Genomic DNA, 137,186 nt, shown 5'->3' on the forward strand with positions numbered 1-137,186 from the left:
AAAGAAAGAAAGAAAGAAAGAAAGAAAGAAAGAAAGGAAGAAAGAAAGAAAGAAAAAAGAAAGAAAGAAAGGAAAAAAGAAAGAAAGAAGGAAGGAAGGAAGAAAAGAAAGAAAGAAAAAAGGAGGGAAGGAAAGAAGGAAGAAATCACTTCTGTCCAATCCAGGAGACAAAATGAAAGAACTGTGGCTGGGGGTATTAATATTCCTTGAGAGAAGAGCATAGGTGAAGAAACAAAAGGTTTGATTTGAGTTCTTATCTGAAATAGTAACAAAGAGTAAACAGAACTGCCTGCTATAGATCAGTCCCCAAAAAGAGCTGACAGAGGTAACCAGTCATAGGACTAGACTAAGGTCTCTGAAACAAATTCCAGGAAATTGATCTAGACCCTGAAGGTAACAGAGTAGGAGAGATAGAGATGGAGTAGGGTTGGTGTGGGGAGCTAGTTAGGTCAGGAAAAGACTACAGAAGGAAAAACACAAGTCATGGAGAAATGGCAGATTTTCTTATGCAAAATTTCCACCTGAACCATGCTGTTTTATGCTTAGGACATATAGACACATCCCCTTCTCTCACTATTTCATCAACTGTGTGCTGAGAAAATTCATGCTAAGGTGTTAATTGTTATCACTGACCAATGTAGGCATGTTTACAAGATAGGTAATTCCAGTCTTTACCTGAAAGAATGAATTTTTAGTGGTAGAATTTCAAGCAGCTGAATGTGTTAATTAGTTGTTAAAATAAAGACTATAAATTGGCTCTCCATCTCAAATACAGATCATCCAGAACTCAAAGTGACCATGGTGCATGAGGGTAAGAAATGCTATTATAGCCTCACTAATGAGATAAAGACCCAGAGAAGCTCACAAACCCCTGAACAGGGAAAGGAGTCACCTCTGTGAGAGTACGAAAAGCAACAAGGATCCAAAATCCTTTTGCCTATCAGCCCAGAGTTTGAATATCAACGAGCTTCCAATTCCTGAAGAGTTTTCCCTCTCCTCCCCATCCCCCCACTAGCATGAATCAGCACTAGCTCCCAGATCTAAGCTCCTTGCTCCCTCCCAATGATGATTAGTCCTTCTAGAACTAGATAAGAACACTTTATACACTTACCAGACTTAACTGGTTGGAGGAGAGGATACCCTATCCTTTCCAGGACCCTAATGGATCGCCCTATTCCACTAGACAGCCCAGAAGATGCAACCAGTTTCTATAAACTTCTCTGACTTTCCTTCATTTCATGAATATTACCTCTCAACAAAACTGGCTTGTTTTGCTATCTTGGAGCTCCATTTTCCTTTTCCTGAGCTACTGGTACTTTGAATCTCCCTGAGTCCATGTTAAGACAACCAGAAGCATGAACACAAAGCATCACCACTACTGTCAAACTTACAGGATATGATTTGGCTGTCTATTCCTCAAACCCAGGATGATAGTTTCTGCTGAGGTGGATATTGTCTGTGACAGATTTAACATATGGCTGGAATGGAAGATTGAAAGGAATGAGGAATTATTGCATCTAAGAATCTGAGGTATGTGGGGCAGCTGCCAGCTGGACCCCCATATATTTCCCCAGCCCTGAATCCATTGGAACCTTCAATTTAGAGGGCTTGTAGACGGGGGATATAGAACCATTCAAGGCCTGTTCAGCTGAAGATCTCTTTGTCAGGGACATGAAAATCCATTGGCATCAATTAAAAATATAGGCACATAATTCTAATAAGAAAATCCTATAGACATAAACTCATTTATCAATTTTAAAATAACTCAATCCATAGTCAGTACATCATAACATATTTTAAATTAGATAAATAATTGTTGCCAAGTTAATTTCTGAGTTAGAATGTTCATTTCATGGCCTCTTGTACAATGTAAATGGTGCTAGTCTTTGAGTTAGGGGACCTAGTTTTGAATTCTGACTCTACAGCATTCTACTAGTGTGACTTTGGATAAGTCACTAAGCTTTTCTTCATTTTGGTTCAAGGCCACGTGCAGTCCTCTGGGTCCTCAAGTGTAGTCCTTTGACTAAGTCCAAACTTCATAGAACATAGTCAAAGGGCCACACTTTCAGTGGCCTTGAAGTCGCAGGTACCTCACCCCTAGTCAATGACCAGTTCAGGGTTGACTTCATTTATTTATTTGTCTATTTATTTATTTATTTATTCATTCATTCATTCATTTATTTTTAGGATTTAAATGTTATTTTTTTTTTTTTGCTATTCTGTACTTAACATTTAGAACTTCTTCACAGTCTAAATGAATGATTCTAGACAGCCCCAAATTAGATTATATTATTTTGGGCATGAATTGTAAGTTCTGACTCACAATACTATCTACATTAATTGAGCAAATGTCAAATGTCCACTCCATTTTATGCTGTGAAGACATAGTCTAAAAGAAAAAAAAGAATGGCATCATTCTTGAATTTACCAACAAATAAATAGCAGGCACGCTTTTGAGTAACAGAGCCAGATAGATCAAAGCACAGACCGAAAAGTGTTCAAAGGAAGACTCCAAAAGATTCAGCTTTCTTTCACTGAGCACTTGAGGAGATAAAAATTTCAGGAGGGGAAGGACAACTTTTTTATTTAGTTTTGTACTTCTGTTGTTAAAGAATAAGAAAGGAAGAAATTGAATCAAATAAAGTCAATAACTGGGATGGAATTTTAAAATTGTTTAATTTTAATTGAGGGACAGTAGTGGATATAAAGCTGAGCTTGGAAAAGCTGAGTTTAGGTCCCATATCCCACATGTACTTCTTGAGTGACTCTGGGCAAGTCACTTAACTTAGCAGTGTTAACTAAGTAACTCTCTAAGACTCTAAGTTACAGAGAGCATTCAACCTGCAACAATAGAAGAAGTTTGTTACATAGCATTCTCTATGCCAATGAAATCATATGTCCAATTCCAATCTCCTGGCCTAATTTTAGTTAACTCACTCTTTCGTATAGGATTAAGCAACAGATCTAAAAAGATAAAAAGAGTGTATGTGCCCTTGAGACAGAGAGTCAGTGCAGAATATTCCTGCCTCTTCTGGCTAAGGGGGAGAAGCTGCTGAGGAAGAGCAATTTAAAAAGGGACTTGAAGAGGGGGAAACAGCTTTTTGGGTTTGTAGCTCAGGGTTGGGTTTTTAGTATTTTTTTATTAAATGTTAATTTTTGGTTACTCTGAACAACAAGCATCAGCAGAAACATTTCTATATAAAAAGAGCATTATATATGAAATTGTTCATCTCTATTCTATAGAGTTATTTTTTCAAAAAAAAGTATAGAATAGATCCAACAATTTAGTTGTCCTGCTTTTTCCTATCTCCCTCTGAATTTCCTTCCATTCTCTTCTGTCCATTATAAAAACATTGCATTGATGCATTTTTCTTTGTTTTGTTTTCTTTTTTCTCTGGCACCACATGACTAATGGGGTTACTATCTGACTCTATCCATCATACTTTCTCATCCCCAACCAACTTCCTTGGGTTGGTTATTTTGTTTTTAAGGTTGGTTGAATCTGTTTCAGCATTTGCTTTGTTCCAATTTCTTATCTGCACTAGTGATGTAGGGTGAGGCAACACCTCTGTGCTGATGTTGGGTTCAAATCAACAAAACAAGCCCATCAGGTTTTGTTGTTGACAGGTATGCATAATCAAGGAAGGAATGTAGACCAAAGGTGTGTGAGAGATGGCCTTTCCTTTTTTGCCTAAATTTTGTCCTTGCTCTAACTTCATTTTCACTTCAAAGAGGATGGTGGGAGTAGAGTAGGCCTTGCGGCCCACGAAAAATGTAAAGATATAACTAGTGTTTTGTCCATGCCCCACTTAACCCTCCTTCTACTAGTGACTATTGTGCCCATCATATAACTTCGTGGGTTGCCACTGTGCACTCTCTCCTGTTTGTCACATGACCTGCATCATCAGTTTGTCTCTGGTCTGAGAGGAATGAAAGTCATATCTTTTCACTGTGTTTTTGATTGTTACTGCCCTTGGACAGGGACAAAGTGAGTGCAACCATGTGCCAATGCTATGCGACAAGCAGTAACAACATGAGGGATTCCCTTTTGCTGTGTGGCCGCCCTCCAAGTCACATGCCTGCCTGGCACTCTCTCCAAGGTCAAACACTCAGTTCAGTATTTCTTTGTATGTAAGCAAGTGCTGTTGAGATTTTTTGGTTCTAACATTAGAGGTTTTGGTGTGACTTTGTAAAATGGGTGATAAAAAGAAATGGAAGAGTCAATCAGAACATAGAGTGTTTAATCCAGAGTAGATAAATAGATACTTGTTTACTTACATGAGTGACAAAATATTGTGCCTTCTTTGTCAAGAAGTAATAGCTGTTCCAAAGGAATACAATCTTCATCACCTTTTCAAATCAAAACATCCTGACTTAAGTAAATTGGATACCAATAAAAACAAATTAAAGCATCCAAATTGTTGAAAAATCTCAGTAGGGAACAATGGTTTCTCAAAAAAAATAAACTCAGAAATTGAGGTGGCTGCTAAGGTTAGTTTTCAGATTTCTAAAGAAATTGATTTCAGATATGGTTCTGGAGTACGATAAAGTGATTGCTGACAAGAACTGTAATACATCCCATAAACTAAATGTAAACAGTAAGGAAACCTGAAAAATGTATTAAAACTTGTACTGTTTAGCAAAGCAAATTTTTTTAACATTTATGTGATTTCATGATAAATAAAAATCTTGAGTAACAAGTATAATTAATTGGTATTAATTGAAATTTCCCTTTTAAAATGGTTTATTTGGAAAATAGTTTAATTTATTAATTATACCTTTACTTGGAAAGTGAGCTGCTAAAAAACCATCTGCAGCCTAAAGAAGTTTAGCCTCTTTTAATTTTGGCCCCTACCTACTGCCAAGTTGGGCAGGTCTGGAATAAAGCTTACCCTGGCTCTCCAGAATTTACCCTGGTCTCAGTGTCCCAATAGTGCGTTTGTGTGTATGTGGGGGTGTGGGGTTTTGTGTGTGTGTGTGTGCGCGCACGCATGTGCGCGCAGAGTCACTGAAATGGATTTTGGGTACACAAACTAACAACAATCAGGGGTTTAGTTGGAATTAAAAGGAATTTTCTAATAGTAAAACAGATAGTTGTTGGATATCAAGGATCTTCATCAGCCCTGGACAAAAAAAAGAAATTAGAAATAATAAGACTCAATCTGAGCTTAGTCCTAGGACATTTTACTGTTTGCCTCCCTACTGAGGTCAGTAGTAATCAATCAATCAATCAGTCAATACACATTTATTAAGTGGCTACTATGTACCAGGCACCATGCTAATCACTTGGGATACAAAAAGAGGCAAGATAGTTCCCATCCTCAAGGAACTCAAAATCTAATGGAGGAGACAATATGCAAGCAATATATATAATAGAAACTGGATACTAGATAAACAGAAAATAATTAACAGAGGGGAAGCACTAGAATTAAGAGCTTATAGGCTAAGACTTCCTGTAGAAGGTTAGATTTTAATTGAGACTTAAAGGAAGCCAAGGTGGTGAGTAGCCAGAGTAGAGGATGGAGAGCATTCCAGACATAGGGGTGGCCAGAGAGAATGCCTACAGCTGAGCGTTTAAAAAATCTGTAAGGCAACAAGATGGCAAAATGGATAGAGCACTAGGCTGGAGTCAGGAAGACTCATCTTTCTTAGTTCAAATCTGGACTCAGATGCTTACTAGCTGTGTCACCCTGGGCAAATCACTTCATTCTACCTGCCTCAGTTCCTCATCTGTAAAATGAGTCAGAGAAGGAAATGGTAAACCACTTCAGTGTCTTTGTCAAGAAAACCCCAAATTGGGTCACAAAAGTTGGACACAACTAAAAATGACTGAAAAACAACAAAAGTTCTCCATCAAGGAGAGGCTTTGTAGCCACTGCAGCAGCTGAAGAAGCCCACTACAACTTTCCCAAGTCATCTGATGGATTACAGAAGCTAGCAAGCCTTTCCCTGATAGGGAGGGATACAATTCTCTTATTTCTGGTTGCTTTTAGTTTCAGGACAGCACTATCTTATAATGGAAACTCAACCCTAGTACATACTTCACATGACTAATGGGATGTACTATCTGACTCTATCCAACACAGCTCTTTCAAGCCACCGTGCTGTCTCAGGGTTCACTTTCCTCCTTTAATATCTTGATCCTGTAATTAACCAGTACCTCGTCCTAACTCTTGAATCTCCTGTTTCCTTATTCTATCGCTGCTCATGACTTGCCAAACTCCAACCCTGTGTTTCTTTCATCATCTGTCTTCTCTGTTCTTACATACTGTTAGAAGAAGCTACAGAACCAGGAATGGGATCACATACTTAGATCCTTTACAAATTTCCTGCCCATTACAAATCTGATCTTGAATCCTCACTATGGCAGTCCTCTTATTCTTCTTTGACTATCAAATATTCCATAATAATGATTTTATTCTCTCCTCCAGATACCACTCCATTTCTCCTCTGACTGAATAAAAATAAATGAAAAAATGAAAAAATAAAGACAATCTATTGTAAGCCCCCTCTACTTTCTTATTTTATACTTCAAAGATCCTCAAAACCATCCCCTCAGTCTATTTGTCCCATTCTCTATAGAAAAAAGTTGGTTGTTCTTCATTCCAAGCTCATCCCCTCTACTTGTTCACTTCCTCCTACCCCTTCCTATTACTTCTAGCAGCTTACACCATCAAACAGACCCTGACTTTTTCCATCTAATATCCAATTTTTCAACAATCTCCTGGCTCCCTCCCTACTACCTATAAACATGCTCAAGTCTTCCTTATACTTTATAAAAAAAAACTTTTATTTGACCCTGACACCCCCTCAAGCTATCATCGTGTTTCTTCTCTATTTCACAGCAAATCTCCCAGAAAAAAGCCATCTACATTCATCGCCTCCACTTTCTTCTCTTCCTTTTTCATTTTTCAACCTGTTTGAATTGGGCTTCCAACCTTCCAACTCAACTGAAATATCTTCATAAGTTTACTAATGATCTCTCTCTGTTTCTTTCTCTCTGTCTTAAAAATTCATCTTATTGATGCCTTTGGAACTTAATACCATGTGGGGCTAAACTCTCTTCCTGATAAATAGATATAACTTAGCACACACATTAAAGTTAGTGACTGTGATAAAAGTGATATCCTAAATCTCTGCCCTATGGAGCCCCAGTTAGTTTTCTTTCTTGAAAAGTATTGAAATAGTCCTTGAACCTTAATTAATCTGGGGTGAGGGGAAGCTCAGAGCATTGACTTATATATAAAAACCAGTACAAAAAGAGTCAGGAATTCTTCCTTCACGTTTCTGACTGGAAGACTAGTATGGCTAATATAGAGGTAGAGAAGCTATGCCTAACTCAATCAATTCTGTATCTTTTCTGGATATCTTTTCCATATTATTGCAAGTAAGCTTATTTCTTTCTCCCCCTTTACAAACTGTCAAATGGTCTATGTTTTTTATTTATTCCCCATGATGAGCCCGAACCATCAGCCTACCCTGAGCCAGGTCTGACCTGGTTAAGATTGGGTTTCAATGATCTTGTTGAAGTAGAGAAAGGGTGAAGCAGAGGAAGGTAAGCCCAGAAAGATCTACTCTGTGATTCAATCAGTGGTGTTTCTGGGTATGGCTGCATAATTTTAGATGGCCCCTAAATTGATTAGAAGGTAAACCATGTGCATTCAGCTACCAACACAGCTATGAATGTACTCTGCAACTTCGAAAGAATCATGTCCCAAAGATGTTAAATGTTGTAAGCAGTTTGTTAAATACTGTAAATTGTTGCTGAATTTCCATAACTTTTGTATTTGAGAGGGATAATGATAGCCAGTGATAGGCAAGGACCCTCCCTAGAGATTTTTATTTAAGGCTTGTCTAGGAATTCTGGTGAATGAACTAGTGGCATTTGGGAGACCATTGGTGACTGTACCACATGGCCCTTGTTAGGCCCTTGTTAATTTTTGATGCACAGTACTAGGGACGGCACTTGAAAGGACAATGTTTTCTCCTTCCTGGGACTACAGAGACCTTTTTGAATTAAGAGAGAATGGACAGGGCAGAGCCAAGATGGAGACTGGAAAGCAGGGATTTGCTTAAGCAATCCCCCAGGTCCTTCCGAACACCTACAAAAATTACTCTGAACAAATTCTAGAGCTGCAGAACCCACAAAATAGCAGAGGGAAGCAGGGCTCCAGCCCAGGACAGCCTGGATGGTCACTGGAAAGGGTCTATCACACAGAGCTGGGAGTGGAATGGAGTGGAGCAGAGCCAAGGGTGGGCCGTGCCAGTACCAACCAGACCCGGGGCCAGGTGGAACAGGCTGTAGGGCCCTGATTCATTGAGCTGTGGCAGTTACCAGACTTCTCAACCCACAAACACCAAAGACAACAGAGAAGGTTAGTGGGAAAAGCTGCGGGGGACAGAGTGAAAAGAGTTTTCGGTTCAGCCACAGTCCCAGAGGTAGCGGGGGTGGTGCAGCTACAGAACTACAGCTGCAGTTACTTCTGGCCCCAGGCCCACATGGGGGGAGGAATTAAGTGGCGGATGAGAGCAGGAGTGCAGAGCCTGCTTAAGATTTGCATCAGGTCCAGGTTGGAGGTTCTTGGGGAAGGAGGAGTGCTGGTGTGGCAGAGCTGGCTGTATAGAAATAGTTCTGGAATCAACAGCACATCCCCTCAAGCTTGGAACAAAGTACTCTTTGCTATACAAGCAGTCATACCCTGATGAAAAACTCAAGGGTCAAGTTAGTTGACTGGGAACATGGCCAGGCAGCAAAAATGCACTCAGATTCAGTCTCAGACTTTGGGATCTTTCTTTGGTGACAGAGAAGACCAAAACATACAGCCAGAAGAAGTCAACAAAGTCAAAGACCCTACATCAAAAGCCTCCAAGAAAAACATGAACTTGTCTCAGGCCATGGAAGAGCTCAAAAAGGATTTGTAAAAGCAAGTTAGAGAAGTAGAGGAAAAATTGGGACAAGAAATCAGAAGGATACAAGAAAACCAGGAAAAACAAGTCAATGACTTGCTAAAGGAGACCCAAAAAAATACAGAAAAATATACTGAAGAAAACAACACCTTAAAAAAATAGGCTAACTCAAATGGCAAAAGAGCTCCAAAAAGCCAATGAGGAGAAGAATGCCTTGAAAGGCAGAATTACCCAAATGGAAAAGGAAGTCCAAAAGACCATTGAAGAATATATTACCTTAAAAATTAGATTGGAGCAAGTCGAAGCTAGTGACTTTATGAGAAATCAAGATATTATAAAACAGAACCAAAGGAATGAAAGAGTGGAAGACAATGTGAAATATCTCATTGGAAAAACCACTGACCTAGAAAATAGATCCAGGAGTGATATTTTAAAAATTATTGGACTACCTGAAAGCCATGATCAAAAAAACAGCCTAGATATCATCTTTCAAGAAATTATCAAGGAGAACTGCCCTGATATTCTAGAGCAAGAGGGTAAAATAGAAATTGAAAGAATCCACAGATCTCCTCCTCAAAAAGATCCCAAAAAGAAAACTCCTAGGAATATTATCGCCAAATTCCAGAGCTCCCAGGTCAAGGAGAAAATACTGCAAGCAGCCAGAAAGAAACAATTTGAGTATGTGGAAAAACAATCAGGATAACACAGGATCCAGCAGCTTCCACATCAAGGGATCAAAGGACTTGGAATATGATATTCTGAAGGTCAAAGGAGCTAGGATTAAGACCAAGAATCACCTACCCAGCAAAACTGAGTATCACACTCCAAGGCAGAATATGGATTTTCAATAAAATAGAGGACTTTCAAGCTTTCTCAGTGAAAAGACCAGAGCCAAATAGAAAATTTGACTTTCAAACTCAAGAATCAAGAGAAGCATGAAAAGGTAAACAAGAAAGAGAAATCATAAGGGACTTACTAAAACTGAATTGTTTTGTTTACATTCCTACATGGAAAGATGATGTGTATAATTCATGAGCCCTCCATATCATAGTAGCTGAAAGAAATATGCATATATCTATGTGTATGTATATATATATATATATACACATATGTGTCTATCTAAGTATGTATATATGTAGGTGTACATATATATATATATATATATATATATATATATATATATATATATATATATATAGAGAGAGAGAGAGAGAGAGAGAGAGAGAGAGAGAGAGGGCACAGGGTGAGTTGAATATGAAAGGATGATATCTAAAAAAATAAAATCAAATGAAGGGATGAGAGAGGAATATATTGAGAAAGGGAGAAAGGGAGAGATAGAATGGAGTAAATTATCTTGCATAAAAGTGGCAAGAAAAAGTGGCTCTGTAGGAAGGGAAGAGGGGGCAAGTGAGGAGGAATGAGTAAATCTTGCTCTCATCAAATTTGACCTGAGGAGGGAATACCATATACACTCAATTGGGTATCTTACCCCACAGGAAAGAAGGAGGAAGAAGGTAAAAGGGGGGAATGATAGAAGGGAGGGCAGAGAGGGGGAGGAGGTAATAAAAAACAAACACTTTAGAAAAGGGATGGAGTCAAGGGAGAAAATTCAATAAAGGGGGATAAGTTAGGAAAGAGCAAAACATAGTTAATTTTTCACACATGAGTACTGTGGAAGGGTTTTACATAATGATACAGCATGTGGCCTATGTTGAATTGCTTGACTTCTTAGGGAGGGTGGGCAGGGAGGGAAGAAGGGAGAGAATTTGGAACTCTAAGTTTTAAAAACAGACCTTCAAAAACAAAAAAAAATAGTTTTTGCATTCAACTAGGAAATAAGATACACAGGCAATGGGGCATAGAAATTTATCTTGCCCTACAAGAGAAGAGGGGAAAGGGGGATGGGAGGGGAGTGGGGTGACAGATGGGAGGGCTGACTGGGGAAGGGGGCAACCAGAATATATGCCATCTTGGAGTGGGAGGGAGGGTAGAAATGGGGAGAAAATTTGTAATTCAAACTCTTGTGAAAATCAATGCTGAAAACTAAATATATTTAATAAATTAAACAAAATTAGATTAAAAAAACAATCATATACAAAAAGAAAGAAAAATCATAAGGAACTTACTAAAGTGGAACTGTTTTGTTTACATTCCTACATGGAAAGATGATGTGTATAATTCATGAGACCTCAGTATTAGGGTAGCTGAAGGGAATATATATATATATGTATGTATAGACAGAGGGCACAGAGTGAGCTGAATATAAAGGGATGATATCTAAAAAAATAAAATCAAATTAAGGGATGAGAGAGGAATATATTGAGAGAGGGAGAAAGGAAGAGCTAGAAGGGGGTAAATTATCTTGCATAAAAGTGGCAAGAAAAAGTGGTTCTGTAGGAAGGGAAGAGGGGGCAGGTGAGGGGGAATGAGTCAATTTGCTCTCATTGGATTTAACTTGAGGAGGGAATAACATACACACTCAATTGGGTATCTTACCCCACAGGAAAGAAGGGGGAAGGAGATAAAAAGGGGGAATGATAGAAGGAAGCGCAGATGGGGGAGGAGGTAATCCAAAGCGAGCACTTTTGAAAAGGCACAGGGTCAAGGGAGAAAATTGAATAAAGGGGAACAGGATAGGAGGGAGCAAAATATAGTTAGTCTTTCACAACATGAGTATTGTGGAAGGGTTTTGCATAATGATACATGCGTGGCCTATGTTGAATTGCTTGCCTTCTTAGGGAGGGTGCATGGGGAGGGAAGAGGGGAGAGAATTTGGAACTCAAAGTTTTAAAAGCAGATGTTCAAAAAAAGTTGGTTTTGCATGCAACTGGGAAATAAGATATATAGGGGCATAGAAATCTATCTTGCCCTAGAAGAAAGTAAGGGAAGAGGGGATGGGGGAGTGGGCTGACAGAAGGGAGGGTTGACTGGGGAACAGGGCAATCAGAGTATATGTCATCTTGGAGTGGGGGGAGGGTAGAAATGGAGAGAAAATTTGTAACTCAAAATCATGTGAAAATCAATGCTGAAAACTAAAAATATTAAATAATAAAATATTTATAAAAAAAGAGAGAGCGTGAACAAATGAGCCAAATGTTCCAGATTTTCTGCAGTCTGGCTTCTGACCTCATCATTCAACTGAAATTGCTCTCTTCAAAGTTACCAGTGATCTCTGAATTGCCAAATTTAATGGCCTTTTCTTAGTCCTCCTCCTTGACATCTCTGAAGCCTTTGATCCTGGTGATGATCCTCTTTGATACTCTTTTCTATCTAGGCTTTTGTGACAGCACTCTTTCCTGGTTCTCCTCCTATTTGTCTTGTCTCTACTTCTCAGTCTCCTCTTTTGGATCTCCATCCAAGTCACACCCACTAACCATGGTATTTCCTAAGGTTCATTCCTACACCCTCTTCTCTTCTCATCTTTACTATTTTGCTTGGTAATCTTGTCAGCTTTCGTGGATTTGGTTCTTATTTCTAAACTGATGACTCCCAAATCTACTTATCCAGTCTTTACCTCTATCCTGATCTCTAGTTTCATATCTCCAACTGCCTATTAGACATACTAAACTAAATTTGGGCTTGCCTCTTTTGCTCATTTACAAATAGCAATCATTCATTAAAGAAACACCAATGTAATAGTGGTTTGAGTATATGAAGAGTACCTGGGGATAGCCTTGGAGAGACTGTGGATCATGTAACAGACCACCATTTCAGAAGCATTTATTGAGTGCATATTATGTATAAATCACTGTGCTAGGCACTGGGGAATACAGATGATTTCTTTCTACTTGGGCTGGAGCAATTTAGCAGTTTGCATATAGGTTTGTTTCTTTTTTGAATTAATTTTTATTCTGAACTTAAACAGCAAAAAGAATGATCATTTGCATAGAATAAGCATATACATAATAAAATAGAAAAAGAACATTGCCTCTGAATCTGTAAGTCTTGACAAACTAAAGCAAGCATTTATTAAGCACCTACTACATGCTAAGTGCTGGCAATACAAAGAAAGGCAAAAACCAACTGAAGAAAAACAGGCCCTGCTCTCCAGGAGCTCACAGCCTAATAAGGGAAATAACATGGAAGCAAGTATTAGGCACAGCTTGTATTTCTTTTTAAATAAATGTAAGATCAACATAAAGGTCCACATTTCAAAGCTGTCCTGTTTGTCCAGCCCTCCCCACCCTCTGGTCTTCCTTCTCTTTTCTTTCTACTTTTAAAGAAAAGGTTCCTCAAAGACCCTTTTTTCTTTTCTTTTGCCTTTTTTTGCTACCTTATCCCTATCCCCTCTTGTCCTTCTCCTTCCACTAAAAACAAAAGAAGAGAAGAAAGAAAAAAGACAAAGAAGGAAAGTAGAAAAGGAAGGAAGAAAAGAGAAAGGAAGGAAGGAAAGAAGAAAAAAGGAAGGAATGAAGAGAGAAAAGAAGGAAAAAAAGAAGGAAGAAAATGTAGCCCTGGTAACAAATACCAAGATCAAGCCCCCCAAAAAATCCCATATCGCCTTTGTTTTTAAAAGAAAAGTATGTTTCATTCTGCACTGTGAGTCTATCACCTTGAAGTGTGGTAATACACACCCACATCTAAGAAGCAGATAGCATGATCATCATCTGTCCTCTGGAATCATGACTGGTTATTGCCGTGATTAGTATTTTTAAGTATTTTGAAGTTGTTTTTCTTCACAATGTTGTTATTATAATAAATTGTTCACTTCTCTAGAAGCAATTGGATTATAATTTGCAGACTGTTAATGTTCTCCTATGATTTAATCATTTTAGTTTTGGAATTAGAATCAGAGAAACTGAATTTGAATCCTGGTTATTCTATTCCCTTACCTTTGTGAACCTGGCAAAGAACTTCACCTCTTTGGGCCACAGTCTCTTCATCTGCAAAATGGGGAGATTAAATTAATTATCTCAAAGGTTCCATTTAGCTCTCAAGTCCTGAGAACTTTATATGCCTCCTCATTGGTATCTCATCTTTTACTTCTTTCCTTTTCCAAATCATTTGAGTTCTCTGTAAATATGAATGAATGGATGGATTCTGGCTAAATAAGTAGGAGTGTCTAAAGTCAGTTTTTGTTTGCATAACACACCTTTTGATTGTATGGCACACCCTTATACAGTTTTGAAATCTATGAAAGCTTATCTATCATGCTGGGCATATTTGGGCTTCCCAATGCTACTCTGCTTAGCTGTCCAGTTTTTTTGCCTTCATTCCAACAGACAGACAAAATGAAGTCTGTTGCTTCATCATCTGCCTAGCCTTTAGGTGAAAATGTACTTCCTTCAAGTTTTACTGAGTCATTTTCACATCAGAACCTATTGTTTTTGAGTAACTAAATAGGACTGTTTTGAATTCTAAAATTGTACACAATTGAGAGCAGTTAAAAAACATTTGGAAAGAAATCTTCAATTGAGTTAATGAAAGTCAATTAGAGAGCTGAATTAACATAAAAGTCACTGCAGAAAGAGGTTGACTGTAAATCATGCAGTAGAAAGAGCAAACACAATAAAAGGTGATGCTGCAGCTGTGAGTCCTACAGATTTCAGGAAAAAGGAATATATTGTAGCTGCATCCTTGGGCTAAATTGTCACCTCCAATCTCATTTTGTATGTATATTCCCTGTAGTCAGTACAATACTCCATCTTAGAAATAGAGAAATACATCTTTTAACTAATAGAAAAGCCCAAGCACTAATTTTGTTTCATGATTACTTCTTTTTTTATCAAACACCAAAAATCATTTCCCCAAGTGTTACAGACATCTTCTTTGTTTTTGCACAATTATGCTCGTAGGTGAACAAGCTGTTTGTAAGAGTTACCACCTCTCTGAAATTGTCAAATATGTCCAGTTTGGTTGAGAAATAAAGCACAGTGAATGTTGACTTTCTCCATGCAATTATATTGTATAGTAATGATAACTGGCAGCAGTGGTGATTGTTCAAACATTTCCCAGCATTCCCTTCCTTTGCCCCTAAGCAGTTAGTAAAGGTTAGACATTTTTTTAAAGTCACAGATGAACTCTTTTTATATTTTGGGAGTTCTTTATTACACCGTTAAGAGAGGAGGCCCCATGTGTAGACAGGAGCTTGTTATGTGGTTCAAAAGGAGGAAAAATAGCCTTCTCTAGGTTCTTCCCTTTACCCACTTCTCCAAAGAAGACTTTCACTCCCGCTAAGAAAAGAAGCAGCAGGTTGGGGCTAGAGGCTGCCATTCTCTTCTCCTCAGAGAGAAGGGAACTGAGATAGAAGACATATATCTATCTGTTCTCTTAGATATTGTTCATCTAGCAGAGGTGGGGAAACTGTGGCCTTGAGGCCACATGTGGCCTTCTAGGTCCTTGGGTGCAGCCTTTTGACTGAGTCCAAGTTTTACAGAACAAATCCTTTCATTGAAGGGATTTGCTCTCTGAAGTTTGGATTCAGTCAAAGGACTGCACTTGAGGACCTATAGGGCCATATGTGGCCTCAAGGCCACAAGTTCCTCATCCCTGATAGGGGATATGATCAGGTTCCATATAATTTCTGATCATTTTGTCATTTCGGGTGGGGAAGGGGATACCCTAAGCTTTATATTCAAGGCTTGTTCCCTTCCCCACATAATACCAGTTCCACAATGAACACACATAATAGCAAAGAAACCTATTTATCCAAATAATAGAAAAACAGAAATCAGGGAAGGTATATATAGAGGAATATATATCAGACAATGAAGAGTGAAGGAGCTCTCCCATTGGGAGTGAGGTATCTCACAGCTAAAAGAGAGTGTTCCAGATCTCACCCAAAGGGAAGCTCCTCTAAGGCTCTAAGGCAACAATATGGGAATAAGGACATGGTGGAGATTGCCAGCTCTTCTCATGTCTTCCCAGAATCTTTTCTTTCAGCCTCTTGAAGAGGGGTTGGCCTGTTCCATTTTCTGTCTTAAAGTTGGAAGCAGATCTGATGCTGGAAGAAAACATGAAGCTTGACCAGTCCCAAAAGGAGGATTGCTGAGAAGTGAAGCTTTCCATCTTTTTATGATTCTGCCTGATCTGTAGGGAAGTGTTCTTATCTCCACCAATAAGGAGAGAGTCCCTTATCAATGGGCTTTGGGACAAAGGTTTCATTTAGAATGTACTTTTTCTTTCTACGTGACCTTGGGCTACTTACTTCGTCTCTCTGATTTTCAGTTATTCTTCTGTAAAATAAAGTGATGGTCGAGCAAAACAAATTCCATCATTGGCTGTATACAAATAACTATCTTTCTATCTATCATGTGCATATGTATATATGTATATAGATAGATAGATAGATATCTGCATATGTGTATATAATATGCATGCACACCTATTTGTATATATGTCTCATTCTGCACCCTAACTCATCATCTCTGTCAGGAGGAGGTTAATATGTTTCATCCTTGTTCCTCCAGAATAAAGGATGGTCACTGCATTCCTGACAGTTTTGATATTTTTCAGAAATGTTTGTCTTTACAGTTTTATTACATACTTTTATAAAGAATTATAAGGAAAAAACTTGTTTTTCCCTTCTTACCCCCCTTCCCCAGTAAAGTAAAAATTGGGAAGGAGAGAAAATAGATATCTATTAATTTTTTAATAGAGAGGTTGGGGGAGGTGCTACAAATGTGGGATTTTGCTTAGGTGGGGCCCCTGTATTGTTAGTTTTGATTGTTTTCCTTTGCTGCAAGAGAATTCTCATGCAGTGAGATTAATCTGGAAATGTTTGATATGTAAAAGTAAAACACAACATTAAAACTTTAAAATAAAATAAGAGTTTGGATGAGATAACCTCTAGGTCAGGCATGGTCCAGCTGAAACATCCTGGTTTGCCACATAGTAGCAGGTGGGGGCTCTAGGGCATCCAGTGGAAGAGTATTAAACTAGAAGTCAGAGGACTTACAGTCTAGTCTCAGTTCTGCCATTTGCTAGCTGTCATTGTGGACAAATCACTTAACCTTTCTGAAGATCAATTTCCTTATTTGTAAACTGGGGGCTGGGGGGAATAGACTTAATGATCTCTAAGATCCCTTCCATTTCTAGATACCGACAGGCTTTGAGCAGCGCTCATCAAAACTACTTGGTACTGGCTAAGAAATAGAGTGGTAGATCAATGGAATAAGTTAGGTACAACAGTTAGGTTAGACACAGTAGTCAATGACTATAGCAATGTTCTGTTTGATAAACCCAAAGACTCCAGCTTTTGGGATAAGAACTCACTATTTGACAAAAACGGCTAGGAAAAATGGAAAACAATATGGCAGAAACTGGGCATTGACCAATATCTTAGATGATTTAGATGCAAAGGCTGATACCATAAGCAAACTGGGAGAACAAGGAATATTTTACCTGTCTGATTTATGGAGAATAGAAGAATTTATGACCAAACAAGAGATAGAGAGCATTATGAAATGCAAAATGGATAATTCCAATTACATTAAATTAAAAAGTTTTTGTACAAACCCAATGCAACTAAGATTAGGAGGGAAGTAGAAAACTGGGAAAGAATTTTTACAACCAGTGTCTCTGATAAAGGCCTCATTTCTAAAATATATAGAAAACTGAGTCGAACTCTAGAAGAATACAGGTCATTCCCCAATTGATAAATAGTCAAAGGACATGAAGAGGCAGTTTTCCGAGGAAGAAACTAAAGATATCTATAGTCATATGAAAAAATGCTCTAAATCACTATTGATTAGAGAAATGTAAATCAAAACAACTCGTATGTACTGTGGCAGATTGGCTAATGTGACAAAACAGGAAAATTATAAATGCTGGAGAAGATGTGGGAAAATTGGAACACTAATGCATTGTTGGTGGAGTTGTGAACTGATCCAACCATTTTGGATAGCAATCTGGAACTATGCCCAAAGGCTATAAAAGTGTGCAAACTCTTTGACCCAGCAATACCACTTTTAAGGCTGTATCCCAAAGAGATCATATGAATGGGAAAAAGGACACACATGTACAAAAATTTTTATAACAGCTCTTTCTGTGGCGGCCAAGAATTGGAAATTGAGGGGATGTCCATCATTTGGGGAATGGCTGAACAAGTTGTGGTATATGAATGTAATGGAATACTATTGTGCTATAAGAAATGGTGAGCAGGTGGACTTCAGAAAAACCTGGAAAGACTTATATGAACTGACGCTGAGTGAGGGGAACAGAACCAGGAGAACATTGTACACAGTTGCAGCCACATTGTGCAATGACTAACTTGGATAGACTTTGCTCTTGTCAGCAATGCAAGGTTCCAAGACAGCTCCAAAAGGCTCATGATGGAAAATGTTATCCACATCTAGAGAAAGAATTACTGAGTCTGAATGCAGATTGAAGCATACTATTTGCTCTCTCTCTCTTTGTTTTGTTTTATTTCTTATTTCTCATGGTTCATTCCATTTGTTATAATTATTCTTTACAACATGACTAATGTGAAAATACATTTAATGTGAATGTATATGTAGAGTCTATACCAGATTGCATGCCATGTTGGGCAGGGGGGATGGGAAAGAGGGGTATAAAATTTAACACTCAAAAGCTTCTAGAACTGAATGTTGAAAACTAAAAATAAATTAATTAAAAAAGAAAGGCTTTGAAAATTACAAAGAATATCACAAATTAAAGATATTATTATTTCATACATTATTTTTTTTTAAATGCAATTTATTTATTTAACATATTTGGTTTTCAACATTGATTTTCACAACAGTTTGAATTACAAATTTTCTCCCCATTTCTGCCCTCCCCCCCCACTCCAAGATGGCTTATATTCTGGTTGCCCTGTTCCCCAGTCAGCCCTCCCCTCTATCACCCCCCTCCCCTCTCATCCCCTTTTCCCTTCCTTTCTTGTAGGGCAAGATAAATTTCTACGCCCCATTGCCTGTGTATCTTATTTTTTTAGTTGCATACAAAAACTTTTTTTGTTTTTGAACATCTGATTTTAAAACTTTGAGTTCCAAATTCCCTTCCCTCTTCCCTTCCCACCCACCCTCCCTAAGAAGTTGAGCAATTCAACCTAGGCCAAACATGTATTATTATGTATAACCCTTCCACACTACTCATGTTGTGAAAGGCTAACTACATTTTGCTCCTTCCCAACCCATCCCGCTTTATTGAATTTTCTCCCTTGACCCTGTCCCCTTTCCAAAGTGTTTGTTTTGATTACCTCCACCCCCATCTGCCCTCCACTCCATCATCCCCCTGCCTTTTATTTTTTTTTTTATCTTCCTCCCTCTTCTTTCCTGTGGGGTAAGATACCCAACTGAGTATGTATGGTATTCCCCCTCAGGCCAAATCTGATGAGAGCAAGGTTCACTCATTCCCCCCTCACCTGCCCTCTCCCCTCCTCCCATAGAACTGCTTCCTCTTGCCACCTTTATGCGAGATAATCCACCCCATTCTATCTCTCCCTATCTCCCTCTCTCAGTATGTTACTCTCTCATCCCTTAATTTCATTTTATTTCTTTTAGCTATCTTCCCTTCATCCTCAACTCACCCTGTGTCTGCTCTCTCTCTTTTACATATATATATATGCACATACATACACATACATACATATACACATATATACATACATACATACACATTCACTTATATATATACACAAACATATATATATATATGCACATATATATATATATATGCATATTCCCTTCAACTACCCTAATACTGAGGTCTCATGAATCATACTCATCATCTTTCCATGTAGGAATGTAAACAAAATAGTTCAACTTTAGTAAGTCCCTTGCAATTTCCGTTTCTTGATTACCTTTTCATGCTTCTCTTGATTCTTGTGTTTGAAAGTCAAATTTTCTATTCAGTTCTGGTCTTTTCACTGAGAAAGCTTGAAAGTCCTCTATTTTATTGAAAATCCATATTTTGCCTTGGCAGCTGATACTCAGTTTTGCTGGGTAGGTGATTCTAGGTTTTAATCCTAGCTCCATTGACCTCCGGAATATCGCATTCCAAGCCCTTCGATCTCTTAATGTAGAAGCTGCCAGATCTTGGGTTATTCTGATTGGGTTTCCACAATACTCAAATTGTTTCTTTCTGGCTGCTTGCAGTATTATCTCCTTGATCTGGGAGCTCTGGAATTTGGCAACAATATTCCTAGGAGATTTCTTTTTGGGATCTATTTGAGGAGGTGATCGATGGATTCTTTCAATTTCTATTTTGCCCTGTGGCTCTAGAATATCAGGGCAGTTCTCCTTGATAATTTCCTGAAAGATGGTATCTAGGCTCTTTTTTTGATCATGGCTTTCAGGTAGTCCAATAATTTTTAAATTCTCTCTCCTGGATCTATTTTCCAGGTCAGTGGTTTTTCCAAGGAGATATTTCACATTGTCTTCCATTTTTTCATTCCTCTGGTTCTGTTTTATAATATCCTGATTTCTCATAAAGTCACTAGCTTCCACTTGCTCCAATCTAATTTTTAAAGTAGTATTTTCTTCAGTGGTCTTTTGGACCTCCTTTTCCATTTGGCTAATTCTGCCTTTCAAGGCATTCTTCTCCTCATTGGCTTTTTGGAGCTCTTTTGCCATTTGAGTTAGTCTATTTTTTAAGGTGTTGTTTTCTTCAGTGTATTTTTCAGTATTTTTTTGGGTCTCCTTTAGCAAGTCATTGACTTGTTTTTCATGGTTTTCTCGCATCCTTCTTATTTCTCTTCCCCATTTTTCCTCTACTTCTCTAACTTGCTTTTCCAAATCCTTTTTGAGTTCTTCTATGGCCTGGGGCCAGTTCATGTTTTTCTTGGAGGCTTTGGTTGTAGGCTCTATGACTTTGTTGTCTTCTTTAGGCTGTATGTTTTGGTCTTCTTTGTCACCAAAGAAAGAATCCAAAGTCTGAGACTGAATCTGGGCGCGTTTTCGCTGCCTGGCCATATTCCCAACCAACTAACTTGACTCTTGAGTTTTTCAGTGGGGTATGACTGCTTGTAGATTACAGAGTTCTATGTTCTACGTTTGGGGGGGAGGTGCCAGCTCTGTCAGAGCCGCACTCCTCCTTCCCCAAGGACCCCCAGTGCAGACTGGGCTCAGATCTTCAGCAGGCTGTGCACCCCTGCTGTGATCAGCCACTTAATTCCTCCCACCAGGTGGGCCTGGAGCCAGAAGTAACAACAGCTGTAGCTGCCCCACCTCTGCTGCCCCCAGGGCTGGAAGCCGAACCGCGAACTCCCTCCACTCCCGCAGCTTTTCCCACTAACCTTCTCCGCAGTCTTTGGTGTTTGTGGGTCGAGGGGTCTGGTAACTGCCGCAGCTCACATATTCAGGGCGCTAGGGCCCCCTCCGCCCGGCTTCTGGTCTGGATCGTCCACGCCGCTCAGGCTGGGCTCTGCTCCACTCCGTTCCCAGCTCCCAGCTCCCAGCTCCCAGCTCCGTGTGGAATAGAGCTCACCCAGAGACCATCCGGGCTGTCCTGGGCTGGAGCCCCGCTTCCCTCTGCTGTTCTGTGGGTTCTACTGTTCTAGAATTGGTTCAGAGACATTTTTATAGGTTTTTGGAGGGACTCGGGTACGGAGCTCACTCTAGTCCGTGCTTACCAGCCGCCATCTTGGCCGTCTACCTATTTCATACATTATAATATAGTTTGGTAAAAATTTTTAAAGAGCGTTGATAATCTTAACATTGATTCTTGTAGATACTGCATGTCTGCTGGATGACAACCATTTGATTCAATTAAGCATTTATTAAACACCTGCTATGCTCAAAGCATTATTGTAGGTAATAGAGATATAAAGACAAAAACTGTCCCTGTTTTTGAGGAGCTTAATGCTCCACTGGTGGTAGTTGGGAGGACCCTTAGATACAAACTAAGTAAAAGAAAATAATTTTCAGGTTGAGAGAACACTAAAAACTGGGGGAAAGAGTGGGATGGGAGATCAAGAAAGGTGTTGTATGGGAGGAGGCACAAGAGCTACGCTTAGAAAGAAGCTGTGGATTCTATGAGGCAAAAGTGAGGTGGAAGTGTTCCCCCGTTCAGACATGGGGGAACCATCTTCACAAAGACATAGACATGGAAGACAGATTATCACGTATAGGAATTAGCCAGCAGACTAATACAATTTCAGTGGAAAGTACCTGTAAGTCAGTAAATAATATTGACTGGAAAGGGTAGACAAGAGCTAGGTTACGGAGGGCTTTAAATGCCAACCTGAGAATTGTCTATTTTATCCTAGGAGAAATAAAGAGCCATTGAAGATTCTGAGTAGGGCAAGGTCAGATTTCTGTTTAGGAATATTGATTTGTACTGTGGAGAGCAGATTGGAAAGGAAACAGACAAGATACATTTCAGGGAAGGAAGAAAATGCTTTAGTTATTATGTGAATGATAGTTTTCGGAACATCTAGAGCCATTTTGCACATGCACATACACACCCCCAAATCACATCAATACGTTTGTTTTAAACCACCACGTTATGCCAAATTAGGGGAGGTTTTAAAGCTATAAAAGTATCACAACATTTGAAAGATGACAAAGAATAATTTTCAGTATGTTACACATCTTTGCAAATAGATTCGTGAAATTAAAAGAAATTAATTTGACATCTTTTTGAGAAAAGGAAGCATGTATTTCCAAGGCAGTATCCTGAAAACACTCACCTTGCTGAAGGGAGTAGGAGGCAGAAGTGAGATTGATGGTGGTGATGGGGGATTCAATTGTAAGTTGTGGAAGGATTTACTTCAGTATCAGTATGCAGAAAGGAAAAGTGACCTCAGTGTCCCCACCATATAAAAACATTTCGTGGGCTCCATTGCCCTAATGTAATATGTCACACAAAGAGCCCCCAAAAGGGATGTGAGCAAAGTTTGTGGAAAACAGTGCCAGAAACAAGCATGAGTGGTAACTGTGCTATTTGCTGCCAGTCTTATCCTTGGCTGAAGAAAGTTTATAGGCCGTATGAAGGTTGTCAGGAATTCTTTCTTTTACTAGGAACCAGTGAAAGATGGAGATGAAAAAGAGAAGTAAGTGCCTTTCCTTTTGGCTTCTTGAAGGAAACATTGCTTGGCATCCTTTTAGTCACAAAAGAGAATAGATTGATCACACTTAGGAATGGTTTTATTGGTATGGGAGCTCCCTCTACCAATGCAGATGTGTACCTACTCAGCAGTTTCTAGTGATATAATTGCTTGGGTCACTAAGAAGTTAAATGACTTGTCCTAGTATATATTGGAGGCAGGACTTGAACCCAGGACTTCCTGACTTTGACTCTTTGTCCACTATACCATGCTAATTCTCATACTCCCAATATCTCTATGGCATTTAATATACTAATTCTTAGCTTTGTGTCATAGGGCTGAGCTTACATGTCTTCAGATCTATTCATTTTGTTCACATAAGCTAGTCCTCATGTCTCATATATTTTTGTCTCCTATGTGTGGTTTGGGAGCATACACATAAAAAATACATATAAAATTGATCAGGTCTTTGGGGTAGCCAGATGATAGCCATGGGCACAGAGGGAAAAGTTGAGTTGCCTTTATGATCTTGATAAGTTTAAAAGATGATGGGATGGAATAATATATGTAAAATGCCATAAAATCTCAAGTGCTTTGGAAATGTTCAGTGATATCCTTATTTCCTTCACCATTCTTGGCAATTCCTGGGCAATTTTGTTGACATTCTATAATGATTTAAAAAAAATAACTGAGACAATGTCAAGAAAAGTAGTTTTTAAAGCTTTGTATTTTATTATACACACATATATATGTATGTATGTGTATATATGTATATGCATATATATATATGTATATGTATTTAACCAAGAAAACAATGCTGGTTACATCCCCTTCATAGGGCTCCCTGGTCATAAGCAACCTGTCAAAGGATGACAGTACTAGAAGACATTGGCAGGAGGGAAGGGTTACACGTTTTATTATGAATTCACTGGTTTTGGATTTTTTTTAAGTTAATGAAGGAAAAAATCAAAATCCTCTTCAGGCTATGCCACAAGATTGTCTTCTGTGGTCAGATATTTCTTTTTTCAGTCATCTTGTTGGCCTTAAGGATGTAATTTTAAAATCATGTAAAAATTATGAGGATATATGGTCTAATTTCTCAGAAAAATTCTTATTGGCTTATTATATTAAATAATTTTATGCTGAAAAACTAAAGAGACCATGTTTATTGTACTTTGCATCTATCTCAGAGAAATACCTTTTTGCAAATAGTTGGGAAGTAGCTACATGTCGAAGTGGATTGCCCTAGAGTCAGGAGGACCTGAGTTCAAATTTGGCCTCACTGTGTAACCCTGGGCAAGTCACTTAACCCTAATTGCCTTAACAAGAAAGAAAGAAAGAAAGAAAGAAAATAGTTGGGCCTTTTCCCCAAAAATAAAATAAATTATATATGAGCTAGTTGAGCTCAGAGTTTAACAAAAGGATAGTACACTGGACTGATTTCAGGAAATTGCAAAGATCTTGAACTAACCTCAGCTTCCCACAAAGGCAAAAGACTGTATTTCTTAATACCATCATTCCATTGGTGTTACCACATTTCGGTGAGAGATGGGATGCAACAACCTGCAAAGAATTAAAAATAAATACCACGCAGAAGGTAATAAAGATGTATATGGTAGGTATGACTGTATTATACTGTAGAATAGCTCTTTCCTTCTCCCTCAGTGTGGAATCTCTACTCCCTTGCACTTTCTCTGGGCTGGCTCACTCAAATTCAACCTGCGCTCATACTGGCAAGTTATGAAGAGTAGAGGAAGAATTCCCCACTGCAGGGCATACCACAGTCATAACTATACACTTTAAGGGTCCTGGGGATGATAATATTTGGGGGACACAGTCCTACTACATACCACTATAACTCTTAAACTATAACTCTTGAGCCCTTACCAGTGTGCTTCATATTTTCACAGAATCAAAATGATATCATTAATTTTTAAATACAAAACATTTACTAAACAAAAAGGCAAAAGCAAAAATAATCAAAATAATCATAAACCTGAGTCACATTGTCTTATCAATGTACACAGTATCTGAGGGGAAGAAAGTTGGCATACAGAAATCTAGCAGTGAAGCACACAGCTAAGAAAACCCATGTACATGGAGCAACTTACAACTCTGGACTAGAAGCTTCAGTGTCCTTGGTCTTGTTGGTGACCAGTCTGTACCACGTATTCTTTTGGGCAAAACCACTTTTCTGTTATCTGCTCCCCTTCTAATCTTCACAGCTATTCTGCTGAGCAAAATTGCTTCTCTGTTACTACTGGGCCAGTGAAGCATTGCTAAGCTTTTAGGAAAGATTTATCAGCATTATACTCAGTGAAACAGAAACTCTAAGCCTACAGTCTTCTGCTTTTCAAGTCAATTCCCTTAGCTGGGCACTGAAGATTGATACGGACCAGGTTAGCTAGGAACTTCACATATCAGGATTTTGTTTTCTTCAACCAGTTCCCAGTAACAGTTCCTCTCCTTCAATCAACCTATTTCCAAGAAAACAAAACAAAACAAAAAACTGTAAAGCTTGTCATTCCTTTTCTTTTTTCCTCCCTCTTAAGCTGTGAGGGCAAACTCAAATAGAAAGAGATCCCTGCCAGCATGTTGACTTAGAAAACCACAAATTAACATTATGTTGCATTGTATTTTTATTTGTTTTGTTAAATATTTCCCAATTGCTTTTAAATCTGGTTAGCCCTCTACCAGAGTTTGACATGTCTGGATTGGATGACTTCTAACCTTCCTTTCACCTCTAAATTTCTTTGATTCTTATCATTTCCATACTTTATTCTTCCTCCCTCTTACTTCAGGAGCTGCTTTCTGCATGATACGGTTAGACTCACACTGTATCCTTGGCAATCTCCTGAAAGGATAGATTCTTATACCATAAAATCATCCTGAAGTGTTGCTCTCCAGGCATTCTTAACCTGGGATCTGTATACTTTAAAAACAATTAATATTTGTATTTCAATATAATTGGTTATCTTTATAACCTCATATCTTTTAATTTGTACATTTAAAAACATTATACTGAGAAGGATTTTATAAGTTTCACCAGACTGTCAAATGGGTCCATGACACATTAAAAAGAGTTAATACTGATTCTCTATCAAAGACATAGACTTTAAACTTCTTGGGAACAGGCACAGTGCTTTGATGGAGTTTTTCTATGTGTGTATCTTGAATAATTAGGCAATAGTATTAAATGACCCCATTTCTTTCCCCCATTCTCTGTTCCCAATAGCTCAGGGGGATGTATGCAGGTGGGACCATCCAAGGGGAAGGAAAATCTCCTTTTGCTTCCATTTTAAAGAAATAGGACATAAACTCTGCTTCCCTCAAAGAATAATTTGATGCTGTCACAACTATGAGCCTGATTTAAATGGTGACTGAACAAAAAAACTGTATGAGATTGAACATCTACCATATCCTACCCAATTCTGCATGTAACATTTTAAAGAAAACATTGAAAATTCAGTTCAGTTCGACAACTATTTATTAGAATCTATTACATACCTGACACTGTCCTAATACTGGGTGATAACATCTCTCTGTCCCTTCCTCATCTTCCTGCCTTCTGAGTTAATCCTCCCTTTAAACCCTTAAAGTATGACATACAGGCAGGAATATTCTGCAATATCATTGAGACATAGTTGCCCAGTCTCTACTAAAATACACAGGGCAACTTGATTTATTTTGGGATAGCTATAGTTCTTTTTTGTTTCTTTGTTTTTGGCAGGGCAATTGGGGTTAAGTGACTTGCCCAAGGTCACACAGCTAGTACATGTGTCAAGTGTCTGAGGTTGGATTTAAACTTAGGTCCTCCTGACTCCAGAGCCGGCGCTCTACTCACTGCGCCGCCTAGCTGTAGTTCTTGTGTAGTTCAATGAGGGTTTGCACTAGTCAGGATGTAACACAAAACTGAAAAGTCTTATTGATTATGAGGGCAAGAATGCAGACTAAGGGAGTAGACACTAAAGGCCTTACCTTCTTCCATTAACTTTTTCATTCTATGACTTAATTTCCATGTCAATCAAATAGATCTTAGGAATGAGGATTTCATTTTCCTATCAAGTTGAGGCCTTGGGACCATAGAATTCCGTTAAGTCAGGGCTGTCCAACTTTAGGCTATCTTAGGGCCTCATTAAAATAAAATAATTATTTGATGGCCGCACCCAGAATAAAAAATACGGTAAACTAATAGAAAGTGGGGAAACGCACATCATCGATACGACAGGCAAAGGTGTGAAGTGCGAAAGCAAACACAAAACAACAAAGCAACAACACAGCAGTATAAAGGTAGGTGCATACTGACTAGTCTGCATTGTACAGACGGAACGCATTCCACAGATCGATTGAAAATTCCGTGCAATATGTTCTGTCCATAATACTGCTTAAAAACACCAAAGAAAATAAACATTAATGAGATTATTTATTAGTGACAGAATTAAAAAATCTAATACACATTCCACATAAGTTATTATTTTATTTTTTTGCTTGTGAAAATTAAAATCCACAGGTAGGCCACATAAAATCACACTGTGGGTCGCATGTGGCCTGTGGGCCGTATTTTGGATAGCCCTGCATTAAGTGATAGAAGTTAAAAGAAATATTATAACCCTAAGGCAGATTAGAGAGTCATAACTTACAAATAGATTGATGGCAATTTGTTAGCTGGCATAACTCCCAGGCTAGGAGTGGTGGCTTTTGTCATCACAACTATGAAAGAGCTTCACCCTGCTTTTGTCAGAGAGAGACTTTCTAGTCATCGCTCCTTAATAGACAGAAGCAGGGAGCCAAAGAGAGAGTTCTGAAGCCTGATGTATGGAGACAGAGAGAAGCTCAGCAACCATGAAACCAATCGAGATGCTCAAGAGAGACAACACAGTTCCCACATGAGGGTAGAGAAGTCACTCCCAATAGAGATAACATAATGCCCAGAGGGTGGAGACATACAATTCAGCATGTCCAATGATATCAAGAGAAAATTCTGGCAGATGTTCAGTATCAAAGGAATGATTTGCATCAACTACCCATGCCCTGTCACTGTATTACCATCAAATCAATGCACCAAGCACATGGGTTCTTGTCTTCTTCCCTGGCTGTATGTACTCCCTGCATGTGTCCTGTGGTTACAAGTCAATCTATCAACAGTCATTTATTACCACATGTCAAAACCTGTGCTAAATGCCAAGGATACAAAGAAAGACAAAAACACAATCCTTGTTCCAGGGAGCCCACATCCTATTGAGAGAGACAATATGATATGTATATATATATATATATATATATATATATATATATATATACATACACATACACACACACATATATGTGCATATATGTGTGTATATGTATATATGTATGCATATGTGTATATATAATGTATGTATGTATGCACACATATACATATAAAATACATACACTAAATTGGTAATCTCAGAGGGAAAACATTTGCCATGTTCTCTCTGTGTGACTTTCCCTAAGGTGGCACTAAAACTAATGTGAGAGTACACACCATGAGTTCATAGGGAACTTCTTTTTCTTGTCACTTAAACTGACATTCTGTCTGGGTGAATGTCTAATGTGTTTTTTCTGGGGTGCTGAGGAAGTGCCCCCAGTGCTATATCTAGAATGTTCTTCATTATGATGAACCTAAATCAGCCTCCCCATAACTTCCACCCATTAGTTTTGGTTCTGCCTTCTGGAACTACGTATAAAATAAGTCTATTTCTCTTTCACTTGACAACCTTTTAAATAGCCGAAGGCATATATCATGTGTGCTCTAAGGTCCTCTTTCCTGGGCTATATTTCACTAGTTCTTTCAGTCCTTCCTCTTTGGCAGTTTTTAGACTTTTAATGATCTTAACTACTCTCTTCCAGATGATAATATCCTTCTTAAAATGTAGCACTAAGAACTGGACTATGAGATTTACCAATGAAGAGCACAGTGGGACTCTGACTGCCCTCGATCCAGATGCTGTCCTTCCAATGATTCCAGAGAAAGTCTGACTTAGCCTTTGGGGCATCTATATCACAATATGCTTATGTAAAGCACTTGGCAACTCTTAAAGTGCTATATAAATGCCAGCTATGATTATAGCAACCATCCGTTCTCCATCTTGGACATGGTGGGAGTGAGGATGATGATGATGATAAGTGGGATAATATTAGCATTTTTAATTACAAGGAAAATAATAGCCTCTTAAAAACACAGATCCCTTTGCCAATGCAAGCATAATATGAAAGAGTAATAAAATAACAGATTGAAAGAACATCAGAGACTGTGTAGTACTAATCTTTCATTTTGATAGAAGAGGATAGTGGGGTCCAACAAGATAAAGTAACTTGACTAAGTCACATGACTATTCAGCAACGGAGTTGGAATTGGAACATAGGTCTTCTAACTCCTACCTCACTTTTTTTTCATTACATCTCACTGCTTCAATCTTAGTCTCATCCTTTTTGACTTCTCTTTAGGATTTGATCCTGTTAACTACCCTCTCTTGGATAGGCTCTGATTTCTAGGTTTGAGCAACATAAAAGATGTTTTTGAAAAGTTGCTCAATTAACTTGATAGAATTACAGGCCAGTTTGCTTTTGCGTGACTGAAGACCTATCTATCCTCCTGGTGGCCTGAAGGACAGAAGCAAATTCACTAGGGAATTCATCCCTGTCTGGAAAGAGACAATCAGTCTTGGAAGTCATGAAGGGATCTGCAAAAAATGAGCAAGCCCTCCTGAGTGACCTACCTAGTCTCTATATTTGGTAGGAGGACCATGAGGATTTATCAGAAGAGAATATGCATTCCATATGTGTGTATGTATTTTCGTCTTTTCTAGTATGTGCTATATGTGTGACCAGAATGCATACTAATATATTACTGAAACCTAGAATATATTCTATATTCCATATATGCACATATATGTATGTACACATGTAGATATATATATGTAATATAAATATGCAATTTTACAACACAGTAATATTCCATTGCATTCACATATCACAAGTTGTTTATCCTTTGATGGGTATCTACTTTATTTCCAATTCTTAGCTGGTATAAGCTCAGGAATGTCATCTTTGTTTCAAAGGGTACGGACATTTTAATAACTTTATTTGCATAATTCCAGATTGCTTTCCCAAATGGTTGTACTATTTCACAGTTCTACCAACAATGCCCATTACATGCCTGTCCTTTCAGAACCTTTCCAAAATTGACTGTTACTGTTTTTGTCATTTTTGTCAATTTTCTGGGTATGAGGTGAAACATCTGGATTGTTTTGGTTTGCATCTCTCTTATTGTTAGCAATTTGGAGCATGTTTTCATACATTTGTGAGGACTTCACAGTTTTTTAAAAGAGAATTATTTGTTCATATCTTTGACCATTTATCTATTGAAGAATGGCTTTTAGTGCCCCCCCACAAACACACACACACACACACACACACGCATGCACACATGCACGCACGTACACACACACTTTGTATATTCTGGATACCAAACCCCGATCAGAGAAGTTTGATGCAGAGTTTCTTTTCCTATTTGACTACTTCCCTTCTTACTTTCACTGCATTGATTTTTTTCTGTGCAAAATTTTTCAGTTTCAGATAAAGTTATCTCTTTTGTCTTTTGCAGTAGCCTTTGTTTCTTGTTTAAGAATACATCTACACATCGCTGTGAGAGGTATACGATCTATTTTTCTCCTCTTTTTGATAGTGTGATCATTAGCATTAGTATTGTGTATCTATTTGGAATGCATCATGGAATGTGTTATAAGGTATTGGTTTAATCCTAATTTCTGCCAGACTGCTTTCCAGTTTTTTCATCTCTTTTTATCAAATGGATTTTTCCCTAGATAATTTATATTTTCCACTTTATCAAACATTATGTCATTGAGTTCTAATGATTTTGATTCTCTCTTGTTTAGTCTGTTTCACTGATCTATCTTCCTGCTTTTTGACCAATACCATGATGACTGCTGCTTTATAATGTAGTTTCAGGTCTTAAAGTGCCATTCCCTCTTCCCTAATTCTTTTCATATTTTCTCTTGATATTCTAGATTTTTTGTTTTTCCAAAGAATTTTGTTATTATTTTTTCAAGTTCTGTTCTAACTGACAGTTAAAGCTAAATGAATCAGTGTGGGTTTATGAGCTAGAAGTATAGCCCCACAGAATACCTTGTGCCTGAAATAGTTGTCCCCTGGGGAACTATATCATTAAGGCAGAATTCATGAGATTTCAAAGAAAATCATGAATATGCCTGGATGGTCCAGAATCGCAGGATATAAGGAATTCTCTAAGTAGAAGGCAGAGGAGTTAAAGCATTTATTCAAGCTCCAAAGTAGCAGACCCACGGACCAGTGTCCCCAGTTTGATATCCTGGCAAGAACCTTCCAACACCAATACGCCCATCTCACAATAGTGACCAGGAAGTTACAGAAAAACATTATGGCAGCAAGCCAAGCCATACTGGTGCTTCCCCTCAATGCTAGGGCCCTCCAGTAAGAAGATTACCCACTGGCCTCAAGCCCTTGCTCAGCACTCTCAGGTCTGCAAGAGGGTCAGTCCTGCTTTCAGTAGCACCTGCCACCACTGCGTTGCTTCCGCTGCTGCCACTGCCACCACCACCAATTCCACCATTGCCACCGCCGATTCCGCGACTGCTGCCCCTGCCGCTTCCACCACTGCTGCCCCTGCCACTTCTCCTTCTCCTGCCTCTACTATGTCTCAATCTCCAAGCTGTGTTCTCTCCTTTTATGTAGTCGTCAGCCGTCATCCTGTCAACTAGAATGTCATCCGAGTGACCAGAACTCAGGTGCCTACCATTGGCTCCTGTCTTAGCCACTCCCCCTAGGACCCTGAGAGCCCCCCCCCCCAAAGCCTATTCAAGTGGGTGGGAAAGATCTTCTCATTTACTGATCTCCTTTACAGGACCCCAAGCTAAAAGTGCAAATAGATACGGTAGCCCAGAGGAGGTACAATGATGACATAGCTTTCTCTTGGTTCTACTCCTGTCAGGCCACTCCTCAATTCCCCTTACTTGACCATTCTTCATGTTCTACCCAATGGAACTGTGGGTGGACTCCCTCTGCCTCAGATCTTCCTCTTCTCACTTTATATTTTCTCTCAGTGATTTCATCAATTACCAAAACTACATATCTAGTACATAGCTAGTACTAGAACATTACCTGAGCTCTATCTCCACACCACTAAGCGCTAATTGGTTATTTCCAACTGGATATCCCCTAAGCATCGTGAAGCAAATATGGCCATTATTGTTGCCCCAAACCCATCGTAACTCCTGATTTTCTTATTTCTTGCATGAGCAATACCAGTTATATTCACTTTGTAATCCTCGAAGTGCTATAGAAATGCCAGCTGTTATTATCCTGAACTGTTCATTCACCCCACATACCCAGTCAGGGTCGGGTCTTGTTGATTTCGTCTCCATAACATTTCTTGCACTGATCCCCATTTCTCCACTAACATGGCCATTACCTTGGTTCAGAACATTCTCACCTCTCTCCTGGATTATTACAACGAGCATCCTAATTAGCCTTCCTGCCTCAAGTCTCTCCCCTTTCAGTTATTTTCCAGATAGCTGCCAAAGTGATATTCCTAAAGTACTGATCTAAACATATCCCCCCCTGCTCAGTAAACTTCAGTGGCTCTCCATTTCCTCTAGGACTAAATACAAGTTTCTCTGGCATTTAAGATCATCACAAGCTGGCTCCAACCTTCCTTTCCAGATATCATACATTACTCCTCTTTATTCTGTACTCCTACCAAACTGACCTTGTTTCTTATGTGTGATACTCTCACATCTCTGTGCCTTTGTCCAGGCCCCCACCCCAGCCCAGAATCTCTAGCTTCCTTTAAAGCCCAGCTTGGAAGCTACGCTTTACATGAAACTTTTTCTGACAACTCTCAGTATTGCGTCCCTTGAAATTACTTTGTATTTGATTTGCATAATTGCATATACATTTATCTGTGTGTGTAGTTTCTTTCTACAGAATATAAATTCCTTGATGGAAGGGCCTTTTTCATTTTTTGTCTTTGCATCCCTAGACCTCAGCATCACCAGAACACTATCCTACAGTACATAAAATATAGTAGGTCCTATCCATGCCTGTGGATTGATTCCCCACTCCCCTGTGTAGATCAAAACTAAGAGACTGTGCTTAATTACACTAGAAAAGTTATCAATAATTAGTCTTTATGACACTGTATCTTTTATATTAATATCTTTTAGGACTGAAATCTTTTAACCATAAAATGTACTCTTCATTACTCATTAGAAAAGATTTATCAGTCTTAATAAATGTGTGTATATATATATATATACTATATATGTATATGTGTGTATATGTATATATTTATATATTCATACATATATATGAAATATTTTGTGATTCATAGAGTCAGGGAGAAAAAAAGTGATAAAAATTGCATAAGATATGCTCTTGAAATCAGAAATTCTATTTTGCTTGCTTCCTATTCTTTTCATCCTATAGCAAGAGAGTGTCAGAAGGTATGAGAATGTTTATATGCTGCCCTGTATGGGCACCTTGTAATTTCATAAAATGGCTCTGGCTGGAAGGGAGGGAAGAAAGGAGGTGATACCAGATAGCAATAGCGAGACTACCCTGTGCTGAACTCTGATTTCATTAATTTGACATTAGACAATAACAATCCTCAGAAGAGAAATGCTGGCCTGAAAATCATTGCAGTGAATTGGAGCAATTTTTGCTCATCCTTGTGGTCTGACACAATTCTCTCCTTAAAGTCATGGCAAAAAGTTGTCTCCCAACAGCTGCATTCAGATAATCAAAGTCAAGCCAAAATGATGTTTTTGTTATTCTTTGTTTCACAGTAACAGCGTTAAACAATTTGTACTGGAAAAAAAGTTCCTTTATTTTATAATAGTTTCTTAGTCAACTTTTCCATTCAGTGAATATATAACAGGAAGTATGTTTTATTTTCCTCAGATGCATAGTTAGTATTCTAATTAAGCAGCTCACTAAAATAATTTTTCTTCATAGGATTTTGTGCTTTGGTTTTGAGAATATTTTTAAACATATTAAATTGGACAATTGCTTTTTCAGAACAAAAACATTTTTTATCTTTTTTTTTTTAACAACACTTGTAATTTCGGAATATGCCCCTCCCCGTCTGTTATCTGCTAAATAGTATAAACTATAAAGGGGAAAAAAGTAGTTCAGCCAAAAAAAAACCACCCCAAACCACCACATCAACTGAGTCTGTAAAATATGCAATGTTCCACACCCATAGCCCCTGACCTTTGCAAAAAAAAAAAAAAAAAAAAAAAAAAAAAGAAGGATGCCATTTTTTTTTAATTATTCAGAAAGGAATGGCATTAAATCTTTATATTTTGAAAGAGAAAATAAGTTTGTTGCACTCTCCTTTATCCAGGACCTCTTGTTCTTCATTGCATTAATTTGAGTTCACCTGACTTGTAGTGCTTTTTTCATTTGTGTTAGTTATAGCTATAATAGATACAGTAATAGCCAACATTTATGTATCACTTACTACATGCCAGTCACTTTGCTAAACACTTTACAACCACTATCTCATTTGAGCTCACAAAAGCTTTGGGAGGTAGGTGCTATTATTATCCTCATTTTACAGATAAGGAAAATGAGGTAAGTAGAGGTTAAATGACCTGCCCAGTCACACAGATAGTAAGTGTCAGAGGCTGGATTTGAACTCAGGTCTTCCTGACTCCGGGCCCAGAGCTCTAATCCACTGTACCACCTAACTGGCTTTGTTTTCTTTGCTCTGTATCATTTCCTACAAGTCTTTCCTTATTGTTCTAAATTCTTCATATTCACCCTTCTCGGGGCCCCAAAACATTCCATTACGTTGATAAGCCACAATTTTTCCAACTTTTCCCCATGGATAGGCATGTCACTTTGTTTCCAGGTTTTTGCTGCCACAAAGAGTGATGCTATTTATATTTTGATACATATATTTATTTGTGAGGGCTAGAATTACTCACAGCCCTCAACTCACAGGATAGGACTCTCAGAGAAGACTACCCCACCTTCAAGGTACTCTGTGAGTCCACACCATTGAATACACACATTTGGAAAGGCAACTCTTGTTTCCAAAGGTTTAGGATCATAGATGTCTTCTAATGAAGGCATTGAATTTCTCCCACTGAATTTTTACTTCAATGGTCTCTTCATACACTTAGACATCATCCCTACTAGATTCTGTTTCATTGGACATTGCTTTGCTGGATACGTAGTTTCCATTGGAAATGACTTCATGGAATGCTGCCCAAAGGTATACCACTCTGCTGGATACTGCCCCACTGGACACATACAGAGTATCCTCTGAATGAGGCTGGCCTGAATACTGCTTAGTTGACCTTTTATTGGCTAGATGATGCTTGGTGGGCCCCTTATTGGCTAGATGCTGCTTAGTTGGCTTTTTATTGGCTGGGTGTTGCTTAACTGGATCCTTCTCCAGTGCACCACAAGTCTCCACCAAACTGTCAGGCAAAACTCCACTAGATACAGCGTTAGGGAGCATCTCTCTACTTTGAGATTCTGGCATCAGTTGAAATCCTTGATTAAAATGCTATTTCTTCTTCATGAGAAAAGTGGGTTCTGCTTTGGTCTTTTGGTTAAAAAGAGACTTTTTTTACTTCTATTAGAGTAGAGGCCATCTTTGTGTCAACCTATAGGACCAGCAAAAGCCCTGAGAGGAAAACATATGTATGTATGTATACATGCATACATATAGATATGCATATGCATACAGTGGTGTGCTGATAAATGTTTAACAACTGGCTCCAAAAAAGTGTGCACATGATGCATTTTTAAGCTGAATTATTAACATTTTCTCCATCACTTTCTTAAGTCTTAATAATCAACAAAACAATTAATCAAGCTTTGATATGTAGTATTTACCAGTTTCTCAGGTGTAAATGTTCACATTGAAAATGTAACAATTGGCTCTCCCAAGCCTATACACATGTGTGTATGTATGTATATATGTATGTATATGTATATATTAGCTTTAGCAAACCACAATTACTAATTGTGTGTGTATTTTTACTACTATTTATCTCTGATTCATCAGAAGTTACGTGCAGTGTCTAAAGGATGAAGTCCCAACTTCTTCGCCACTGTGAAGGCCCTCTACCCTCTAGCTTCACCTGCTGTCTGACATTTCACATTACTTCCCAAATATATTCTGTTTTTCAGTCACATACATTTCTTCATGTGTCATGAATATGCTAATTTCTATTCTCATTTAACTCAACTCACTCCAGTTCAATTCAGGTAACATTTATTATGTGCATATTATACAAGGCATTGGACTTGATGTGATACAAATTCTACCACGCAAGGGTCTTGTTATCTTGTAGGATGAAAAGGAACGTATGTAACAAGCTATGGTAGAAGAGAGAGTATGTTCAGTCCAAGTGATAGATTGAGACAAAGTGATAGAAGAAGTTTGAGGAGGGAGAGATACCATTCTCCTGGGGGTGGGGATGGTTTTCAAGTACAATTTCATGGAATGAGTACCATATGAGTTAAAGCTTGAAGGAAAGGAGAGATATTGCCAGAAATTGGTGGAGCTGTGAATTGGTTTGGTTATTCTAAAAAGCAATTGAAATTATGGCCCCAGTTACCAAACTATGCAAAACCTTTGACCCTGCAATACCACTATTAACTCTGATATAAAAGAAAGAAGAAAAGAACTCCTATGTGCAAACATAATTATAAACACTTTTTTGGTAGTAACAAAGATCTGGGAATTAAGGAGGTCTCCATTGATTGGGAAATGACTGAACAAATTATGGTTAGCAACATAATGGAATATCATTGTGTCATAAGAAGTGAAGAAAAGTGGTTTCCAAGAAACCATGGAAGACTTGTATTAATTGATGCAGAGTAAAGAAGGAGAACTAGGAGAACAATTTGTACTATGATATCAAGATTGTAAAAACAAACAGTATAACGATATATACCAATATATATATGATATTGATCTTTATATGATCAATATAATGGTCAATAATGATTCTAGAGGACTGATAGTGAAGAAAGCTATTCACCTCATAACAGACAGTGAGATGGCAGACTAAGGGAAAGAAAGGAGATTAATCATTTATTAAGTATCTACTATGTGCCAGGAACTGTGCTAAGCACTTTCCAAATATTATCACATTCAATGCTCACAACAACCCTATGAGATAGGTGCTATTATTATTATCCCTGTTTTACAGTTGAGGAAACCAAGGCACACAGAGGTTAAATGACTTGTTCAGGGACACACAGCTTAGTAAGTATTTGAGGCCAGGTTTAGCCTCAGGTCTTCCTGACTCAAGGCTCAGCACTCTACCCATTGGGTCACCAAGCTCCCTCTGACTAGTATGTAGAATGAGAAACACTTTTTGCCATGACCAATAGAAAAATTGTTTTGCTCGACTGATCATATTATATAAGGGTTTTGTATTTCTTTGATTTTTTCCCAGTAGGTGGAGGGGCTGGTAGTGGTAGGGAGAAGATAAATGCTTGACAAATATTATTACGATAGTCTAGACAAAAGAGACAAGGGGCTGAACTAGGGTGGTTGTTGTAGAGATAGGAAGAAGGGAATGATGTCCAAGGGAATTATAAAAGTGATGATGAAGTGAGATGAAATGGCTTATATAAGAAACTTAAAAGGTTTGGAATGCTTCTTGAGGTGAAGGAAGGACCAGGTGGAAACCTACAAGCTTTTAGTTGCTCCTTAGTAGCCATATGGTGGTTGTATACCTAGTCCCCAGCTTGAACTTCCTGAATTCTGAAGTAAACTGTGGACCCTACTTATAGCAAATGTGCACGGTCACAGACTCGTCTCTACCCTAATCCTAACAATCCTTATTCAAAGTAAAGAAGTTTTTATAACCCCAAATAATGGATGAATGGAAAAATACTGGCAGTGCCCTCATGACATATCTGGGAATAGTCTTGAGGAAGGCACCTCAAAGAGTATCAAGAAGCTTCTGTCATGAGGGCACTAGTCTTATTTTAGATGCAGCTAAGTGGCACAGTGGATAGAGTGATGGGCCTGCAGACAGGAAGACCTGAGTTCAAATGTGGCCTCAGATACTTACCTGGGCAAGCCACTTAACCAAAGTTTGCCTCAGTTTCCTCAACTATCAAATAGGGATGATAACATCAACTACAATACTTACTAAACATTGTTGTAAGGATGACAGATGCTTATTCCCTGTCCCTCTCTTCCCTAAACAATACCAGCTTGCACAATTGGAGAGTTAGTCTAGTTAGGACTTAGAACTAGTCCAGTTAGTCCAGTTAGGACCTTCTGAGCCAGTGCATGGGCTATTATTTTTCAACAGTGGTCTTCAGACATTTTTGATCTTGCACCTTTACCTATAAAACATTTTAGAGCATACTTCCCTCCATGCCTATGTTTATATATAGGTGAATAATATAAATGTACCAGGGGATAGGAAGTGTACCTGTGATTTTATTGGTTTGGGTTAACACAGATTAGGAAAGTCCTCTCCAGTGCAGGCCAGGAAGTTCTCTAAAACTTATCATCTCAGAGAATTGTCCAGAGCACTGAGAGGGAAGTATTTTCCCACAATCATGTAGTAAGTAAACCAGAGGTAAGATTTGAACTCATGTCTTCCTGGTTCCAAGGGCAACTTTCTATTCATTAGATAACACACTCTTCTCAGATACAAACCATTATACTAATAACTACATACATTATAAAACACACCAAAATAGACATTTTAAAAAGTGCAATAAAGATGTAATCACATTTGATTCCACAGTAGTAAGGAGCCACTGTAATTTTAATGAATAGTATGTCTAGACCTGTGCTTTGGGAAAATCCTTTTGGTATTTGTGGGAAGGACGGTTTGGAGTGAGAAGAGATTTAAGGTAGGAGAAAGGCAAATTGTAAGAAATGAGCTATTGCTAGGCCTTAGCTGCAGAAGTGATTCCATTTTTGACCATTAAATGGCCTGCTTATATTCTGGGAAGTTCCTATGTACTCAACAACTGGCTTGTTCAGCTATATTTAGGGTTAGGGATAAAAGGTTAGCAAACTATCAGCTTAGCAAACTTCATCTAAGTTAGTGAACTTTACTAATCCCATTGTCCTTGTGGTTGATAACTGTGAAAGGGACTTCAGTGCAGACCTCCCTCTCCTCCATTGACTACCCCAAGGTCCACCTATCACTCAGTCCCTATGAATCTGCTCAACAGTGACAATCAGACTCAAGAGCAGAGACCAAGGATATCTAGGCTCTAGATTGGGGTACACTGCTTACTGTATGTCTGAACTACTGTCATTATTGTGTGTCTTTGCAACTGTGGGGCAAGGGTACCCCATGTGTTTACATGCCTATGAGTAATAAGCTGTTTAACTGATGATCCTTTGAGTGCTTATACTCCTTTTCAGATCTCCTCCCAGAGATCAATTAGGAGGATATTGTAATAGGCCAGGTGAAAGACAGTGAAGGCCTGAGCTAGGGAGTGAAAGTGTAGAAAAGGGGATAGGTTTGAGGCTTGTTACAGATATAGTATAAGATTTGGATATGTGGGTTGAGGGAGAATAAAGAATATATGACATTAAAGTTGTGAACCTGAGTAACTAAAAGGGTAGTGGTATTCTCAACTAAATATAGGGAAGAAAAGAAGAGAGACGGGCTTGATGGGGAAAATAATTCAATAAAAGAAAGGTAAAATACATTAATGCAAGTAATTGGAGGGAGGAGAGAGCACTTATGCATGGGAAAAGGGGAAATCTTCCTAGAAGCCTGAACTTAGTAATTCCAGAGAGAGAAAGGGACTGGAGATATAGATATTTCAAGTCATCTGCATAAAGATGATTATTAGACCTGTGGGAATGGATATGATCACTAAGAAAGCGGAATGAGACAGCTAGGAGGAAAACCAGAAGAGGTCAGTAACACTGAAGAAGAGAGAGAAAAAAGCATCTGGGTAATGGGAGGGGTGGATAGTGTCAAAAGAGAATGTGAGGTCAAACAGGATGAAGACTGGGAAAAGGCCATATGATTCAGCAGTTGACAAACTTTCAGAAAGCTTCCTAGCGGGGTGGGGTCACTGAGAGCCAGATTGAAAGGGTTTGATGCTATAGGAGGTGAAGAAAAGGAGACCTTTAATACAGCTGAATCTTTCTAGGAGTTTGACTGTAAAAGACAGACCCATAGGACTAGAACTGGAGGGCATAACAGGGTCAGGCAAAGTTGTTTTTAAGATGAGGAAGAGCTGAGTGCATCTGTTAGAAACAGGAAAGCATAGATAGGTAGAAAATATTGAAGATGAGGGAGAGAAGGAAGGATTTATGGGATAAGGCCCTGGTGGAGGCAGGAAGAGATAGAATGAAAGGTACAAGTACCATCCACCTGTGGATCTGAGCCTTTGCCATGGAGATAGAATCGATAAAACTTATACAGTTTTTTTAAAAGAAGAAAACTACAAAAAAGATCATAGAGTTTTTGTTTAATGATAAGTTCCAGTTTTTAAAGTAGGTTGGATATTGACAAGTATAATTAATGAAGAAAGCATCCAGAGCCTAAGAGAAGCTTAGAAATGTAAAGAGCTTAGCAAATGTAAATGCATGTGTTAAGAGTGACTTAGAAAGATAAACACATTTGAGATACTGAAGAATCTGAAAGATGGTAAAATGCTTACATTGTGATAGGAGGAAAAGACAGGAGTGTTCCTTATCAATCCCACAGAATTCAAGGGTCACCAGGGGATTTAAGTAACAGACAAACAGACTATCTAGGTGTGGCTTTGTTCCATTTTCTTGATTTTAAGAGAGGAAGGAAAAGGGAGTAGACAAAGGAATATACAAAGCAACAAAAGAGGAAGAAATGGAATAGCTTACTCTTTTATATGTTTGGGATATATGAGAAGAGGAGTATCCAAACATAGAAGAAGGGATTGGAATAAAGAGCACTTCATGAACTTCATTCACACCTGAATTGAACAAAGGACGGGCGAACACACACCACACACATATAGAGTTTGATGCTGAAATTCAGAAACTCAAGGAGGAAATGGGTGGAGAAAGGGAGGAGGAGAGGAAATATTTAAGAGGAAGGGTAAACTTAGGAGGGGAATAGTCACAGTTAAAAAAAAGCACCCCAACTTTGGAAAGTAGATTTTAAAGGTGAGGTTAAAAAGAGAAAAATATCTAAGAACAAGAGAATGGAGTCAAGGCTTAGTGAAGGTAGAAGGCAGAGGAGGAGGAATAGACCACTTTCATTATAGCTTAATAGGGTGGTTCTGATTCCCTTTCTTTAATTAGTTCTTCTTTTTGTTTTTGTAAAAGGAGGGGAGAGGGACAAAATAGAAGAGGATATGATTGTGGTTACAACGCAGGTAACAATGAAAACCATGAACACAAATGAGAACTCATTTATAAAACAGGAAAGTAGCAGAGAATAGATTCAATATCAGAATCCAGAAATGTGTTATTTAAATAAAACAAGCCTGGAACAAACAAACAAAAGATTCACACAGTTAAAATGAGAGACTAGAAAATGTATTATGCTTGAGATGAATTCAAAAAAGCAGAGGCGGCAATCGTAATCTAAGGCAAGGCAACGGTAAAAAGGGATAAGGGAATTATGTTATGCTTAAAAGCACCATAGAAAATAAAATGAAATGTTACACGCACGCACACACGCACACGCACACGCACACGCACACACACACACACATGCACACATATATGCATCAAATGGGAAGACATCTAAAACTTTAAGGAAAAACTAATCAAATTACAGCAAAAATGGACAACAAAACTTTAATATTTGAGGAATGAACCTCTTTTAGAAGTAGAAAAATCTAATGATAAACAAGAAGGAAATAAAAAATGAATAGAATTTTAGAAAATCTGGTAATTACAGAATGGAACAAAGAAATATATGTGTATATGTGCATGTGTACATATGTATGCATGTATGTGTATTTTTGTGACAATCTGCCTGTTACTTAACTCTCCCAGTGGCCCTTGAATTCTGTGGGATTCTTAAAGAACACATCCATTTTCCACCTGTCAGAATGCAATCATTTCATCATCTTTCAGACTCTTCAGTAGTTCAAATATGTTTACTTTTCTAAGTTATATATATGTATATATATGTGTGTATATATATATATGTATATATATGTGTGTGTGTGTGTGTGTGTGTGTGTGTGTGTGTATGTATGTGTATATACATGTATATGTATATATATGTGTATACATATATATATATATATGTATATATATGTGTGTATATATATATATGTATATATGCATGTATGCGAATGCACACATATACACGTTTATGTATATATGTATATGTGTGTGTATAATTGCATGTCACCTTCATAAAAATTAACAATCCTATTCAAATTAATTTACTTATTTAGTGCCAAAGAATTAGAAATATTTAACAACTTTATAAAATTAGGAAAAAATAATAATAAACTTTATCCAGGGGAAGAAAAACTCCAAGATGTCTGGAAAATAATAACAATAGTAAGGAAGACAGCCTACTGAAGCAGTAATTATAAAAATCTATTCATAGTGGATAAAATGTAGAAAAGTTGGTCAGTGGAACAGATTAGGTACATAAGACTCTCGAACAAATGGACATAATAGCATAGTTTTCAATTAACCTAAGATTACAAAAGCTAGAATAGGTACTGAAATTCACTAAAAACTGCTGGGAAAATTGGAAATCAGTCTGGCCAAAATTAGGTTAGACTAAAATCTCACACAGTATACCATAATAAGCTCTAATAGATAAAGGAGCTATGTATGAAAGGTTAAATAAACAAATTAGAGAAATGAAGAAGAAGATGATTTTTATAACTATGGATAAGAGAAGAGCATTTGACCAGAAATATAAAGGAGATCACAGAAGATAAAACAGAAAATTTGGGTTCCATAATAATGAAAAGTTTATGTGGAAACCCAAATTAGTATAGTTAAAATTAGAAGGTAAAGAGTTAACTGGGGGGAAAAGCAACTTTGATGCAAGTTTTTTCTGATAAAGTTCTGATGTTTAAGATATTTAGGCAGTTGATTCAAATATTTAAGAATAACAGTCATTCTTCAATAGATAAATGGTCAATGTATACAAATGGAAAGTTTTCAAAAGAAGATCAGCAATCTATCAGAAACAGTATTAAAATGTCCTAAATCAGTAACAACAAGACAAAATTAAAACAACTGCAAGGCTCCACTTCAAAACCTAACTGGTTGGCAAAGATGACAAAAAAGGAAAATGGCAATTATTAGAAGAGTTATGGTAGGACAGGCTCACTAATATACTCTTGGTAGGCCTATAAATTGGTCCAGGCATTCTGGAAAGCAATTTGAAACTCCCCCAAATAACTAATACACACATATACATATATATACATATATATATATATATATATATATATACACACAGACACATACATAAATATATGTGTATATATTTGTGTGTATACTTTTGCCCAGAAATGCTACTATTAAGTAAATAATACAAAGAGATTTTTCAAAAGTAGGAAAGGAACAATATTTACAAATATCAGCACTCTGTGTTGTGGCAAAGAATAGAAAACACAGGAGAAGCCTATCAGTTGTGGAATGGCTGAGTGAACTATGGTATATGAACATTATGAACTATTATTTTGCACAAAGAAATTGTGAAAATAGATTCTGAATAATTTAATAAAATTCAAAAGAACTGATGCAGAGTTAAGTGAACAGAAGTGGGAGGGAAAACTTTTAATAATGACTATAATATAATAAAGGAAAACAACTTTGAAAGACTTGAGAACGCCGCTCAATTTAATGAACTATTAAGATTCCAGAAAAGCAAGTATGAATAATGCTCCCTGCCTCATGGAAAAGAAGTAATGGACTAAAGGTGTCTAGTGAGACATGTTTTTAAACATAACCAATGTGTGTGTAATGGAAGCCTGGCCTAGAGCCCAACCATTATGAGCAAATATCAGCATACTCGACAAATGCAATTCCCCATATAGAAAAAGTTGGAAAGCCTATTTTCGAGAGAGTTACGATGATATGTTATGAAAATGCCTCAGAAAGATTTGGAGCATGAACAGACATTCTGTAGCTGGTTCTGGTCTGCCAACTACATGGTAAAGAGGAGTCACTTTGATTGGCTGTGGAGCCAGAACTGGGGGTCCATTCAAAAGAAATTAGGAGGTATGTAGCATATTTCATCATTAGTTCTCCAGAAACTTGATTAGTCACTATGCCATTCAGAGTTCTTAAGTCCTTCAAAACTACTTATTTTTATTTTGTCATTGTGTAATTTGGTTTCTTAGTTCCATTCATTTCATTCTGCATTAGTTCAAACATATCTTCTCAGGTTTCTCTGAAACCATCTCCTTCATCATTTCTTACAGCACAACAGTTTACCATCACATTCACAACTTGTTCAGTCATTCCCTAATTGATGGACACCCCCTTAGATTCCAATTTTTTACTGCCTCAAAAAAAACTATTAATATTTTTGCATATCCTTTGTTAAATCTAATCCTTCCCAATATGCTCAATATGCTCTCTCTTCGCTTCTTATTTCCTTATGTGAAATGTATTTCTGTACCCAACTCTATGTGTGTCTATGTATATTCTGCCCTCCCTTGACCAGTTCAAATGAGAGTGAGGGTCAAGAGTCAGTTGTTCTCCCACTCTTTATCCTTGTTTTATATAAGGTTTTGCACCACAACTATGCCACATAACTTTTCTTAACCTTTTTCCTTTCCCAACCTTCTAACAAATTCCTCTGTCTTCTCTTTGTGTTCTTCTTTTAATGTCACGAAGACATAACAGAATATATCATTAAGGCAAAGTTCATGACCTTGAAGAGGACCACGAGCCTTCCTGCATTGTTCAGAATCTCAGGATATAAGGAATTCTCTAAGTAGAAGGCAGAGGAATTAAAGCATTTATTTAAACTCCGAAGGACCAGAACAAAGACCAATGCCCCCATTTGGATATTGTGGCAAGAACCTTTCAAAACCAGTATGCCCATCTCACAATAGTGACCAGGAGGTTACAGAAAAATATTTTGGCAGCAAGCCAAGCCATACTTGTGCTCCTCCCAGTGCTGGGGCCCTCCTATAAAAAGGTTACTCATGAGTCCCAAGCCCCTGTGTATGCTCTGGAAGCTGGTTCTCGGCTCTCTGCCCTGCTGTCAGTCCTCAGTCCTCAGTTTCTGCTCCTCCTTATCCTAAATTTCTTCAGCCTCTGCTTCTCCTTCAGCTTCTTGGCTTCTTCAGGGTCTGCTGCTTCAGTTTCTTTTGCTCCTCAGCTTCTGCTCCTCCAGCTTCTACTACTCCAGCTTCTGCTGGTTCTGCTTCCATTGCTCCTCCTTCTTCTGTTTCTCCTTCTCCTTCTCCTAATCCTGCCATGTCTGCTTCTCCAAGCTCTGTTCTTTCTTTTTATACAGTTCTTAACTTCTTATCTGATTTACTAGGATGTAATCTGATTGACCAGAACTTAGGCACATACCCATTGGTTCTGGTCTTAGCAACTCCCCTTAGGGCCCTGATGGCTTCACGTCCACATTGGCTTAGCACCTAGTAAGTAGGTGTTTGAGGCCTACTTAGGAACAAAGATTTAATCAGACCTCCCTTTTTTGGCCCCACCTGGAGCTCCCCCTGAAGCCTATTAAATGGTCAGGGAAGATCTTTTCACTTACTGATTGACTTTACACAGAACCATTCCTAGGCCATCTCTCTAATTAGATTCCCTTTATGACCTTTAATGATAATGCAGTTCATAGAGGACACATGTATCATCTCTTGAATTTAAACAGTTTTTCTTTTTATCATTGTTTATAGATATTTATGATAGGAGTATACTCATTTTTGCTGGGTAAGTCATTCATGGTTATAAACCTATATCTGTTGTTTTCTGGAATGTTATATTCCAAGTTCTTCACTCTTTTATAGTGGTAGCTGCCAAAACATGTGTGATGGTGACTGAGTGTATCAGTAAGGCAAGTGTCACAATATCGATGGTGACTGTGACTATGCCTGTATAGTTCTGTATCACAGAATATAAGATACTCTCCATATAGAAAGCAGAAGGAAAACATTTATTCAAACACCAGAGAATCATATCCCAAAACCAATAACTCCAGTTCAACATAGCAGCAATTATATCCCCAAATGAGTAAGTCCATTTATATCATAACAGCAAGGAATTTAAAGCACAATATCACAGCAGGGAACCAAGCCATCCCATAACCTCCCCCCTCTTCTGGGACCTTACCATAAACACTCACTCACAAATCCTAGCTGTCTGCTTGCCTGGGTCCTCTCCTCCTTCAGTTCTGAGAGAGAGCTTAACTGCTACCCTAAAAGTATATATACCCTTTGTAGAGCCTGAGGGCTTCACAACCCTCGAGACCTAATTAGCAAAAGGGTGTAGGCTTTCCTACAAACAAGCCTCTCCTAATCAAGCTTCCCTTAACTAGCTCCATGAGGGACCTATTAATAGGATTAATGGTTAAGGAAGATCATTAATCACATTAACACCACACTGAGGGTCTTAGATACTTGAATTCTTGCTTTTTGGCTGCTTACAACGTTTTTTCTTTGACCTAGAATATCAGCATTTTTGTTATAATATTCCTGAGAGTCTTCATTTTGAGATTTCTTTCAGAAGTGACTGGTGAATTCTTTCTATTCCTACTTTGTCCTCTGGTTCTAGATCTTCCCATTTTCTTTTATGATATCTTGAAATATGATGTCTAGGCTATTTTTTTTTGTCTTTCAAGAATTCCAAAAATTCTTCATTTTTTCCTCCTCTTCCATTACTTTTCCAGGCCAGCTGTTTTTGCTATATGACACCTTATATTGTTTTTCAATTTTTTTTTCAGTTTTTTTAAACATTGTCTTAATATTTCTTATTGTTTTATGGAATTATTGCTTTCTCTTGGTCCTTCCCAATATTAAACTATGTTGTTTTTGTATTTCTTATGTCAAGCTGCTAATTGCCTTTCCAGTTTCTTCTTCTACACTTTTCATTTCTTTTCCATTTTTCCTTGTAGCTCTCTTATTTTATTTATATAAAGAAGGAAAATTTCTTTGAAAAAAGAAACTTTTGCTTCATTTCTTCCAGCAATTTTAGGTGAATTTATCCCTAAGTTATGCTTTTCTTTGAGGCTTTGTAGATAATTTGAAGTCACACTCTTCTGGGTCTTGGTCTCAAGTGTCCCCATCACCACAATAACTTTTTATGGTTGAATTTTTGGGTATTTTGCTCTTTCTTCCAGACTACTTTCTGACATGGACTTTATGGTAGAACTATGCTGACTGTGCCACACTTTTGGAGGAAAGGTCTGGGCTGGTCCTTGTTGGGGTATTAAATTAGGATATTATTGGCATAGGTCGGCTAGGTGCCACAGTAGATAGAGTGTCAGGTCTGGAGTTCAAGAAGACTTATCTTCTTGAATTCAAATCTGGTCTCAAGACACTTACTAGTTGTGTGATTCTGGGAAAGTCACTTTACCCTGTTTGCCTCAGTTATTCAACTTGAAAATAAACTGGAAAAGGAAACAGCAAACCACCCCAGTATCTTTGCCAAGAAAACCCCAAATAAGGTCATACAGAGTTGAACATGACTGAAACCACTGAGCAATAACAACAAAATTAATTTTGGTATTGAGTATTATTTTATTCCAGGATCTCAGAGATAGCTCAGGCTAGAGACCTTCAAGCTTTCAGTACTCTCAAAGTGTTCTAATCCAGGGCAAAGGCTGATTGCTACCTTCCTGGTCAAAGCTCGAAAATCCCTATATTCGGTTTGAGTCTGAGAAACAGTAGACTGCTGTTGGATTCAGCTACTGTCGGTCAGCTGGAAAGCTAGAATGATTCAGAGAAACAGAACTGTAGGCTTCCCTTTGCTGTTCTGGTTATTCTTCCATATACTTCATTTAGTCTGGGCTAAAAGCTGGAATTGAGATTGCTTTGCTCCTTGCATCAGGAGAACATTGCTATTCTTTGCTTCTGAACTTTCTTCTCTGAGCCTAGGCCTGCAGTCACTCTCAATCCTGCCCCTAAATCCCTGCTATTTCTGGGCACAGTTGCTATTCTTTAGGCTGCCCTGAACCTCTGATCCAGACCTGATTTTGGACAACAAAGCTATTTTTGGCACCTGTTTCCACATGGAGTCCTGTTGTGGGTCTGGAAGCACCCCACTATGGGTTTTGCCCTGTGTACAGCCCCTCCCTGTGGTGCTGAAACAGTATATGCATGGTGTTCTTTTGGCCACACCTGTTTCCCAGTGTCTGAATGCCTCCTTGACTCTCTCTATGCAAATCTGGGCTAAAATAATGACTCACTGTGACTTTTTCTTAGATTTTTTTCCCATCAGGATTTGGTCTGCTGTCTTCTAGATCTTTATGGAGGAAGCTCTTTTTTGAAGTGGAAGAGAGGGAACTCAACTGTGCTGCTTCCTTCTACTCCATCTGGGTTTTGCCTGTGCTTTTGGTTTTAAATGGACAGTATTCACCATTTTAAGGAAAGACCAATCATTCGTTTCAATTTTAATTTTTTAAAATCTGAACTAGGTGTTGTATGTCAGAAGCATTTTCTCCAGGTATTGATGTAGTCATGTGTTTTTTTATTGTTTTGGTTATTAATGTGCTCTATTTGATTTATAGGTTTGCTAATATTGAACCAACCTTTCATTCCTTGTATTGATCTTACCTGGTCATATTGTATAATCTTTCTGATGTGTTTCTATGACCTTTCCCCTGATATTTTATTCAAATAGTTTGCATTGATATTTATTAGGGATATTATAGTTTTCTTTCTCTCTTTTATCTTTCCCCAGTTTAGTTGCTAAATAAATATTTATATCATAGAAGAAATTTGAGACAGTCTTTTCTTTTTCTATTTTTGCCAATAGTTTATGTAATATTGGATTTTTAAAAAGTTTTAATGTTTAAGAGAATACACTTGTAAATCCATCTGGTATTGTGGTATTTTTTTTTCTTTGAGATTTACAATTTTCCTACTGATATTAGATGATTTAAATTTTCTGTATCTTATTCTATCAATTTGGATATTTTATATTTTCACAGACATCCATCCATCTCATTTAAATTATAACATTTTTTGCCATGTAATGAGTCAAAGTTGTTTCTCATAATTTTCATGGTTATTACTGTTAATCATATATTTCCCTCAATCATATTCTTTTATACCTTATCTGCTTCCACCCTCTTTACAAAGAAGTAAGTGGCAAAAAGAGAAGGAATATGACTAATCAATCAACAAGTATTTGTTAAATACCTACTTATGTGCCAGGCTTTATGCTAGGTATTAGGAATACAAGTGCAAAGAATGAAACAATCCCTACTCACGAGATACTTACATTTAATGAAGAAAACAACAAACACATATACTGCATAAATATAAATTTAACATTGTAAATACAATTATGCAAAGTAGTTAACTACAAAGTAATTTGAGAAAGAGAGCAGTAACATGTGGGGAGGATCACTAAAAGCCTCAGGCAAGACAGAGGTTGAGCTTAAAGAAAAAGGAGGATTCTATGAGGTAAAGGAGTAGTAAATTCCAGACATGGGAGGTATTGAGTAAAAAGGTATGTAGATAGGAGATGAAGTGTCCCGTGTAAAGAGCAGAGAGAGACTAATTTGGATGATCTGGAGAGGATTAGGGAAGGAATGAATTTTCAGTGAAGCTGGAAAGATTAGTCAGGGCCAACATCATTGAAACTATCTGTTCTCCCTTAACTGTTTCTGTTCCCTTCCCTTCATCAGAGTGGATTACTATTTCTCAACTCCTCCCTCCTAACAATTTACCCTTTGAAACTGAAATTTGTTTTCCTTGTGAGCATTTCTTCCCAAACTCCATCTTGCCTCATAAACTCGTCTCTTTTCTCCCTCTGTTCCCAACTATCTCCCAGTTTATTTTAATACACTTCTACTGTGTGAGTGTATGTATATGTGTAGTCACAACCTCCTTTTTCTAGATCAGATATAAGTAAGGCTTATGGAATGCCTGCTTCCCCTACCTTTTCTCCTACATTTATATACCTTTTTTACATTCTGCAGTTTTGAGAAGCTGTGAATTTACCCCTTTCTTCCTCATTTTTTCCTTAGTCTGTTCCTTTCCCCCTCTCTTTTCTTTCCTCTTTTGAAACCATCAGACCATGAGAAACACATCCCTAATTCCTAGATTCATCTTATTTAACTCCCTCTGTTAACTTTGAAGCCTTTGGGATTCTGAAAGGACATGTCTCTTTTATTAGAATGTAAGAATGTCATTAGCATTTAGCCTCCTATAATTGCTCAAATGCATTTACCTTTCTAGCTTTTTGTTGATTCCTGTGTTTATCTTTCAAAGTTTTCTCCCAGGTCTTTTTTTTTTTTAATTAGCAATGCTTGAAAGTCCTTTATTCCATGAAAGACCCATTTCCCCTCTGCAGATTTACACTTGATTTTGCAGAATTAGTTATTCTTGGTTGTAAGCATATATCTTTTTATATATTATCATCTACCATTTTCTCTCCTTTATAGTTACTGCTAGTTCTTAGGTAATCCAGACTATATTACCTTGGTACTTGACCTCTTTCTTTGTGGCTACTTGAAGTATTTTTTCTTTAGCGTGAAAGATTTTGACTGTGACACTCCTGGGATTTTATAGTTTCAGGACAAGGCCAGTAGATTCTTTATATTCTCATATTGCCCTTTAGTTTTAATAAATCTGGACAGTTTTTATTATTATTTCTTAAAACATGCTATTCAGCTATGCATGCTTCTCACAAAGGTCTTTTTTCTTTCTCATATAAGGATATGTAGGAGGAAGAAAAAATAAATGCTCATTAATTTTTAAAAATTAATTAAAATACGTAGAACTGTGTGTGGTAAACTAAAAATAAATAAATAAATTTAAAAAAAATTAATTAAAAGAAAAGATATATAGTGTTCAGATTTTTTTAATTGGTCCTGGATCTCAAGGAGTCTGATGAATCTTAAACGATCTTTCCTTGACCTGCTTTCCAGTCAATATTTTTGATAGTTGGTAACTTACATTTTTGTCTAACTTTTTAATCTTTTGATTTTGTTCAATATTTCCTTTTCTTAAAGAATCATGGCATCTTGTTTTCTTCCTTTAATTGTATGTATGTAGGTCTTAAATGTGTTTTGGTAGCACAACCTTGATATTTCATGTACTTTATGGTTATCTTGTTTTAATTTCTTATTATTCTAAACTTGACAAATATCAACATACATGTACACTTCCATATACAAAGAACATAAAAAGAGTACTGTATATGAAATCAGAAAGCCCATCATGAACGGCTTTTTAAAAAAGTATATACTCAATTTAACATGTTAGTTCCAAAGTTATCTCATTTGTTCTGCTAACTGCCCTCTGACATTCTTTTCCTGATCTATTCTCCTTTCTATTCTTCAAATATGTCATTGATGTTCTTTTCTTCCTTTCTGTTTTCCCCATCACAATTACTAACCTCTCTTTATCTCCACTTAAATGCTTCACTTGTAACAAATGAGTAAAGAAGGAGACATTTCCCCATCTCCCCTCCCCTGCTCCAATCTCACCTACTGCCCATGGCAGATGCTTAGAGTCGACCTCCCTGGTTCCCATCAACCATGCAGAACCTTTTGGTGCTTGCTTCATGCCATGTGTAACTCATCTGTGAGGTGCTTGCCCTGTCAGATGATGAATCAGTCCCAGTACGGAACCACAGAGCCAAAATAATTGAGGACACAATGGATGAACCAAAGAGAGTAGCCATCACCTCTTTCTTGGCTGTGACTACTCCATGTGGCAATTAGTGTTTTGTGAGTCTAGACTCCCATGAAGTCTTTGGGGAATGGGTGGTACTTTCTTATGACTCCATTGTTGCCTCCATATGGAGTATAGACTTAAATAGGTGAGCTTGTGCTCCTGCCATCCTGCTCTGCTTTATGTTTTCTTTCTTGAGTATGTGAGAGAGTACAGTTCTCAAGGTGAATGTGTCCAAATTTAGAGCCAGTCTCTAATTTTGTAAGGTCCTAGTAAATACCTAGAGAGAGGTATTTGGTTGTAGTAGATTCCAGGAGAAATAACCAAGTGCAAAGTTCAGACAAGGTTAGAGTTTAGAGCAGTGATAATGCAGAACTGCAAGGCAAAATGTAAACTGTCATATTAGAAATCCCACAAACTACTTTATGTTCTGATGAAGTTTAAATATCACCCTCCTAGTAGATTGTAACAGAAATTACAAATCGTTCATGAATTCTGTTCTATATGTGCTTACAAATGCCCTGTGTTTACATTCTTTTTATATATAGGAATAAGTTACCTGGCTCATTCTTGATTCATATTGTACTGAGTATTTTTAACACTCCCCCTCCCATTTTGGAGAGGGCCTTGCTTAACTCATTCATAAGTAAAATTGTCCATAAGAGTGTTGTGAGGGAAGAGAGGACTTAAATGAGCCAAACAGTGAAAACAAGGGACCCTTACTTCATTCGTTGGATCCTTGGGACTGAACCAGGGCTATTCACGTGGCGGGGTACAGAGGAACAGAGCAGAGAGTGAGAGTAGTACTCACTATTCTGTCTCTTAAGGGTAAGTAAATTAGATAATCAGATAAAACAAACACACACTGGTCATGTCCAAACGCATATTTACTTCAGATTCTTTTAATTAATTTTATTGTACATTCTGAAACCAGAGCCTCTTGAAGTCAGTTTGAACTGTGTGCAAAGTGTTATGCAAATTAATTTTCTGAGCCAAAAATAGTACTACAATCAAACAGTTTTCAGAATACTTCCTCTAAGAGTAAAGATTTAATGCATGTCAAATCCATTTAAAGGAACAGATAATAAACATTGTTGGTTAAATACCTCTGCTTCTGGAAAGCATAGACCCAACTATGGAAGCTCTCCTTCAATTTATAATTTTAGCAAAGCGGAAAGGAATAAGAGATTTCTGGCAATTAAATCATTTCAGTTTTCAGACTTCTGAGAGAAATATTTAAATACAGGGCAGTTCAAAGAGAATTAAATTGAGGTTTTCTTCAGTTAGGGATAGGGGATTAGATTCTTGATCTCAGTGACAAAGGAAATACTCAAAGGAGGCAAATCTTTCTCCCAGTTCTAGTTTGCACCTTCTCTGCAGTTTATAATCTTAGAAAGTTGCCAGAGGTGTTGAGAGTTTAAGTGACTTGCCCAGTCACACAGACAATATGTGTCAAACACAGTGCCTGAAACTAGGTCTTTCTGATTCCCAGGTCAGCTCCTTTCTCTCCTGTGCCATATTTCCTCTTTCTCACATAGGGATATTTTCATATTTAAAACCACGGCTCATCTCAATGTTATTAAATAGCTGTTGAACACCATGTACTAAGTGCTGGAAAAAAAGTTATTTTTCAGAATTCTATTTTTTAAAAATTACTTTTTGGTAGTTAATGTTTAATCTAGGATTAGGACATAAAGAGGTGTGTTATACCTTGCAATTCTGTTTCTAAAGACACTCTTTCTGAAGGAAGTGTAATGAGTGTTTGCTTTTTTTTTAATAAAAGAAACTTTAGTCTACCTTGGGCCTCGAGGCCACATGTGGCCTTCTAAGTCTTTGGGTGTGACTTTTCGACTGAGTCCAAGTTTTACAGAACAAATTCTTTTACTAAAGGGATTTCTTCTGAGAAATTTGGACTCAGTCAAAGGGCCACACTTGAGGACCTAGAGGACCACATGTGGCCTCAAAGCCTCAGGTTTCCCATCCCTGGTCTCACGTTTGGGAGAGGTGATAGGATTTGTATTCATTCCATTAACAATGATCTCAACAAATTATGGATTTTCCAGTCCAAGATCTAGACATACCAAAAGAAATTGTGTAATCCTAGTTTGCCAATTACCCCAACCCCAGCTTTTGGGGCAAGTCACCCAATCCCTCTGATGAGGGTTTGGGGTGAGAGGTGCTCGACACCCCAAAGTACCGACACGCCGGGTCCTGCCGAAAGAATTCGACTCAAGCTTTCTCAGCCAAGGGAAAGGACAAAGTTTATTAAGAGTTAGCCAAATAAGCCTGCCCCGAGAGATCCCACCCCTTGCGACACCTGTAAGGAAAAAGGGCCAGACCCATCTGAGCTAGATTGGTTCTGACCAACCTCATGGAGGCAAGATGGAGATTATATACACAAAGGTTGTGGGAGGGATTGAGGGGTGGTCTGGGGTGACCAGAAGAGGGGTTTAGGGAGGGACTTAAGGACGAGGTCAGACTCCAGGGTGGGGGAAATAGCTGAAGGCCATATGGAAATGACAACCCATCAAGGGCTGGGGTAGCAGAGCTATGGTATAGATATTTTGATCAGGATTAAGGATGGGAAACAGGATTAAGGGTGGGAAACAGCTGGACAATAGAGGACTGGGCAAGGTAGGCATTTGGGCTTAATGGTTATAGCCTCAGGCCAAGGCCAGGTCGAGTGGCAAGATTCAAGGAGAGTTCAAGGGTTCAAGGGGTTCCCAGAGACTGTGCCCTCATCACCTCTGGACCTCAGTTTCCTCATCTGTAAAAAGAGGGTGTTGGACTAGATCACCCTAGAGTCCCTTCAAACTGTCTCAATCTATTATGATAAGCTTCTTGAACCAAACTAAGTTAGGAAAATAAACCCACTTTACCTGTAGGTGATACAACTATCTTATCTGAAAAACTACTAGGCCTTAAGAAGAGAATTGTAAGAAGAAAAGGGACAACAAGATTCTGGCCTTGGATGACAATGAAACAATTTAGCATTGGAGGACAAAAGAGAAAAAAATTGCTTCTGTAGGAAAGGGAGAGGCTAGTCAATCAACCTGGCAAGGAGGCTCTCTTTCTAGAGAACTAGTCTGTGGAGGGCGGTGGGGTGGTGGGGGGTGGTGGAGGGTGGTGGCGGTGGGCGGTGTAGAAAACAAAACAAACAAAAATCCCCTTCACGTTTCCACAGCCAGTGCGATTTCGGAGAGGAGGCCAGTGACTCAGGGCTCTGATAGGAACACCATGTTTCTTGTTTTAGAGTGTGAGAAAGTTAGGCTCTGGGCCATTTCGGAGTCCATCCGAAATCATCCCTCCTAGCAAGAGTTTTATGTGTACTTGGCACACAATGGAATTTCTAATGAATTAAATCTTTGTCCAAACCACCCACCCCTGAACAGTCGCTTACATTTTGGGGGCACCCCCTCTTTCTCGGCTTGCCTTCCCCTACTCCCCAGATACTGCAGCCCGCAACCCTCAAAACAGCAGATGGTTGGAATCTGCTGGGCTTGTTTCTCGCCCAGGAAAGAAGCTCGGAAGGAAGAACGCGAGGAGAGAGACGGCTGCGGCTCTTTTACGGGAGTGTTTGGGGTTACCCGCTGCTGCAGAGGCGGCCTCTTCCAGGGCGCGGCTCGGGGCGCCGGGCCAAATGCTTGTCACGGCCACCCCTCTTCTGCGCCCCTCGGAGGGCCCCGATTGGCTGGTGGAGCGGGCTGGGTGGGTCCTCTCCTTACCAGGGCGGGAGCCTTACAAATACCGAGCGGAGTGCCGCACCCCTTGGCTGGCACACTGGAAACTTAACTGCTGTGCGGCTGTCATCTTCGGCACCCGGTGCCCCTCCCTGCTGCACCCTTGTTCCCCCCCTCTCACTAGGAGAAAGATCACCCCTCTCTTTCTTTCCTCTAGTACAGGTCCCCCGATCCCAGGACAGACTAAAGGAGCCTGTGAACCCATAGGCAGCTCTGCCAAACTTCTGAGGACTTGAGTGAACTTTCAGCGGCAGGATGACCATGGGGCGCTGGCCGGGAATACCCCTTCTGCTCCTTCTTCTCGTCTGCACTCAAGCTCTAGCTCAAGGTGAGAGGCATTGCTTGTCCCAGCTTTTGCCAGAATTGGGGTGTATGGGAGTCATGCTGCATAGTGGCTCTGTAGGTTTGGGAGAGGGAAGGATTCAAAGACGAGGAGGGTGAACAGTTAGGCCCTCTTCTCTTGGAGCGTTCTCTCAAAGCAGCCCTCCTGCGAAGGGGTTCTTGGGCAGACCTGGGAAGGCCTGGACAGGCCTGCGGGGATCCCTCTAGTGGAGTACCCTTGGGGGCCTGAAGAAACGGTTTCAGAGCCTCTGATTGCATTTGGGGGAGGGGATCTTGATATCTGTGAGGCTCGGCTTTAAGTTTTGGGAGCAGCCTTCAGAAAGAGGAGACCAGAAACTAGACTTGTTTTCACTCCTTTATTAAACACAGTAGGAAACGTCAGCATGGGGGGGGGGGTAGCGGGGAGCAGGAGGGTGGAATTTTTGGAAAACGTGTTTGCCTTACGTGGTTTGTACGCCTCTTGCCAGTATTCTGTACGTGCCGCAGTTAGTTTTGCAGTTTCCCAGCGGGTGAGTTGCAACTTAACCTCAGGAGAAAATCCCTGGGCAGCAAGTTTAATGGGAAGGTAATTAGCAAAGAACTGGTTAGGTCTTTATTGGTTGCCTATGAAATTATTAAAGGATCTAGCGAGCCACTGGATTGAAGCCTGGCCGTTGGTCAAAGCTGGTTACTTTTTCACCATCAAAAAAGCTTGATACTCTAAAAGGAGAGTGGGCCTCTTTAGTAAACAAAACCATTATTTTTTTCATACGAGAACTATATTTTTCTCCCAGGATGCAGTAGAAAAAGGTTAAACATGTTTGCATCAAGAAGATTCATTACAGAATAGCTTCACAGTGATATTAATGATTCAACTTTTGGATCCCCAAAGATGGTCTTTAATTATGTGGATGAGGCAGGTAGAATTGGTGGCTGGTTTTTTTTTTTTTTGAGAAGTAGAAACAATAGAGGTGATATTAACAAAAAAGGGAAGGTAGCATATGTATTTATGTAATATATGTGAATATATAGACCATATATAGTATACATAGTCATATATCCATATGTGTATGTGCACATGTCTATATATGTATATACTTATATAGAAAGACACACACATATGTAGTAAGTGATGGTTTCACAACTCTTTCTTTGTCTCTCTGAAAGTAGTACTATACTCCCAAGTAGTGTTTTTTAAAATTTGAATTTTAAAATTTAAAATTCCAGATGGCTTATAAGTTTCTTTCAAGTACACGCCTGCCTGGCAGAAGGCCCAGAGAAGTTTTCAGTTTCCTGTTGGTTTGCCAGCAATGTGGCATTTAAACATTGGGGGTCCGTGCTTGGAACTGTGTTCTTAGTGAGTATTTTAAAAACAATTCACAGAATATGAGGTACTCATTTTGGGTGCTTTTTATTTTTGGTAGAAATTTTAAGTTGAAGGTTGGGTGTGTATAAAATTTATGGATATTGGAGGGGAAAGGGGAGAAGATGGTGCAAGATGCACAAGAGCTTTAGGATTTTTTTTTATTTCCTGCCCCACCTTTTGTTTGAGAGTCCTTCCTAGTCAGCTTTGGGTCCTAAAATGAAGTTGATTATTGCAGCAAAGTAAAGCCAATGTGGTATCCACCATTCTTTCTCTGTCTTTCATACATTTGGTGCTATATGTTACTGTTGAATTGCTGAATCCTTTCCTTAGGCCCAAGAAAAAAATCACAGCAGGACATAGATATTTAAGGAAGCAATATTTCTGCACTTGTGCTTGTTTTCAGTAGTGGTTGGGCATTTTAGATAGAAATAGTCATATAAAGAAAGAAGAGAGGTGTAAAACATTTTGGTCTCTTAGAGTTTTATCCCTCCTAAGATATAGGGATGGACTGAGGTTCAGAGAACTCCCGAGTCACGAGTATTGTGCCCCAAAATATTTTCCAAAAATTTTTTTAAATAGAAAACGTTATTTCCCATAGTACTTAAAATGGCGAATAGGGTCTCACGCTATCTCATAAATGTCTATTTAGCTACTAAATTTAATTTGATTCTAGTACTAATAGTACTGTTCTGAGTTCTGGATTCTGGGAATGTGGAATTGAATGGTCCAGGATAACAACAGATTTTCATGGATTCTGTTTTTTGAAAAAAAAAAAAAGATTTCCAAGTTTTGCTACAATAGATCTCATGGCAGCACTAGTGAAAAGTTTTTGTTTTTTTGTAGGGGATAGTTGGGGGGGGGGGGGGAGATTTGCAGTAGACTTTCTAAGTATGGGTCTTTCTAAGTGTGTGGGTGGTGCCTGCTAATAGACCAGGCATGCTGGAGTCTGCTAAAGGCAGTGTTCAGAAATCAGCAAACCTACAAATCAGAGCTTGATTTACTGCTATCTTTATTTATTACTGTTAGCTTTTTTTATTGTTGTCTAGACTAAAATTGTTAAAATAATAATGCAGATTAAACTTAAAAATTTCTTGTGTCCTTGGTACAGAGAACCAGTTAAACATTTACCAGCACACTACTGGTTGCAAAATCAGAAAAACTTCTGTAAATTGGAATTCTAAGTGGTCAATCCAGGGTGGATCATTGATTTGCTGGTAAAGATGTGACCCAATTTCTATGCTGTGTCGTTTGGACTAGACCAGACTGCCTACACACTTTAAGAACATCTGTTAACTAAATAAAAACTAATTAAACAACGTGAGGCCCCTCTTGTGAGCTTTCGGTACTTTAATCAAGTCTGATCATGTTTTTAATATCTTCTTCCGACAGTGTCTGTCTTGTGTCAGGCAAAGCTGGAGAAATACTAAGATGTAATTGCCATTTTATTTTTAAATATTGTGCTCACCAAAAAATTTGCTCCAAACTATTAAAATACTTTAATGGCTGTGGTACAGATTCATGTTTTAACTGAGTTGGTGCATTTCCTTTCCTCTCCTTTCTGAGTTTAATTTTATAAGTTCCCCTTCATCATGGAAATGTATGTTAGTATTCGTTTTCTTCTTCGGAAAAGTACTTTTTTCTTTTATGTAAAGATCAAAATTTCTAGCTGGGGGCTGTCTGTCATTTAGATGAATTAAATAAAATGTGACCAGTGAGTCCTTTCTGCAATGCAGAATTTATATAAACTCTGACAGGCTTTTATCAGTCATACAGAATGAATACACTTTTTTAACTTAAAAAAACTCAGTTCCTCTTTTTATAAAATTATTTTCCCACATTATACATTTTTCAAGGTGATAGCCCACAAACTTTTGGAAAAGTGATCCTTTTGTTATGGAGATTTTCTATTAACAACTTTAAATTTCTTTACAAGTTGTAGGCAGAGTAAAGACTACCTAACAGAGTAGTGTGGTAGAAAGGGTACCCAACCTTTTCTTTGAGACCTGAGTTCAAATCACTGCTTTGCCATTTACTCCAACTCTCTAGTCCTCAGTCAATTAGTCAGGATGGTCTCCCTCCAAGTTCCCTTCCAGCTCTTTGTTTATGATCCTAATAATTTTCTAGACTCTTACTAAATCCTTTCAGAATAGTAAATCTTGTGCTTTTGGTTGCACTTCTCAGTGAGTGAGTGGGGGAAGTTACTGGAGATTAGCTGTCAAATTATTTTGTTAGACATTATTCATACATGAGATAAATGTTTTCCAATTTTCTTAATTAAATATAAGGATTATTATATACTTAAGGGGATTGCAAAAGTTTTTTTGGTTGAAACACTAAAGTTTGAGGGAACTTTTAAAGGAAACAAGGATGAGTGTCTGCGTGTGTGTGTGTGTGTGTGTGTGTGTGTGTGTGTGTGCATCACCTATTAGAAGGGAATGTTTTCAGATTCCAATCCCCATGCTAGATAACACACTGCAATATTATTTATGGAAACCTATTTTACTAACTTTGTAATAGTAAAGTAGTATCCAGTCTTTGGGTATGCCTTAGAAACATGCGTCTATCCTTGTAGTTGCACAAATCATACAAGAATATAGCTGTTCAGGAAACATAACTTCCTTTTTCCTCTCTCTGTAAGATTTCTGCTGTCTCAGTTCCCATCAATCACACAATCTCAAAAGAAATGGCTTTTTGGCGAAGCTTTTGAATATACCTTCCTTGTACATAGTAATAGTAATGCTGTTTGTAGTTCGAACAGTCATTGTCTAATTGTGTTACTGTTAGCCAAAATGTGTAGGGAAGAATCTAAACAAAGAGTGTATCAGTTGCAACAAGATTATATTGTAATAAAATTATCAAAATGTGTATTGTAATGAATAGAATGCTGGACTGGGAACGAGGAAGACCTGTATTCTAATCCTGCCTCTGACACTGTGAGCAAGTCTCTTAACCTTTGAGCTTGTTTCTGCATTTTAAAAATGGAAATAATAATGCGTACAGTTTTTGTCTCCAAGGTTTTTATGAAGTCCAAATGAGATAATGAATGCAAAGCATTCTGCAACTTTTAAAGTGATATGAAAATATGAGTTTAAAAGGACAGTGATAATATTATTACTTGTAAAGAGCAAATTTATCATCACCGTCTTTTAAGGTAAAGGGTGTTAAGTTATGTAGCCTTTTGATTATGTCAATAACTATTTACCAGTCAAAATGCTTTCGGATCAATCAGTGCAAAAGCATTTACTAAACACCTGCTGTGGCATTATGCCAGAGAATGGAGATACAAAAATAAACAGGAAATAGCCCCTTCCCTCAAGAAGCTTAAATTCTAAGGGGAATGGGGGACAACTTATGTATGTAGAAAACAGAAAATAAATAGTAAGTAATGGGGGAACTAGCTGCTAGGATGATAAAGAAAGGATTTGTGTAGTGAATGAGGCTTAAGCTGAGTTTTGGAGGAAGCTAGAGATTTTGAGAGGGTGTGCATTCCAGACATGGCAGACAGCCTGTGTAAAAGAACTGGAGATGTGAGTGTCAGATTTAAAGAATAGCAAAAAGGCAAATTTGGCTGAATAATTGAGTCTGTGAAAAGGAGTAATGTGTAGGCAGAAGCCAGATTGTGAAGAACTTTCAATGCCATACAAAAGAGTTCAGATTTTGTCCTAGAGGCAATAGGGAGCCAGCGGAATTTTTTGAATAGGGAAGAGACCAGCTTAAACCTGTGCTTTAACCTGGCAATTATGTGGAAGCCAAATTGGAGAGGGAGGGAGACTTAAGCGTGGGAGACCAGTGAGGAAGCTATTTCAATATTTCAGGCGAGAAATAAAGAAAGGTTGAATTAGTGTAGTGGCTTAGTGAGTAGAGAAAAGAACATCTGAACTAGGGTGGTGGTTGCATGAGTGTAGAGAAGGAGACTGATACTATATCAGTAGAAGAGATTCCTTCTTTTGTGAGTCAGCTATATAATGGAAAGAGTGTTAGACATGAAAACAGGAAATAAGAGTCCAACAGCTACAATCTATGTGGTTCACTTAACCTCTCAGCCTCAGTTTTTTCTCTACAAAATGGGAATAATACACTATTTTTGTGAAATAAATACTGTGTAAACATGAATAACAGTAACATTATTTGTGTAGTTCATGGGATCATAGATTTAAAATTGGAAAAGACTTCATCTCCATCAAATCCAGTCCTCCAATTTACAGTTAAGGAAACTGAGACCCAGAGAGTTTAAATAACTTTTTTTAATGTCCCACAGTAAGTGATAAAGTCGGGATTTGAATCCAGGTTTTCCTGCTCCAAATCGAATGTTCTTTTTCACTTTTTATAGTGCCTACTGTGTGCCAACCACTTTTGCAAATATCTCGTTTGCTACTCACAACAACCTCACAGCAAACTATCTCCATTTTCTGGTTGAAGTAACTGAGATAAAGTGAAGTGTCCAGGATGACACAGCTAATAAATGTCTGAGGCTAGATTTGAACTCAGGTCTTCCTGTCTCTAGAGCCTGTACTTGATCCATTTTGCCACCAACTACCTTTAGGAAGGAGGAGGTGGTATCATGTTGTAGTAGAAAGTACACTAAAGTAATAGTCAAGAGAGCTGAGTTCCAGTTACACCTTTCCTATAACTCTTAATTTACAGTGTGACTTTTGCCTTTTTCGCCCTTAATTTCTTAAGGGAGAGTTGGAATAGCTGGTATTTAAAATCCCTATCCTATGAATTTAAGTAGCATATTGTTTCCAAGCCTGGAATAGGATGTGGTAACGGAATTTAATACAATGTTGGTACCTAATCCTTGGGTCTTAATTTTTTTAACTCAATAATTCTATTATGAAGAATAGCTCAGAAAATTATAATGTAACACTTGAAACAAGGCATGTGGACAGTATAAATATCTCCTTTATTTCCTGATTAAAATGAAGAATACAGAGAAACATGAGAAGACATATGAATTAATGCAAAATGAAGGAGGAAGTATGAAAAAAAACACCCAATATACATGATGACTACAACGTTGGAAATAAATGCAAAGAACAGGAACAAAATAATCATTTCTGAAAGATTGTATAGTAATAATGATCCAAACAGTGACCCCAAAGAAGAGATGAAAAGACAAAAACTTGTAACAAAGATGCATAGTCAAGCAAAACAAATTCCCACAGCTTCCATGTCCAAAAAAATGTTTATCTTGTTCTACATTTGAATCCACCATATCTCTTTCAGGAGGTGGGTAGCCTAGATGTTCATTAATCCTCTGGAACTGTGATTGGTCACTGAATTGATTAGAGATCTTGTGTTTTTTAAAGTTGTTTTCTTTATAGTGTTAATATAAAATCGTTCTCCTGGTTCTACTCACTTTACTGTATCAGTTCATATAAAACTTCTTTAGGTTTCTCTGAACCCATACTTTTCTTATGGCACAATAGTATTCCATTACAGACATTTATTTTATTCAACCTTTTGGTTGAAATAAAAATATATTGCATGTGAGAGGATGACAAATTTGTGTTGAATGCCTAGTAGTAGTAGGCACTCAGGAAACAACTAGAAAACATTTAAGTGCTAAACTCCATGGTACAGGGGATAGATCAGCGCAGTTCTAAATAATTGGGGAAAGCTTCTTGGAATAGGTTAGGATCATGTACTGGAAGGATGGAGGGCATTCCATATCCTAAGTAAATTCTGTGGAGTATGTTGGTTAATTATGACAAATAAAAGGAAACACTTCTGTTGAGGTTAGTTAGGAAACCTAACTAATATAAGTAAAAGTCACATAGGAACAAATAGAATATATATGTCTTCCTGGAAATGTACAAATCTAGGTTTGGTGTGATATAACCAACTGTAATTGGTATAGGAGATGATGTATCAAAGTTTGTTTAGGATCAGAAATCCAAAGGAATGTCTGTTGTTCATCATTTGAGAATGGATCTTAAGTCAGGATGAGACAGCTGAATCATCTATTCTCATGATGTTTGGTTTTATTTCTTACTTACTAACATTTTTCTCTGGGCTCTCTTTCAGGAGTGCATTATTGTGATTACTGCTGTTAAAAAGGAAGTGGTACTCAGAATGTGCTATGTAATAGCCTTATGAATTTCAGGGGCCTTGTTTATTTATTACAGAACAATATTTAGGATTATGTTTTCTCTATATTTCTTGAAAAAGCAGTATACCAAAATAACCCATCCTCAAATTGAGTGATTGAGTTATGGGCCATACTTGAACTGGGGATTTACTTCAGGCTGGGAGATTTAAAGGTCCACTTCCGACAGGTCCCCTGGTTTGTGGCATCATACCCAACTATGTGGATAAGTAAGCAATAAGATAGTAGGAGTAGGGGCTTTACATTTAGTTACCTTTTGTGGGGAGAACCTTGGCTGGCTGGATATGAGATTTATCCTCTGTCAGATGGAGAGGAAAGCTGGACTATAGTCCTCTCTGTGAGACTTTCAGGGCTGCTGCTTTTGTGGAGGGCATATGGGTAGTTGCTAGGCTGCCCAGAAACTAGCCATTGTTCTTGGGAGGGCAGTGCTTCCTTCAAGTGGAGCCAGGATAAGAGCCTGAGTAAGGGAGCCAGGGCCATAGCCCCTGCTGTGGATTCCCAGGTGCCTAACTGCTTTTGTATTCTCATATCCTTGGAATCTTTGATTTCCCTGAAATTTTGCTCTCCCAGGAATCTCTAACTTTCATTTGGTAGGCTACAGTAGGAGAGCCCTTCTCCTTTGGGAAGCAGGGGTAGACTCTTAACACCTAAGGAAATGTGACCTCAGGGTCTGGGAATTGTCAGCAGGGGTGGTCAGAGTGATAAGAGCGATGACTTCACTTGAATAAGACTAGGGTAGGAGCTGGAGGGCCATGCTATCTCAGAATGTCTCTCTCCCCTGTCGTTGGCCCCTCTTATTTTCTGTCCCTTGAAGCTTTCTACTCCCGGCTTCAAAACCTTTCCTGCTGAGCCATGGTGGGAGTAAGATTGGGAATGGATGACTAATTGTGTGGTCGAGAGATGAACTGAGAGAACTGAGACTGGGAGGTGGGGGCCTCTTTGTCCAGATCCTTGTCTTGAGTCATGAGGAAAAGGGTTGCTGCTCTGAAATCACTGTTCTGCCAAAGACAAGCCTAATTTCAACAACTAGGAGTCAAGACCCAGATTCTTATTTCTGTTTTGAAAACTAACCCAGGGCTTCTGTCCTTCCTCCCTCTATATAATATGTGTTTGGTAAAGATGGTCTAGGAGGTCTCTTAAGGCATAAACAATTCAAGTTTGGGATTTAGACTCTACTTGATTCCATTTCAACTTAATCTCAGTTGCAGTAACATAGGAAGGAGCATCACAGAGGGATGATCTTGGGCAAGTCAGTTCCCATCTCTGCAACATCAGTTTCCACCTCTGTAAAAATCAATAGGCGTAATTAAACAAATCCTAAAATCTTCTCCAGCTACAATATTATACTTCTCCCCCAACAACATTAATTTCAAAACTTTGAGTTCAAAATTCTCTCCCTCCCTATGGCCCCACCCCCACCCATTAAGAAGGCAAGTAATATGATGCCCATTATACATGTGAAGTCATGAAAAATATTTCCTTATTAGATATGTGTCAAAAAAGGGCAAGAATAAAGAAAGTGAAAAAATCTGTTTCAATCTGCACTCAGACTTCATTGGATCATTCTCTGGAGGTAGACAGCATTTTCCCTCCTAAGTGTTTTAGAATTGTCTTGGATCATTGTATTGATGTGAGTAGCTAAGTCTTTCACTTTTGACCGACATTACAATATTGATGATACTGTGTACAATGTTCTCCTGGTTCTGTTCACTTTACTTTGCATCAGTTAATGTGTAGGTTTTCTGAAATTATCCCTTTCACCATATCCTATAGCACAATAGGATTTCATTACAATCACATACTACTGTTTGTTCAGTCATTCCCCACTTGATGGGCATCCTTTCAATTTCTAATTTTTTTTGCCACCACAAAAACAACTTCTATAAATATTTTTAGTATAAATGGGTAATTTTCCTTTTTCTTTGATCTCTTTGGGATAAGCTGGGCCAAAGAGTATGTACAGTTTTATAGCTTTTAGGGCATAGTTACAAATAATTCTCCAGAATGGGTGGACCAGTTCACAGCTGTACCAATAGTACATCAGTGTACCTATTTTTCCATATTCCCTCCAGCATTTGTCATTTTCCTTTTCTGTCATGTTAGCTAATTTAATGGTGAGGTGGTACCTCAGAGTTGTTTTAATTTGTATTTCTCTAATTATTAGTGATTTTTAGTAATTTTGAACATTTTTAATATGGTATAATAGCTCTGATTTCTTCTCAAAACTGCCTATTCATGTCCTTTCATCATTTATCAACTAGAGAATAACTTATTTTTATAAAATTTGCCCAGTTCTCTATATATTTGAGAAATGAGACCTTTATCAGAGAAATTTCCTATAAAATTTCCCCCACTTTCCTTCTAATTTTGGCTGAATTGGTTTTGTTTGTACAAACCCCTTTTCATATCATGTGGTCAGAATTATCCATTTTACTGCCCATGACTCTCTTGTTTTGTCATAAACTCCCTCCTTATCCATAAATCTAACAGGTAATATTTTCTCTGCTTCCCTAATTGAAAACAATACTTTGAAAGTTTTGCATGAGTATTGCTTCCAAGTCCTTTCTCAGTCCATGTCCCTCCAACACCCCCATCCAAAAAAGCATCTCAGTTATTTGTATATATTGTCACCATTCTTCCCCTCCTTCCAGGAGCCTGGATTCTTAGATGTCAAGATTTTTTTTAAAATAGGGAGCTACCAAGTAGCTTTTTCTTCTGGGGTGTGTGTGCATGTATGTGTTTGTGTGTGGCCAGGAAGTAAGGGAGCCTTCCCAGCAGTAGGCCCTATTTTGTGCTCATTAGAGCTGGGAGTTGGTGTCCCATATCTGACTCCTTTTCTGTCCCTCATGGGATGGTGTCTGTTACTCCTTCTCATCTAGGGATGCCTTTTGTTCCACTTGTCCTAAAGGTTATTTGTAGTACTTCCTCCAGATTAAAAAAAAGTCTTATTTGTGGCTCTGGTTATGTGACTACTCTAGAGAGGGGTACTTTAGGTTTCTATGTTAAATTGTAAGCATATATTTTTTTAAAGATTATTTTAAAGATTTTTTTATTTTTAAAAAGATTTTATTTTTTTAAAGATTTTTTTGATTTAAAAGATTATTTTGGAAATCAGCGGGGCTTCCTCAGCAAATAATCAATTGGGTTTTGTAATATAATTGTTACAGAATTAGAGCTAGAAAAGATCTTTGGGGTCATCTAAGCAAAACCCATTTATTTTGCAGATGAGCAAACTGATACCCAGAGAAGTTACATGATTTGCCCAGGGTCAAGAAGGTGTAAATGGCAGAGCCAGAATTTGAATGAACCTAAGGGCTTCTGATCCCAAATCTAATATTTTTTTTTTGGTACCATTAATAACCCTCAACCACCTGTCACTTTCTGTTACTCAGTTTCTTTATCTATAAAATGAGAGAATTAGCCATTGTTACCAGGGTTCCCTTGCTGGTCTAAATCTGTTGAACTATGACCTTACCAGGCCAGGGTACTTTAATGCTCTCGGTCTGACTTTTGTCAGGACCAAGGGCAGTATCCAGATCATGTATATTCAAGACAGCTAGGATCTTATTGGTTTCAGTTATAGTTTTAGGTTCAATTAATCTGCTACGTCCGGACACTGAAGCTTGACTTTGATGTGGCATATAATACTATTAATAACAAAAACAGCAACAAAAATAACTATGAGACACCATGATCTAGTAGATGGGGAGTTGGCCTCATATTCAGAAAGACCTGGGTTCAGGTCACACCTCTGTCATCTCAGGGTTGCAATAAACTACCTATGACCCATGATAACTGACAAAACAGATCTGAATTGGTAGAGGAATGTTCCTTACTGAGATTTCACTATAGCAATAAAATCTAAAGTCTGGTCTTTTAAAAAAAAAAGCAAAGCCAAGCCAAGCCCTGACTATTTAGATAAATGCTCTTACGATGTTCAAAGCACTTCACATGTGTTGGAAAGAGTACTGAATTTTGAGTTGAGTCAAGCATCTCAAATGTCATGGCATTAGAATTCTCTTCTGATGAGCCATTAGATTTTTATCGCTATAGGGAAATCCCGGTGAGGAAATCCCTCTGGCCAGTGCAGACTGACACCTGTTCTGCTAGTTACTGAGAGTTGCCTGGAGCCCTGAGAGGTCAAAAGACTTGAACTCAGGTTTACCTGAATTGGAAGCCAGCTCTCCATCCCCTAAGTCATGATGCTTCTTGGTAATACTAATAATAAATAACAATAATTGTTTTGTTGTTACTATTACTGGGTAAATAATACCAATATATAGCATTTCCATAGCACTTTAAGGTTTGTGATGTGCTTTATAAATATTATTTTATTCTCACAGCCACTCTGGGAGACAAGTGCTATTTTTATCCCCATTTTACAGATGAGGAAATTAAGACAGACAGGGCCACACAGTGTCTGAGACTGGGTTTTCATAACTCCAGGTCTAGACCTCCAACCACTGTGCCATCTCACTGCCTCCAGCTAGGTTAGAAACCTCTTAATAATTAATCGGACATTCTGTTTTTAAATTAATTTTTAATCATAAATTTAATGAATGTCAAAAAGAAAACATTCTTATGTATTAAGTAGAACATAAAAAGGATGATATATATGAAAACTGTAATCTTCCATGGATAGTGTTTGCTTTTAAAATGTGTATATATGTACATATAGAATTTATATACACACATGCATGTACATGCATATACATATACAGTATATATAATTTATATATGCATGTATAATTCAAAATGTGTACTTGTATACAAAAATATGTTGAACGTAATATATGCATACATATCGTGTTCAACATGTTATTTTTAAAGCTGTCCTGTTTGCCTGTCTTCTTTTTTTTCTATGCATTTATCATTACTTTAACAAAAAAGGGTAAATGAAAAATTGTATGATAGGTAAAGGACTTTAAAAAAACAATTATTGATGCAAGGGGAACATTTAACTTGATTTGGTTAGTTTGCTTTTTAAATGAAAAAAATATACAGCTCCAAAACATTTCACTTGTTTACTTTTTAAATCCAGAGCTTAGAGAATATCAGAATAGAGACTGAAATCATTAGAAGTCATCCAATATAAACTTTTGTGTGTCATTGACCCTTGTGACCATCTGGTAAAATAACGTTCTTAAATAATTGAAGGAAATGCTAACTAGCAGTATCTCGACCCATCCTCTCATGTGAGTTAGGGTAATTGTTCCGTAAAAGCAAATGGAAATATTTCTTGTGACTTGATCTTGATTCAAGGGACTAAGATTCGAATTGTTGATGTCACTTTCCCTAACTTAAGGAGAGAGCAGCCATGAGGAGCTCAGATGCTTGGCTAGTAGATCCTGATGAGAGCCTCACTCAGCTGAATCAACACTGAATCAACTAGGGGTTCTCAATGCCTAGTCTTGTTGAATATTCCTTCTCCTGACATGGCTAAGCAAATGTCCTTTGGTTAATTGTTGAAAGACCTATGAGTGTCTCATTTTGTTCCAGTACCAAACCTGTACCACCAGAAGAATAGCTTGAGGCAAGCCGAGCCCAGAGCATGGAAATTAGTGAAAATAAAAATGACATTTTTTTCTCTCATTCTAGTTTACTGACCCACTGAAATCAGGGTTCTTATGGACCCCAGGTTAAGAATCCTTGTTCTAGATTGAATGCTCTAGGCTGTACAGTTATTTCCTAACTCACCTGATAGGGAGCATAAACCCTATTAAAAGAGATACTGAGAAGTATATTTTAATTTTGCGATATAATATAAAGATGCAGCATCACATAGCAAATTGAGCACTGGACTGCTAAAAAGATCCGAATTTAACTCCTGATTCTTCTGTTGCAAGCATGTGGTTTAGCAAGTCACTTTTATCTTCCAGTCTTTATTTATTCACGTTTAAAATGGGGATAATAATATTTGCACTACTGGCCTCACAGGCTTGTTGCTTCACAGGCTTTGTAAGCTTCAGCAAATTTCTTAAAAGTGAACTGTTGTTTGCTGTTACTGTTATCTGTAAAATGGGGATCGTGATGCCAGTATCACCTACTTTATGGGCCTTCTGGGAGAAAGGAGCCTGGTAACTGCAAAACACCGAACACATACATCTTCATGTGTTACACAGAAAGACACAAAAAGCAACACAGATTGGCATGGAACTGTAGACTTAGTGCCATGTTGTGTTTTTGCAACTGTTGGTATATGTGGAAACATTACTACTTCCTAGTATTTTTGCCCCCTGGGCTGACAAAAATTAAATTGAGTTCCAGATCTAATTCCAGGGCCAGCGTTTCTCTGTTCTCATTTCCAGGCATGTCCGTATACCTTCTTTTGCCTTTTTTTTCAATTTATAATCTTGCTCTCAGAATACAAGTGTTACCCAGGCCCAGCTTCTTTTCTCCCACATCCAGTACATAATTTCTCCTCTTCAACAGAAAGCCCCTTTTTAACCCCTCAGTAAATTTCACCCATTTAGTTGTAATCAACTGATGAGTAAATGAATAAATGTATAGTCAGTTTAAAATATTTTTAAAAGGTAAGAAAATGTAGTTCTTAGAAACTTTGGTGCAGTTTTAATCTGTTGAGGCACATAAGGGTAGTTCAGGTAATTCAAAGTAACAAGCAACAGAGTGTATTAGCAAACTACACTTCGTAAAGTATATGTAAGTATAAATGGAACATTTAAATTATATGAGTTGGGAGTAGCAATCTTGGAAGCTTTTCTTTATTCTGAAGACATTTTACAATGCAATCCTCAGAACCCTTCTGCAACCTCCTCCCACAAAAGAAAAAAAAATCTTTATAGTGGTGATTTTTAACATGGCTGTAGGATTATAATATGTGCAATTACTGAGTGTTGGCGTTCTTTTCTGGGGGAGTGGACATCCTTAAATAATAAGGATAATAATAACAATATCCTCAAATAATTTGTAGTAGTTGGGGTGGGAGGAGGGAGAAAAGAGTATTTTAAAATCTGGACTGGCAAGAAATCCTTTTTGATTTATCTTCAGACATGAGAAGTTAAATACAAATGTCTTAAATCCAAAAACTATGTTGCTTTATCTCATGAATTTCACGTTGTATTACTCACTGAACTTCTTAAAATGGCTGAGTGGTAGTTTTCAGATCCTCTGAAACTGCTGCAGAGAATGTGTTGTCAGGGATGAGTCATAGCACTTAGTTCAAGGCTGCCCCACCCTTTGTGAGTCATTGTCATAGTCTTCTTAACACACACATACATATACGTACACACACATAAATCCCTGAAGTTTGCACAGAAAGCCTCACAAGCTCCCTGTAGTTGATGCACTGCATTCCAAGGTTTTCACCCTTTATAGGCTCTCAGAATACCAGTACTCACTGCAGCAATTACAAAGTAGATACTTCTTTGAGGAAATGTGCAGTAGAAAGGATTTTGGATGTGAGAGTCAGAGGACCTGTGTTCTAATTCAGCTCTGCTATTGGCTGGCTTTCTGACCTTGGGCAAGATATTTAACCTCTCTGAGTCTCAGTTTCCTCATCTGTAAAATGAAAGGAGTTGGACTACATGAACTTTAAGACACCTCCTAGCTCCAATCCTTATTTATTTTTCAAGAAAGCATCATACCTGCCTCTCTTAGCTCTCCCTGCTATTTTTTTTATGTCAGATTTCTTTTTGCCTGTTCCCCCAATCAAACTGAGGTATCAAAAGAGCAGCAGGATGGATAGAACGATGGCACTGGTTCAATATTTAGGTCACTCTGGGGAAGTTGTGGCATCGTAAGTAGGGAGGTATGGGAAAAGTGGTCGAGAGATTAGGAGGATGATATTATATTTGGCTTTGTTTTAGCCTCCTACTGCTGGTAACTGCTGTTGAATTATAATCATTATATTTGGTTATTTATGAAGTGGTAGAGAAGAAGCATGGCACAGTGGAGAGAAAACTGGATTGAGACAGGAAATGGTGCATTGTGTTTGAGGAACTGCAAGCAGACCGGAAAACAGGCTTCAGGGAGTGATGTGAAATGTACAAAGCTGGAAATGTAGAAAGGGGCCGGGTAATAAAGAGCTTTAAATGCCAGTTAAAGGATTTTATATTTGATCTCAGAAGTAATAAATATCTGTTGGATCTCATTGATCAGAGTTGGGTGACCTGGTTAGACCTGTCCTTTAAAAAAATCATGTTGGCAACTGAAGGAAGAATGGATTTGAGCGGGGAGAGATGCGGCAGGGAGACCAATTAGAAGGCTATTGCAATCATCCAGCTTAAAGATAATGAAAACCTGAACCAGCATTGTGGCTGTATGAGTGGAGAGAAGAGGAGATAGATAGATAGATAGATGGATGGATGTGTATATGCACATACATGTATACATCTGTACATGCATACATATATACATATGTGTATATCCATTCTATATTTCCATACATATCTGCATATGCATTCACACATATGTGTATGTGTGTATGTATGATGGTTTGATAGTAGATATGACAAGATTTGGCAGTTTATTACATATGTGGGATGAATGAGAGTGAGAAATCAAAGATCATTGCAAAGTTGTAAGCCTGGGTGATTTGGAGGATAGTGTTGCCCCAATCAGTAGTACGGAAGTTCAGAAGGGGAGGGAAGGTGGAGAAAGGATGAGTTCTGTTTTAGACAAGCTGAGTTTGAGATGCCTACCAATGCCAAGGAACTCAGAAGTCCAGCTCCTACTTCTATCCTGTGAAGTATTAGAATATCTCAGAGAAAATATTTATGTTTTTTAAATCTGTTATAATGCATGTTTCACTAGAATGCTTTTGAGACTGGTTTTCTAATACCTGGAACTGTTTAGTTTACTGAGGGAAGATGTCATCTCGAAAGGTTGATCAATCATTTGAGTACCTACAATATACAAATATGGAGTATATATTTAAAAAGACATAATTCAACTCATCAAGGAAAGTATAACCAAAAGGGGAGAAAAGGGAGAAAACCAGTGAAAATATGTGGATAGAATATTTATGAAAATGCTTTGCAGGGAAAGGGCAGGTAAGGAATCAACACTTCCCAACGCTGGGAGAAAGGCAGAAGAAAAGTGAAGATATATGGCTTTCTCTTTACTAGTCAGTTTAGGATTAACAACACCAGAAGTTTAAGAACTAATATAGGATCCATTGATATTTAGCCTTAGGATTTGATTTTTTTTTAAAATCTAGAATATTTCACTAATCACTTTAGATTAATACTGAAATAGTTTTGCTCTGACAGCAGGCTAAAATGGTCCAGCAATATATTAGCTAGTGAGAGGAAGACAAACTAAGATGTCTCTTCAGAAAAAGCAATTGTGGACCAAAGGGTAACCAGAGGGAACAATGATATATGTAGTAAATGTAAATGTGATTATTAATTATTTTAAATTATAAATTATTTAGGATTATTATTTCAAAAATTCTAAGGGAGTCTCTGTTTTAGATGAACTTACCTTTACATGTAGCTTTTCCCCTAGTTTGCGTCAGTGGGTTGAACACTGGAATTGGAATCAGATTACCTGGTTTTGAGTGCCATCTCTAGCATTTTACTAGACTGTAAGTGCTTTAGAAAGGTCATTTAGTTTCTCTGAGCCTTAGTTTTTCCCATATAGAAAATGAGGAAATTATTATAATACTTGCATTATTCACATTGTTACTCTGCAGGGGGGAAAAAGCTTTGTAAATTGTAAGGGTCTTTATAAATGAGATACTATTTTCAAAAGATTCTTGGTCAGGATAAGTACGGCAAGATAACAATCTCTCTAAACCTTAGTGGATGGTGCTTCATGAGTTGCTGTGGCCAACCTGTTGATGATCTTATCCAAATTTGAAAAGATTTACATTCCAATACAATAGACAAATAATCCCTCTACTTGAAGTTTTTCCCACTTGGTAGACTGTGTTGTGCTGGAACAGCCTTTTGGTATCCCACTGTCTTATCTAAGCCACGAGAAAGCATTGGAGTAGAATTGTAGCTAAGTGGTACAGTGGATAGAGTGCGGGCCTGGAGTTAGGAAAGCATGAGTTCAAATTTGGCTCTCAGATACTCACTAGCAGTGTCACCCTGGGTGTCACTTAAACATATTTGCCTCAGTTTCCTCATCTGTAAGATGAGATGAAGAAGGAAATGGCAAATCATTCTAGCATATTTGTCAAGAAAACCCCAAATGGGGTCATGAAGAGTTGGACAGAACTGAACAACAAACATTATGGCCTTAAGCCTTCCTAGTCTTATCCCAATAGTGATCTTAAAATAGGCAGTTATCTTGCAAATCAGCTGATGGATCATAGTGAATTATCATTACCTCCATACCCGACCTCAAACAGGCCCCTTAGTACATTCATTTGAGGGCAGTTCTCTCAGGTCCTCAGTACAGTTAGTGGCTTTCCTCAACCTTTTATATGAGATGCTATTTCTTCGTAAGTTGACTTCATCTGTTTTCCATACACAAATATTTTTTCTGCCTTTTTTGGCAACCAAACTCTTCACCTAGAAAAGGGACTATATTTTGAAGACACAGTAATTTAACACTATAAATAGAAAGGATGATTATGGGGAAAAAAAGAACTGAAGACTATAATTATGACAATCACACCTGGCCCAAGAGATTTCAGAAAGTGTATTTCTCTCCCTCTTTTATAGAGGTTGGACCTATAGGTGTGGAATATTGCATATGCTGCAGACATGGTTGCTATATTACTTGGTTTTAATGAACTGCTTTTTACCTTTTTTTTCTTTGTTACTTAGGGTAGCTTGCTTGGTAGGGGAGGGGAAGAAATACCTTTGGAAATAAAGATCTTGCAAAAACAAAAGATATCAAATGTAAAGATCTAAAGTAAAACGGAAAGGAATATTTTTCTTACACATCTATCATACTGATTCTCTGTGGAAAATCGACTATATCTGGACTGTTTTGGAGCAAACAAAGTGATAAGCTGGCTATCAGTGGAGTTCCAGTCTTAGATCTGCTATGCTACTGTGTATCCTTAGGAAAATCACTTAACCTCTCTGATCCTTCATTTCTTCACCTATAAAAATGAGGATTGATCATAGTTCTAGTTGTATTAGCTATTCCTTTCATTGGAAAAAATGATGCTTTTGTTGTTATTACATTTGTTTAAAAAATATATCCCTTTCCTTCTCTCTATCCAGTGGACTATGCTTATAATAAAAAAATTCAAAAAAGAAAAGTACAACCAATAAATCAGTTGTGCCCAACATTCTATGCAATGTTCGACACCCATTATACAAACTGCAAAGAAGGGAGGGTTGTGCAGTTTCTAAGAGACAAACTTGTGTTGGTAATTTATTGTAAAATATCATAATTTATAACTATAATTAGAGTAGCTCGCTCTTTAAGTTTGACAGAGCTGGTTGGGACCTTGAAGAGCATCTTCAGTCATCTTCAAAGTCATGAATGAATACAGTGAATAATAATAATTCTGTATTTCTAATAGAGCCTTCCTGTGTTCAGAACAAGTCTCCAAAAACACCTTTGCAATCTAATTTTCCTTTACGGGTGCATCCTCAAATAGCCTTGACCCTGATGATAGCCACTTTTGAAAATCTGCCTTGTAGATAGTTTTTTGTCCATAGCATTTCTTGGATTGGGATTTGGAAGCTGTGATATAACCACAGGAGAGTTGAGAGGGATGTATGGAGGCTGGAGCTTCAAAGCTGAGAATAGCTGGCAGTTTAGTGGTAGTTATGTCAAGCTATAGATTGTATGAATAGGATGAACTGGCTTTTCCCTGCCATTGTTTCACTTCTTCCCAGACCTTGAGATCCATCCACTTAACTGAAGACGAGTGCAGGAAGAGCTGCATAGCTGGGAACACCCATCTACACATACAGTTATCCCTTCCATTTCATGACTTTCCCCATTGTGGTATTGATATATCTCTGGTTGGCATAAGAAATTAAATGAAAATTTGGGGGGAGTATTTTGGAAGCTACAGATGACATGCAAAGACCAGCAGGTGGCACAGAGCCTATGATCAAATAGTTAACTCAGATTTTACAACAAGGTACTGTAAACACCCCATAAAAGAAAAAAGAAAAAATCAGAGTTCACTGGTTTGAAGAGAGAGCCAAAAAATTTTATGCAGATTTTCCAGATCATGGGGAAGCTGTGCTCCAACCCATGTGATGTGCAAGGGATAGCTGTAGTAGGTTTTTTTTATTGTTCTTTAGTGAGGTCAGGAAAGTGTCTCGAGTAACGGTGAGATCAATTTAATTTTTGTGACTTGTTTGTGGGGAACTTATTATGCAAATACACTAAAGGTATTGTTGTAAATGCTAAATCATATTTAATTCTCATTACCATAGATCTTATGAAGCAATTTTAAATCACTTCAGAAATTTTTAAAAAAATCTGTTCTTAATTGCTCACTGACTGCCATACTTAAAACACACTCTTCACTTTCAGTCTTGGAATTCTTGTTCAGTCCTTTCAATTGAGTCTGATTCTTTGTGACCCCTATTTGGGGTTTTCTTGGCAAAGATACTGAGTGATTTGCCATTTCCTTCTCCAGGTCATTTTACAAAAGAGGAAAATGAGGCAAATAGGGTTATCTGACTTGCCCAGGGTCACATAGCTAGTAAGCGTCTGAGGCTGGATTTGAACTCATGTATTACTGACTCCAGGCCTGGGACTCTGTTCACTCTGCCACCTAGCTGCCCACTTAGAATCCTTAGATTTCTCTAAACCTTTCTCTAGTACCACCTAGAGCTTTCCCTTCACCTTCCTCTGCCTCACCCCATCATCTTATAGCTTCTTTGTATATAGTTTGCATCTATCTGTATACCTATAGGTCATATAATCCATCCAAGGAGAGGCAGTGTTTCATTCATTGTATCTCATCAGTACCAAGCACAGTGCCAGGCATGTAGTATGCTTGGTGAATGCTTATTAACTGATTTACGATTCTCATCTTAATTCATATGCCTAACCTGAGTGTGTTTTTTCCCCTAGATTTTGATTTGTCTGATGCCCTTCCTGATGGTGAGTAACAGATATCCTTAGTATTTGGGGCTGCTTACTCTGTCTAATACAAGCCAGTTTCTTTATAGAAAAATAAACCTGATTTCATGGAATATGCCATGCTTCTTTGTAGTTGTGAATGACATTAAGATAAATTGCTGGGCACTTAGTAATCTGCCATCGTGATACTTCACCAGTGTATATACACAGTATCCATGTGGAGTTATTAGCCTCAAGTACTATTTAAGGTACAGAGAAGTAATAGGAGCAGTGTTCCGAATTCTGCTTTCAATAGTTCTTATTTCCTTATTGTACTTATATTCATAAAAACTATTGACTTTTTCTTCTTGTTGCCCATCTCTCAACCTTTGCTTTGCCCCTTTTCTCTTTCACCCAAAGTCTGAGATGACTGTGGTATTGTATCTATACGGTGATGGTTCAGGGTTAAGATTGGGAGAGGAAGTTAAAAAAATTATGCACTTAGGGTGGGTGAGGTAGAATACACTAGTTCTTTTCTATCTTTCAGCTCAAACTGTCGTTTCAGAACACTTTGATTTTATTTCTTTGTCCACATGACCTAGAAAAAAATGGGCGTAAGCAAAAGAACTTTTACTTGGGCTTAGTAGGTATTAAATCATATAGGAGCGAAGTGTGTTTCCAAATGCCTGGGAAATCGAAGCCTATCCTTATTTTTTGTGCACAGTCTCTTCTGATTTGTTACCAAAAACCCTGATTTTGGTGTCCTGTGACAAGTTTCTTTAAAGAGTAATGGGAAGCTGGGAGTTGGTTTAACCTCAAGTACTGCTCCCTGTCCATATCCCTTCTTCCCCTGACCTTTCCTTTGGGGGTTGGCAGTGAATGGTGATCCAGTCACTTGAGTCTTTCGGAATGATTTTAGAGCTTTAAGGGCATGGTTTCTAAGGTCAATGGGTAGAAGCTGCAAAGAAGCAAAATTAGGCTTAATTAAAAGAAAAATTCTCTAAGATTTATGGAGAAAAAGCAAAAACCTTCCATAAAGTGAGCCAGAAAAGAAAGAGGGAAAAAAAGAAAATCTGGTCACATTGGTAATATTTTCCCAGAATGCTCTCACTCTCCTCCAGTTTCCTCTACCTGCTTTGCTCTTATTTTCTTCAGGTTGACCCTTAGTGTATAACTTTCTAATCTCCTTGCTCAGTCTCATTTCTTTTGCCTAGTTAAACTCCTGTAGATCATTGAAATTAATGAGGCATGCTCAGAACCTAGTCAGATTTTGATTATATTAAAATTTCAATCCGTAAACAACAGATTTGACAATGTGTTCAGGAGCAACCGAATAGATGTAATGGTAATCAGGGAAGGATTTTTTCCTATCAAGTGCCTTTAATGAGTCTGGCCTTTGTTTGAGTGGGGCAGGTAAAGTGGAATGTCTTCTTCTCAGCACTGGGACAGTGGAGAGTCATTGATTTGTATATGATGTGGTACTTTGCCACACCCTGGTTTCCCACGCCCTGGATGGTGAGCCTCAAGCCCCCAGGGTCCTGAACAGGGTATATGTACTGGAAGGTTAGCGTTTGACTTTTAGGGGTATGCTCATTGAAAGAGCATGGGTGATGAGACTCTGGGCAAGGCGTTGAAATAACCCCTCTGCCCCAGCTTTGATAACCCAGACAGATAGATGTCGGTGCTTCTCTTGTATTCCCATGTATTACTACGGATAGACTGGTTTGTGTTATTTGCTCTGTTTATAATGTATGCTTGTAATTTCTGTTCGTATTTTCCCTGAAGTTCAGGGGGCTGATCTTTTTGATCTTTTCCCCTGAACTAAGTGAATGATATATGTATGTTTAATTAAGCTGGCATTGTTAACCCTTTCAAGTTTCATTCCTTAGAAAAGCAGATCAAAGAACCTGTGTTGGCAGCTCTTCTGTGTGCTCTTGTTATTGGTCTTACACAGCCACAGTAGCTGATAGCAACATTGTTGTTACAACAGACTGGCCTCAACAGCATATGTTGCCAAAATTAATGTTTCCTGGTAATAGTGTTTCACACCTGACTTTTGATTTATGTTCATTTATTTTTATAATTTTTTAATTGATTTGTATTTATTTGTCCTGAAGAGAAACCTACAAAGAAGCCAATTCCAGCTACCAAAAGGCCACCATCTGGTGAGTAATAATGTTGACTTTATTAATTATGCAGCAGAATATCATTAAAGCATACAGTGGATTGTACCTATTTTCTTGAGGCTGAATGCATTGAGAAAGTTGGGGTGACCAAAAAAAAGAGAAAGTTGGGGTGAAAATTTGTCAACAATAGACTACCTATTCTGTACTTTAATGATTCATATTTGAAATGTCATAGGAAATCAATGGTCTTAGGAGAGTTGTAGAGAATTGGTGTATTAGATATTATTTGGCATGGATTGAGCCTGCTAGAAGAAGGATACTTTTGGAGAGGCATTTCCAACTGTTGTTGAGGATGCTCTACCCTCAATCTGTTGGGGAATAGGCCTCTGGGGATCTTTTAGGAACTTAGCATCAGAGAACCTAGAACACGGGTGGGGAACCTCAAAGCCGCAGGTTCCCCCCTTACCTAGAAGATGAACCCTACAAAATAAAGTCATAATTTTGCTGGAGACAGAGAGAGGCATTTAATAAGAATGATAAAGCCCGTAGCCTGCAGGGGAAGTGCTTACTTCAATAATGAGTTATAAACCCAATATACAAATGGAGGCGTATCAATCACAATGACTGTAAGGGAAAATTCCTCAGTCACTATTAGCACAGAAGTCTATAAATCATTACTACTACCTTATTAAAATAGAATAATTAACAACAATTTTTAAAATACAAAGCACACGGTCATTTCTGAAAAGAGTGTAGCTATAGTTTTCTTTTCGTGGACTCCCAAGTGGACTTCCTAATTCCTAGCACAGAGAGATGAAAAGAGAGAAAGAAAAAGGATTTTAAAAAAGCCCTCAGAGCAGCTAGGTGGCACAGTGAATTAGAGAACCAGCCCTGGAGTCAAAAGGACCTGAGTTCAAATGTGACACCAGCTCTGTGACCTTGGACAAGTCACTTAACCCCAATTGCCTTGCCTTTCCCCCTCCAAAAAAATAAAAATTAAAATAAAAAAACATCTAATCATTCCTGCCCATTGGTTATCTTCTCTTGGTAGATTCAGGCCTGCAAACTATGCCAGCTATAAAGCTTAATGGAGTTGGTTCTGCTTTTTAAAGTAAGGAGTTAGTTTTTAATTAGTTGATGGTGGAATACAGGTAGAGGAGCCCTCATTAACAAATAAACAGAAAGCTACTTTCTTAATCAATTCCACATGACTACTTGGGAACCACCATGTTGTATCAAGGGAGTCTTGCATTTTCTGTAATATAATGCTATGTTTTCAATTTGTGACCCATTCATTACATGTTACTCTTTCCTGAGACCCACTGTCTTAGTTGAAGGGTGAGAAATCTAGAAGAAATTTAGTATCAATTGTGCCTATACTGTTGGCAAGAATGCCTGGACAGGAAGCCCCAGAATGATCCTACCATTGGTGGGATAATGATTACATTCATCATGACTAAGTAGAGACATTCTTAACATATAGGCTGGTAGTAAAGTTGTCCAAATTTTGCTTTTGAAAAATACACTTCTGTATCTGTATATCTTCTGGTTGTGACTATTCAGGATTTTGAGACTGAATCTGAGTTAGTGTGTCTAACTTAGAAAAGTAATTTCATAGATTAATAAAATGTATGATGGTCAGGGTGTAGTTACCAGGTCACCTCAATTTGGGATCATACATTTCCTGTCATTTATATAACTATTTCTACAAGCCATTAAACAGAATATTCTCTCATTTGGCTTTTTGGTCACTTGCCATTTTGAATCCTGATCACGGTTTTCTATGACTTGTAGTCATACCGAATATAATTGAGAGAATAATTGTGTTTTAAAAACATGGGCTATTGTGTCACGAGGCAGCTTGGGATCATCGAAATCATTTTCCTAGATATAACGAAGCCCTCTTTCCTTCTCTTACTCAGTTTTGGACCTAGCTCAAAGTTGATGGAAAATTCTTGACTAAGATATACTTACTGATGGACTTTTACTGTCTCTCTTGCTGATTGATGATTAATGCACTGTTAAGCAGAGCTATCTTTGGAGTATATTAGTAAGAAATCTTCTGAGATCTTAGAACATTCATACATGTTGCTGACTCCAGCTTGAAACTGATACATTAACTATATTCTTTGAATATCCTTGGCATTGTTTAAAAAGCCATTAACCCACCTAACTGTAGTATCTCTCATTCATTCATTCAACAACCAATTATTAAGCATTTATTATTTGTAAAAAGCTATCAATCCACCTAACAGTAGTATCGCTCATTCATTCATTCAGCATGCAATTATTAAGTACTTATTATCTGTAAAAACTTCTTCAAGGCCTCTTTGAGATTTCATTAGTATAACAAAATCACAATTAAATAAGTGTCTGTTAAACTCTTTACTTCTAATACAAACCGAAATGCCAATAGGCAGGTGTATTTTATATAATTTTAAAACAACATTTTAAAGTTGACATATAAATCTGTACAGTATTGACTATAGTGTCTGTGACCCTTCAGCCCACTTTATTTTTACCTTTTTCATAAATACATTGTGGAACATGACTAATATAGAAATATGTTTAACATGATTGCACATGTATAACCTGTATCAGATTGCCATCTTGGAGGAGGTAGAGAGGGAAGGAAGGAGAAAAAAATTGGAACTCAAAATCTTATAAAAAAGGAATGTTGCAAACTAGCTTTCCTTATAATTGAAAAAAATAAAATACAATTTTTTAAAAATGTTAATACTGTTTATTTAGTTTGGAAAACATTTTAGCATTCTAAACATACAAAACAAAATCAACAAAATGTTCCAATTATTAGGTACAGAATGTCTGACTTCCAATGCTGCATTGTCCCTTTAATTTTTTAAAAAAAGTTTCATTTTAAAATGGCAGCATTTAACAACCACAACCAAAAAACCATTTTTCATGCCAGCTGAAACCCTACCCCCTTGCCACATCTAAGGATGGCAGCAGACTGCTATTTCACTATATACAAAATGACAACTTTAAGTTAGATGGACAATCATCGTATAAAGCTACTCTCAACAGTGCATGCTTTGGGCCATGACACCTAATGAAAGATCCAAATTAATTTTCCCTTTCTAAGGTGTCATGATTCCAAATATTTAGGAGAAGAATTCGTCTAGTACATATAAACACACACACATCATATACATACGTACATATACATGCATATAGTATGTGTATGTGCCTGTGTGTGTGTACTCACATCTGAGTATGTATTTATATGGGTGTGTGGAGATATTTACATACCCCTTCCCCTCCAGATTTACAGAGAGAGTGTAAGTTTACAACCTGGGATTTCTAACCAATAACCATATATATCACACACAAAGCCTGTAATATTAAAAAAATGTTTTGTTATAGCAACAGAACAGTGCACAGAGAAAGGAAAACACTAAATTTCCTTTTAATTTTAAAAATGTTTGGAAGTATGTACAATTTTGATACAGTTTCAAGATGCTCATAACACCTATATCTATGACACATAAGCCAGGTAAAATGTCTGCAGCACCTGTTTACAATTTTAAAAGTTAAATGCTACAAATACAGTAGACACTGTATCAATAAAGGTGCTTTAGCGTTTTCCCAACTCTGTGGGTTTTAAGACAAATAATATAGTTTTATTCATCATCATCTTCCTCATCATCTTCTTCTCCCTCCTCTACCTTTTTTCCAGGAAGCTTTAACTATTCCCTTTGTACTATCAAACTTTCCTTTGGACTTGTAATCAGCAACATCCTTTTCATACTTCTGCTTCAGTTTTGCTGCCTTATTGTTATGTGACTGCTTTTCACTATCACTCAGATTATTCCACATCTCAAAAAGAGTTTTTTTGCTACAACCCCATTTGATATTCCAGGGTTTGTAGATTTTATCTTGGGGCGAAATTCTGAACAGAATGGGAAGAAGCCAGATGGGGGCTGTTCAGGAGCATTAGGATCCTTTTTTCCCACCTCCTTTAGCCGTACCGCAATCCTCCATCTCCCTGTCATAGTGCAATTTATTAGTCCTTGCCATTTCGTCAAACTTAGATTTTTCCTTTCCAGACATATTCTTCCATCTTTCTGAGTATTTCTTTGAAAATTCTGCAAAATTGACAGGAACTTCAGGACTTTTTTTTTCTTATGTTCCTCGTGACATGTTTGTACAAAGAAGGCATAAGCAGACATTTTACCTTTTGATTTCTTTGGTTCACCTTTAGCCATCTCTAGTGTGTAACTGTATTGTTTGCTAGTGTGAAAAAAATACTATTTACAGGTAAATAAATACACTGTGAAATAATTTGTCCGGTGCTGTTCTTCCTGACCCAGGCCTTGGTAATTTATGCTTAATATTGAAATGAAATGAAACATTCTTGGTTCATAGACGAGTTAGCACAAAGATATTGACTTAGTTACAGCAGAAGAAAGAGAGCTAACACGGATTTTCCTGGTTTCTGAGTTGCCCATTGTGGTCCATTTTCCCAGCAACACAGGGAGCGCCTCATGGTTATTTTGTGCTCATGTGATGAGCAATTGATTTCAGCAGCCTGAGCCACTAATTCCCTAATGGTTTTTAAACCTTCTAGGGAAAAACTAACCTAATTTGTGTGGGGAGAACATTTAGGATACTGATCTCACTACAGATGACTTGCTGAAATCCAGACATACTTTGTCTGTGACCTTCCCTTGAGCTCTTATTCTTATAACCCCGAAATAGATCATCAAAAATATTTTGGTGGGCGCAGCCCTCATTTGAATATTATCATATTCTAGTGTGTTCTAATAACTTAATTGGTTAATTAATTTTTATCTCTTCCTAGTACCTCTTTAAAAATCTTTATGTTTCTATCTTACTTTACAGCCTACTTTGGATAGTGCGGTAATGGTGTACTATTAAAATGATATCAGTGAACTAGTACCTTGTTCTTGGTCTCAGCTAATCTGTCTTGATTTTCTCAGCAGTTTGTCCTAGTTGGTGATTATCACACATTTTATCTATAACATCAGTTGTCACTGGGAAATATGATGATAATGATGATAAAAATGACAATAATAATAATAATGATAATGAGTTATAATTTTTTAATATTTGAAAATCACTTTACATACATGATCTTATTTGATCCTCATAACAAATTTGTTAGGGAGGACCTACAAATATCACTCTTTTACAAATGAAGAGCCTGAGGCTTAGAGAAATTAAGTCGCTTGCTCCTAGATAGAGCTAGAAAGTGTGCAATAAAACCTATATTTACTGATGACAAATCCACTACTTTTTCCATGATGTCATATTGCCTCTAAAGCAATTTCCTCTTGCATGAAACCTGTTCATCATAATGCTAGGAATTAAAATATATAAATAAATTACCATATACTTAATGGAAATTTGAAGGGACACAGCCTGAGAAGGCTAATGCTGGAAAATGATAAATTTTGGAATTTAAATAAAGACATAATATGTGAAATGCACCAAATTAGTAGAATCACATTTTAGGACAAACAATGCAAACTGTTTAATCATGTCATCAGGTCATGTATACACAGCTTTATCTCAACATTTTTCAAATTACGAACTATTCCTTTATTTTCTCCGAATGCCTATGGTGTTACTACAAGCAAGGTCAGAAATTCCCAAGACAGATGTTGTTTAATAGAAATTTGCAACAAAATATTATGAAATGAATGACTTTCCCATCATAGATTTTGTCATTTATTTCTTTGTATTGGTAGTATTCTCTGTATTAACTATTCTTTAATTACTTTGTAGACGGTGGCTTGTCTTTAGAAGATGCTGTTTTATCTGGAGGAGATGGTAAGTACCATTTCTGTTAGCAGATAAGATGAAATAATGTTTCTACAGATGGGGAGGTTATCTCTATGGTAATTAAAGATACCATTTAGAAAGAAATCTTTTTTTCCCACTTTATAGCATTTTATTTTTTCCAATTACATGTAAAGATAGTTTTCAACATTCACTTATGTAAGATTTTGAGTTCCAAATTTTTTTCTCCCTACCTCCTTCCCCTCTCCCGCCCTACTCCCCAAGAGGGCAAGCAGTCTGATACAGGCTATACATGTACAATCATATTAAACATATTTCCACATTAGTCATGTTGTGAAAGAAGAATCAGAACAAAAGGGGAAAACCACAAGAAAGTTAAAAAAAGAGAAATTGTATATACTTCAATCTGCATTCAGATTACATAGTTCTTTTTCTGGACGTGGATAGCATTTTCCATCATGAGTCTTTTGAAATTGTCTTAGATCAGGGCTGACCAAACACAGTCTGTGCACTCTCATGTAGCCTGCTTGTGTCCACCACAAGCAAATAAATCAACACAAATCCTTTAGTTAATGCATTTATGTCAATTTCCACACCTGTAGTAAACACAGGCGGGCAGCATAAAATTGCACTGCAGGCCACATGCGGCCCGTGGGCCATGCTTTGGACAGCCCTGGTCTTAGCTCGTTGTATTGCTGAGAAGAGCTAAGTTTATCAAAGTTGATCACTGCACAATGTTGCTGTTACTGTGTACAATGTTCTCCTAGTTCTGCTCACTTCACTCAGCATCAGTTCATGTAAGTCTTTCCAGGTTTTTCTAAATCCACCTGCTCATCATTTCTTATAGCACAGTGGTATTCCATTACATTCATAAACCACAATTTGTTCAGCCATTCCTTAATTGATGGGCATAGAAATCTACTGTTATAAGTTGAGACACATAAAAAGAACCCCTAAAAGTGTAAAATTATCTAAATTTTAGATATTTGATTACTTTTTGTTCATACTAAACAAGCCTAACTCATATGCCTTCTTATTTAGATTTAAGTTCATCTTTGTATAGAGGCAAAAAAAATGTTTACACACTTAAGCACAAACAGTACATTATCTGGACATGATATCCTTTAAAGGGGTCATTAATATTATTTTGATACAAGAGAGTGATTCAGAGCTTTGTTGTTTTGTATAATGAGCTATGGTTTTTCTCAGCTTTTTTGAAAGGGCTTTTGCAAATCTCATGTTCCATTATATAAGATCATAGCAGATTTTATATTCTAGGATGCAGTTCTTATAGTTAGTGATATATCACTGGTAGTCTATCCTTGTTCAGCATGTTTGAGCCAGTAAATTTGTACTAAGTTTGCTGACTGTTGATCAGATTGGTACTAGTATGACCACCTCTTGTTTCTGATTACAGTATGTGGTTTGGGATAAAACAGTATTTCATTTCCACCAGGTGGCATCAGTTGACAAAAACCTTGGGGTTTTTTCCTTTTATTTTTTTTTACATTAATACATATTTATATATAAAACAAGCATTTCCATAATATAGTATTCCATAATAAAAAGATGATTGTACATGAAACTGCAAATCTACTATGCACAACTTAGTATTTCTTTCAAATATACAACAAAATTATTGTGTAAGTTTCTTTTTTTCTCTTTTTCGCCACCCTCCCCCCACTGTGCCCTAGAGATAAGTACCATTAGGCACGACTAGGTGTATATGTGTGTGTATATGTAAAATTATTCTATACAGACTATTATTTAACATTGACTTTTTAAAAATTCCTTTTTTATACTTTGAAGTTAACAATAAATATACCTTTCAATGTGTCTCTTGACATAGTGAACACAGAATATGAGATAACCTCTGTTAGGTACACTTTAAAAAAATTACACACACACATGTACATACATACATACATACATATCTTGTTGTTCAGTCATTTTACAATTGTGTCCAACTCTTTGTGACCCCATCTGGGGTTTTCTTGGCAAAGATACTAGAGTGGTTTGTCATTTCCTTCTCCAGCTTATTTTACAGATGAGAAAACAGGCAAACAGAGTTAACTGACTTGTCCAGGGTCACACAGCTAAACAGTTTCTGAGTCCATATTTGAACTCAGGAAGATGAGTCTTCCTGACTCCAGGCACACTTAGTTGCCTTTTCTCATCTGCATGTTGTTGTTTTTCTAAAACAACCTTCTACTTTAATTAGAGAGGTAAAAACAGGAAAACATGCTTACTGAACTTGACTCCTCCTGAAAAATACAGAGTTTGTGAAATTCAAACATCATTGGAAAAATACAAACATTTAGTAGACACCTAGTAACAATAGAAACTTTTAACAATTAAAGCTAATGAACTTGTTAATTATTCATTGTTATTTGTCATTAGCTGGAATTTGGTTTTGGGCTGTAAGATGATTTTAAAGTATCATTTATAAAAAATTATACAAAGTTTCTACCTTAATAATTTTGGGTCTTTTATCAAGTTTCAATATGTTGAGTTACTGCTTTAATATTTTTCTACAATGTCACATCCATCCAAACATTGTTATAATGTATGTCTTATTTAACCATTGAAAAATGTTTTTTTCTCTTTAAGAGAAAATTAAAATTTTTAAAGAAAATGAATATTCATGACATACAAGTAAGAGTTCTGTATAATATTGCAAAGGATTATAGAATTATATCTCTAAAACTAGAAGGGACCGTAGAGGTCATCTAATTCAACACTCTGACATTATTGATGAGGAAACAGATGTCCAGTATTCCTCCCCACTAGCTGTTACTTTTGTTAATTGTAAATTTGTTCATATTGGAGTGAGAAATAGGATTCCTTTGGACCATACTTACAATCAGTTCATTGCCATGAAAATTTTATTGTCCCAAAGCCTAGGGAATAAGTAGCCTACAAGTATTTTAAATGTATAACTTAGTAAGTTCTTGGTAAATTGAGGTAAGGTCAATTGTGAAGAATATTTTGAAGTGTTATATCTGGTTTTGAGTGAGATGTCATAAGATATAGGTAAAGAGAGGTACACGGTCTATATTTAGTAAGTGAATGAAGTTATGCCCTTACATCGATTCAAGCAATTTGTTAGCATTTATGTCAATTAATAAACAGTTTATTAGCATGAATTACTCTGCCAGTACAGTTTGAAAAGTTAGATCTCTCACTTTTTATCTACAGATGATCCTGCAAAGCCTAATCCACCAAAACCCAAACCAGGCTATCATGGTGATACAGGTAAGACAATTCATCCCCCTTTCATAAACTAAGTACTTTTCAATGACTGGTCTATATATCTGGAGTTAAAAATGACTAACTTCTGATTAGTATTGGAAATATCTCATTCTAATACCTTGCGACGGAATGCAGGAGTCCCTGATTTCCCAGAAGCTCTTACAGGTTTTACTAAGAAAAGTTTTGAGTATAGTTCCAATAACAGACCATTTGATATATGAGGATGAGTTTGGTTTAGTACTGAGAGGCTCATCTCCAGTGGATTGGACATTAGGTGACATTTTTTGCCAGAGAAATCGCAAAACAAGGTATAATAAATGGCCTTTAGGATGATGTGGCCTCCTGCTTCTACAATGTTGTAATCACAGGAGGTCTCAAAGGGTATGAGAATTAAGATTTTGACATAGTCTGTAATCATAAACTGTTGATATTCTAAATCTTGGTCCAATGACCACTAAGTTGATTTGTTCCTGTAGGAACTGGACCACATCAGTGTTGACTTTCTTACTTTCAGTTAGACCAGCAGAGGTGAAGAAATGACAGCTAGATAGAAGGATGATTCATAGGCTATTCTTTGAGATCCAAATACAATTATTGGCAGAGATGGTATTATTATGCCTCCAAAGAAAAATAGAAACAACATTTCATTTTATCCTGTATACTCATAAGGGTCATAAGGAAAAAGGGCTACTATGATGATAATTCTACCCAAACACTCTTGCCAAAAATATATGAAACTGAAAGACACCGAAGAGAAACAAATAGAAAATAGAAACATTGGCAAATTCATTCCACAGTGTCGGCGGTCAGACGGGATGTGCCCCACTTTGGCACCCCGTACTCCCCGACTACCGCCTATCACTCACCCTGCCCTCGGGTCTTCGGACGTCTCCGGCTCCTCTCGGGGGATGCGAGAGGAGAATCACCAGGCAGTACGCAGGAGTCAACAAGCAGCTTTATTGCATGGCGTACCAGAAATCTCACACAAATCCCACTGACCCTCTCTGGGGAGCGCCTTATATTGGGTGTTTCGGGTTGGCTCCTCCCCAGTTCCTCCCCGAGGGTGGAGCTCCTCCAGTAAGAGCCGCCCCGGTACTGACGTGGTGGAAGCCACACAGGCACCGCCGCGTCAGCAGGTCCAGACTCCCTGGCGTCTCACTACCCTCTCGGGGGGCCCAGGTCCAGAGCGCCCCTAACACCACAGCACTCTTTTATGATTGGTTATGGTAGAGCCACCACATGTGGACTCTTAATACTTCAGTGAGCAGTATTGTGTGTGGAGATATAGAAATTAAATTTAAGAGGAAGAAGCCTGGAAGGTTAAACCAGATGTACACAGAAGAGATGAGACAAAACAGTTTTGAAAACACTGAGGGATTAAATTTCAGACTATCTTAAGGAAGAAAAATTTAATAAAATGGTTAAAAAATTATCATGAATTTATTACCGAGAGAGTAACAAAAGAACATAAGGAACTACCAAACTATATGTTTCTTTTATTATCTTTTAGAAGTCTTTAGAAGTGATCTCTAAATATGTTAAGGTTATTTCTGTTGAAGTTTAAAGAGGAGGGCCAATTGTAGCCACTACGCTAGCTGTTTTTTCTTAATTCTTTTTTCTTTATGACAAGACATGTCCTATCACATTACTGTAGGTGAGAGGGGGAGGAATTATAGCCAGAGATATAAAAACCAAAGGCATCAGTAAAATTTAAGAAAAAAGACAATGAGAAAAGGCCAGGTTGTAGCAGGTAACTTTATTTTATTTTTTGTTACTGAACTGGTAGATGGAGGACTCTGTAGATAGTGGCTACCTAGATTTTATTAAAGTGATAATGAAAGAAAGTCATTTGTTAAGAGATAACCATTGAGAGTATTATGTTACCTGCTGGGGAAAAATACAAAAGTGAGATAGTCTGTGCCCTTGAAGAGAGAAAGAATATAGGAGACTGGTAGCCAGGCAAGGGATTTACGGTCTAGGAAGTTACAAAGATGGTTAGTGCGACAACAGGATGATCTATTGATTTGGCCTTTTCACGGGCAACTATAGTATTGGTTTGATTACAATTCTCAGAGTAAGAAATAGAGAGGAAAGGGAAGAACAAAGGCAAAGAAGGGGAATGTCAGCTATGAAGATACACAGCAGGGACTTTGTGGGTCCTGATACTATTGCAGTAACTATGAAGGACTTTCAAACTCAGAAACATTAGCAAATTGAGCTTTTGTGGTACCATTTACTGTTAGCTTCCTGGTCAGTGTGATGTAAGTGTCTAAGAGTCAAAGAAAAAGATGGGGTAGATGTGACTAGATAATTTTGTTTTCACTGATCTTTACAACCTCTCAGGACTCTCCAAAATAGGAATTATTTGCCAGAGGAAAAGTTATTGCAGCTGTCTCCATAGGCTAAAACTCCAAGTCCCTTAAATGGTCAGCATCCTGATGAATTAACAGTGGAGAAAGTGAATCTCTTATTCCTAGAACGATCACTCAGCACCCCCTAAACTCTGGCTTGGGGCTCTGGAATCCACCCAATAATTCCCCTGTTGCTGCTACAGTCTGTCAACATATCCCCAATACCTCTGCCTTCACTCCACCATTCAGTGGTAACAAGTAACAGAATTCATCTCTGCCACACCTCACTACAGCCCCATCTCTCCCCCTGACAGAGGAGGTGGTGGTATGGAAAAGAGGAAGCTTGCTCTATCTATGCTGCAGCTGTTGGATGTTTGGCCAGAGAAATAAAGGACAAAAGAAACTGCATTAGGACACCAGCAGGTATTTGGCACTCCATTAGACCTGAATGAAAGTAGACTGTCATCCAACAGAGGCCAGTTCTGTCCCTTGAGAAGTTACTCAGGACAAGGACTGAAGCTGGTGAAAAGTGAATTCCCCGATGTGGGAGTCTGAGTCAGCTTAGTTTAGCTTCAGGTATCTGCCATAAGGAGTCAGAAACTGAGCAGTAGGAGAATATAAGGGGAGAAAATATTGAAATGACCAAAGGTCTCAGGAGGAAGAAAACTCAGTTGAAAACTTGGAGCATAAACAAATAAATCAACAGGAAAGATGTTAATAATAGAAGGGAAGATGTCCTCCAGCACTTATAAATGAGCCCAAATATCTGAGTCAGTATTGCAGAGCAAAGGGAAATAAATCACTCTTTGATGATCCAAAGGACTCTGTTGATTCCCAGGAGAGCAGTGGTTTAAGAGAGACTTGGAATTCTGAAAGCAGAACGTATGACCCAAGCCACAGAAATAGTTGGTAGAGTAGAAAAACTTGAATCCATGGCTGTGAGTCTCTCCAAAGAAATGAGAGAAGAAATGATTAGGAATGCCAGTACACAGAAGAGAAGGACAGTCTGGAAGAAAAACAAAGAGCAATAACATTAAAACAAACATATAAGTGAAATGGTAATCTTAAAGACAGGATGTATAGAGACAACTTAAAGCTTACAGTTCTCCTAGAAGCCTGAATGTTGTAACTGCTCAGAACTTCTGAACACAGAAAACAAAGTACCAATCAAATGAATCCACAGATCACCTCAGGGTGGTAGAGGGAGAGGGAAGGAGAAGAAAAAGACACCCTGCTGATTACTTCAAGACACATAATGGTTAAATTTAACACTTCCAATGCCAAACAAAAGTGAGAAATTAAAATGAAGAAAAGAAGTCAAGATAATTCTTAAACCCACCAGACCATAGAAGAGAATGAAATATTTTCCAAAGAACAAGTACATCAAAGATGCAATTCTAAGTCTAGTCACCAATGAAAAATGAAAAAGGCATTTGTAGTACTTCTACAAAACATACTCATGAGTGGATTATTTTCTTTGCAAATACCTCAACAACAGAAATATAGGGAAGTTGTACACAGCAACCAAGGAAGGCATGCATTAAAACAAATGAACAAACCAACAAAAAAAACCAATTACCCTAAAAAAAAAAGAAAAACTAGAAAGAGCATGACTTTTATGGGGTTTGAATAACAATAGAGGGATAATTAAGAGATTTCTGTCTAAAAGTACACAAGGAGACAAGGATACGAAGTAAAATTTAAATAGGTATGATCATGGTGGAACACTTGCCAAAACACCATGCACTAAACTTCAGAACACCATGCCTACAGATTAATCAGTGTTAGTGTTTTTTTTTCTTTTTCTTCTTTTTTGTGTGGAACTAAATTGCAGGGTTTGAGGGAACATAAAAAGGGAGAGGAGAGGAAGACAATAAAGGGAAATATGCATACTCTAATTCAAGTCAATGGTATATAATGAAAAAAAATTCTCATGGTCTCTCAGGAAGAAGAGGGGATACAAGAGAATGGCAAAGAGGTGGCAAAAAGAAGGATTGAAATCTTAATCATTGAAACAGAATATACAGCAGCCAGTGCTGTGATGAGAACCATAGGTGGAAAGTTGGTGTTAGCAGGGAATTCCCAATGGAAGCATTATACACCATCATGACAGTACAAAATTGTAAGAGCTGTCATATCTGAAGAAAGACATTGGAAGATTACATCAATGTCTAGGTAAATAAGCACAGTAGAAAACCTGAATGTCATATTACCCAATTAAAGGAAATAAAAAAATAAACATGAGGAAAGAATTTAGAAAACAGAAACATAAATCCTAGATTCCTTGAAACATGAATCAAAGTCAAAAGGCTGAGATGACCCAAGGAGTCAAAGCAATACAAAGAACAAAATAAACAATTCAACATCAGTCTTTCCTTGGAGAGTCTTTTGAAGAGAAGTCAAAAGCAAGAACTCCATAAGAAAGACCATGTGGAAAATTCTTTGGTTATCTATATGGTATTGTAACTGATGAGGTGTGGCTGTCTCCATCCCTCTAGCTTAAGGTTCATGGGGTATGTGGAGTGTCTCTTAATATGGACCCCAATAATATATCACAGTATCACCCCTCACCAAGGTAAGTGGAGACCTCTCTTCAAGCTGGACTGGCTTCCTTACTCCAGCCTCCTCTAATACTGGCACATCTAGACTACCAAAGAAAGTTAGATAGCAATTAGTGTTAAGATGATAGCAACCTATGATTTAGAGCTGGAAATCTCCTAGTCTAAACCTCATTTTTCATATGAGGAAACTGAGACCAAGAAGAGTTACATTATGCCAATCAACCTTCCATGGCCCCGATTGTGATATGAGGCTTCTGTTTCCCATTTTAGGAGGGAGGGAAGAGATACTGAAATGCAAGGGCTGTGCACAATCTCACCCTAGACCTCTGTGCTTGCTGCCTTCTTTATTCTTAATCCTCTGTTTGTCTCCTAAGTTCTTTTTCTATGCTTGATTCCTTCATACTCTATTTTTTTAACTCTTCATTTGTTCATCTGGCTCTAACTCATGGCCTATCCTGACTTTGCCATGAAAATGTCATTATTTTGAGGTTGATTCCACTAGTACTAACTTTGATCTGACTTCCCCTGCAGACCTAACTACAGCTTGCTTGGGCCTAGCTACCTGTCTGTCATTCACAGTGGGCTGCTAGTCTATCCCTTGGCATGACACTCTGCTAATGTGGCTTAGCCTTTATTAGGTGAGTTTCTTTTAAGCTGATTTTGGCTTTTTTACTGATATCTCTCTCAGAGGGTAATGAAGAATTACAATGTGGGTTATCGCAGATTAATTTTTTTTATTACTATATGAATTACAGAACATAGAATAATACGCAGATGTACAAAATATCTAATTTGGCAATTCTAATTTTTCCCCTTTTATAGGTGGCATTACAGATGATGATCTCAATGGGCATGGTCACGCAGGAGGTATCATGAATATTATTTATTCCAGTGTTTCCTTGCAACTTTAAAAATTTTTGTCAGTCAGCATTTATTGAGCGCCTCTCTTTTTGCAAAGCATTGTGGGGAAACTATAAATAAAAGAGAAGATAGTTCTTGACCTTCAGTGGGGTTATATAGTCTAATATTTAGAGTGTAGCATGCTAATTCATAGTCTCTTCTTCTGGAGATCAGACATTTGCCAGCAAGTAGATTTGAGAATGAAAGGCTAATCCTGTAGATGTTCACTATTGTCTTCCTTCTTTACCATTTTCACCCATAACCATCACTGGTGACTAGTAACTGTTAACAGGGTATAAGCTCCATGAATAAGATTATACATTTAAAATGTTTAGGTTCTCCTCAGGAACAAATAACAGGAAGAAAGAAAAAGAAATGGAATAAGAATAGACAACATACAAACAAAATTTTATCTTCTTTTGTAAATGATATGATGGCATACTTAGAGAAACCTAGAGAATTAACTAAAAACCTAGTCAAAACAATTACACATTTATCAGAGTTGTAGGATATAAAATAAACTCACACACAAATCATCAGCATTTCTATAAATTACCAACAAAACCCGGCAGGAAGAGATAAAAAGAGAAATTCCATTTAAAATAGCTTTAAACAGTATAAAATAGTCCAGAACACACACAGGAATTATATAAACACAATTATAAAATACTTTTCACATAAATAAAGTCAGATCTAAATAATTGGAGAAATATTAATTATTCATGGGTAGCCTGAGCCATTTTAATAAAAATGATAATTCTGCTTAAATTAATTTATTCATTTAGTGCCAAGCTAATCAAAGTACAAAGAATTGTTTTATAGAACTAGAAAAAATAGTAAAATTCATCTGAAAGGATGAAAGGTCAAGCATATCAAGGGAATAATTTTTTTAAAAAAAGGTGAAGGAAGAACTCAAACTATACAAAGCAATAATCATCAAAATAACTTGGCACTGGATAAGAAATAGAGACATTGATCAGTAGATTAAATTAGATCAATAGAATAGATTAGATACACAATATACAGAAGTAAATGACTACAGTAACTTAATGTTTGATAAACCCAGAGATTCCAGCTGTTGGAGCAAGAACTCACTATTCAACAAAACCTCCTAGGAAAATTGCAAAACAGTTTGGCAGAAACTAGGCATAAACTAACATCTCACACAATATACCAAAATAAGCTCAAAATGTATGTATAATTTAGACATAATATTTGAAGCAAATTCAGGGAGCATGGAAAAAAATTGCCTGTCAGACCTCTGGAAAAGGGAAGGGTTTATGACTGAATAAGAGAGAGAAGATCATGAAAGGTAAAATGGATAATTTTGATTACATTAAATTTAAAGGTTTTTGCACAAATGAAATCAGTTCAGTTAAAATTAGAAGGAAAAATGGAAACTGGGGGAACATTTTCATAGCAATTTTCTATGATAAAGGTTTCATTTCTTAAATATATAGTGAACTGAGCAAAAGTTATTTTAAAAAAATAAGAACCATTCCTCTATTGATAAATGGATATGAACTGTTTTCAGAAAAAGAAATCAAAACTATCAATAGTCATATGAAAAAAATGTTCTAAGTCACAAATAATTAGAGATAAGCAAATCAAAACAACTTCGAGGTATGCTTTATACCCATAAGATTAAAGGAGATAACCATCAATTGGGGAATGACTGAACACATTGCAGTATATGATTGTGATGAAATAATGTACTCTAAGAAATGGTGAAAGGGATGGTTTCAGGAAAAAACCTGAGGACTTAGAAACTAATTCAACATTAAGGGAACAGAATTAGGAGAACATTGTACATAGAAACATACTGTAATAATAATCAGCTGTGAAAGACATAGCCATTCTGATTAATACAATGACAATTAATTAATTCATCACAATTCTGAAGGACTCATGATGAAAAATGCTGTCCATTTCCAGAGAGAGAGAACTGATGATCTTTGAGTGCAGACTGAAGCACATTTTTCCCCGAGTGGAGGAAAGGCTGGAGGAAGGGAGAAAATTTGAAACACTTATGTATGTGGGTGTATATACATACACACACACATATATACATACACACACATACATACACATACACACAAAACCAATCCAGTTATGCACATTAGTCTCTTCTTAGAGGAAAATAGTATATAAATTTATTAGGTAAATTGCTTGTGTAATATTCAAAAGATAAGAAATGGAAATTCATTAATTAGGGTGAGTAAATATTTTAAAGATTTAAAGATTAAAGCTCTCAAGTTTTGTATGGGTTATTTTTCAAAGTTCTGTTAGAGATAACTAACTATGTGATTATGTTTAAGTCACTTAAACTCCGAGCCTACTTTTTTTCTTTGTTAAAATGGGTGTAGCATTTGTACCACCTGTTTTCCAGGGCTATTTTAAGGAAAGTTCTTTGTGAACGAATGGTAAATGTAAGTTATCATTCTATTCATCTTTCGGATATATAGTTCCATTCAGTCATTCATATTGAGAAGAAGGTATGCTATAAGTATATGCTAATTTTTAACTTTCTAGAAGGTGATTAATATCTTGCATGTTTTTTTCTTATTAATTTTTTTTTAGAAGTATATATATAATATGCATATTTTAATGTAGATTTTATTGTTTTATAGGTTCTGATGATAGAAGTAATGACGAGACACCTGGTATGTATGCAAAACTTCAAGTATCTTTGGGTTCTCATCCTCTTACATTGTGACAAAGCAGGCAAAATGACACAAACTTTATATGGTCACTGAGAATATTTGTTAACTTTCTCTATTCCATAAAACAATTTATTACATTGTGATGTGTCCTGAAGTATGGAACCAGCCTTTCACTTAGGACCTACAAGAAGGGGAGACTCAACATCTCTCAAGGCATCCCACTAGACATTTGGATAGCTCCAAGTGTTAACAAGTTTTTCCTGAAATAAAGTCTAAATTTTCCTCTTTGGGTTCTAAATTAACTTCATAAAACTTATATAACTTATTTAGACAAGTATAAAATCTTAGGAATTCCATGTAAAAGTGAAGCTTTATTTTAAACACTTTGAAATTATAAAATAAAAACGGACAGGCTTTTAATGGAGATAAGACTATTCAAAAATGTCTGAAAAACTCATTAAGATGTCACAGGAAAGAAAAACTCAACACACGTGCAGCTTTGATGAATAGAATGGCATGACAAAAGTAATATAATTTGTACTATTGCCTCCCATCACCTCTGTGCCTGTTGTTTCTTTTTTTATTTTCCCACTATTTTCTTTTGTCTTTTGTCTTCATTCTGTCTTTTTTTCTTTCTGTTTTTCCTCTCCTTTTATTGTGTTTCTATCTTTCTCTTCCTGACCTTTCTGTTGTTTCTAAATTTCCTTCCTTGACCTCTCTTCTGTCTTTTTCCCCTCCTTAACTATCCATGATTTGGCTATGTTTGGATATGTTTTTAAAGTTATAATTTATTGTATAAAATTTAATGGTCTTAAAACAAAAAGGCGATTTTTTTTAAAAAATTTGTCTCTCAAACAGTGGGTTTTTCTTTGTACATGTCTCTTGACAGATTTTCTCCTGTCGAGTCAGTGATCCTCACTGCAAAATGAGTTCTAATACTTACATGAAACTAGGCAATATAGGTCTTACCATTATTGGTACTGATCATAATCCATCTGTGCCTCCTCATCCTAAATATTTCTTGCTAGTATTTCTTTTTCCATAGATGTTTCACAGGCGGTCTAATATGCTGGAGTCCTTCCTCTAGGTCTTTTTACATTTCATGGGTAGCAGGACTGCACTTGAGCTCTTTGTTATCCTATGACTGACTCTTCTCCTTTTCTTATCTCTTTCCTTGATGACTTTTTTTGGGCATTTCTTGTGCACAAGTCATCATTAGAAATGTGTAACAGCCTATTTGGGTCTATCATGCTTTTCTCCATTGACTCTTTGGTCAACTTTGTGCTTATAATAGAATTCTATAAGTTGATTTTTTTTCCTTTTCTTTTTGCAGCTGATTCCCCTGGAGTAATATCTGGAATTGTAAGCGCTGCGGTTGTGGCACTAGTAGGAGCTGTATCCAGTTTTATTGCTTACCAGAAAAAGAAACTCTGCTTTAAAGGAAATGGTAAGGTTTACCATTAGATATTTCTGTTTTTATCACAAATAAGAAACTTGTCCTTGGCTGTTTTTCTTCCTATAAAAATGTCGACCAATGGCAGCTAGGTGGCATAGTGCATAGAGTATTGGACTGGGAGTCAGGAATCCAAAGTTTGTATCTTACTTCAGTTGCTCATTAGCTGTGTGACATGTGAGCAAGTCACTTTACCCATTTAACCCCTTTCAGCCTCAGTTTCTTAATCTTCATCCCCATAAAATGGGGATAATAATAGTACCTACCTTGTGGGGTTACTGTGAAGATTGAATGAGATAACATGTAAAAATGCTCTGGAAACCTTAAAGTGCTATATAAATGTCAGCTATTTTAACATCATCCAGCATTTATTAAGTACCTACTATGTGCTGGGCACTATGGAGAAAATGTAAAAGTACAGTTGAAATTACAGCTTGCTAAATGGCACTATGCCTCCCCCAAGTCTTTTCAAGAATTTCTGTGTTGTTTTCCCAAAGGCAATGAAAGAGCACTCATTTTAGGTAGTCTCCTGGATTGTTCATTACCAATACCCATCACTCATTTAAGATATTTGTGTTCAAATGAATGTACTGACTGACAAATTCAGGAAATGACTCTATTCCTTCAATGGTGGGAGCTGTTTCCCTTGACATTCTCTGTGGTCATGTGTTCTTCCCTCTTTCAGAGAAGAGATGAAATTAGTTTCTGTCCTCCAACAGACTCATTTTAACATTTTTTTTGGATTAGAGTGTCTTTTTATTTTTTGTAAAGCCAATTAGTGGATGACTCATCTGAAGTGTTTTTCAACATCAGCCAGTCTGACCAGAGTTTCTTCTTAGGTCCAAAATCAAGTCTCCTTCAGGTGACAATCTTCCTTGGACAAGTACCAACCACGTTGCCTAACAGTGGACATAGCATCATGTTAGCATTAGGCGATCATCTCAGGCCCCATGTTTTAAAGATGAACAAATCAGACCTCAGAGATCAAGTGACTTGCTCAGCCACAAAGATCATTTATTAGTGGTTGAGTTTAGACTGAAACTAGTCTTGTGCATTTTCCACTGCAAACACGCTTCCTGTATTTGTAAAAGCTGATAGCTTGGGTTTATTTGGAATTCAATTGAAGTAAATATATCTACTTTCTAGAAATCATTTTTTCACCTTTGTTGAATTGTGTCACTGAGCAGATTCTGCTAGTGTAAGAAAATTTGATGGCTTATTATAGAAAAAACTTGAAGTTTTATTAGTAATTCTGAAATTCTTAAAATAGTTCTCCCCCCTTCATGCAACGTACACACAACCTTATTTTTTAAGACTTCCAGACAATACTAAAGTATATATAGTGTTACATATAGAAGTCTCTCTGCCTTTAGTTTGGAAAAAAATTGCAGAGAAGCTAAAATGTGTTTCTGAAAAAGGAAAAATACTGATCTTTTGTATGTAATATATTAACCTCTGAAAGGTTGCAGGGACATTTCATGAAATTAAGACAAAGAAATTTGTGAAAGTGTCTAAGATTCTAAGTGGGTTATCCTTAATTAGAAACATGAATTTTGGATTTGAAGTAAAATTTTGCTCTTTTCCCCAGTCTTTGAAAAAAAAGAGTTTCTTGGGGGAGGGGGAACAAAGCTATTACTCATTCATCGTCTGTACTGGGACAGGGAGAAGGTGAATAAAGGGAAAGTTCTGATGGAGAGCCATTTACTTGACTAGAAACAGAAAAAAAAATGATGCTTTTAGTTGTATTAGCTAAATCCTCAAAAAGAAACTACCAGTGAGTTATTTAAAAAGAAGGATGGGCCATCTAGGTGGTGTAGTGGAGGAAACAGAAGGACTTGCAGTCAGGAAGACCTGAATTCAAATTCTGCCTCAGATCCTTAATCAGCTGTGTGAATCTGAGCAAGTCAGGCTCTCAACTTCAGTTTCCTCATCTGTAAAATCAAGATAATATCTTCAAACTTCCAGGATTTTTGGTGAAGATCAAATGAAGATATACATATATATGAATATATATACACACACAAACACACATACATACATATGCATACATACATACTTACACACACATATAAATACACATACACATACAGTGTTTTACAAACCATAAAATCCTATGTAAATGCGAGCTATTGTAATAATGTTAGAAATTACCCTTTTTAGGTGAAAATTGAAAAGAATTTAATTGAATGTATTGTCTGGATTTCAGTCCTCGTGAAATCTAGTTCAGTTTTAATACTTGTAAAACAAATTATACTTATGATTCATCTTACCTTCGGAACCTAATTTTATCTTAAACATGAATGAAAAATAACTGGCAACAGCAATAACAGTAGCTGATGTTTGTAGAGTGCTTTAAGGTTTGCAAAGCACTTTGCATATACTGGGTGCCTCATTTATATTCAAATTAATCAGTATTAGCCTTTTCACTGTCTCTGTTATTGAAAGCTGATTTTAAGCTGCCTAGAACTAGTAGCTAATTGAATATTTGGGTTTTTGTTTTATAATGGGGGAAGGAAAATTTGTGTTCTACTTCTTGGAGATAGAACGGTTACATTTTCTACCTATGTGGGCTTTGGCAAGTCTCATTACTTCTTTGAGCCTCAGTTTCTTCATTTGAACAATGAAGGCATTTGAATTAGATGGCTTCTGTGGTGCCATCCACCTCTACATCTATGGTCCTACAGCTTTAGAAGAATTGTCCTGTATAGTTTACCTTAGTCTCTGCCACCAATATGGTGACATAAATCTAGGAGGTGAATTATTAGGGCTTATATTAAGATAACATGCAGAATATGAAACTTCATATTAATTTATTAAATTTATAACAAAGAAGTATATCTCAGAAAAAGTCCAAATAGGAGGTAGTGTAATTTGTAACACAAGATGACAGTTGGCACCTACAAATGTGCAAAACTTTCCTCTGATTGCTTGTAAAAATTATTGCTTTGTGCTAATGTCTTAAAATGAATTTGAAAGATAAGTGTCTTGTGCAATTTTAATAGGGTTAGAGAATACATGTTTTGAATGTTTTAGCTATTAATATATTTATACTGCCCTTTTGGTCTTTATTTGCTGTCTCTGTGATGACATCTGTGTAGCTGAAATCATTGATGTTTGCTTTTAGTGACTGATTGAGATTTCTCATCTACTTTGTGGCTGATTCTATACTGACAAGTCTTGACTTTTGCAAAGTGTTCATGCTATTGTCACTTGGCATTTGTGTTGCTTTCCCATTGTCTGGAATGACTGATTTTTGCAATTCACTGGTGACCTAACTGTGGTCCATTTGGTTTTCATAGAAGGCTCCACACTCTAATTTCAGAGGTCTGTTAATAGCTGTAAAGCTGGCTTTTTTTTTTTTTTGCCGTGCATGTATGTGTTGGTTTTTACTAGAAAGCTTCTGATTCTTGCTATATAGTTTCTAGCTATCTTCATCTAGGCTACAATCTTTATATATGTATATTTTTTCTCCTTTTTTTAAGCCCCAAACTATAACTTTTTAAGCTATGGGCTCTATTTTTGTTGAATTGTGAAAAAGTGAAAATCTTAGCAACCATATCAGAAGTTTTGAATTTTTTTTCTTTTTTTTAACCTTCCATTTCAGATGAGCAGAAGATCTAGGAATGAGAAAAGAACAACTGTCAAGTTATGACTACAAGATCAACCAGATATAATTATTTTTCCAATAAAACTGAGGCCTCTTCCCTCTTCCTTATTTAGCCATGAAAATAAAGCCTCTCATCCCACAAAACCAGAATAAGCATTGAAAGGACATTGCCTTCATCCCCTAGTAGATTTCTTACATAGTATTGAAGAAAACCAGAATTCTCCTAAGAAATCTATATATTTTTTCTTCTCTACAACTGATAGGAAGACCAAAAGATCAAGAAGAACCTGAAAGTTTGGTCTTACCTCTGATTTTTGTGAAATGAGGACTGAAGTCTACTTTCTATTATCTTTTAGTTTCTGAATCATCCTGATTATTATTTTAAGTCAGTACTTTTATGGGGCCAAGAGCTGACTCCTAGAAAACATGGCAAAGTCCTCTTCACCTCCACCAAACCCAATACTGCCAATAAATTTGGCTACAGCATCAGGAGACTGAGCTATCCCTTCCTTCTAGTGTCTTAGACATTAAAAATAATTATTGAAGGGATTGAGCCTTTCATCCAGTTGTGAAGGATTTTCTTTTCAGATCTTTCTACTTCAGTTGTTATCACTGTGAGTTTTAAAATGTTTTCTTGGACATGGTTTGTTCTTCTTGAAGTGAATTTTATGTCTATGAATTTAGCAGTTGTCTGAAGTTCATTTAATTTGTTTAGTAACAAGTATCATGACTTATAATGATGATGTTTTTCAAAGGATTTAAGTCAGATTACACTTAACATCTTAGACCTTCCTTTCCAAATCTTCACTTTATGTCTTTCTTTAGTGACATCTGAGTACATTTCTCTTAGCAACTTCCTTAAATGATCTCTGTTCTTGGTTTCTCTTTTATTTCTTAAATTCTTCCAAATTAGCAAACAAAATGATGCTGTAGGATGAATTACTTTTCCAAGGATCACGAAGGTCATCTGTCTTATTTTTATACTCTTCAAAGTCAAGTGTAGTTATCTTTCCTGGTGAGATGAAGGTGCCCTTGAAGTTGTGTATTATTTGATAGTGATGTGGACTGAGATATATCTTGTTATGATGACTGAGGTAAAATAGGGAGGGTGTTCTTTTAATGCAGATTTTCACCCTTTTGCAGTATTAGTTTGTGAGCAACAGTTACATGAGTAGAATTCTGTCTATACCTTTTTTCATCTTTGCACCATAGAAACATTTTAGTGAAATGGCTGATAGACTTCTCCTTTCTGATAAAACCAAATCATTAGCAGGAATTTGAATTTCTCTCTGAATATCCTAAGTTAGTGTTTCTCAAAATGTGATGGGCTAGTCAACATTTATTCTTACTGGGTAAATCAAAGGCAAGTCCAAAATACAAGTTATGCAAAAAAAAAAAGATTTCAACTGATTATTATAGTTAGTATTCAAATCTATATTTTAAAAAGCTCAAAAATCAGCACTTTAAAAGACTGTGACTTAGTCTTTTTATTTTTTGGTTATTGCAGTGAAAAGCTGGAGCAGGTAGGGATAAATGTTGGCTCAGATCATTTGTTGTGCCAGTATAGGTTTTGAATGAGATCTTATAGTGTAATGACTTCACATATTAGTTTTGTTGGCCTTTTTTGAGCTTTACACAATTGTTAGCAGCTTAGACTCATGTCTGATAACAGGTCAAAATGAATGGTTAGGTAAAGTGCTTTGTAAACTTCAAGGCACTGTGTAAATGCCAGGTGCTATTTTTAAAAATTCTCCTATTGTTCCAGAATTAGGTCTCATTCTTTTCTAACATATTCTCTAATTTCAGACCTCTTTTAGTAACATTATTCTCTTTGTGCCCTGGTCACTTCAAAATTAGCAGTATTAAAATACTATATGCTCTCATTTTCACTAAAGTTATAATTCATGAGTCTTAGTATTTTTAACTGAATTCTGTTTGCTGTAGATTTAATTTTTTGTTAATGATAGATAGAAATCATAAGTGTGCAGTTTCTGTTCACCTGATGATTTGTAGATGAAAATTGAGGTTAATAACTTTCCTTTAAATACAAATGGATTCTCTATGATGTAGCTTTGTTATAAGCCAGTTAGTCTAGTCTTGGGTGCAAGCCACATGCTTATGTTTCAATAAAGATTAATTCTTTCAAATATGAGCTATGTTGCCTCCATTTGCACAGGTTTAGAAATCAATTTCCTGTTTATATGCCCTGTAGTTGCCTTTTGAATAGATGCTAACCACCATGGCCAACAAAAGAAATTACTTCCTGCACTTTTTTTTTTTACAAATCTATTTTAGCCTTGCATCTGTGTATGTAATTTTTCTATTGGAACTTTATAACAGTTAGCATTGAAGTCATTCAGTGTCTGCGAGGACACAGAATTGCACTTAATGGTTTACCCCTTTGGAGCATAGTTTGGCCCTTTTTAAAATGAAGGGGATGGATCAGATGACCCCTAAAATCTGCCTTCCAGATTTTTGTACATGATCCCATAAATTATCTTTGTATTTTAGTTCAGAGGTACATTGTGCTCCATGAATGCTTAATCTTGGGAAAGTGCGGTTACTAAAGTATTTTAACCACTAAATGTTTAATTCTACTAGCTTATAATCAATTTAGATTTTCTTTTAAATAATTTTGTTACTTTGTTAAACTTTTTTCTTATATAGCTAATAAAAAGTTTGACTTGTATTTTCATTTAAAAAATTAGCAATGAAATAAAGATTTTACATTGTCTTCCATATTTTGAGTACTGTTGAACTGTACTGTAAGTTGGAGATTAGGTTATTCTGGATGCATGTAGTATAGTGGTTCCTAATGTGTATTTTTCCACAAACCCCTTTCATCTCTCCTATCCCCCACAAATATGTGTTGTGAAACCCCAGGGTAACTCAAATTACTAATCATAGCATTTTTTACAATGTACTGCTTAAGGCTCCACTAAAGAATCTTTAACATGACCCCCTTGGATCACTGGCAGATTCCCAAGTAATTTGTCAACCACTAAGTGGGAACAAAAAATAGTGTATACCTTTTGATGCCGTCACCCTAATTTTTGATCATTATATGCTTCAAACTTCAGTGGATTTTGGCTCTTATTGATATGAGCATTGACTTCATACACACACACACACACACACACACACACACATTTCAACTCATTCACACTGTCTCATCTTGTGTCATGTTTGTACATTTCTTCCTGTAAATCCTCTCTTAACACATGTGCCCATGAGTCTGGACGCTTCTCTCTAGGTTTTGGGCTTCTCTTATCCCTTCTTTACAGTATAGGTCTTCCCACCTCCTCATCTAATAACATTTATTGATTATATTCCTTTTACCACCTTGTGAGTAGAATTATCATCAGTGATATGCTCAGCATTCACTTCTCCTTTGCCATTTGAATCGTCTTCAATTTTGATTCTTCTGAGATTGGGTAAAGCGGCACAATGGATAAAATGTGGGACCTAGAGTTAGGAATATCTTAGTCAAATATGGTCTCAGATATTTACTAGCACTGTCTGCCTCAGTTTCCTCATCTGTAAAATAGAGATAGTACTAGCTCCTACCTCGTAGGATTGTCATGAGGGTCAAATGAGATGATATTTGTAAAGCACTTTGCAAACCTTAAAGCACTATATTGCTGCTAGCTGTCATCATCATCATTCTAGAGTTCCATAGTTGGCAGCAATTGGTAGAATCATGGAGTTAAAGATTTTTTATGTCAGGAAGGAACTTAAGATAATTAAAAGCTTTTTTACCATTTGTCAGATGTAGCTCTACTCTCTAGAATGAAAAAACTTCAAGGGTTTTTCTGAGTGTTTTTTAATTTGCTTCCTTGCCCACTCTCTCCAGATTTTCTATTTAATTTGTAGTACTTTATATCTTCAGATATATCATCAGAAGGAAAATCTCCATATTTCTCTTCTTTTACCTCCATATTTTCCATTTCTTTTGCAGCCCTTCACACATTTAAATGTATTGAGTACTACAGATTTTTTTTTAAAAAAATTCATTTTAGGGTCAGTTAGGTGGTGCAGTAGATTGAGCACCAGCCCTGAAGTCAGGAGGATCTGAGTTAAAATTCAGCTTCAGAAAATTAACACTTACTAGCTGTGTGACCCTGGGCAAGTCACTTAACCCCAATTGCCTCATTTCCCCCAAAAAAATTCATTTTAGGGACACATGGTACATATTTATGAAAGGTAGTGTGGAACATACCAGATTTAGAGTCAGGAGATCTGAATTCAAATCTCAGCTCGAACAATTATTAGGTTAGTAATGAAAGATGAATCATTTAGCTCCTCTGAATTTCTTTCTTCATCTGTAAAATGGTGAATTATGCCTAATACAATGAACCTCAGAAATTTGTTAGAAGGAAAGTACTTGGTAAAAAATAAACCACTATACGAGTGAACATAACTACTTTATTATATTTAGTGACAGGAGTCTGGCTCTATAAAGGTTTATACTCAATATGTAATCCTCATGAATTTCCCTAGGAATTTCAGGGGTGTGTATGTATGTGTGTGTATACATGTATACATACACACACATACATACAGAGACACACTGACATATACACACACATGCAATTTGTAGGATTTTGAATCTTAGTTTAGCCCTCTGTAAAATGAAGGGGTTGGATTACATGATTACTAAGTCCATCTTCCAGCTATAAATCTATGATCCTCATGAATTATCTCTCTATTTTGGTTAAGTTGCCTTAATGCACTGTGAATGTTTAATATTGTGACAGAGGGATTACTAAATTATTTTAACCATTAAATATTTAGTTCTACTGGTTTATAATCAATTAAAATTTTCTCGAAAGAATGTTATGTTACTGACTTAATATATGTATGTATGTGTATATATACTCATCTACATATATATTTCCCTAGGGCTTCAAAGTTTTTGAAAATTGTCGATTTAATTGTAAAACAAGTAGGCTTGGTGACCTTTTCTCTATGCATCTTAACTATCTTGTGATTTTGATTTAACAAAACTCCTGGGGAGAAGAAATATATCCCTGTGTTTTCGCACCATAGCAGCTCTGTTTGAAGGTGGGGGTAGGCTTGAAGCAGGAAGGAAAGGAAGACTAGAATGAATTTCCCGTGCCCTATTCCCATGGATACCAGGAATGTTTCCCTCCTGAATTTTCACCCAATTGTCATCTGGTAAAGCCTGGAGCATAGGTGGTGAACACAGTCTGGACATGTGATTGGGTTGCTTTTTTATGTGTGTATATGATTTAAAAATACATCAAGGTAGGTTACTTTATACAAGTAATATAAGCTTCTTGAAAAAAGGAATTCTATACATGTAAAATACTACATGGATAGGGACCTGGACTGGTCTTGTGATTTCATTGATAAAAGGAACTCCCAAGTGAGAACACTCTCTCCACAAAAGCAGGTTGGTTCTTTCTCTGAAATTATAGACTTAGAGAGTTGCCTGGGGATTTTGAGAGGTTAAGTGACCTGTCCAGGGTCACACAACCAGTACATATCTTCTCCCTACTGTCAAACTCTGGTCTGACCAGCAGCTTCTAACTGCCCCCGAGAAAACCAGCACATTGTCCAGCAGTTAACTACCACCCCTGTTCAGGGAACACCTGGCAAAGCTAACCCCAGGACATTTCTGCAACCTTTTTTTTCTGTAGCTCCTCAACAGTCCTCTTCTACAGCTCAGCAGTTCTGTGTATCCAGACTGTATGCCCTCCTGCTTTTTCTCATTACTATGCCTTACAAGAACTCCCTTCTTCCCTTCCTCCCAGGGCATCCCTATCTGAATAAGGTGTTGTGTTGTCCCAAATTGCAATTCCTCAACACTGATTAAATGCCAAACTTTATTTACTGATTGCCTAGTTGGTCTGAGTTTTTCCAGACTGACATTAGCTCCAAATCCCAACTCTATCTACTATGTCATGCTGCCATGACAATATAACTTTTTTAATTCAGATGACACTGCTTAAGAATTTGCTGTAATTCACTCAGGGACTAGACTGAAGTTTCTATTCGAACCATTAAAAAATGCGTAGGTCAAACTACAGGCATATAACTGGTTTAACTTATAGAGAACATTGTCTTTTGTGTATAGTAGATGCTTGTTTTCTGTTTATTTCACATTATTCCTGTCTAAAAGTGTGAGTCCGGAAACCTTTAAAAGGCAAAATAGTCTTGCTGCTCTTATTAACCTCCCTTATGTATACTTGGAAACAATGACTGCATTTTTATATTCATATATACATATATATATGAATACACACACACACATAAAATTTTGACTCTTTATTAATCCAGCCTGTTCTCCCTGCCAAATGGTTTCAATTGTTGATGTGCGTTCAGAGCAGTTTTATCTGTGGGAAAAGAAATTAAACTTCATTTAATCAAAAATATCTTTTAAAATAAATTCACAAATAACAACAACAAACCGATTCTATTAGCACTAAAACAAACATTATTCAGGTTGAGAAAGAGTTTTGGGACTGGTTTGATTGACTACCTCATATGTTCATTCTTTCAGAAGATCCAGAGAATGTTAATATGGATAGTCATCATGGAGCCAACACAGAACCACCTGGTAAGAGAAAAGACAAATTAGGAGAATTTATGGAGTATTCTGTAACTTTTTTTTAAAGCTTACCATATGGAAAATTATCTATATCTTGAGTCTCCTGATAAGAAAATAGTTTCATTATATATCTTTCTACTCTCCTTTTTACCATTCCTATGGTTTTGTGTTATTTAAAGTAATTCTAATGTATCTCATGCCATAACCAGATTGTAAACTCCTCAAAGTTAGGGACTATCATTTTTCATCTTTGTACTCTCCGAACCTCGCACATTACTCTGCAGGTAGGAATCATAGGATTTTAGCGAAGTAAAGGGATCTGAGAGGCCTTATAGTATCTTCCTATCTTTTTACACATGAGGAAAGTAAGGCTGAGTAAAGTAATTCATTCAAGATCACACAAGTGATAACAGAGCTGAGATTTAAAGCAGTTCCTTTGATGCCCAAGTGATTGCTTTTTCTGTTGCTTGAGACTGCCAGCTCATGTCAATGAACATTTATTGAATACAGGTCCTATGGGTCATTTAATTAAAAAATCGTCCTGGAAAAGATAATTTACCAAATGACTGACTGCTCCTCTAAAATGCATCCTATTTGCTATTTTCTTATGAAGATATCCATTAATCAAGCAATAAACAATCAATTAGTATTATTAAGTGCCTACTGTGTGATAGGCACTGGGCTGGGTGTTGGGGATACAGGTGCAAAGAGTGAAACAATCTCTGATTGCAAGGAGTTGATATTCTTAAGTCTTTCTTGTTGCTTTTGATTTTTAAAATTTTATTTATTTGTAACTTATGAAACAAAGCTAGCATTTCCATAACAGAGTAGGGTAACACAGTAACATAACAAGGTAGAATAAAAAAAGATGATTGCACATGAAACTGCAAATCTACTTTATTTTATTTTTAATTTATGAAATAAAGCAAGCATTTCCATAAGAGAGTAGAATGAGACAGTAACATAACAAGGTAGAATAAAAAGGATGATTGCACATGAAAATGCAAATCTATTATATATAATTTGCTATTCTTCTAAATGTATAATAAAGCTATCATATAAATTTCTTTTTCCCCTTTACCCCGCTACCCTAGTGTTGGCTATCATTAGACACAAATATGTATATAAATTGTTCTATGCATACTTTTATTTATAAGTTCTTTCCTTAGATGCAGACCTTTCCTAGGTCCTTTGCAGTTAATTTGGGTATTTATAATAGTCAAAATGATTTAGTCACCCAAAATTGTTCTTAAAACACTATTGCTACTACATTATACAACGTTCTTGGTTCTGTTCATCTCTCTCTTCATTTTTTCATTCAAATCCATCTATGTTTTTTAAGATCATCAAGCTCCTCATTTCTTATAGCACAGTAGTATACCACAACTTGTTCAGCCATTCTCCAAATGATGGGCATCCCCACAATTTCCAGTTCTTTGCCACCACAAAGAAAGCTACTATAAGTATTTTAGAACATAAAAGTTCTTTTTCTTTTTCCCTAATCATCTTTGTAAATAGACCTATTAGTGGTATTGCTGGGTCACAGGGTATAGGCTTTTTAATAACTCTTTGGGCATAATTCCAGATTGTTCTCCAAAACGGTTGGATCAGCTCACAGATCCAGCAACAATGAACTGGTGTCCCAATTTTTCCACATCTCCTCCAACATTTGTCATTTTCCCCTTCAAGCATTTTAATCAATCTGGTAGGTGTAAAATAATATCTCAGGGTTGTTTTAATTTGCATTTTCTAATCAATAATGACCAAGTTTTTCAAAGAGACTTCTTAGCACCTGGGTGAGGTTCTGGGGCGAGTGAAGCACGGGAGCCCCTGAGATATAAGTCGATTCAAATAGGAGAACTGATCACGGAGACGTTGGATGACTTAATTTTTTGTAATATTTAGTGCAAAGCTCTAAATACGCTGATAATATATAGTAGTTGCCACAGTAGTAATAGCTGTAGTAGTAGGAGTAGTAACAGTTGTAGTAGACCTAGGAGAAGAAGTAGCAGCAGCAGTTGTAGTAATAATGATAATAATAGCTACCATTTATATAGCCCCTACTACATGCCAGATACTATGTTAATTGCCTTATACATTTTACTGCATTTTATCCTCAAAACAACCCTGAAAGGTCAGTGCTATTATTATCCCCATTTCACAGTTGAGGAGACTGAACCAAACAGGGGTTAAGTGACTTGGCCAAGGTCACACAGCTAGTGTGAGGCACCCCTTGAACTTCACTATTCCTGACTCTAGGCCCGGGGCTCGATCTACTGCTCTACTTGGCTACCATTTGATTGCATGTTTCAATAAGATACAAAAATATATTATTCTAGAATAATGTTGTAGTTTTTGTGGATTTTTGACAAAATGAAACACCAAAGTGTCACTGTCTACCTTAATCTTCTTAGTATAATTGTGCATGAAGGTTCATTTTCATGTTTAAAATTTTTCTTTCATTAAAAATATGGAGAGACCACTTAAGTATTCATGCTACTTTTCTCTGACAACAGCATTCTATAATAAAAAAAAATTAATGACCATATCCTTAGCACATATATTTGCTCATATGCTGAAATTGACCAGTTTGCAAAAAAATAGGTTTAATACACAAAGTTTCAAGTAAATGTCATCAGGATATATGTTTCCCTCAAGACTTAGCTCAAATTATACAAAATTTCTTTCCCGGACTCCCCCAGTACTAATGTCTTCCCTTTGCGATTACCTCTGATTTGTCTAGTAATACCTTATGAGTCACTTTATAATTTTACTTCTGCTACCTTTTACAACAATCTTTTATAATTTTTTAAAGTCTTGAATATTTTTCTCCTCAAGTAAGTCCCATTATCTTCTTTTTGTTGATCTGCAGTAGATAAGAATGCCAGGCCTGGAATTAGAAAGACTCATCTTCCTAAATTCATTTCTGTCTTCAGAAACTTACTAGCTGTGTGACCCTGGATAAGTCACTGAACCCTGTTTGCCTCAGTTTCCTCATCTGTAAAATGAGCTGAAGAAGGAAATGGCAAACCACTCCAGTGTCTTTGCCACAAATGAGCTCACAAAGAATTGGACACAACTGAGAAATGACTAAACAACAAAATAGTTTCTACATATGGTTCTTGGCACACAGAGGATTTTCTTGGCTCCATGTTTTCATTTTTACTTTGAGCTATAGGGAAATAATATTATACCTTAGCTCCTTTGTCAAGTACTCAATTGTAGCAACATGGTATAAAAGAATGGATTCAGGACTGGACTAGGAGTAAAAATACTTAGGTTCAAATCCAACTCTTTAACCTTGGACCAGTTACTTAGAATCCCCAAGGTTCCATTTATATATTTTTAAAATAGTGGGATATAGAGACCAGACTCAATAATTCTAATAGTTCTAATATCCTATTTTATTGTAAGGGTAATTCACTGCATCATTTTAATTTTTGTTTGCAACCTTGATCAAATATAGTGTAATAGCAATAGCTCGAGTTAACATGTAATTCAGTTACACGTCTGAAAATTCAAGCTTTTAAGAACTGAAAAAAAACTTTTTTTAGTTACTTACTCAGTTGCTTATTCAAGAAAATGACACAAAAATAGAGACTGTTTAATATTTGACTTTTGTCTCCAGTGCCTAAGATCCATACTTCTTGTTTGGTTCAACACTCTTCTCTTCCACTCTACACTAAAACTGTGATTTCATCTCATGTTGACAGTAACCAAACTTGTCTTTTTGACATTGGTTTTTCTTTTTATATCTTTGCCTATTTAGCTTATCTATCAAGGTCTTTCATTTTTTCAGAAAGCATTCGAAAATTAATATAGTGAAGATGTTTGTTTGTATTGTGTGTTTTGGGAGATACCAATAAAAATATTTGTTTTTTCTTTTTTTAGTGCAACGAACACTTCTACAGAAATAGTCTTATCCTGGGTGAGAAAACAAAGATGAACACAATGGGATTAGACTACTTAACTGCCTGAAACAACACACCTTAGAGGGGCAGGAGTTACCAAGCTGCATGAAAATTAATTCTACCGGGTTGTTTGTGAATATGACATTTAAAAACCACTTGGAAAGTGGTTTGACCTGTACCACATGTGATTAATTAGCTACCATTTAAAACGTCTCCATTTTAAGAATAAGGAAAAAATTCTTTGAAGTGAAATTGAACCCTTTATCCAATACGATGGCCTTTATTATGTGTAAATACATTAGATTTTTTAGTAGTTTTCACCTCTCCATAAGGAAATAAGGAAGTCAGAAAATGGTTATCTTCTATTCATTACCATACATTCATGATTATTTCCAAATTATATCACAATTAAACATATCAGTAAATAAGGAACTCAGTGATCAATTTGTGAGATACATCTCTAAGACATTCCTTCAAAATTGATTTTCTTAATTTATTTTTGCTGTCAGAGTAATACCTAAGTAGGAAAATGTGCCATTTCGTTTGAATTACCTATAGTTTAGTGACTTTGAAGATGGATTTAGAACAATTACAGAAGTTAATATTCTGAACTTCACCTTTTTTTGGTCTTTGAGAGAAATAAGGAACTTAGTGAGCTCATCAGCTCCCGTGAGTCTAGTTATCTCTATGTTGATGATTTCCAGATGTATGTATCCAGTCGTAGTCTACAATCTCACATCCCCAAATGCCTTTTGGACATCTTGAACTGAATGTCTCATAAACATTTCAAACTAAATATGTCCAAAGCAGAACTCATTATCTTTCTTTCCCAAGTCTCCCCTTTCCAAATTGCTGTTATTACTCTTGAATGTACTACCATCCTCCCAGTCACCTAGGCTTGCAGTTTCTCTGTTGTTTTATATGGCTTTCTTCTACTTTTTACATATAACTAAACCATTTCCATTTTTTTCCACTTCAGATTTATATTTTCCTCACTCACATAGCCACCATTCTAATTCAGGCTTTCATCATCTCTCACCCAGACTATTGGAATAGCCTTCTAACTGCTCTCTCTATCTTGTGTGTCCCCATTTTAATCCATGGTCTACTCAGCTGCCAAAGTGATTTTCCTGACAAGCAGGTCTGACACCACCTCTCTCTCTCTCTCTCTCTTTCTCTCTCTCTCTCACACACGCACACGCACACGCACACTCTCCCTCTGTCCCTCTCATACACACGCACTCACGTGCACACACACACACACACACACGCACACATACTCTCTCTCTCTCTCTCTCTCTCTCTCTCTCACTCTCTCAATAGATTCTAGTGGCTCTATTACTTTCAGGATCAAATATAAAATCCACTTTTGAATTTAAATTTCTTGATAAACTGTTCCCTTCACATCTTTCTATTTTAAATTTTTTTTCTATTTTTTATACTTTACTCTCCTCGAATCATTCTGTGATCTACCTATGTCGTCCAATGTTATTGTTCCTTAAAGAACACTCCATCTCCCACCTCTTTGCCTTTGAACTGCCTGCCCCGCCCCCATGCCTGGAATGTCCGCCTTCTTCAACCTTAGAATTTTGTTGGGTTTTTTTTTACATCCTTCAGGACTGAACTCCAATTCCACACTCTGCAGGAGGGCTTTCTCTCCCCCACCCTCTTCCTCTCTCATATCTTTTATATTCCTAGTTACTTAGATCTTGTCTCCCCTGTTAAAATATCCACCACTTTTTAGCCTTTCTTTGTATCCTTAGTCCTTAAGATTATTTTTCACCTGATCTCTATTCCTTTCATCTCCTTCTTTCTTTTCGTTTATTCCCAAAATGTAATTGGGCCAGATCATAAGAATACAATGCTCTCTAGGTGTGTAATTATTGTAAAGTGTGTCCTAGATACAATAGTTAAAAAGTTTGGTGAAATAGTGCAGTTTTACAAAATGAGTTAATCATTCTATGTGAATGGTTGGGTATTGGATGAAGTTGTTTTTATATATATATATCTATACACACACACACACATATATATGTATGTATATATATACACACACATATATATGTATGTATATATACACATATATGTATATATATATACACACATATATATGTATGTGTGTATGTATGTGTGTGTATATATATATATATATATACATACACACACACATATGCTTTATGTCATATAGTAACCCTCTTAAAAGCTTTCTAAGCTTTGGGATAAATTGAACTTTTCAGGTTTTACCCCCTTGCTAAGCATAAACCTGTGAACATTAAAATGCAGCAATCTAGGATGATTCATACAGAACAAAGTTTTAAATGTATTTTTAGGATGATTGATGAAAAGTTAAAGAGGATTTTAATGGTCTATTTTTTTAAATTGCCAAGGTTAATAAACTTTTCTACATTTGGAAAAAATTAGGATTTTTCAGTGTATTATTGCTATTTTCACTATATTCCTGGTAGGGTCCACATGATGGGAAGTTCTTACAGTGTCATCCAGATGAAGTATGATTCCAGTGTGTTACACTTAATGTAACCACTGGTGGTTAATGTTATTTATGCTGTCTCATGTCAGATGTCACCAATAAAATTCACATGCATCCTTCTCATGTGAATATATTACAATCAGACCTACATGTAGTAATATTGTTGTTTGTTGTTCAGTCACTTCAATCATATTTGACTCTTTGTGACCTCATTTGGGGTTTTTTTTGGCAAAGATACTGACGTAGTTTGCCATTTCCTTCTCTAGTTAATTTTACAGAAGAGGAAGCTGGAACAAACAGTATTCAGTGACTTGCCCAAGTTGACACAGCTAGTCAATGTCTGAAATGGAATTTCGAAGTCAGGAGGATGAGTTTTCCTGATTCCAAGCCCGGTGTTCTATCTACTGTGCCACCTAGAAGCCAGTAGTAATATGGTTTAGTAGAAAGAGCATTGGATATAGTCAGAAGGCCTAAGCGTGTTTCTTGACTTTGCTACTTTCTAGTTACATAATGTTGGATAAATCAGTTAACCTTTCTATTAGGAGAGGATGTTGAGCTAGGTGATGGATGAATTTCCTTTTGATTTTAAAACTTAGGAATTATCTTCACTTAAAAGTACCTCTTGTTAGGATGAGGCCAGTGGATAAGTATATGTTGATCTTGATCCTAGATCCCTCCCATTCCTTATTCCAGCTAAATTCATAAATCTTTGCTATTATCACTTGCTATATTTGGCTTTTTTACAAGGATGCTCCCATCCAAGGTGCTTGCCTATGACCAAGACCTGACTAGAGTCACCCACACTTCCACTAGGCCTGGTTTTGAGTAATTGATACTGAATGAGTGAGTGAAGGAAGTTCATTTTCAAGGCATTCATGATGAGAATTATTCTAGGGTGTGTTTTTTGCATTTGAGTTATTCCTTCAATATTCTATACAGCTTCATAATTTTTGAATGTGTGAAATAAGGAAAATAAATGAGACCATTAATTATTTAGTGTTATCAGGTACTTGTCATCAACCTCATTAAAATTCAGTGTCTTAACATTAAGTAGCATCTTCTGCGTCATTTTGGCTTAGCATTTAGCTAACAAAAATGCTACCTATCTATGGATGAATAATGCCAAACAAATCAAATTTCTGCAAGGCTTTGACTTAAATTGCATCTTTTCCCAGTTGTGAATCTGTCTCATATCCATGAATTGTCTTGTTTTTTAATAAAAACATTCATAAAGCTATTTGGTGCGTTTGTGGGTGTTTGTGGAGGATTCGTTCAACAATAATTACACAGCATTTGTATGATACGTATAAAAATCTTTTTCATTTAAGCAAAAGTAGAGAGAACTGAAGTATAGAATCACTGCTAACAAATAAGAACTTTGGGAAGGAGTAAATATCTCAAGTTATGAAACTGTCAATAGTTTGCCCTTAGCCTTGGAAAATATTTCACATTAAATTGTTGTTTTGACAGAAACTCCTGGAGAATGCTACATAGTTCATTTCATAAGCCTGTTGTCTTCTTCAGAATTAAGTTTTTGAAGTGCCAATATGGTGATTGGTTGGGTTATTAATTTTTTTCAATAATTACAAAAATATTTCCTATTTTGCTTTGAAAGTTCTGTGCACATGAAGTGAATTGTAAATCTGTCTTTCAAAGCTGCTGTATTCCTGTTAATCTTTTAACTAAAAACATGTAGGCATATTTTACAAATCAGAATAGTTTTATACTGGTATGCAAATTAACAGGGACAAAGTAAAATAAATTTGCTGACTGATAAAACTAAAAATGTTTTACATTAATAAAAGGTTTCCAATATGTAATATGTATTCCTTTTTCTACAATCATTTACCTCACATGATTTAACACTGAGTTCCCAAGATTTTGACACATTCTTAAATTCTTCATCATGAAGGTGATGTAGTAAAAGCTTCTTAAAACTTCTTAAAACTGTGTGTCACAACTGCACATGGGGTCATTTGACTGAATATGGGGGTTGCAAAAAATTTGGTAACAGTAAAAGGTTTCTGAACATGCAACAACTACAAAAAATTCAAAATCAAGCATAACTAATCTGAGTTGTTTTTGGCAGTATTTGCCCATGTTGCATTGTGCTACTTCACTGCAGCCTTGATTCTGAACACACAGCATGCACACTTTGCACTGTGCATGCTGTCATGCCATGCAACACCAATAAACACTTCCAGAAACAATTCAGCTCAGATTCGAGACTATTATATGTTATGAATTGTGTTTTTACCATACATACAAAATTTTCAGCTCTTAAAGAAACATAATAGTTTAATTACAGAAAATAAAACTTTTAATATTTTCCTAACATCTCTCCTCAGCATGTGTCAAATTTGTACATCTTTGCGTTGTATTGTGTTAGAATGTTTGATTTTAAAAATTGCTGTTACCTCCTTTTACAGAAACGTAAGTGCTTAATTGCAGCAAGCCTTTTAATAATGTCTCCACCATCACTGCTAATATGTGGATATAAGTGTGAACATTGGTTTTTTAAATTAAGCACAAACAAATGTAATTTCATAAACTAAAGTTAGTATTTACTTGAGAAATTATTAGCAATATTTATATTTAAGGACAAAAATATTTTTGATTATGCATAAGTGGATAAATTTAGGCAGAAGAGAGAAAAATACTGATGACAATGTGGCGGAGTCTTCACTACCAGGTTGTAGTAATTGATAAGAATAAATTGACAAGAAAAAGAAGATATGTCGAATTATTTTTGCAATATGGATTTTCTTCTAATAATGATGACAGTGTGGAAAAACCTCTTTGCTTAATTTGTAGTAAAGTTTTGGCTACAGAGAACATGAAACCAGCCAAACTAAAAGACATCTTAATACCAATCATGCAGCATATTGCAATAAACAGAAGGAATATATTGATCTACTTTTAAAATCTTCAAGTAAAGAAAAACAATGTTTTTAGAAATTTGTTACTGTTGATGGAAAGCATTTACTTGTATCTTAAGAAACTTATTTATTTGCATAAACCAAAAAGCCCTACACAATAGGTGAACTCATGTTATCTGCTGTTATTGGAATATCAGAAATAGTTCATGGGAAAACGTATGGGCATGAAATTCTTCACATTCCTTTATTGAATGATAACTGTTTCCAAAAGAATTTCTGAAATTAGTAATGACCAATTCCAGCAGCTTATTTCCAGGCTTCAGCCAAAAGATTGCCATTCAGTTAGCTAAAGCAACTGATATTTAGAACATGAAACAGTTGTTACTTTATGTAAGATATGTTTATGAAGGAAACATACAAGAGAAATTATTGTTTTATTGCCCTTTGGAAGGGCACACATGTAACAACAATGTTGCTAGCTGCTGCTGTGGGGAGTGAAACACCAACAACACCAGCACACAGAAGGGCTGCCAGCACAGGTTCTTTAATCTGCTTTTCTAAGGAAAGCAACTTTAAAGGTTAACAGTCTCACTTTAATCAAACATACATACATAATTCACTTAGTTCAGGGGGTAATGCCAGCACCCTGAACTTCAGAGGAAATACTAACAAATTACAAACAGAAAATATCAACAGATCAAATAACAAACCAGTAGATGGGCTTCTAGTTTTCTGCCCAACATCTCAGTGTACAGTTATCAGGGAAGCACCAACATCTGGATTTTCAAGCAGCGGGCTCCAGTGGCTACCCAGAGTCTTGTCTGGTCAAATCACATGACACTCTTCCAGTGAGTGAGAGCCCCAAACAAAATGCTAACCTCTGAGCTTATATACCCTGTTCAGGGTTAAAAGGCATCACAACCATGGGACTCAAACCTATATGAAGTAGGCTTTCTTACTTCTTAAGTAGGTCATCAAAGACTCTTGATTTAATCAAAGAAACAAAGGCCAGACTCATCATAGGCACTTGATTACTTTAGCATTCTAAAAGAGAAAAACAGTTTAAAAAAAAGTCCCACCTTAATTACCATTACAATATAAGAGAAGAAGATGTATATCTTTAAGGGAATGAATTTTTCACAAATGAAGGTTTAGAGTAGAAAAATTGCATTGATGTCTGTAATGATGGTGCTGGAGCAATGATGGGGGAGAATGTTGGATTTGTAGCAAAAGTTAAAGCTGGTGGCAATGAACATATCACTTTTACTCACTGCATGATCCATCGGGAGGTACTCACAGCCAAAAAAAAATAATCACCAGAGTTAGATGTGCTTCACGATACTGTCAAAATCATTAACTTCATTAAATGCTGTCCCCTCAATAGTTGTTTGTTTTCAAACCTTTGGAAGGTGTATCAACAATCCAGCTAGCAGCTTCTGTGGGGGTGTAAGATTTACCAACAACCAGCACCCAAAAAGCTGCCAATACAGGTCCTTTCGATCTGCTTTACTTAAGGAAAGCAACGTTAAGGGGTAATCAATCTTACTTTAATCCAGCACACAAATATCATTTGCTTAGTTCAGGGGAAAAAACAGCACCCTGAATTACAGACCAAATACAATCCAACATCTGGGTGTACAGCCAGGGAGCTCATTATAATGGCTGGCCAGAGTCACGTGCCACTTCTGCTGTGGCTCAGAGCTCCAAGAGAGGATGCTAACCTGTGCGCTTATGTATCCTATTCAGAGCCCAAAGGGCCCTGACCTCACCCAGGCTGGGTGTGGAGAAGCTCCCCACCCCCAGATACGAATCAGTGGCTCCCAATTGTCTCAGGGCTGAGAAATACAAAAACATCCCACTTTATCTGCCCCATTCAAACAAAGGCCAGAATCATTAAAGGTCAACAGCAAAAAGTCCCACCTTAATTACTGTTACAGAAGGACATGGACTCAGATTACAAAAGCTTATTTACTACATCCAGAGGTAAAGCGGCTCTCAAGAGGGTGAATTTAAACAGATTATTGAAATTGAAAGATGAAGTTGTTATATTTTTGACTGAGCAGAAATCTGATTTTGTTAATTTTTTCATAATGATTTATGGCTTTCAAAACTGTAGTATTTGTCAGATATTTTAAAAACTCAGTGATTTAAACATGTTGCTTAAAGGGAAAAAATGTAACATTTATGTTAAAAAATAAACTTGAAAGTTTTACTAAAAAAGTTGACATATGGAAGAATAGGGTGAAAAGTGGTTCTTTAGAAATGTTTGTAGCTACAGATGATTTTATAATTGAAAATAACATTCTCAAACATTTAATTGTAAGAGTTATAACTGATCATCTGAAGTGACTGGAGACACAGTTTCAGAAATATTTCCCTTCAAATTTTATTCTAAAAAACTAAGTTGGTTTCATGAACCATATTCAATTGAAATCAAAAACATCAGTCATCTGCCATTAAAAGTTCAAGAAGGATTTGCTGAGTTATCAAGAAACAGAGGTTTAAAACTTGAGTATCCTAAAATATTGTTAAATGAATTTTAGCTTGGGATTAGGACAGAATTTCTAACCATTTCTGAAATGGCCTTAAACATACTTCTGCCATTTTGTACGACATATTTATGTGAAGTGGCATTGACAATTATAAAATGAAAGTATTGATCAACTCTGAAAAACATTGAAGATGCTCTACATCCTGCAGTATCAAAATTCTTTGCGTACAAATAAACGAGCACATCCATCTCATTAGTATGCAAATTTGCTTTCATCTTTAATAAATGGTAAAGTTATATGTATACAAAAGAATTATTTTAAAATAAATTTCTTTATTGTTTATTATCAATAAATGTTTGATTATACCTGGGGTCATGTAAAAATCTCTTGGGCAAAAAGGCATCATGAGTGGAAAAAGTTTAAGAAGCCTGTGTTGGGCCTGGAGTCAGGAAGAATTGAATTCAAATCCTTCTTCAGATGTTGGGTGATTCTAAGCAAGTTACTTCACCTTTATTCATCTTAGTTTCCTCAATGGGGTTAAAAAAAAACTTACCTCACAGGATTATTTTGAGGATCAAGTGAGTCAATATTTATAAAGCACTTAGCATAGTGCTGGGCATGTAGTAGAAGCTTTATAAATGCTTGATCCCTCTTTTCCTTATCACATTGGAGATTAATCATACTTTTGAAGAACAGTCCAATTTTTTTTTTTCCAATTTGAGTCTTGATTATAGCACATAAGTTTTCAGTGGGATTAAACTGGGCAAGCTCCAAGATAACAAGAGCATTTATATCTTGGTCTCTTGGATAAATTCCTTAACTTTTCTTGACTTGTGGCATAGTGTACAGTCATGTTGCAGTATTCCACCTCCATTTGATGATTTCTATCATTCTGGAACAATTTTGTCCCTCTGTACACTAATATATTTACCAGAATTTAGTATTAACTTCCTTGGAAATAAGTACTCTTGGCTCATTGGTAGGAACAAATCTACAATTTTCTTGGCGGGGGAACCAGGGGGTATATGTGTTACATACAAATGAAGGTATTCAAATCTTTCACTCTTGCCTGACTTTCTTCTACCAATGGTTTTGGAATAGCTTTAGATCCAAAATAAGCAGCCATTTTATTTCTTTCTACATGTTTAACTGGTCTTCTTGCTGCAACTTCAAGAAGCCTAAGCTTCATTATTGAGGCATTCGTAACACCCTCTCCAGCTGGCAAGTCTCTCTCAAGGTCTTTGCTTGTTTTTCGAGCATTAATTGGGCTATTTTGCCACAATAATTTCAGTTCTTGGTGTTTTTAATTTTTGCCTGTAGTTCCCTTGACACCTCAGTGTAACTGCTCCCTTTTCATAAACCTTGAAATACTTGACTTATCCATGCAAGCAGCTACTTCAGTAACATTAATTTTTGCGTGTTTCCTTAGAATAATACTCATTCTTAATGCAACATGAATGCAACCAAGGGAGCACATGGCCCAAAATTCAGGACCCAAATGACAAAAATAACAAAAGGCAGGGAGGCCAATTCAATTGGGTTTAGCTGGTGAAAGGCTTCTGAGTCAACCTAGTGTCAGTAGCAGCATACACAGAACCAATGCTACCACAAAATAAATCATATCAAAATCACTGCTTGTTCCAAGTAATTTACACAACACTAAGAAAATTTTCCACATTTTGTTATGGAAAGAAAATGTAGGGGCAACTAGGTGTAGTGGACAGAGCACCAGTCCTGGAGCCAGAAAGACCTAAATTCAAATCCAACCTCAGACACTTGACACTTTCTAGCTGTGTGACCTTGGGCAATCACTTAACCTCTATAACCTCACCAGAACAGACAAAAAAGACAATGTAAAATACTTGAAGGCGGAGATGAAGACCATACATGAGATAGTGACTAAGGGAATAAAAGAAGGGTTATACTTGTAAAATTGTGGAGAAGGCATTGGAAAGACTTAAAGATGGATTGAGAGGAAATAAAATAAATGAAATATTTCAAAGCTGAAAACTCCTAGCAATGGAAGGATACTAGAACAATTTAACACTACACAAATGTAAATTAACTACAGCGTGCAGAACACTATGCTAGTCAGGGAGATATAAACCTCTTCTTTGACCTCATGGAGGGCCACAAAATAGGCCTACAATAGGGCCACAGAAACCAAACACACTATTATTTACAACCATTGACAGTCATAGAAAAAAGATGGAAGGGGATTTATTTTTGAGGAGGGTGATATTTTGAGCTTGGGGACATACTAAGTTCTAAGGTACAAACAGTCATGTTCTAAAGACACCTAGAAAAAAAGAATCAGAAAGAATATTAGAGATCAGAGCACCAAATATAGAAATAAGTCATTTATATGCAGGTAATAAATGGTGCACATTGAATGGATGAGCTCTCAGTGACAGAGGGAGATGCAGAAGTCTTCTTTAATTTCCTTAGGACTTCTTCTTGGAAGAGAATGTTGGCTGGAAAATTCTAATCTTCTGTGAAGAGTGATTGCACCTGAGGTAGAAAAAGATGACTACTTGATGGTTTCTCACTGGATATAACTACAAAGGAAACTGTATAAACACTCCATTACACTCGATCACTCATGTATAGGTACTACATTCCCTTCTCACAGATGAGGTGTAGAAGACGTGATTGACAGATTCAATTGACAGATTGTATGTCCAATACATGCCCAAATTTCTACTTTTTAGTTCTTTGATTTTTCTACTTTCTTGCTCTGTAATAATGTATACTACAGCAACAGACACTATATAGTAAGTCCTTACTGTGTTAATAGAATTTGGAGCTAGAATTGGTATTGAAGTAGAGTTGTCTAACCAACACTCAGTTCTCATTTAAGCTACTCAAAATAAATCTACCCCCCTTTCCATTTAACTGACTTTCAAATACTAGAGCTATCATAACATTACCCCCACCTCATGTGATCCTATTTCTAGACTAATTATACTTAGTTCTTTCAACTATGTATTGTGCTATGTGGTTTTCCCATCTTTCACTGTTCTGTTTGTCCTCCGATAGTGACTTCCAGTTTGATAATGTACCTCATATGAGGTGATGCCCACAAAGGGAATTTAGATGTGATCTGGCTAGTTGAGTTCATACAATGATTATGTCCCTTGTTCTGAAAACATACTTCTCTTAAAGCAGATTAATTGCCTTACCATGTTTCACAGCCAAATACCACAGTTGTGGTCTTGTCACTGTGGACAAGAGCTGGTAGTCAACTCATATTTCCTGGTTATTATTTTTTTTCAAATGGCAGACTGGTATTACGGGTCTCCCCATTCTGTAGTTGTTCATTTTTAATCTATATACAATATTTTACATTTATTCATATCAAATATCATCTTGTTTCCACAGAATCTCTTTCAAGGGTAGGGAACCTGAGATCTCAACGCCATATGTGGTCTTCTTGGTCCTCAAGTGCAGCCCTTTGACTGAATCCAAATTTCACAGAACAAATCTCCTTAATAAAAAGATCTGTTCTAGGAAGTTTGGATTCAATCAAAGGGCCACACTTGAGGACATTGAGGGCCACATGTGGCCTTGAGGCCACAGGTTCCACACCCCAGTTGAGATCTTTATTTTGTCACTCAACTTATTAGGTATCCCCTTCCAGAATTGTGTTACCTGTAAATTGATAAATGTGCTCTCTAGGTCTTTACCCAAGTTGTCAATAAAAGTATTGAATATTAAAAGAGAAAAAAAGATCAATGATTTTTAAATACATGCAAAAGAGAGAAGGTAGGTCAGAAAGGGACAGAAAAGCTGGACAGCTCTTAGTTAAATTGAATACAAAACAAACTATATTTTTAAAGCAAACTATATGAAAGTTTAGTTTCATATATAATTTCTTTCTGTCTTCACTGTGTATTGAAATGACCATATTTGTTGATGCTAAAGTTCATAATAAAAATAAAATTAAAGAAATATTGGAGTTCCAGGGGTGGAGCCAAGATGGCAGCTGGAAAGCAGGGACTAGCGTGAGCTCCCCGCCGAGTCCCTCCAAAAACCTATAAAAAATGGCTCTGAACCAGTTCTGGAACTGCAGAACCCACAAAACAGCAGAGAGAAGCAGGGCTCCAGCCCAGGACAGCCTGGATGGTCTCTGGATGAGGTCTATCCCACACGGAGCTGGGAGCTGGGAGCTGGGAGCAGAGCAGAGCAGAGCGCAGCCTGAGCGGCTCAGACCAACCAGACCAGGAGCCAGGCAGAGCGGGCCCTAGATTTCTCAACCCACAAACACCAAAGACAGTGGAGAAGGTTAGTGGGAAAAGCTGCGGGAGTGGAAGGAGTTCATGGTTCGGCCACAGCCCCCGGGGCAGTGGAGGTAGGGCAGCTATGGCTGCTGTTGCTTCCAGCCCCAGGCCCACCTGGTGGGAGGAATTAAGTGGTGGATCAGAGCAGGAGTGCACAGCCTGCTGAAGATCTAAGCCCAGTCCGAGTTGGGGGTTCTTGGGGAAGGAGGAGTGCTGGTGTGGCAGAGCTGGCACATCCCCCCCAAATGGGGAACATAGAACTCTTTAGTCTACAAGCAGTCACACCCCGCTGAAAAACTCAAGGGTCAAGTTAGTTGGTTGGGAATATGGCCAGGCAGTGAAAACACACCCAGATTCAGTCTCAGACTTTGGATTCTTTCTTTGGTGACAAAGAAGACCAAAACATACAGCCTAAAGAAGTCAACAAAGTGCAAGAGCCTACACCAAAAACCTCCAAGAAAAACATGAACTGGTCCCAGGCCACGGAAGAGCTCAAAAAGGATTTGGAAAAGCAAGTTAGAGAAGTAGAGGAAAAATTGGGAAGAGAGATGAGAAGGATGCGAGAAAACCATGAAAAACAAGTCAATGACTTGCTAAAGGAGACCCAAAAAAATGCTGAAAAATACATTGAAGAAAACAACACCTTAAAAAATAGACTAACTCAAATGGCAAAAGAGCTCCAAAAAGCCAATGAGGAGAAGAATGCCTTGAAAGGCAGAATTAGCCAAATGGGAAAGGAGGTCCAAAAGACCACCGAAGAAAATACTACCTTAAAAGTTAGATTGGAGCAAGTGGAAGCTAGTGACTTTATGAGAAATCAAGATATTATAAAACAGAACCAAAGGAATGAAAAAATGGAAGACAATGTGAAATATCTCCTTGGAAAAACCACTGACCTGGAAAATAGATCCAGGAGAGATAATTTAAAAATTATTGGACTACCTGAAAGCCATGATCAAAAAAAGAGCCTAGATATCATCTTTCAAGAAATTATCAAGGAGAACTGCCCTGATATTCTAGAGCCACAGGGCAAAATAGAAATTGGAAGAATCCACCGATCACCTCCTCAAATAGGTCCCCAAAAGAAATCTCCTAGGACTATTGTTGCCAAATTCCAGAGCTCCCAGATCAAGGAGAAAATATTGCAAGTAGCCAGAAAGAAACAATTTGAGTATTGTGGAAACCCAATTAGAATAACCCAAGATCTGGCAGCTTCTACATTAAGAGATCGAAGGGCTTGGAATATGATATTCCGCAGGTCAATGGAGCTAGGATTAAAACCTAGAATCACCTACCCAGCAAAACTGAGTATCATGCTCCAAGGCAAAATATGGATTTTCAATAAAATAGAGGACTTTCAAGCTTTCTCAGTGAAAAGACCAGAGCTGAATAGAAAATTTGACTTTCAAACACAAGAATCAAGAGAAGCATGAAAAGGTAAACAAGAAAGAGAAATCATAAGGGACTTACTAAAGTTGAACTGTTTTGTTTACATTCCTACATAGAAAGATGATGTATGATTCATGACACCTCAATATCATAGTAGCTGAAAGGAATATGCATATATATGTTTATGTATATACATATATATGTATATATATATGTATATACATATATAAGTGAATGTGCATGTGGGTATATATGTATGGGAATATATACATATATATATATATATATATATACACAGAGAGAGAGAGAGAGAGAGAGAGAGCGGACACAGGGTGAGTTGAAGATGAAGGGAAGATATCTAAAAGAAATAAAATCAAATTAAGGGATGAGAGAGGAATATATTGAGAGAGGGAGATAGGGAGAGATAGAATGGGGTGGATTATCTCGCGTAAAGGTGGCAAGAGGAAGCAGTTTTGTGGGAGGAGGGGAGAGGACAGGTGAGGGGGGAATGAGTGAATCTTGCTCTCATCAGATTTGGCCCGAGGAGGGAATACCATACATACTCATTTGGGTATCATACCCCACAGGAAAGAAGAGGGAAGAAGATAAAAAAGGGGGGGATGATGGAGAGGAAGGCAGATGGGGGTGGAGGTAATCAAAAACAAACACTTTTGAAAGGGGACAGGGTCAAGGGAGAAAATTCAATAAAGGGGGATGGGTTGGGAAGGAGCAAAATTTAGTTAGTCTTTCACAACATGAGTATTGTGGAAGGGTTATACATAATGATACACATGTGGCCTATGTTGAATTGCTTTACTTCTTAGGGAGGGTGGGTGGGAAGGGAAGAGGGGAGAGAATTTGGAACTCAAAGTTTTAAAAACAGATGTTCAAAAACAAAAAAAAAAAGTTTTTGCATGCAACTAGAAAATAAGACACACAGGCAATGGGGTGTAGAAATTTATCTTGCCCTACAAGAAAGGAAGTTAAAAGGGGATGGGAGGGGAATGGGGTGACAGAAGGGAGGGCTGACTGGGGAACAGGGCAACCAGAATATACGTCATCTTGGAGTGGTGGGGAGGGTAGAAATGGAGAGAAAATTTGTAATTCAAACTCTTGTGAAAATCAATGCTGAAAACTAAATATGTTAAATAAATAAATTTAAAGAAAAGAAATATTGAATACTATAGGACCATATTCTGAGTCAGTAAGCAAGAAATTCCATGAAGAACTTTTCTGTCTCATCATTTGGGGAATGGCTAAACAAATTGTGGTATATGAAAGCAATGTAATTAGCCCTTCATGAGAAATGGTGATTATGATGAATTTAGAGAAACCTAGGAAGACATAAAACTGTTACAGAGTGAAGTAAGCAGAATCAGGATAACAATTTACACGATAAGCACAATTATGTAAAGGAAAATAGCTTTGAAAGACCACAGAATTCAGTCAATACAGTGACCAATTCATGACTCCAGAAGACATGATGAAACATACTTCTCAATTCTTGGCGGACTAGAGAGGCAAGGTTGTATAGGAGGCACAACAGATGTGTCCCTGGAAAGTGTGTGATTCGAATTTTTGCAAATTCAAAAAATTATCAGGCCCTACTATGGGCATCAATCTCAGGCCAAGTAGTATAGTAGAAAGAGTATGGGATGTTGAGTAAAGAAGACCTGAGTTCAATTTTCATGTCCTATATTTACTAGCTGTGTGATTGTGGGCAAATCACTTAAATCTCTGCCTAGCTCAATTTCATCATCTATAGAAGGAGGATAATAACCACACCTGCTTTCCAGTGTTGTTATGAGGATAAAATGAGATAATATATAAAGCACTTTGCAAATCTTAAAGCACTATATCAATGTTAGTTAACATAATTAAAGGGATTCTATTGTGAATCTTTTAAAAAGCAAAGAATCCCCTTTTCTTTATATGAAAAATCACTTTTCAAAGTTAGGTTAGTCATGTCTTTGATTTTCTTAAAGTAAGTCATACATAGATCCAGAAAATTTGGGGGTGAAAGGGAAGTACTTGGGCGGGGGTGGAGCCAAGATGGTGGTAGGAAAGTAGGGACTCACTCAGGCTCTCCCCAAATCCCTTCAAACACCTGTAAAAAATGGCTCAGAACAAATTCTAGAGCTACAGAACCCACAGAATAAGAGAGGGAAGCAGGTTTCCAGCCCAAGAAGGCCTGGAGACTCTCTGGGAAGGGTCTATTGCACCATGCTAAGAGCTTAGTGCAGCCCAGCGTGGGCTTCACCAGGGCAGACCAGGCACTGAGGAAATTGGGCAGAGCAAGCCATGGGCCATGAATCACTGAACTGTGGCAGCTACCAGACTTCTCAACCCACAAAAACCAAAGACGACTTAACAGGTCAGTGGGAAAACTGCTGCATCAGGGTAAGAGGAGTGTGTAGTCAGCGTCAGCCCCAGCCCCCGGGGGGTCGCAGAGGTGGTGCAATACAGTAGTTGCAGCAGCAGGAAGCTTCTATGGCTGCTTCCAGAGCTGCAGCTGTGGTTGCGTTCAGCCCTAGGCCCAGCCGGTGGGAGGAGTCAGAGTGGATCAGAGCAGGAGTGCAGGTAGCACTTTGCTGGCACAGAGGCAGGGTTCTCTTGCTTTGCTCTGCTTTGATCTGGGTTGGTGATTGGCAGTTCTTGGGGGAGGAGGAGTGCTGGTGTGGCAGAGTTTGCCATGTAGACATAGCTCTGAAAACAGCAACGCAACACCCCTGAAGCTTGGGACAAAGCATTCATCATTCTGAAGGCAGTCATACCCTGACAAAAACCTCAAGGGTCAAGTAGTTGGCTGGGACCATGGCCAGGCAGAGAAAGACTCAGACTATTGAATCTTTTTTGGGTGACAAAGAAGATAAAAACATACATCCAGAAGAAGTCAACAAAGTGAAAGAACCTACATCAAAAGCCTCCAAGAAAAATATGAACTGGTCTCAGGCCATGGAAGAGCTCAAAAAGGATTTGGAAAAGCAAGTAAGAGAAGTAGAGAAAAAATTGGGAAAAGAAATGTAAGTGATGCAAGAAAATCAAGAAAAATAAGTTAATGATTTGCTAAAGGAGACTCAAAAATACTGAAGAAAATAACACCTTAAAAAATAGACTAACCCAAATGCCAAAAGAGCTCCAAAAAGCCAATGAGGAGAAGAACACCTTAAAAGGGAGAATTAGCCAAATGGAAAAAGAGGTCCAAAAGATCACTGAAGAAAATACTACCTTAAAAATTAGATTGGAGCAAGTGGAAGCTAGTGAGAAATCAAGAAATTGTGAAACAGAACCAAAAAAATGAAAAAATGGAAGACAATGTGAAATATCTCATTGGAAAAGCCACTGACCAGGAGAAGAGACCCAGGAGAGAGAATTTAAACATTATTGGGCTGCCTGAAAGCCATTATCAAAAAAAGGAGCTAGACATCATCTGTCAAGAAATTGTCAAGGAAAACTGCCTGATATTCTAGAACCAGAGGGTGAAATAGAAATTGAAACAATTCACCAATTACCTCTTGAAAAAGATCCCAAAAAGAAAACTACTAGGAATAGTGTCATCAAATTCCAGAGTTTCCAGGTCAAGGAGAAAATATTGCAAGAAGCCAGAAAGAAACAATTTAAGTACTGTGGAAATACAATCAGGGTAACATAAGATCTAGCAGCTTCTACATTAAGGGATCGAAGGAATTGGAATATAATATTCCAGAGGTCAAAGGAGCTAGGATTAAAACCAAGAATCACTAACCCAGTAAAACTGAGTACGTTACTCCAGGGCAAAATAGGGATTTTCAATAAAATAGAAGACTTTCCAGCATTCTTGATGAAAAGACCATAGCTGAAGAGAAAATCTGACTTCCAAATACAACAATCAAAAGAAACATGAAAAGGTAAACAGGAAAGAGAAATCATAAGGGACTTACTAAAGTTGAACTGTTTTGGTTACGTTCCTACATGGAAAGATGATATTTGTAACTCATGAAACCTTTCTAAGTATACGGGTAGTTGAAGGGAATACACACACACACACGCACACACACATATAGACAAAGGGCACAGGGTGAGTTGAATATGAAGGGATGATATCCATAAATAAATAAACGAACAAATAAATAAATGTATAAATACATAAATAAGTAAATGAATGAATGAATAAATAAATAAATGAATGAATGAATGAATAGATAAATAAATGAATACAATTAAGGGGTGAGAGAGAAATATATTGGGAGAAGGAGAAAGGGAGAGATAGAATGGGGTAAATTATCTTACATAAAAGCGGCAAGAAAACCAGTTCCATTGGAAGGGAAGAGGGGGCAGGTGAAAGGGAATGAATGAATCTTGTTCTCATCAGACTTGACTTAAGGAGGGAATAACATACACATTCAATTGGGTATCTTACCCTAGATGATAGCAGCGGAGAAGGGGATAAGAGAGAGGGGATGATAGAAGGGAGGGCAGACCAGGGAAAGAGGTAATCAAAAGCAAACACTTTTGAAAAGGGCTGGGATCAAGGGTATAAAGTTGAATAAAGGAGGACAGGTTAGGATGGAGGGAAATATAGGTAGTCTTTCACAGCATGACTATTATAGAAGTGTTTTGAATAATGATACATGTGTGGCCTATGTTGAATTGCTTGCCTTCTCAAGGAGGGTGGGTGGGGAGAAAATAAGGGAGAGAATTTGGAACTCAAAGTTCTAAAAACAAATGCTCAAAAAATGTTGTTTTTTACATGCAACTGGGAAATAAGACATACAAGCAATGGGGTAAAGAAATCTGTCTTGCCCTACAAGAAAGTAAGGGTAAAGGGGATAAGGAGGGGAGTGGGGTGACAGAAGGGAGGGCAGACTGGGAAAAAGGGCAATCAGAATATATGCCATCTTGGCGTGGGAGGAGGGTAGAAATGGGGAGAAAATTTGTAACTCAAAATCTTGTGGAAATCAATGTTAAAAACTAAAAAATATTAAATAAAGAAATAAAGTAAAAAAAGAAAGGGAAATACTTATAATTGTCCTAGTTTTATTTTTAAAAAGATTTCAAGGAAAAAAAATGGAAGAGATACTAGGGGAACTTTTTTTCTGAGGGGAGAAGGCAGGGCAATTGGGGTTAAGTGACTTGCCCAAGGTCACACAGTTAATAAGTATGTCAAGTGTGTGAGGCTGGATTTGAATTCAGGTCCTCCTGACTCCAGGGCTGGTGCTCTATTCACTGCACCACCTAGCTGCCCCAGAAGATTTTTGAACATTAAAACTACTGGCAAAGAATAGGTTAAAAAAATTGGGCCAGCAGTCAGGCAATCAAGCACCAAGATGCTGGCATTTTTTCCCAATAAGCTTGTCTGGCACAAAGCCACCTACACTGAGTCTTTAATGAACTGCTATCATTACCTGGATTTATTTTCTTTTCATATATTCATTAACCCTATAATCTGAGGAGTTCAAAGTATTTTGCAGGTAGTAACTTTTGCTTCCCTATGCCTTTGTGTTTAGCAGCTTTAAATGTTACTGTGGTCATTTTAGAAATAGGAAAGTTCAAAGTTGTAGTTTTAAGAAAAAACATGCTAATGGAATTAATAATAGGGCTTATAAAGGCTGGACTCCCATTTAGACTGTGATTGCTCTCCAGAGAAACTTCAAAGGAAAGAAATGGGAAATTTTTATAGGCCTAAAGTCCTTCACAGTTTAAAAAAAAATCATTCCTCCTCAAGGGATCCACTTTCTTTTCATGATGGATTCTCTGAGATAATTTCTTGACTAGAGATGTCAGAATGAAACAAAAGACAAAGGTCTTTACAGACGTCAAGTTTGAAACTAATTTCTGCCAATTTCCATCTTGCTTTACAAAATGAGGCCAACAGAATGGCAAAGTAGTTAATTATTTTAAATTACATATTAGACATTTTTTACAGAGAGTTTAGTGATTTGCTCTTGGTAATAAAGCACCACAATTACAAGATTCATCTCTTAGGATATCTTACCATTTTTCTTCAGTTCCTCATTTTTGTCATTTTTTTTAAGCAAAGCAGCAGATTGCATTAAAAGAAACTACGTTTAATAACATTTCTTTAATCCTTTATGTGGAACAGCAGGTCAAGAAGAATGGTCTTAACTTTGAAGTGAATGCTACTTGGCTCCATCTTTGTTCAACAATACAAAATATAGACCACATTCTGGCAGAATAGGAGAATGGGGACAGATCCCTGTGTTATCCTTGGCATTACTGAGTTTATTATCAAAAATATAAATTTACCCTTATCCTCAGAAATTCCACATTTTAAAATGCTGCAGTGATGATTGTCTAATTCCATGGTCCATATCAGGTGCTTTTCCCAATCTCAATTTCCAGATTTCATTTTCTTCAGTTCTGTTAATGTTCTGATACATGTTCCTCCTTAAAAGAATAAATTCACAACACCTTACATGTAGAGCAGGGCTGTCCAACCTTAAGTTTTTATTGAAACAATTTAGAGGATAAGCCATGGGACTTTGAAAATCCTAAAGGTGCTTCATAATAATCTTAATAATAGCTAATATTTATGTAATACTTCACATATATTTTATCATTTTATCCTCAAAACAACACAGAACTGTAGGTGCTTCTTTTTCCCCATTTTACAGACAAGGATGGGCAGAGGTTAAGTGATTTGCCATAAATTTCATAGTTAGTCATCAGAAGAGACCAGATTTAACTCAGGCCTTTCTGATTCTAGGCCCATCATGCTATCCACTGTCATCTAATTGTTCATCCCTGTCATCCTCATTTGTCATCATCATTATCATCATCGTCAAAAAGATGCATTCTTCTTAATAGACTAAAATATTTGTGGAGCATTGTGTTCTTCCTTATAAAAGATGTCAGTGTACATGATCTCAGCAGGGTTTTCCATGAAGTAATGAGATCGCTCCTGTTCTCCCTCTATCCGTTGCTTATCTCTTTCCCATCTCCAACAGCTCATACAACATGAAGGCAAGGAGCATTGCATGGATCTATGACCCTAAATGCTTCTACCCGATTTGTCTCCACAGCATTTCAGAATGAAAATTTTGTTAAATTCGTATTATAGGTGTGGAAGAATTGAGTACAATGTCTGTTTCTTGAAAACAGACTCTGGTTTTTGTTTTGCTTTGTTTTTCATTTCTGGTCTTTACATTCTCAGCACACAGTACAGTATCTTACAAATAGTACACACAAAATGGTTGTTTATTTAATTGAATAGAAAGAACTGAATTAAGGAAAAACTTGAGAGATTAGGAGAGGACAACCTAGTGCTAACTTATCTGAAGTGTCAAAATGAATTTATTTTTCAAGTATTGGTCAGCTAGAAGACTAGCTAATAAAGTTAGCATTTAAACAGTGTTTAAGGCTTGCAGAAACCCAGTGAAGTGCTATAATTATTCTCCCCAACTTTTCCCCATTTCACAGATTGGGAAATTAAGGTTGAGTGCAGTTAAGTGATTTGACTAGGATCAACATAATTAGTAAGTGTCTGAAGTAGTGCTTTTTTCCTCCTTAGTCCATCTTTTCATTTTTTTCAATAGTATGCATAATCATAAGTTTTTTTTTCTTTTCCTAAAAATATATTTATTATCTATTTAATTTTTTGAAGTAAAAAAAATCAAACTGCACTTATTTTTTAATCAAACCACTAGAAAGATATGAAATAGACTTGAAACACTAAACAGGAAAGCTGTTAATTGCATTCAGTAAGAAGCTGCTACAGAAAATGGCAGCATGAAAACAGGGACTCACTTGAACTCTCCCCCAAATCCCTCCGAACACCTGTAAAAAAATGACTCTCTAAACAAACTATAGAGCTACGGAACCTGGGAAATGACAGAGTGAAAGAAGCCTCCAGCCCAAGACAGCCTGGATGGTTGCTAGGAAGGGTCTGTCGCACGGTGCTGGGAGCAGAATGCAGCCCAGCATGGGCCATGCCAAGACAGATCAGGCCAGAGCAGAATGGGCAGAGCAGGCCTCAGGGCACTGAATCACTGGTACCGTGGCAGTTTCCAGACTTCTCAACCCACAAATGTCAAAGACAATGTAGCAGGTCAGGGAAAACTGTTGGACCTGGGTGAGAGAGGGACACAGTCTGGCCCCAGCCCCAGGGTGGTGGAAGTGGCTGCAGCAGCAGAGGCAGCTGCTTCCAGAGCTCCAGGCCCACAGACGGTGGGGGGAATCAAACATCTGATCAGAGCAGAAGTGCAGGGATCTCTTTTGTGGACACTGAGGCAAGACTCTCTTGCTTTGCCCTGCTTGGATCTGGGTCACATTCCTAGTTGGTGGTCCTAGGGGGAAGAGGAGGGCTGGTGTGGCAGAGTTTGTGGTGACTGTGGAGAGGGAATCCTCCTGGTAGTTACACAACAGAAAGGAGTGCTTTCACTCACACACCAGAACACAGGCCAGGAGAAGAGCATCATACCATCTCAGAATAGAAGTATCTATGAAAACAGCAGCGCAAAACCCCTGAAGCTTGGGACAGAACACTCTCCACTCTTGAAGCAGTCATACCCTGACAAAGAGCTCAAAAGTCAAGTAACCAGATGGGAAAATGAGCAGAAAGTGTAAAAAGACTCAGACTATAGAATCTTTCTTTGGTGACAAAGAAGATCAAAACATACAGCCAGAAGAAGTCAACAAATTCAAAGATCCTACATCAAAAGCCTCCAAGAAGCTGCTACAAAAAGAACAAGATCGTTATCAAAACTGGTAGTGAGATGTTTAAAGTTTTAACTAACACTGATAATTAGGTAAACGGTGCCAGCTGCCTCCTGTACTCTGGGGAAGCAAAAGTTCTCCCATGCAATCTGCCTACCCCCCAGAAGTTTGAGTTGTCTTCCTGACCTTTCCTGTTCTCAGAAGGTCCTCTCAACAGGTTGTTTCTGTTGAAGAGGGCAAATCAGAAAGGCCAGGGTCAGATTTCACATCTTTTTTTCTGCTTTGGGAAAACTAACTTTCTACAAAACCAGTCATCTACCATTCTCTTAAGCAAGGGGCTTAAGATTGTTCTGCAAGCAAAAAAAGTTTTCTTTGGCCTTAACTCAAAAATGCTTCATATTAGTCTCAAAAAAAATTTTAACTCAAGTGTTTGCCCCTGAGTGCCTTTCAGAAGGGCAAGAAAAAGCAACCTGAGCAGCAGGCCTAGAGAAGCCAATGTGAAGGAATCACCACTTTTCACGCTTGGTGGGAGATTTCCCTTTTATGCTCTTGCTTGGTGTGCCAGCTGAAAGCTGGTGGAAGCTTTGTCCTCCTCAAATGAAAGATCACTAGGGAGCAGTTCAGTGTCCAATCCAAATAACCCTCTTTTCCCAGACTTCCCTCTGTATGTCAGGTTCTTGTACTGGGGAGAAAAACACAACTGTATTTCTCTTTTCTAGTCAGTGGTGAACTCATGGCTGCTGCTTTATGGTCTATGAGAAATGGTTCAATCAGGTAGACATGAAGTTGGCACATGAAAGTAGGCTACTACCTCAGGGACTCCAGTAGGTTGGGGCCAAGAACCACTAATACTCATAAACCTGCAGGGCTATTACAACTTCCAGGAATGGAATACTTTCCAACCAGCTAGAAGCCATTGACAATTTCAACAGGTAGAATAGGGGTCAACTTCACTGATGGGGTGGGTCTTGATATTATTAGCCTTCCATGCTACCAACCTCAATTCTTCATTCTTAAATTTTCACTGAAAGGTGAAACTTTCCATACATTTTTACAAGTAAACCCATTCTCCCACTCTGTGACTACTGACAATGACTTTATTTAGCAATAGATGCCAAGGAATCCTTCATCTTCTTGATCATGGTAGTGATGATACATATGTGGTTGTCAACACATTTGGTCACACAGGACTCTAGCTGCCTCTTCACCTGTTGCTCCTTGCTCCTGGCATCCATCACATGTTTGGCTTTGTCACTGCAGTGCATAGTACATCGAGCCTGGTGGTCCAGGAAATTCTCCAGTTCTCTGTGCTTCACCAGTAAAAAATTTTGAGCTTGCACCTCCAATATATGTATATTTTATTTGTAAATTATAAACATATATGTCTGTATATATGTTTATATACATATATACATACATACATAGATATACACATGTATAAGATAAAAATGGAAGGTAGGGTAGAGCTCTCATTGACTGGAGTGCAGAACATATTTTCCAAGAGGCACCTACTATAGTCACTATGCACTCTGAGGACAGGGCAAGGGGCTCCATGGGGAAGAACTTTCCCAATGGCACCTACATAGCTACTGTTGTGGGTGCTCAGGTAGCAATTGGATTGTCCTTAGGGGTCAAAAGCCAGCTCTGAAGTGAAGAAGACAGGAGCTTATGAAGCAGGTGGACATAGAAAGGAAGATGCTATCTGCATCCAGAGAAAGAACTGATAAATAGAAGTACGTGTAGAATGATTTTACACACACACACACACACACACACACACACACACACACACACACACATTTGTATCTAATGGTAGTAATCTCTAGGGTGGGGAGAGGGAAAAAAGGGTACAAAAGCAATTAATATGACTTTATTCTATAGTTACTCTATATTCACTCTGCATTATTTCATGTAAGTCCTTCCATGTTTTTCTAAGATCATCAAACTTATAATTTCTTACAGCACAGTAGTATTCCACCAAAATCATATCCTACAACTCATTTAGTCATTCCCCAATTGATGAGCATCCCTGCAATTTCCAGTTCTTTGCCACCACATTATTTTCTTAAGTCTAGACAGTCAACAGAACAAAGCAAGTCCAGATTTGTAATGTTTGCCTCCAAGGTATAAATGCTTATATTAAAAACTTAACAATCAAGATTGAGTAAACCAGTTCCAGATGTCCTCCAACCTACCTTTCTAGCATCGTACCCTACTGTTCTCCTGCACGAATCCTCTATGCCGACCAGACCAGTCTATTCTTTGTCTCCCAAACATACTCTTATATGTATTCCTTATTGCTCCTGTTTCCAACTCTATGCTTATGACGTTGCATCCTCCCAAAATGTCCTTTCTTTTCTCCTTCAAATAAAATTCTAAATTTCTAAAAGGCTGAACTAACATGTTTCCCTCTTCTGAACTCCTAAAGAACTTACTGTGGATGTCACTTATAATCATGCAGTATCTTGTTTTGTTAGGAACCTTGGTGTCTTGGTGGATAGAACACTTACTGGGCCTGGAGTCAGGAAGACCTAATATCAAATCTGACCTCAGACGTTGGTTGTATAGACCCTGGGTGAGTCACTTAACTTTTGTGTATCTCAGTTTCCTCACTTGTAAAATGGGGTTAATAATAGCACTGCCTCCCAGAGTTGTTGTGAGGATCAAATAAGAATTGGAAGGGGCGTTTAGATGGTTCGGTAGATAGAGCACTAGCCTTAGAGTCAAGAGGATTCAAGTTCAAATCTAACCTCAGATACTAGCTGTGTGACCTTGGGCAAGTCACTTAATTCTGATTGCTTAAAAAAAGAATTGTAAAGCACTTAGCACAGTGGCTGGCACGTGGCAAGTGCTCTGTAAATGTCAGTTATTATTAATAGTTGTTTGACACTAGGCAAGTCATTTAACCCCTGCCTGCCTCAGTTTCCTCATCTGTAAATTGGGGATAATAATAGCATCCATCTCCCAGAATTGTTGTGAGGGCAAAATATTTATAAAGCTCTTTTCTAACGTAAAAGTACTATGTAAATACTATTATTGATAGTTAGCTTTTTCATTCATGTGTATGGTCCTAATTAGATAACAATCGTACTTAATGTAGGGTCCAATTTCTTACTTGTTCATATCCCCCACAGTAACTGAAAGAGTACCAATGCATGCAAAAAAGAGCTCAGTATGATTTGCTGAATGAACTCATGAAAACAAAGAAAAAGAGAACTAGAGATAGGGTTGGGGCGAGGTGTCCAACACTTCTAAAGTCTCTTCCAGCTCTTACTCTATGATCCTAATACCATCCAAAGTTAGACAATGGACCAGGTTTCTGCTCTCCCAGTTCTTTCCACAAGGGAACATTGTATCACCTGACTTTTAGTAAGCTACTTATGAACTTGCTGTGTGCAGGAAAACCAGCTTCTTGCCATGGCTCTAGGGTAAGCGCCTTTGAACTTGGAGTACCACCCCTTTCCAAAAGGGAGGCAAGACATAGGAGCAGGCTATGCCAGCTTCCACAAGCCCAATTGTCTCATTGGTGCTTTAATGGCAAGCCATGCCATCCTATTAGACCTACGTTGCAACCTGATTGACACCTGGTATGGAGAAGCTAATTACCCACACATATTTTAAGCATGTACATACCTGTACCTCCCTTTGC

The 137,186-nt window shown here is 37.3% G+C and overlaps 1 protein-coding gene and 1 pseudogene across 2 annotated transcripts; one reads left to right on the top strand and one right to left on the bottom strand.

Annotated features, from left to right (window-relative positions):
- Nucleotides 1-55,413: 55,413 nt before the first annotated feature.
- On the top strand, nt 55,414-115,079 carry CD99 (CD99 molecule (Xg blood group)). Of its 2 annotated transcripts, XM_036743485.1 has the most exons (10): nt 55,414-55,750; nt 76,185-76,214; nt 78,290-78,337; nt 84,068-84,112; nt 87,281-87,337; nt 93,069-93,113; nt 95,777-95,809; nt 97,143-97,256; nt 107,396-107,452; nt 111,335-115,079. In XM_036743485.1, the coding sequence occupies exons 1-10, from the start codon at nt 55,678-55,680 to the stop codon at nt 111,358-111,360; spliced, it is 528 nt and encodes a 175-aa protein (XP_036599380.1). In that variant the 5' UTR covers nt 55,414-55,677; the 3' UTR covers nt 111,361-115,079. The 2 variants fall into 2 exon arrangements, with proteins under 2 accessions (XP_036599380.1, XP_036599381.1); XM_036743486.1 differs by lacking the exons at nt 107,396-107,452; nt 111,335-115,079 and adding an exon at nt 100,867-103,558 and having other exon boundaries at nt 55,431-55,750.
- Nucleotides 81,940-82,545, bottom strand: LOC118836132 (annotated as a pseudogene).
- Nucleotides 115,080-137,186: the final 22,107 nt, after the last annotated feature.

The sequence above is a fragment of the Trichosurus vulpecula genome, chromosome 2 (genome assembly GCF_011100635.1).
Source record: "Trichosurus vulpecula isolate mTriVul1 chromosome 2, mTriVul1.pri, whole genome shotgun sequence".
NCBI classification, from domain to species: domain Eukaryota; kingdom Metazoa; phylum Chordata; class Mammalia; order Diprotodontia; family Phalangeridae; genus Trichosurus; species Trichosurus vulpecula.

Bases quoted from the DNA above. Each gene is read 5' to 3' on its own strand.
- CD99 (XM_036743485.1), top strand. From the start codon at position 55,678: ATGACCATGGGGCGCTGGCCGGGAATACCCCTTCTGCTCCTTCTTCTC. The intron at 84,113-87,280 runs GTAAGTACCATT...TTTTATCTACAG, and splicing joins TGTTTTATCTGGAGGAGATG to ATGATCCTGCAAAGCCTAAT. The intron at 107,453-111,334 runs GTAAGAGAAAAG...TTCTTTTTTTAG, and splicing joins AGCCAACACAGAACCACCTG to TGCAACGAACACTTCTACAG.